Consider the following 121,936-nt stretch of genomic DNA (forward strand, 5'->3'; position numbering starts at 1 on the left):
TGCGAATTAATATATGATAAGGGGGACTTTTAGCAATGTTGCCGTCTGCCGATGTATCAAATGGCTCAAACAAATAGTACGAATTAAAGAAAATGTTGTTACATGTGTTTATGGTAGCTTTAGTAACTAAGCATGATGTCTTTAATTATAGTTTTTCAATTTTTGGCCATCAATAGCACCAGAGAGAGACATAAAATTCTTTTATGATCAATAGAACGTTAATTTCTCTAGGTCAGTTAAAGACAAGTCTTTATTTCTAGCTTTTACGTGATGCTTAATTAAGAAATATGTACGTACTTTTCACTTAATAAATCATTTAAAAGTATCCCCATTAGCTTTTGAACACAAAACAAATGTGAAATTATTCATTAAGTACCAATAAGGTTTGATTGCATATATACATAAATCGGTGCGTCAGGAGTCATGCCAGAAGTGAGCTAACTGATGCGGTGCGTGCACGGTGTCGATTATGACAGCAATGTTGAATTAGATGAGCCGGGCCTTCTTTTTGCACCAGACGAGCAAAGCACACAAAGCACTCACAACTTTGAATGCTGAAAGAAGGGAACTCATCGAAAAGGGTGGTGCTTTAATATAAAAATAATGGTGTATTTAGGTACATAATGACAATGAACTTCATTTTTTGTTCAATAAATTGAAAGAGATTAATTGTTTATAATGTGTGAGATAGTAAGATTACTTTAATAGTTCTTTATGCTCTACCATAGCTGCGGGGTCCCTGCAGAATCTCACATAGGATATCCCCTAATCTCACGGAAATCACACACAAAAAGTATATTATCTCATATTGAAGGTCACGCGATTGGATGATATAATTGACAAAGATGGTTGATTAGCCCCTTAGAACCCCGGTGCAATTTTACACACAATAAAGCAAGGCAGCTTCGATCTCTTCACCACGTACAGTCTATTGTTTATTAGAGTTCCTCGTTTTTCAGGGTTTGTGTAGAAGGCTGCTCTTATTTACATATTAATGTTTTATACTCATTTACATATTCGTGCCCCTGAAAGCTGGTTTAAAATTTAAAGTATTAGTGCCTCTGATCAGACAAAAATTTATGTTTCCGCTACTTTTGAAGTTAATTATAGCTGTTAATTCCCTGAAGAATTAAAATCAGCCGGTCGTCGAGCTGCAAGATGACTGAAAGATTAAAAATCATCAACAAGTCTTTAGCCACAGCATTAGCAACGGTTTATCATGTAGCAATGATTTATGGTATTTTTAGCAATATCAAAACTTTACGATGCTTTTAGTGATGAGTTATAGGTTTTTAGCGACCTGGTAACATCAAGTAGCTGGCTGATTTAAATTCTCCATAATTCTCATAGTTTGTTGTCAAGGGAGGATTTCCTATGAAAGAAACAAAAAGATATAATTCTGATCACAGAAAAAGAAAAATGCGATGTAGAATATTTGGTTCCTCGGAGAATTCATATGGTATATATTTGCAGGCAATTGTGATGTTAATTTCATATGAGTATCTTTTAACAGAATTTAGGGTAGTTGTTTTTTCGGGAATGGACAGCTTGTGAATCAATTTTTGATGAACAAATTATCTTTTAAGATACAGAATTTCAGCTGTTGACTGTGAAATTTATCTTTCCACTACCTAGGTATGTATTGGAGCTTAGCGCATTTGCATGTGTGGAAAAAGTATAAAAGAACAATAAAAGAACAAATGACTCAGATTTCATGCGTTAAGAAAGGGAATTAACTGAACTTCAGAAAATATTAGATGGTTCTACTCTCATATTTGCATGTGTGTACTTCTATGGAGCGGCAAAGTAGACATTTTTCATGAAGGAGGCCAAATTAAAGTTTCTAAATTTTGACTATAACTAGAATATCATTTTTCAAAATTTTTATATCAAATAAATAAAAATTTTCTAAAATTTATATGTAAATTTAAAAAAAAATTAAAATGTTGATAAAAACCCTACCTTTGCTCCGGCCCCTGCTTATGTGCGATGTGTGTATGTCCATGCATGCTTAAAACCCACTTAAATGAAAGTGCACGAGTGGGTTAAAGACAAACGTTAGCTTTTGGGTCTAAAGCATCAGCGGGTTTATCAGGCCAAATATTTCAGGGACGTATTCCTATGCGTAGTTAGTCGTCGCATGGAACTTTCCTGACTCCCTTCCCTGTCAGTAAAAGCCGCTTTTTGTTCTACAATTTTTTGTCTAAAAAGACGACTTGCAAACTTTCTCGCGAAATGAATAAGATTCTTCGGTCATTTTAATTTGTAACCCTTGACTATCAAATTTGCGTAAATTGGTAAAGACAATATTCTTCATAAAAACAACTTAATTCAAAGCACCTTTTATATCAAAATAGTTTTTACAAATATTTATATTTTATTTAAATAATTTTTTAACAAACAATTAAAGGATTTAGTTTTTATCGCTGACCTCAGTATCTTGTCTTTACCAATTTATATATGTGTGTTCTCCTTTGCACAATATAAAGGACGTTTATCTAGTTTGCGTAAGCAGTAAAGGGCTCGTAGAAGTACGATAAAGTTTCCTAATGGAAGAAACAAAAGGGACTTGAAGTTGTCGAGGCTATGAAACCACGAGAGAATTGACCGCGATGTGGCAGAGGGATTCGGAGCACTTCATTCGAATCTACCAACGCATATTCCTTGGTTGTCCAAATAAAACAACGCAGGGTATGTGTTCTTTAATATTAAAAATTGTTCTACGACATGGAAGAGTGTTTAATTAATGGATTTGAATCGTCTGCTTAGCTCATGCTTGAACAATATATATACTCTATAAAGACAACTAAATTTTTTGGAATATTTTAGCATTCTTTTCATGAACCTAATGTTGTGATCCATTAACCTGTCTGACAATTAAAGTTGGAGAGGAGAGCTTCGTGGTATTTGAATAGAAACGCTAATAGTATTACGGTAACCACATAAAATAATCTCAAAACCGTTGTTTCTACATAAAAATAGATAAGGATGCCATAAATTCAAGTTGTAGTTAAGCCTGGGCAACGGGCTGGGCCACCGCCGGGTACCCAGTACCCGGCCCGTTACGGGCTTGGGCCCGGGCCTTGAAATAATGATTTCCGGGTTAAGCCCGGCCCGGTAATTAACGGGTCAGGCTCGGCCTGCCGTTGTGATCGTCGGCGGCCCAAGAAGCCCGACATCATTATTTTTTTTTTCAAAAAACTGAATGTTGAGGTAGCCGAGCGACGCGCATTGCCCGAGGTCTGCCAGAACATGATCATTCCTCTATATCTCTCCACCCCTGTCATCTAAAAACCGCTACAACTTAAGCCTCTGTTTCTATGGGTCGCCGATGCCAAGCTCACTTGTCTCCCTCCCTATGTTCTTTAACTCCTTTAACCCGAAAAAGCCCGGCCCGTTAATAATCGGGTCGGGCCGGGCCTCGGGCATAAGTTGAAGCCCGAGGCCCATATTAGGTGGGCCCGGCCCGATGCCCAGCCTTAGTTGTAGTAGCTCTCTCTCTCTCTCTCTCTCTCTATATATATATATATATATATATATATATATATATATATATATATATATATATATATATATATATATATATATATATATATATATATATATAGAAACTCTAATATGATGGATGTTGTTGGATAACTAAAAAAATTATTTTACCACTAAAAGGTATTGCTAAAACCACCATAAATCATTCTTATATCATAAACCGTTGCTAGCGCCCTTATATGGCTATTATTTGGTGATCAATTTTTATTTGTAGCCATTTAACAACAAAAGGCATGGTTTCCTTTTTTTTTTCATTTACAATAAAAATAACTTTAGGCAGGGGAGGCCGTTGTCTCCCCCGACCTCCCGCAGCCTTGCCTCAAAGTTGTATTGAATGTTAAAATAAAATAAAAAACGGCACCAGCAACTGCCCCACCTCCGCCAGAAACCGCCGCAACGCCTTCCTATCGCTGGTGACTTGCCCTTTGCTGAGCGCAGAGTCAAGGTAGGGCCCGCATGAACCCTAACTCCACTTAAAAAAAACAAAAAATTAAATTACATGTTGTTTTTTATAAAAAATTTGAATCATTTCACGATTTTATTTTAAAGCAATATTATTTAAATGTATCAAAATCTAATTTAGAAAATGATACTATTTAGATTTGAAAATCATATTGAATTAGGAAATTGGATTTAAGGAATTAGATTTGAATTTGGCTAATGGACTTGTGCATGATCTATCTAAGCTTGGATTTTGGAGATTGATTTTGATGAAAACGGGGTGCAAACTTAAATCAAGATTTATTTGGATTTGATTAGTTTTGGATTCAAGTTTGAAATACGTTGATATAGGTAAAAAATTGTGGCTTGATGGAAATAATTCTGAATTTTTGGAAATTGGCTTTAGTGGAGCTTGGGTACGGTTGTTTGGACTGGATTACCTAGATTTGGACTTTAAATATCAATTTTATGGATTTCAAAAAGACAAATTTGAAAAATTGAATTTGGTTTAGTATGATGAGATAAAATTAAAATATTGATTTTGAGAATTAGATGAAATTCAAAATTGGATTTTAGATTCTGAAAACAATGTTGATGTAGCCTTGGGGTTGGTGCAAATGATCATTTAAGTTTCACAAATTGTGATGGGCAGCCGGACAGGACTCAGCACAAAATCCCAAATATAAAATTCCAAGTTTACCCCCCTAAATGTCACTCAAGCATGTATATACCTATCCCGTATCAAGAGCGTAAATGCCAACAGAATCAACCAAATCATTTGTTGATATTTTCGTTGCCAAAATAATGTTCTCCTTTTCACTTGGCCTATTGGGAGGGCCATTGGGACTACACACAAACCATTCGCTGTGAATACGGATGAACTAACATAATATATACAACTAACATGCATGTGCCTGCAACACCTACTGAGTCCCAAATGGAATACCCATGGGCTGTAAAATAACTTCATACCAGGGTTGTAGTCTTGTAGAATGCTCGAAATCAATACACCAAATGTGCCTGTTGATGACACATGATTCCTAACACATGGAACACCATGTATCATCCTTGAGGAAATTTTCACCACCTACAATGACAAATATTATATTTACAAAAAAAAAAAAAAAAAACTCAAGGAATGTGGAATAAGAACTTAACCCGGGAGGGGTCGACTTAATTTTTGAAACCTTTTAGGGCTCAAGTGAACAGGTCACAGAGTGGAGCCTCCCAGTGCTACTCTTGTGACAGCTGCAGTTCATTGGCCTCTACTCCTCTTGCAACACGAAGTCGATTATATACATTGTCCCTGTGTACATAATTTTATGCATAATTTTAATAATAATAAAAAATTATTAATACAAAAAGAAAGTTTTTGTATAGACAAAAAAGAAAACCTCAAAAAAAAAAAGACTTGGAGATTCAATAAAGGTAAAGTTTGTGAGTCCGTGTATATATATTGTTGTAACCAATATACCCCTTTAAATAGTAAAAAAAAGCATTTTTCTCTTATAGCAGTATCTTATTATCACATAAATTATTTTATAACATCAGAAACATGATCTCATAGCTATGTTTACCATTATCTCATACATCTATCCTTTATTTCATTATCTTATAAATAGTTTATTATCCCATAAACATTATCACTTATGTTTAGTGTTATCTCATTATCTCATAAATCTTTTGTTATCTCATAAACATTATCTCATGCATCCATTCGTTTGATATCTCATTATCTCATAAATCTTTTCGTACTTTATAAATATTATCTCATACTTGTATGTTATTTCATACTTATTTGTTATCATACATACATATACAATGTTTAGACATGAAAGTAAATGTATATATTAGTAATAGGGTTCACATTTGGCGTACTCTCATTACATACACAGAGCGACGTACAAAACTCTCTTTCCTTGCAGCAATTGCAGCTACCTTCCATTGACTGGTATATCTCTTTCCTTCTCCTCTTCTATAGAATTAGAGATTCTAGGGGGGAATAGTGATCACCTCAAAAATTCAATGACTCACCAAAAAAAAAAAATCAAAGCGCAAAGTAACCCTAAAGATCAAACAGAAAAAGCTAAAAGACCCCTATTTATGCATGCATGTAGGGAGGGAGAGAGAGAGAGAGAGAAAAGAATAACATCGCGAGACAGAAAGATGCCAAATTCAGAACCGTACACACTGGAGAAGGCTTGTCATTGAAGCAGCAAATGGCTGCTAGAAAAGAGCATTGACCGTATAGCATCTTGCTGAATTCAAAACCGTAGGCTGGAGAAGCCCATCACCGAAGAACTGCAGACTCCATTCATCTGTTATGAAAAGGCAGCTGTGTCTGGTGAACAACAGCTGCATGTGTCGGTGAAGAAGATTGACCAACATTGGATGAACCCATTGTTGAGTCGGGTCCAGCTTCAAGTGAAGACCCGACCCGCCCACTCACTTGAGTGAGCGGGCGATGAAAAGAGGAAGGGCACCCAATGGTGTCCAACCCTCTCTCGTTCAACTCTCTTTTCCCAAATAGAAAGATGGCTCTTTCCTCTCACTCTCACATAGCAAAACGAGAAGGGGAGGAGGAAGGCAAGAAGAGAATGAGGAGAAAAACGCAGCAAGGCTGCGTGGGTTGGTCAGCAGGTCAAGAAGAGAGAGAAGAGACAAAGAAGAAAGAAGGAATGAAGGAAGTCTTCAATGGGTGATCTTTTTTTTTTTTATTCTTTCTTCCATTCGTATAAGATAGTGTTATTCTTCTTTTGTGTTCTCTGTTTTTCTTAAAACAGTAGAGATGTTATTAGTGTATTTGGCCTCCTTTGATATATACAAAGTCTCCTTGCACGCGGATGTTTACTCCATTATTGGGAGTTTTTCCATGTATACTTGATCTTCAGCAAGCTGTCACACCCTCTCGTGTTCTCTTCCGTCTTCAGTCTTCCTCTGCCTTACCTTTCCCTTCTTCCCCCGAGTAGTGTCACCCCTTCCCGATTTTTCCCTCTCTCTGTTTTGAGTCTCCTCGCACACTCACATAGCTCTCTACTCACACTCTCTCTCCCACCAGTCTTTCCTCAATTCCAGTGTGTCTCACTCTCACTATCTCTCACCCTCGACCGAGCATTCTCATGCTGCACTCTCCCTCTCGCCTGTCTTTTCCCATGCCCGATTGCAGTGTCTATCCGTGCGTGTGTCTCCCTCTGCCGAACCAGCTCTTCACTACCGGATGCCCTCTACTCGCGGTAGACCCCTATTTTGATCTCTTTTTTGCTCATTCTCACTCTATTTAGTGTTGTTTGATCAGATTGCAGCTTGGGGACGCTTTTTTCCCCTCATACCAGTGAATTGAAAGCATTGGAGGCGACAATAGCAAACAATCTTTGGTGTTGGTGCCCAGTCGAGCGGTTGGTGTGGCTGTCGGGAGCACTACAGCAATTAGGACTCTAAGAGTGGGGTGAACGAGGCCTAATTGAATCTAATTTGTCTAATTTTTTTTATTAGTGCATGTATAATTATTATTTGAGCATGCTAAATTAAAGATTTGATGATTTAGAATGCATGTTCAAGACTTTGCTATATTATGGAAGGTCTAGGACTATTTTGCAGGGACGGTGATCTATGTATATAATTATCTTTTCAGCATGATGGGTTAACTTTTGAAGCGGTTAGGTAGCATGGTAGAGATTTTGATATTATGGAGAAGGTGTAGAACCATTTTTGCGAACCCATGGTGCATGATATTGTCGATGTCTGTAAAGAGTATGTAAGCTGGGAAACATAATTACTAGAAGACGCCTCAACCAAGAAAACAAGTGAAACATATTGGTGATAGGTTGAATCGAAATTTTGAGTTTAATCGTTTGGTCACAACCTCAAAAAGTTGGGAAGAAACTTGTTGGAAGGCTTTGTAGGCCGATACTACCTCTCGACACCCACTTGAAGCGATGACCTATGCCTCAATGATCTTATTTTGTACTGATATAGATTGTGAAGTGAAACAAGAAAACTAATCTCTTGAATATTTTTGCAGGTACATTGAGCACGTCGAGGAGACCTTGAGCAACAAGATTCGAAGCTCGAGGTGATTTTGGGTTATTTCTGCGACGCACAACAGGTATGGCGACATTCCAAGCAAATCTCTGCCTAGGGCTAACTTTAGAATGTGTGCCTTTGAGGATGGTTGGATCCTATGATTGTGTTATAATTGAATGAATGTATGCATGTGATTGAACAGTTATAAGATTGGTTTTGTTTTTAAAATTGCTACGCAATTACATGTGTATGGTAGTATAACTATTTAGGATAGATGAGGTGGAATATCGAGTCGAGTATCTTCTTGACCCCAATTGTACATTAGAAAACACCTTAAAATAATAACTGCATAAGACAGCTATGAGCCAATTACAGATCGAGACTACTCTCCATAGTTCGGCTAAGTTTTGTAAGATGTGTTTGATATGTTTGATTGATGTTGATGTTGAAATATGTTTCGTATGCATTGTCTTGGGCACGATGCAATTGAATGAATTTGAATGGTAAATATACCCGTAAAATTATAACGGCTAGCTAAGAGTATTGACTATGTGTGTGACCCTTGTAGGGAGGTATCTTGAGGTATGGGTGTACTCGTGAAGTGAACTAACCTATTGTGCTAGCCGGTCATTTTGTGAATGTTTTTCCCTAATGATAAGTTAATAAAGAATAATAGATATAAGGCTAGTGGGTTATGACAATGTGTTTGGGAGATGTCCCGCCCTCACCACTGGTCTCACCTGCTCAGAGTGCAGGCGGTGCAAGGCCCTAGAATATTTTTGTGTGATGTGCTTGGAGCGTTGGGCTCTCGCCTTCCCAACCTAGTGTCCCAGGAAAGGCTGAGCAACTCCCCTTGGAATTCACACATCCATGAATGACTGCTCTATCGCTGCAGCGTAAACGGATCCGTAACGTTTTGAGCAACCACATGGGTTTCTCCTGACTATAGGTATGTGTTTGCACCTACATGAATTGTCAATTCACTAAAGTTAATGTTAATGATATGATTGTAAATAAAAAAAATGTGAATGAAGTGAATGTGCATGAAGTGCATGTGACAATCGAGTGTATTAATTGTGGTGATTGAGTGGTCCCTACATGTGGAATATGTGAAGGGCTATCATGACAAGTTATGTGACTTTAGACAACTACCATGATGTAGTAGTGTTTGCATTTTTTGTATATGTTACATCTCAGATTTGAGCTCTTACCATAGAGGGTTAGGTATCTGGTGTGTTGCCATACTGGAAGGTTAAGCCTTCTGTTATTTATTTTTTCAGGTTTTGATGGACTTGGGGCAACATATTCATCAGATGGCTCAACTCACATCCTACTAAGGAGATTTTGGGTCTACTGTAGTGTCGACGTGTCATGTTTTCGGTCGCATTAATGTCTTGTTTTGTTAGATATCAATGTTGTTTTTCTGGAGCATTTTTATCATGTGTATCACTGAGGAATATGAAGTGATTTTATATGAACTGAATTTTACTACATAATGAAATGTTTCTTCATTGTCTTTTAATTTGCATTGCTCATCTTGAATTGTTGTGTCGTCGCACCTCGACGTTTTACGTTTTAACAAAACAAAAATTATTTAGGGTAAAAAGTTTGGAGTGTGACAGCTTTGCTATTAGAGCTATAGAAAACCCCCATTATAGATGTGAATTGAAACCTATATATGAAACCATGTTGCCCAGGTATGTGCTATTTCATTGAGCATTTATTGTAGTTTTGATTTTACAGTGATATATACGTATAGAATGTGATTAATGATTTGATTTGAGATATTATGGTGATGCACCATTGTGATTTGTCTTGAAAGAGTTGTCCGAGTAGCAGGTAGGGATACTAAGGCAAGTGGGCTGGGTACAGAGGCACAGAGAGAGCCAAATTCGACCCATTCAGATGCGCATAACCCACTAGATAATAGTACTTCAAGACAACTGTTCGCCCACAATAGTGTGGGTGTCCAAACTCCACCAATGCAGACCCCACCCGTGGATCAGCAGATTATACTGCTGACGACTTTGTAGACGCTGACCTCTTTAGTACAATCGATGGTCAGTAATGAAAGAAACCATGTATCTCCTATAAAAGACACCATCGCACCACCTAAGGAGAAGGCAACTTTGGTATCGTTTAAGCAGTTTATGTCAAAGCAACTATCTGTCTTTACGGGAGATGACACCTGGATGTGGTGGAGGAGTGGATTGAAAAAGTTGAACACATCTTTGAGCTTCTCAATATGCTAGAAGGAGATAAAGTAAACTATGACTCGTATTTGTTGAAAGGTGATGTCAAATAGTGGTCGCAATCGACCCATGAGATTTGATTTGCAGGCCAACAGTCGATCTCATGGAAGCAGTTCAGAGATTTGTTCTTCAACACTTAATTCCCAATGTATGCCAGAAACAAAAAGATGCAAGAATTCTTTAGGTTGCAACAAAACCATATGAGCTTGGAAGAGTACGTTACTAAGTACCGACACTTAAAAGTGTATTGTCCATACCTCTACACTACTGATGAGGCCAGAGCAGACAAGTTTGTGTTTGGTTTATATGATGGACTGCGACGTAAGGTAATGTCCAACAGGCTTCGCGATTTGGACTAGGTGGTCACCACGGCTAAACGCATGGAAAAAGATTGGGTAAGGACACAGAGGGACCATCACAATAAGACAAACCAGAGCACACACAGTGGGCTGATGCAGCCACTCACAACGACTTTGCAGGTAGAAGAAAGCATTATGGGAATTGTGATGATAAAGCATTCAGGCATAACAAGCCTACTCATAATGACACCACATAGAGGGTAGTGACTACTTTGACTCTACCAAGGTGTCCTACTTACTCACATGTGCGCTCCAGGAAACCGTGCTATCGGGAGACTGGAGCCGGTTTACATTGTGGAAGGATGAGACACTTCAACAAAGATTGCCCACGATGCAAGGAAAGAAGTTGAAGAAGTCTGTCGGTCCTTCTAGTGCACAAAAGACTACCAAACGTGTCTATGCAGTTACTGTGGAGGAGCTTCAGGCACACGATCTCATTGAATGTACATTACTTGTTGGTTCTCACATTGCTAGAGTGTTGTTTGATGCAGGGGTGACTCATTTTTTCATATTTAGTCGATTTGTTATTTCACTAGAAGTGTTGGCTCGGAGGATGTCGTATGTCTTAAAAGTGGTCAGCCCTATGCATGCTCAAGTTTTATGTAGCCAGTATCTACCTGATGTCGACGTAGAGATCCGTCGGTTAGTGATCATAAGTTTCAGTGGATTTGATGTTATTCTGGGCATAAGATTGACTATATACTCATTATGCTTATATAGATTGCGGAAAAAAGCAAATACATTGTTGACTCATGAGATGCAGCCAGTGGAATTCTAAGTTCAAAAAGCCAATCGAACTGATAAGATAATGATATTTGCACTATAGACTAAATGAATGTTAGAAAAGGAGAGTGTTGCATTCTTGGTCAACATGTTGACAAGTGAAACTAAACGGGTGAAGTTAAAGGATGTTGCCATTGTGAGTGAATACATCGATGTGTTTCTTGAAGAGCTTCGAGTTTGCCTCCAACACAAAAAACTGAATTCAAGATAGAGTTGTTACCAGGGACAACTCCTATTTCTAACGCACCATATCATATGGCACCGACAGAGTTAGAATAATTGAAGAAGCAATTGCAGGAGCTCTTAGATAAGGACTTCATTCGACCCAACGTGTTACCTTGGGAAGCACTCATGTTGTTTGTTTACAAGAATGACAAAACGATGTGTTTGCGTATAAATTACCGTATGTTGAATCAAGTCACCATCAAGAATAAGTATCTACTTCCTAGAATTAAATACTTGTTTGACCAGCTCAAGAATGCGAAGTTATTCTCCAAAATTGATCTCAGGACAGGTTATCATCAACTCTTGATACGGGAGGAAGATGTTGCTAAACCTGCCTTTTGAACTAGATATGGACACTATGCATTCAGGATCATGCCTTTTGAGTTGACCAATGCTCTTGCAGCGTTTATAGACTTCATGAATCGGCTTTTCCATGACTATTTGGATCAATTCGTTATTGTATTTGTGGATGATATGTTGATGTACATAGATAGTGAAGCAGAGCACAAAGATCACTTAAGGAGTGTATTAAGGATTTTGTGCAAGCATAAGTTATATGCCAAACACTTGAAATGTGAATTTTAGCTAGAGAAGTTTAACTTCCTTGGTCATGTGATTTCGAAAGATAGAGTTTTTGTTGATCTGGCTAAGGTGTTGGCAATACAGGACTGGAGGATGCCACGCAGCGTAACTGAGCTTAGAAGTTTTTTGGTAACTGAGCTTAGAAACTTTTTGAAATTGGCAAGATATTATCGTAGGTTTATATAAGACTTTTTGAAAATAGCTACGCCCATGACTAAGCTATTAAGAAAAAGAGTGAAGTTCATTTGAAATAAGAAGTGCGAAAAGAGTTTCCAAACTCTGAAGGACAAGCTTACCATCGCACCTTTTTTACGCTTCTATCAGGTAATTCTGGATTTGTGGTGTATACTGACGCATCGGAAATCAGTTATGGTTGTGTATTGATGCAACATGGTTGTGTAGTGGCTTATGCATCTAGACAGTTGAAGACACATGATAAACATTATCCTACTCACGATTTAGAATTGGGAGTGGGAATATTAGCACTGAAGGTATTGAGACATTATCTCTATGAGACAGTGTTTGAGGTATTTACAGACCATAAGTCATTAAAGTATATATTTTCTCAAAAGGATCTCAATCTGAGACAAAGAAAATGGATTGAATACTTAAAGGATTATGTTTCAAAATATCATACAATCCAGAAAAAGTGAATATGGTGGCTGATGCTTTGAGCATATATGCTAACGCAATGATATGCAATATGATGAATCACTCTTGGACATTTTTGCAAAATGTGATAGCATAACAGCCTCACCTATGTGACGAGAACAAAGCAACAATCACTGCTTGGATACGATATCCTTTGTTGGATAAGCTTATATTAAAGCAAAAGGAGGATCTTGATTTTGCTAAGATTATAAAAGAAAGTAAGAAGGTCAGATTCTCCTTAGTATCAAGATGAAGATGGTTCATTGTGGTTTCGGTAAAGATTGTGGGTCCTCAGCGATGAAGGGGTGATGCGATGTTGCTTGATGAAGCTCACAAATCTAAAGTTTTGATACACCCTCGTAGTACAAAAATGTTTCAGGATATTGAAACAAAATTATTGGTGGCCTGGAATGAAGCGTGAAATTGCAGAATATGTGGCAAAATGCTTACTTTGCTAGCAGGTCAAAGCACAATATCAACAGCCAGGAGGCTTGTTGCAGATGATAGATATTTCAATGTGAAAATGGGAGGACATTACGATAGATTTTGTGGTTGGTTTGCCGCACACCAGAGATAGTATGATGCCATATGGATTATTGTTAATCGACTTATGAAGTCTGCTCATTTTGTGCTAATCATAATTTATCGGTCATTGGAAAGTCTCGAATAGTTATATATGGGCAAGATAGTGAGATTGCATAGAGTGCCAAAGTCTATTATTGCGAATCTTGATTCATGTATTACCTTTAGGTTTTGGAAGCAATTGCAAAAGGCATTGGGTACCAAGCTGAGCACAGCGTTTCATCCCCAAGCTGATGGGCAATCTGAGAAGACCATTCATACCTTACATGACATGTTATGTGTTTGTGTTTTGAACTAGAAAGGAGAATGAGATAAACATGTGAAATTGACAAAGTTTACATATAATAACAATTACCAAAATAATATCAGAATAGCACCTTTTGAGGCCTTGTATGGAAGGTTATGCAGATCACTAATTTGTTGGATCGAATTGGATGATAGCAAGATCGAAAACCCTTTGATATTGCAGCATTACTCCGACCAAGTACAATTGATAAGGAAAAAGTTATTGACGACCCAGAGTAGAAAGAATAGTTATGCTGACATTCGATGTAGAGAATTGGCCTTTGAGGTTGGTGATCATGTTCATGAAAATTTCACCTACCAAAGGCGTTTTTCAGTTCGGCATAAAGAGAAAGCTAAGCCAGAGTTTATTGGGCCTTTTCAGATATTAGAGAAGTTCAGAGATGTGGCATACAGATGGGCACTACCTCTTAATTTGAGTTATTACGTATGTGATTGTCTTTCAAGTTGTTCAGGTACAAGATGATTTGACGATTGAAGAAAAGCCTAGTAGAATTATGGATCAAAAAGAGCAAGTGTTTTGCACTAAGCAAATTCCTCTAGTAAAAGTGGAATGGCAACACCATGGGTTGAAGGAGAACACATGGGAACTCGAGGATAATATGCGAAAGAAATATCCACACATATTCTTACATTGAGGTATGATCTAAATTTCGACAATGAAATTTTATTTAAAGAGGTAGAATGTAATGTTGAGTGTTTTTTGCAAGTCAAGTTAGACCTGGTCCAGACCCCAACCCGAGCTCCATCACATGAAGAGGAGCCCGACTCCCGGTCTCCATCGTCGTTTCTGTTGCTGGTTCGTGCGACGCAGATCTCGCTCACTGTTGCGCACAACATAGAGAAGTAGGAGGCGGAAGAAGGGTAGCACGGCAAAGGTGAAGGGGTGCGACAGAGGTGAAGGGTGGCAACAGCGGCACACAGATGAGCATCGTCGCTCTCTCCCTATCTCTTCTTTCCATCCTCCTTCCCCCACCATTCTCTGTCCCGAGCGTTCACTGCTCATTTCCCCTCTCTCTCCCGCTCTGTCTCTCTCCTTCGCAACTCTCTCGTCCCTCTACTTGCACTCGCTCCCTGTCAACTCTTTCTTCTCCTTCTTTCTCACCCTCCACCGCAACTCTTTCATTCCTCCCTCCCCCCCCCCCCCCTCCTTGTTGTTCTCTGTCAGTTTTTCAAGCAAATCCCTGCCTAGGAACAACATTAGAATGCATGCCTTTTAAGATGGTTGGATCTTATGATTGTGTTGCGATTGAATGAATGTATGCATGTGATTGAATGGTTATGAGATGAGTTTTGTTTTTAAAATTACTATGCAACTGCATGTGCATGCTAGCAATTACAATTGTTTAGAACATATGAGGCGGGGTATCGAGCTAAGTGTCTCCTCGACCCCGATTGTGCATTAGAAAGCATCCTAAAATGATATTTGCATAAAACAGCTATGAGCCAATCATCGATCGAGACTACTCTCCTTGATTCGGCTATGTTTTGAAAGATATGATTGATATGTTTGATTGATGTGTATGTTGCAATATGTTTTTCGTATGACCATGATGCAATTGAATGAATTTGAAGGGTAAATGTACATGGGAAGTTATGACGGCTAGTTAAGAGTATTGACTGTGTGTATGACCCTCGTAGGGAGGTGTCATGAGGTATGGGTGCACTTATGAAGTGAATCAACCTCATGTGCTAGCCATTTTGTGAATGTGTTTTCCAAATAATAAGTTAATAGAGAATAATAGATGTGAGGCTAATGAGTTATGGCAATGTGTTTGGGAGATGTCCCGCCCTCGCCACTGGTCTCACCTGCTCAGAGCGCAAGCAGTGCAAGGCCCCATGATATCATTGCGTCATGTGTTTGGAACGTTGGATTCCCGCCTTCCCAACCTGGGTGTCCTAGAGAAGACTGAACAATTCTCTTGGAATTCACACATTCATGGATGATTTTTCTATTGTTGCAGTGTGAATTGATTTGTACTTTTTCGGGCCACCACGGGGGTTATCTCCTAACTGCTGGTTACCTGCGGTGCGCACGTATTTGTGTTTGCACCCACAATAACTGTCAATTCACTAAAGTTAATGTAAATGATATGATTGTGAATGAAAAGAATGGAATGAAGTGAATGTGAACGATGTGAATATGCATGAAGTGCAAGTGACAATCCAGTGTGTTAATTGTCGCTATTGAGTGGTCTTCACATGTGGAATATAAGAAGGGTTGTCATGCCAAGTAATGTAACTTCTTACTCCTATCATTATGTAGTAGTATTTACATTTTTTGTATATGTTACATCTCATATTTGAACCCTTACTTTAACACTACCTTAAAGTGTTAGGGATTTATCTGGTTTTGTTGTCATACTGTGAAGGCTAAGTCTTTTGCTGTTTACTTTTTTTTCAGGTTTTAGGAGACCCAGGGCAACATGTTGATCATATGGCTCAACTCACATCCTACTGAGGAGATTTTGGGTCTACTGTAGAGCCCACGCGTCATGTTTGCACTCTCATTGATGTCTTGTTTTGTTAGACATCAATGTTGTTGTTTTGGAACATTTTTGTCATGTATATCGCTAAGGAATATGAAACGATTTTGTATGAACTGAAATTTACTACATAATCAAAAGTTTATCCCATTATCTTTTGATTTGCATAACTCCTCACAAATCGTTGTGTCGTCGCACCTCGACAAAAAATAAATAAATTTGGGGGTAAAAAGGTTTGGGTGTGACATGTTAGACTCAAAAGTAGCACAGTTCACAATTGTCCAAGCATACTTGAAAGATTTAGTCGATTTACACAAAAAAATACTAAATTGACAAAATCCAAAAATCTAACTGGAGCTAAGACATTTTAAGTAACAGCTAAGACATTTTAAGTAACAAGTAAACCACTAATTAACGTTTTAAGTAACAGCAAAACCACTAATTAACATGGATGAGTTTGCTATGAAAACAGCTTGTGACTAGCAAATCTAGTCCTCAACATTGCAGTAGCAATATCGAAAACAAAATATCTATGAAGGGACAAGTGCAGGGAAATCGACAATTTTCAAGAAAAAAGATATAAGTAGCGATCTGAGGACCAACAACATCATCTCATTCATAAGTATGACAAAAGAACTTTTCTCCAAAATATTTTTGGGGAAGACCGATCTTCAAATTCAAACAGCCAAACATTCCATTAAATCCTTTTGGAGGGACGTTAAAAGAGGTAACAATAGATTTTTGGAGATTGATCTTCGTTTTAGTTTCCACATAAATTCCTCCACAATGAGCTTCCACTATTGAACACCGACATTCCCTTTTGGTTTTATATACTAAAATAATGTCATCTTAATTCGAATAACAAAGCAGAGGGAGGTTTTGGGTTCCTAGAAATTGGGGAATTGCAATACACTATTTGATATGATTAGCTTCCAATTAGTAGAAAGCATGTCCCTCAAAACCCAAAAATGTGGCTATGATGATGAGGAGGAGTTGCCTGTATCGGACCTTGTATGCTATAGAAGTAGTCCTCTTCACAAATATTGTTTACAATTACAAGGGACACCATGGAAACACAAGTATGCAAAATAAAAAACTTGATAACAAACATGGGAAGAACCAGTCACTAAGTACAAGCCTTAGAAAGAGAAGAAAATCTAAAGAATTCATCTTGCAGCAAGAACTGCAAATTTCCCTGTTCAACCAATCATTAGTAAAAGAAAAGAATAATGTTTGTTTTGAGGTTTGAACTAAACAAATTCAGATCAAGCAGCCACCCTTCAAGATCATCCCACGTCCAGGTTGTACTTTGAGTTTGAGGTTTGATCTAAACAAGTTCAGATTAAAATGTCCTATCAGATAAATAAAGCTTCAATCTATTGAATTGACTCCATTACCTCTCATAAATCCACTCCACTCCATACCATCCTACAACACAACACAAGAGAAAACTTAGTTAATATGGAACAATTCAACCAAGAGTGAATCACTGAAAGGCAGGGGAGAAAGGCTCTACCACAGCAAAGAAAAACCAAAGCTTTTGGAGGAACAAGTGACAGCTATGTAAATGAAATTGCATCACACAAAGACAAACTAGAAGCATGAGTTCTCTAGATCAATATCAGTGCCAAGTGAGGAAAAAAGCTTATTTTCATGTCATATATTTCTCCATGTAGAGCTTCCAATTCTTCCACCAGCCATTGGATGAATTGCCTTCCACTTGGTTCAACTTTTTGATATCACAGCATCATGTAATATTTTGTGGAATCAAAAGATTTAACTTTTTCAAAATTTAAATGAAAAGAGTTCCAATCAGGCTTGCTATTAAATGAAAAGATTTAACATTGTGTTTAGACAAAGCTTATTTACACGAAAAATATTCTCAACTCCGTTCTAGAAGACATATGTTGCTCTCTTAAAAGGCCTAAAAAAACAGCAAAAGAAGATTTATCTCAACCCTAACAAAGCACATACTTTTCTACTAATCATAAAATTAACAATCACCCGTGTTTCGTTTCTTGTCATCATTGTCATCAACAAAGTAACTTGAGCTTGTAATTCAATCATTGTCTCTTTGTTTTCTTCTATTTCACATTCCTTTTTAGCTTGTTTGGCTTTTAATTCACGTATTTTTTCAGCTTGTCTTGCTTGCAAGTCACATTTTGTCGGCATGGCTGACATCTATTTCATTCACCTTATTGTGTAGATCTTCTACTTCTCCACGCAAAATGACATTTTGCACCATCAGTTTTGTTCGGCTAGGAACTGCACCAAAAATCTCAAGGTGGTTTGACTCCCATCCCATATGTATGCGCTCGTCCGTATTTTTCTGGCCCCATAGCTTGTGAGGAACATCATTTTGAGATGGTTCACCTCTAGTTCCTTCAGGCAATTTAGACATCACTTCATTGATCCGAGCCTGCAAGTTGATAACACATGCACTTAATATTTCAACACAACCCCTTCTAACAATAAGGAGTTATATTACTTAAAATTGTTCACTGGACAATGGGTTATGATAGTCTCTTCTTCTACTTGTTTGTATCATAATAAAAACTTCAGCACGTGAAGGCTCTGATGCACCCTCTAGAATTTGTACAAATTAAAAAGATAAACAATAATAGATATACAAGTGAATAATAACAAATAAGATGTTTTTTATTAGTGAAAGTACGTTGTCTACTCAAATCGAGCAAAACTTTTTAAGCCAGTAGTGTGAGGAAACATCGACATTTTATGGTTTGCTATATTTTTTGCACTTTGTGATAAGATGTTGGATCTAATTTGATCCAGATCCAACATGTCTACTAAATCAGATCCAACATGTCTACTGAATCAGATCCAACAAGTCTAACAATGTCTGAGCGCATTTATCTAGGCAGGGTTATGATTGTAATTTCTGTAATTGTTTTATTCTAGGCTCTAGATTAATGTGTTGCTTCACTCTAAGCTCTAGATTATTGTGATTGTTTCATTCTAGATTCTTGTAAATTATATAGAGGGATCACTATATAAATAGGTTGTGTGAGAATGTAAATACTCACCTCCCTTTCTCATTTTTCTTTTCTTATTCTCTCTCTTATCTTTCCTTTGCTCAATCTGGACGTGGGTTATACTTCGACACCCAAAATCTAACATGGTATCAGAGCCAGGATTGGCTGGTTCTACCAAGGAGAATGTTTGAACAGACTTGAAATTTCCTGGTTGGTTTTCTCTCATACTCCTTCTAATATTATGCTCCTAATCATTCATCTATCTTGACAACATTCTTATATTTTTGTTCGTATATATCTACATTGATAGATATATAATGGATATTCTCTCACAACCCAATATGTCCTCCAACTTCTTGCCACACCTTATTTCTGAAAAACTGAACCACTAAAACTATCTTACCTGGAAAAGGCAGATCACTCCTTTCATAAGATGTTTTTGATTAGTGAAAGTACGTTGTCTACTCAAATCGAGCAAAACTTTTTAAGCCAGTAGTGTGAGGAAACATGGACATTTTATGGTTTGCTATATTTTTTGCACTTTGTGATAAGATGTTGGATCTAATTTGATCCAGATCCAACATGTCTACTAAATCAGATCCAACATGTCTACTGAATCAGATCCAACAAGTCTAACAATGTCTGAGCGCATTTATCTAGGCAGGGTTATGATTGTAATTTCTGTAATTGTTTTATTCTAGGCTCTAGATTAATGTGTTGCTTCACTCTAAGCTCTAGATTATTGTGATTGTTTCATTCTAGATTCTTGTAAATTATATAGAGGGATCACTATATAAATAGGTTGTGTGAGAATGTAAATACTCACCTCCCTTCCTCATTTTTCTTTTCTTATTCTCTCTCTTATCTTTCCTTTGCTCAATCTGGACGTAGGTTATACTTTGACACCCAAAAACTAACATGGTATCAGAGCCAAGATTGGCTGGTTCTACCAAGGAGAATGTTTGAACAGACTTGAAATTTCCTGATTAGTTTTCTCTTATACTCCTTCTAATATTATGCTCCTAATCCTTCATCTATCTTGACAACATTCTTATATTTCTGTTCGTATATATCTACGTTGATAGATATATAATGGATATTCTCTCACAACCCAATATGTCCTCCAACTTCTTGCCACACCTTATTTCTGAAATACTGAACCACTAAAACTATCTTACCTGAAAAAGGCAGATCACTCCTTTCATAAGGAGTCAAAATCTGTACGGACATCTTGATGGCTCCATTCTAATCCCACCACAGTTTATTCAACAAGAGGTTAAGAATGAGAGAGGAGAGACAATTGCCACTCAGGAAATTCGTAACCCCCAATTTATAACATGGATGAAACGAAATCAAAGTCTTGTTGCGTATATCACATCAACGCTCTCTCAAGAAGTGTTGATTTCTCTTTCTGATGACTATTATGCATCAGTCTTACTGAAACTTATTCTCAAATTTCAGAGGCACGTATTCTATATTTGAAGAAAGAATTTCAGAATCTTAGCAAAGGGTCAATGTCGATTATTGAATACTTGGGACGTGGTCTTAAAGGGATAGCTGATCGGTTAGGAGTTGCTGGATATGTTGTTTCCGACAAAGAAAAAGTCCAACAGGCTCTGAGCAGCCTTGGACCAGATTTTATGCCTTCACTACTGCTCTTGAAGTTGTGCCTATCTTGCCCACCTTCAATGAACTTCAGGGCAAGCTGCTTCAACATGAAATGAATATGAAACAACTGATGGGAGGAACAAACCAAGGTAATGCTCACAATGTTTTCGTTATGGAAGCTGTTGCAGGTCATATAAAAGGAAATGGGGCTCATCAAGGAGGCATGAATCGTGGGCATGATTAACAAACTGGCAAAGGTATTCTGCCAACACCAAGTTTTACAATAAGATTTCAAACTAATACCACAAAAAAGGTGCCGACGTGTTTCCAATGTAACAAGAAAGGTCATATCAAAGCAAATTGCTAGTTCAATCCACAAAACAGAAGCAATAAACCTGAAGCCGATGCACAACAAATACTTATGACTACCCTCTCCAAGATGACAGTGAAACAAAATGATTAAGGTGAATGGTATTTGGATTCAGGCGCTACTACTCATGTAACTGAAAATACTAGTAAGTTACATGACCTTCTTCCTTATTCTGGTAAAAGTAATATAGTTACAGCCACAGGTGAGGAAGGTTTTCATCCTATCACACATATTGGAAATGCACAAATTTCTCTTCCAACATCACCATTTCCACTATCTTTGTCAAATGTTGTCCTTGCTCCAAATATCAAAAAGAATATTATTTTCATTTCTAAACTTGTAGATGATACCAACTCATCTGTTGAATTTACTTTTTCTTCTGTGTATGTCAAGGATCTTCTAACAAAGAAAACATTCGCTGAAGGGGAACGCCAAGGAAATATGTATGTTTTCAAGGAAAATCCTTATCTCTTTCAGTCCTCTTCAAGTCCAGCTCAATTGACCTGCTTTCCTTTCAAGCCTTCACAAATTCCAAATTCTAGCTGTCTCCAATCAGATGTCAGTAATGTCAGTAACTCAAATTTATGGCATGGTCGTATGGGACATTGTAGTAGTGGGTTTTTGGAAAAACTTGCATCAGATAATCTCATTCCAAAATCGAGTCTATCTTTTGATTCCTATGACAAAAAATGTTCTAGTTTCTAACTATGTAAGAGTCATATACTTCCTTTTCATAATATCAATAAAAGAGCTTCTAAACCTTTAGAGATTGTCTATTATGATGTATGGGGGCCAGCTCCCATTGATTCTTTGTCTGGCTCTCGCTATTATGTTTTGTCCATAGATTCTTATTCTCGATATACTTGGATTCACTTCATGAAACAAAAATCAGAAGTGTTTAGCATCTTTCGAGAATTTCATGCCATGATCCAAACACAGTTCTCGTCTAAAGTTGTGCATTTCCATTGTGATGGTGGGGGAGAATATTCTTCACATGCCTTTATTAACTTTTTATGAGAAAATGGGATAACTCGATAGATTTCATGCCCATACACTCCACAACAAAATGGTGTAGCTGAACGAAAACATTGTCACATTGTGGAAAGTGGTATGAGTATGATGCATGATAGTAATACTCCTATTACCCTATGGACGGAGGCTTTTCACACTACTGTGCATATAATAAATCGTCTGCCCATGACAGTTTTGGATTCAAAATCTCCTTACTTCACTCTTTTTGGTCGAAATCCAAACTACAATGATTTAATGGTTTTTGGATGTGTGTGCTATGTTCACATTGACTCGTCATTGAGAAATAAATTTTAAAGGAAAGCACTTGGCTATGCAGATGAATACAAAGGTTTCAGATGTTATGACCCTACAACCAGACGCATCAAAATATCGAGAAATGTTGTGTTTGATGAACACAATTTTAACATTTCTACTGAGAATTCTCAAACCGTGGAATCATATGATCCTTGGGTAAGTGTTCAGTTATTTGCAGGAGGCAGTCTAGAATCACATCCACATAATGAAATAGGATCTTCACATATCACACAAACAGAAGGAAACAAAGAACTTGTTCAAGCTATGAAAGGAGGAGAAAACAATGCTTCATGTCGATTTTCAGGACAGGTTTACACTCGTCAGAAAAGAAGGAGATGGCAATCCGACCTCTTCCCACGTTCAAGTCTATGATCAGCCTGTTAGAAGATCGGTGTCAGTGCGACACCCCATTCATAGATGGGTAAGCTATGATAATCTCTCCTTAGATTTTCAGCTCTTTATGTCTCTCAAGTTATAAATCGAGATGAACCTACTTCTTTTGAGGAAGCATCCAAGTCGTCGCATTGGATCAAGGCAATGAATGAAGAAACGGATGCATTGCATGAATGTGGGACATGCAAAGTTGTTCCTAGACCCAAAGAAAAAATGTAGTAGGTTCGAAATGGATTTATAAAATTAAATATAAACCTGATGGCAGTGTAGAAAGATACAAGGCAAGATTGGTGGCACAAGGTTTCACACAACAATATGGAGAAGATTATGATGAAACATTCAGCCCTGTGATCAAAATGAGAACAATCCGTGTGATTATATCATTGGCAGTTGAATATGGATGGAGACTACATCAAATGGACGTGAAGAATGTTTTTCTTCATGGTGATTTGAGGGAGGAAGTATATATAGAACAACCTCCAGGATATACGAACGGAGATCCTCATGCATGGGTTTGTAAACTAAGAAAATCTATTTATGGACTCAAATAAGCCTCACGCTCGTGGTTTGACAGTTTCTCCTGCAAGATTCAAGAATGTGGTTTTCGAAGATGTCCTTTAGATCACTCTCTTTTCATCTATCGAAAGGAAAATATATTACTTTACTTCTTATATATGTTGATGATATTGTTATCATAGGCAATTCAAAAAAACACATAGAAGAAGTTAAAGTTTTGATGATGCAAAACTTCAAAATGAAAGAGCTTGGTGATTTACGATTCTTTCTTGGAGTGGAGATTGATAGGCACATTGATCGCCTCACATTGACACAACAGAAATACAAGTTGGATCTACTGAAAAAGACAGGCATGTCTGATTGTAAGCTTGTTGGAACTCCTAGTGTTCTAAATCAAAGACTAAGTGCTCAGGATGGAGAGTTATATGAAGATCCTATACAATATCGAAGTATTGTTGGGGCACTTCAATATCTTACATTCACTAAACCAGATATTATATATGTTGTGAATCAAGTATCTCAATTTATGCATGCACGTAGAGATACTCACATGGATGTTGTCAAAAGAATATTCAGATATCTAAAAGGGACAACAGGAGATGGCTTAGTTTATGATAAAAGTGAAAATATAACTGCTGGACATCAACTTATAACATTCACAAATGCAGATTGGGCTGGAGATCCCGATCAAAGAAAGTCCATTTCTGGTTTTTGTATTTTCATTGGACGTAATCTTGTGTCTTAGAGTTGTCGAAAGCAAAAGGCAGTGGCAAGATCCAGCACTGAAGCAGAATACAGATGCATGGCTGCAGGTGTTGCTGAAGTCACATAGGTTAGACATTTGCTAGAAGACAATGGAGAAAAGATTAAAACGTCAATGTTAATGTGCGATAATCAAAGCGCTATTAACATTGCTTTTAATCTCATATAACATGGTCAAACAAAACACATTGAGATTGGAGATTGATCAACACTTTATTAGACAAAAGGTGCAAAAGGTGGAAGACAAAGAGATTCAGCCTATTTATGTTCATACAGATGAACAAGTTGCAGACATATTTACAAAAGGACTAACGAAGCAACGATTCTGGTTTCTAAAAGACAAGTTGTACATGGTGCAAAACCATATACAACTTGAGGGATGATGATAAGATGTTGGATCTAATCTAATCCAGATCCAACATGTCCACTGAATCAGATCCAACACGTCTAACCATGTTTGAGCGCATTTATCTAGGCAGGGTTATGATTGTAATTTCTGTAATTGTTTTATTCTAGACTCTAGATTAATGTGTTGCTTCACTCTAGGCTTTAGATTAATGTGTTGCTTCACTCTAGGCTCCAGATTATTGTGATTGTTTCATTCTACATTCTTGTAAATTGTGTAGAGGGATCACTATATAAATGGGTTGTGTGAGAATGTAAATACTCACCTCCCTTCCGCATTTTTCTTTTCTTATTCTCTCTCTTATCTTTCCTTTGCTCAATCTGAACGTGGGTTATACTTTGACACCCAAAATCTAACACTTTGCTCCTCCAATAATATCAAATATTAAAACTTGATGAAATTAAAACGAAGCACAAATAGAATTGCATCTTATCAATTTACAAACCTTTCATTGCCTACTTTCAAACTGTCAGATCAAGCACCTCCATTGATCATCTGGGATCATCACCTTGCAATGTCTCATACAATTGTCCAATGTTTTATATTGCTTGCATACTTTTCTTAATTTACATCTCCAACTTCTCCACAATGTTTGGTATTGAAGCATTACCCATGTAAATGTAATTCCCAGACCTTCATATTTCTCCTACAAAACAACAACATAAAAATATCATTCTGACAATCATGACTCTTTAACCCTGAGATCTTATAACCCTTTGAATGTACACACCTTGAAATATTTGATGCATAACGATCTAAAACTTTCAAATTCTCAAAGACATTTGCAAAATATTGCCTTTTCTATTCTGTTCATAGTAAAACATGCAGGAACCAATAAAACCTTGCCGGTTTCCTTGCAGTCTTGTGGATGAAGTTTTTGCCATATATTCATTGCTTGTAGGTCCAAACGAGAATTGTAATGATCTTTTGTCTTTCCTTCCATATTTCACAATGTACCAATAATATTGTTGCATACATTTTTTCTATATGCACTACATCAAAGTTGTGAAGTAATAAATTGTGTTTTCATACAGCAAAGCAAAAAAAAGATAATTTTTTATCAATTATATAGCAATTGTTCATGTTCCACTTCTTCGGGTACATCAATTCCAGAAAGGGGTGGAGGAGCACATCTCAATTCCACAGTCCCATCAAATAAATACTTGTCATGTCTACATGTATGATGTGCAGGCAAAAATCTTCGATGACCCATGTAATATTCTTTGTTACTATTTTTCAAACAGTAAGATAGTGTGTCTTTTTGACATGTAAAAGATGCTAACTTTCCTTTTGTACTCCATCCTGATAAATCTCCATAAGCTGAAAAATCATTTATTGTCCACAACAAAGCTGCACGCATTTGAAAATATTGTTTTTTGCTTGCATCAAAACTTTCAATGCCAACATTCAATTAGAGGTTGCAAATAAACATATTTCTTTTCTTCAGGAGAAGTTGACCCAGAAATTAACAAATAAAATCATGTATGGCTGCTTCATACGCATCCATGATGGTAAATTATATACGACAATAAAGATCGATCAGTTATTATATGATGTGCTCAAAGTATGGTAAGAGTTGAAACCATCCAATGCAAAAGAAGAATGTAATATATCGAAAGATTTTCAAGCTAATGAATCAGCAAGATATCTTAGTAAACCATCTTTAACATGCCTTCCATCATGCCATCTCATATTTGAAGCAGTTTTTGAAGATAGATACAACCTCAGAAGCCTTGGAATTAATTTAAAGTGATGCAATATTTTAGTAGCAATTTTTTTAGGTTTACTTGATATTTCATTAGTAGTATTATTTCTTTGTTCTGCATCTTCTCTCCATCTTGAAGCTCCAAACATCACGCCTTTTTGTGCCAGCATATTGTTTCCAAAGCAACATACACTTATGAGGACATGCATCTATCTTTTCACAAGTCATACCCAATGTTTGAACATCTTTTTCATTTCATAAAATGACTTTGGTATTTGCAACCCTCAGGAAATGCTTCTTCTAGTAACCCCAATAGCATATTAAGTGATTTATTGTTCCATCCACACAAACACTTTATGTGATATAATCGAATAATGAAAGACAACTTCGAGAATTTCTTGCATCCAGGATATAGTTCTTCTTTAGCATCAATTAACATCTTTTTATCTTCATTACTCTGTAAACCTGTATATTCTATGTTGTCAAGATGTCATCTACATGTACATCTTCCATGTACTCATCTACCTGTTCATCAATTATATCTTCTCAATGGACTCTAAATGCATCTCTAATCAACTCATGCTACCTTCATCACTTTCTGCAGTCTCATTATGCTCCCTTTGATATCAAAACACAGACTCACCATGATAATGCCAACATGTATAGTTTTGCACAAAACCGAAGCATATCATGTGATGAAAAGCATCTCTAGTCTAGCTTATTGGTATAAATAATTGTTGCAATCTATAAAAGGACACTTTGTTTGTCCATCAACTACCACATTGTTTGTCACGGCAAAATTGATGAAACATTCATCTACTTTCACATATTCAAGACTTGTTCTGAAAAAGAAAAATAATGTTTCCAACAAATCTTAAACTTAATTAAAAAGTCATCTATTGTCATAAAATAAAAGACTTAACGTTTACCTATCTTTTGTATATAACTTTGATCTTCCATCTTCAAACTTGTTTGTACCCCTAGAAATGGCAAGACTAATTGTTACAAGTATGTGTTGTCCATACCTCCCCAAACATTACATTTACAAATCAATAAACTCAAAGACCAAATCAATAAGAATATAAACAGTTTAATTTCTAGGGCCTCCATAAGACCAATGTCAAACACATGCCAACACGCACTAAGGTGCAAAAAAGATGGTGATGTCGTTCAAATTCAACATGTCTCTCCCTCATTTCGTAATGAATGTGAGTTTAGTAGACATCCATTTTTCTAGTTAGTATGTTAAGAAACACGATCACAAGAAACAACAATTTGCATATATCTGGGTCTCAGGGATCATGTACCACCAACAAACAAGGATAAGTGGACTAAATATCACGATTGAGAAAAATGTGTGGTTTATAGAACAATTGAAATGACCATAGCATTTTGCTTGTCAATTCTACTTGTCCTTGAGAATATAATGATGCACAACAAATAAAGTAACAAAAGGCACAGGTCAAATAGAATCAGTGAGAGTTTTGCGATCGTTGTATATGCCTAGCAGAAAGGAAGTTCAGCAGCAAGCACACTCCTACCGTGAGGCATACAAATAAAGCAATATAATGTCTATTGAGCTTATACAAAGTGTCCTTAGATAATTGGTACTTTGCTCTAAAATTCTAGACTCCATTTCCTTGCAAGTACTATGAAGGAACACCTCTTAAAGTTGAGTGCAGAATGCCAGCATAGAAAACAAAAACTTCGGGTTATTCAATAAGATTGTGCCTAACCAGTTTTTACCTCTCAAGCAATATAATATGTGATACTAGCTGAGCTTTTATGGCCATTTTGCACTCCAAGCATGCCATGGAAAAATAGCATGGTGCCATATGCAAATTTAAGTACTTGAACCTCAAAACTTCAGGAATTAAGGAAGATGAACACCAAGAAGCTTGCAATCACTACTAAGGTTCTTATCCGTCAGAATAAAATTTTTATGGGTGGAGGTGCATACCAGTACCCTGCCATTACTAATACACACACACACACAAAGATTTGACAGGGAGCAATAATAGATAATGTTGCTTTCTTATAAAAGACTTAATTTGGAAACCAATAGCCAAAACAAAGAAAAGTCAGTTAAATTTGCTAGCAAAACTTCTCTAATAGACCTAACATGAACACTGTGCTATTAACATTTTCAACAGGCCAATCCATGTGGTGTATGGTGCTAGTCAGTATATAGCAAGAACAGCAATGAAATACCATAAATCAATGCAGTTGGCAGAACTAGAAACATAGCACCAAGCTTCAAAAACTACAAAAAGGTAAATTCATATATTGTTGCAAGGAACACAAAAAAGCTGAGAAGGTAGATGTATAAATTATTATTCAGAAAAAAAGGCCTGTCCAAAAATCCAAACAAGAAATCACCAGCTATACAAGTGCATTTGTCTTACTAGTTAGTAGTATAAGTCTATAAGGAATATGAAAGGGTATGAAAAACTACATTAAGGTGTAAGCTACTCTAGATTATCACAATGGACCTAATGAATCTGAATGAGCCCAATTAGCATCTTAGAACTAATATATGTACAAAATCTTGACACATGCTAATATATGATAAACATCCAAAAGCAGCAAATGATATGAGACATACAAAGCCTATATCAATTTAAGTAATGTTGTTGAAAGGTTTCAAGTCAGAAGAGCTAGTCAATAGGCCTGCTGACAAACCAAAATGGGGCTGTTAGGGTTTGGGCTTCTCAAGCTTGAACAAACCTGAGCATGCTCATTTAAATAAAAGATATCTTTTCAAGGTGACAAACAGAAAGTTAAGCTCCTGTTTAGAACTGTATTTTTACGTTCCTACACCTCTAGACAAGCATAGCACCATTCTCACAAAAAACGTGTACGGGTATTATACGACAAGAAAAAATATGGGTATAATACGGCAAAGTTGTATATCTCGAGAATAAAATGAAAAAATCTCAGCAAATTTTTAAAAAATTTAAACCATTTAATGAATCCTAAAAATTATAAAAATATGAAAAAAACACAAAAAACGGGTATAATACGCTAGCAAGCAATAGGCACACGAACACACCCATCCACTAGCACATAAAAAATAGCCCTTGATCGTCAGGTAATGTAATAATGGAGAAATCCCTATGATGGTGCAGAGTGGTTCAAGAAACGGAAAGATTAAGGTCCTAATATGCTTCAGTAGAAAGAAGCTTGGAGACTTATACTGCACATAAAAGACAAGCTAACTTTCTTTACATTCATGTGTTTTTTGTGAAGCTCTCGCAAATTTCTCTTTAAGCAGAATATGAAACTTGTCAAATCTACAAGTACATTTAACCTTTAAAGTTTAAAAATTTATTTTGGAAATCAAACTTTTTAGTTGTTTAATGTTTTAAACATTAGCATGAATAATATTCAAATTTAACATGATCCCAAAAAAAAAGAAGTCGACAAATTCAGATAGTTGGTTTAGAATAATGTAGTTATCCATATGAAATGAAACAATAATATCATTAGTATTTTGCATTATAATCCACATATCAGTTGAAAAGTATTAAAAGCCCGAAATTCAAAAAGATCTTGCAACAAATTTTTGTCAAACAGATGAACTAAAACTGTAAAAGGAAAGTTATAAACAGAATATGTTCTGTTACCTTGTTGTTCTGATCTGTGCCAGTCCTAAAGCACAAAGAAATTTTTAGCAGTGAAGCAAACATTTTCCTTTGCTCTCTCTCTTTCTCTCTCCAACAAGAAGAATCGATGTTGTAAGCAGGAAGAAGAAGAATAAGATGTACTTGTGACACTCGGTGAAGAAGACGAACTTGTAGGTGGCACCTAGTCTCACTGATGGTGGGGAGGAGGGAGAGCGATGGTGGCTGCTTTTGCTACAATGATGGTAGCAGCCTCAATGATGGAGGGTAAGGGCACGAGGGGAATATGGTCTACAAGAGAGAGAGAGGAAAAGGTGCAGAAGAAGATTGATCAAACGCGCCCTTTTTTCTGTTTCACATATAGATCAAACGCAGGCTGTCCGATCGAGCGAGATTGGGCGGCCCACTCGAGCCGTCCCCTTGATATTATGAAAAAATAAGGCAATACAAAGGTTGATACTTAAGGATATGTATTGTATCATCGTATTGTATTAGTAAGCAGACTATCTATATTTATATTGAACGACGACTCCAACTTAGAGATGTCTAGGGGACAGCTCGAGTGGGCCATCCGATCTTGCTCAATCGGACGGTCTGCATTCAATGTATATGTGAAACAAGAAAAAGGGCGCGATCTTTCATGGCCATCCCTCTCTCTCCCTCCCCCCCCCCCCCCCCCCCAAGACCATCTTCGCCTCATGCCCTAACTCTCCATCGTCAGGGTTGCCACCGGAATCGTAGCAGAAGCAGCCACCATTGCTCTCCCTTCTTCCCACCAACGATGACACTAGGTGCTGCCAACAAGTTTGTCATTTTCACCCGAGTGTCACAAGTACATCTTATTCTACTTCTTCCTACTCACAACATCGATTATTCTTGTTAAAAATTACTCATGTGAGTAAATTTTTGGAAAGAGAAAATTGCAAACCGGAGTGTTCTCTCTCTCTCTCTCTCTCTATGTGCACAAGGAAGCCAAAAGGATTAAAGTACTGCAATAACCTTTCTATAACTTGCCTTTTTTCCTTTCTCTAATCTGCCAAAGCATAGAAATGGTGGAGGAAAAAGCAAAAGAACCCCCCAAGAAAGTGCCGAGATGAAGGACATGGTATGTATAAATAGGGTCAAATCCTTGCCGATAATAGAAATATGAATCATTATTCCTTCGGGATTGAACTCGAATTGATCGTCATCCTTTGAAATTTGAATGACTTAGCTACTAAAAGTTTCTCCAATTACTATTTACTATAGCAACAATTTTTCAGTTTGAAGGTCGGTCGATATCTTAGTGCGCAAATATCCTCTAACTGCTACAATAATTTCAGAAAAGCACAATAGTTGAAAAAAAAAATAGTTTACAACATTGAATGCTTCAGAAGAAACAAAATAGTGCCAAAATAATAGAGATTGCCACATTTTTATGTATGAACTATGAAACATGATTACAATTCTGCATTTTATAACATGCATCATGCATTCAATATTATAAGACTTGGTGAAATAATTGAACATATTGAGAATATAATGTCAGAGAAAATCTCGTGGATGATCATGAAGAGTCTACAACCATAAGTAGATAAGGGAAAAGAGAGAAGTACTACAAGAAGCACCGAGCAGTCCCCAACGGTCCAACCCTCATCGCAAAAGACCAAATGCATTAAGCCCCTTCTTATTCCTCCCCATTATTCCTCATCCAAAAGCACTAGAAGCCCACCGACAAAGATAGCAGAGGAAAAAATGAAAGAACAAAAAATATAAGAAAGATAAAAAAGGAAACAATATACCACAGAGAGCATAAGGGGAAATTTTAATCTCCCTTTAACCAATGCTTTCAAAACCACCAACTTTTTGTTTACTTTCATTCTGGCCTTTGAATCAATCAAACAAGCTAAGGGGCTGAGGCAGCACTACTTGTGCCCTCGATGGAGTGGGTAGTCCACTGTGAAGAGTGTGTTGTTTATACATCGTTATGAGTACTGGAATGACGTGAGGGGAAGAGAACGAAAGGGAGAGGGTTTATGTAAATGGGGAAGGAAGAAGAAGGGAATGGGTGGTACCTTTTTGTCGCTCGGTGAATGGGACAGCGAGCTGGGTGTTTCCTTCGGCACGGCATGTTTAATAGGTGATTGCAATGGCGGGAACTCCAGCGATCGAACCAGTTTCCCTACGATTGAGGGTTAGGGCATGAGGGGAAGATTGGGTTGGGGGCCGCGGGGAAGGGAAGAGAGGGAGAGGGAGAAGGGTGCGGTCGAAAATAGAGTCCACGCTTCTTTTTCTTTCGTTTAATGGTTTGAATCGAGCCGTTCGATCGATCGAGATCGGGCAGCTTACTCGAGCTGTTTCCTAGACGTCTCTAAGTTGGAGGAGTCATTCAGTTTCTTTTGTACACACTTCAGACAGGATGGAAAGGGGTCGAAACATATCATCGGCCGTTTTTCAGTACAAGAATAGATGCATCTAATGGGGAAAAAAAAGCAAAGAAAAAAGAGGTAAGAGAAACATCAAAGCAAATCTTAGGGCTTGTTTCGATTCAGAGCAAAGAAAAGAGAGCTAAGAGAAACATCAAAGCAAATCTTAGGGCTTGTTTCGATTCAGAGAAATGAAAGAAAAGGGAGGGATGAAAAAGGAAAGGAAAGGGAGTGGTAAGGGAATAAGAAGGAAAATATGAGGGAATGCAAGGAAAAGAAATAGATTATTATAAGTTTGTTTGCATAAAAAGAAAGAAAAATAGCAACCCTTTTCTTTTCTGTTTTAATCCCTCTATTTTTTGGAATAATTGGATATACGTTGAGTTATTTTTTCCTTTTTACTCAGTTTCTTTTCTTTTCTTCGCAACTAAACATGTTTTTTTCTTTTTTTTCCTCCTTATTAATTAACCATCCAAAGCACAGGATTGACTATCTTTTCCCTTTATTTGTTTTTCTTAGAAAATCTTGAAAATTTTTTTAAAACAATCCTAAAATTTAATATGAAAAAGGAGATATTATAAATCACTGATCCATTTTTTGTAGTAGGAACATATTATAAATCATGCTGCTGGTTGTAGTGATAATGGAAATCAAGATGGAGAATAGTGATACTATTGTGGCAAAAGTAAAAAATAAACTAAACAACAGTCATGATTTAGGAGAAACTCATGGAGGGTATGATTAAAAGATGACGCACTCATAGGTTATGTTATTGACGACAAAAGAGTGAAGGTGGAAGATAACATTCCACTGTTGAAATGCCAGAAGGTGAATAGTAAGCCATGATTCTTCATCTCTAAAGAGTCCTATAAAAAGACTAAATATCAGGTCTAATTTTTAGCTATTGCCACTTTAGCTTAGGGGTATGGAAAAAGGGAGACTCGACTATGGTTTTACTTTTACATCATTGAAACAGTTATGGCTACGCATTCCAAAGTTTACATCCATGGGGAAAGGCCTGTTTAACATTCATGCCTCATATGAGGATGATATTAGGCTTACAGTCTCACCTAGTAAGTGGTTTCTGGTGGTCACTTGTTGATTGCAAATCTTGGGCTCTTAGCATGCCCTTGAAAATTGTATGGTCCAACCAAATTCAAATATGGATAAGGCTATCGAAACTTCTGGTAGAACTTTGGTCTCTAAGTGTAGTCAAAGTTATTGCAAATGCCATTTGGGGCATCCTTAATTGAAAGTTCATGTTTTTACTAAGAAATTTCATAATATGGTTTTGTACATAAAGACTGTCGTTGGAGTTTCAACTTGTAATGGATGTTATACTAGAAGTTAAGGAAAGAAAAGTCTTCTCTCTCAATCTTAAGTGCTATAATCAACTATTTTGATAATTCATATAAGGAAAAACTAGGGGACATCGGAGTATAGAGACCACCTCAAATGCATGGAGCTAAAACACATAAGAGGAAGCCAAAATACATCGGTAAACTAGTTGGTACAGAAATAACTTCTAAAAAGTTTGATATTTTACAGAAATATTTAAATAAAAGGATTGAAGAAGAAAAAAACTCTCTAAAAATCATGAATGATGTCTCCAAAGGTTAGCAAGAAAAGATGAATTTTGGTCTCTCTGACGTTGTGAGCTCATATTATTAGTGGGTCAAAAAAAATGACAAGTAAACTAGATGTGAACAACTTGCAACTGCTCTCTAAAATTGAGCAATGGTTGTTCCAGTTTCTCTACAATTGGCTTCACTCTTAAAAAGAACAAAAAAGTGAAATTTCTTCGTATGGACAAGGGAAAAGCTAAGTTGATGTGATCAGGTTTTCCTGTCAAGGTAAAGCCTAAAAAACACGTTTTGAGATAAAAAGAAATCAATGCTTTTAAGGTACAACTCAACTCCCTTAAAGCTACCAAAGGTCACCTAAAGACGAGTGTTGTGAATATCTACAGGTTTAGGAACCAATGAATAAATAAACTAATGTAGAAAACACTATGATCATAGGAAATGCTACAGAAGAAGAACAACTTGAAGATTCCTTTTAGTCCACGGAAATTTTGTTTCCCCCAGATGTGGCTCAGCAAATCCATTGTCATGGTGATGAGATGAGACCAAAAGGCTTTTCAAACATCTTAATATAAGCGGGGCTGGTTGGGAATCTACCACCTAATGCAGATCCCATGATGGAACATCCATGAGCTGGCAGCTAAACTAGCCTAGCATGATTTCATCAAAATTCATACATGAGAAGAAGTCGGAGATTGCAATTCTATCAATATGAAACTCAATGCAATTCAATTTGACAAATTTTGTTTGAAGTTCCCTCATCTTCGCTTGATTCAACATTTAGGTTTGCTATCTCCTTAATGTATGTTAGTTTCTACCGAATTTTACTTCACTTTAAAATAAATTAGGAATTTCATGAATTTACTAATACAACTGTTTATCTTGACCTAGATTTTAGAATTTAGAAACCTTGTTTTGTCAATTGTTTTTATAGATCTTTCATCATAGACAACCAGTTGTATACACGGGGGATTTCAACTCCATTCAAGGGGCTTTTGAAAAATTAGGCAAGAGACCGGCTATTGCTACATGCTTGACATTTTTGAACTTCATTAAGAACTATATTTCTCAAAAATTTGCCATTCAGATTTCATATTCACTTGATCGAATAGTATAATATGGGAAATGATGTCATGAGCAAACTTGAGCAATGCTATATCTCTAATGCATGAGCAGAGGAAACTCTCTAGCCCTTAGTTTGAAGATTTTGCCACAATCCATTCAATGAGGAGGAACGCATATGCTAGTGACAAGATGTCATTTTGCTACTTCCAATAATAGAAGAAGCTAGAGGGGTTTCAAATCCGAATGCTTATTGGAATGCCCACAACAAGGAATGTGCCATGATTAGATTACTAGAAAAACGTCAAGCAATTAAAAAATCATTAAAAGACTTGAGTAAAGCCCGGGCCAATGATTTGAACAAGGCAATTGCCAACCTCAAATAGAGAATCAACTGTGCACCACAACGAGAGGCAGAAAATGGCAATGTGGGGGCCGTTGATGAAGAACATGAGGTCAAGGTGCAATTCATTGACTTGCTCATTCCTGATGGAAAGCTAAGGAGACAAAAATCAAATGATAAGTGACCTCAAAATGGTAACCAAAGTACCAATTTTTTTTAAATATTTGGTCAAAGGCGAAAGATGGATGAATAAAAGGATAGTGATCTTGATGGTTTTTTATATCTCTAATATCTTTGAGATGAACACTTGATACATTGTAGAGTTGGTTGGCTGTTCGAACTCTACTAGTATGCTTCCCAAACTTTAAAGTTGGAACTCATGGTTGCAAATGGTGAAAACATTGTGCTTATTTCTCATGTTACCTTGGCAAGAATTGAGTGGGTTGTTTCACAATCTGTCAAAGACTACTTGGGGGCTTAACGGATCCCTGAATGGTTTCTATCAAAGACAGTGAAGAGTAGTTGGAAATGATGACAATGCTGCCATTAAAGGGTTTTTTTTTTATGAATGGTGAGTGTTGAGAAGTGTCAATAAGATCCACATTGTTTTAATTCTTAAAGAGCCCGACATCAACACAATGGACAGGTTCCAGCTGATCTTTTTATGCAATGGCGTTGTCAAATTCAAACAGTTACATGATGATGAAAATAATGATGTCTATACTAAGCAAGATCCTCCCCAAGAATCAAAACACTTTCTTACAAGAGAGAAGCATTCAAGACACAAGAGATCACTCATGTTGTTAGTCATAAATCAGCTTGTATTAAGATTGGCCTAAGTAATGTGCATAATGGAGTGGGTTGGAGATTCCTAAAAAACACTCTAGTTCACCTAAGATTTTGTCAACTTTGGACCGCCAGAATGATGATAACATTCAAAATAATTTCTTTTTTTGCTTTTAATCAATGATAAAGAATGTGTTTGATTTGAGCCCGAATGAAGCTTGAGACAAGGGGATACGCTCTCATCTTACCTCTTTATTACTGTCATGAAGGTTTTGACAAGGCATGTTCAGGTTGTAGTAACCTTTGACAACACTCGTGTACCATGTTTGGGTAAGGTAACTTCTTCCTGCTCATCTACAATTTATGCTGATGACATAATCTTCTTTATACATGGCAATAAGAAGTTCTTTCGAGTGCTAAGAGATTACTATGGAGAACTGAGTTGATTTGCTAAGAAATGCTTTTAAAAGTTCCATCTATGGATTTAATATTGACAACTACATTATAGAGGAGATGGAAAAAGAGTGGCATTGGAAGAGGGGAAATCTCCCAATGACATACTTAAATGCATTCTCGTCAACAATAGGTAAAAAATGTTACGTGGAAGAAAAAAAAGTTGTTTGCAAACTGATTATACCTCATCAAAGATCGAGATCCATCGAAGCGCTACGGGTAGGGCTGAGCCAGAATTTCGTTAGGGATAGTCAAATTATCTTTTTTGAATTTTTTATAGAGGCCGAGTGTTATCTTTCAAAATTTTAATTTTTATCGATTTGAACCAAATTATAACATGAGTGGTGAGTTCACTTTAACCTTGCCCTTGGCAATTAATGGGCTACTTAACCGGACAGTGGCAAAGCCAAAAATTTGTAGCTGAGGGATACTAATATAAAAAAATATTAAATTTGTGAGGCAGCAGCATGTAATAAGTCAAATTATATGGACGAAATAATATGCAAATAAAATAAATTATGTGGGTGTGCTTTAGCAAATGTGCATTTGCTGTACCAATGGCCATTAGCCAACCTAAGCCTCTGCATCCACCCGGCCTGGCCCGATAATGAGTTAGGCTCAGGTCAGCCCGACATCCAAAATTTGGGCCTAGGTTTGGCTCGACTCGAAAAACCCGAGCTCGAGCCCATTAAATTTAAAAATATATTTTTAAATAAAAATATATATAAATATAATTAATTATAATAAAATATTATAAATATATATTAATAAAAAATAAAAAAACTCATTATTGCGCCCACCCGAGCTTATCGAGCCGAGCCATGGCCGGATAAATTATCGGGCTGGCCCGGGTTCCTTTTTTCCTAACCCGAGTCGGGCAAGGTATCGGATACCCGGCGGCGGCCCGGCCTGGTGCCATGCTTAAGCCAACCCACTCTGTCATTGGGCAAATAGAACCAGGGAATTACTTTGTTTTGGCATTTCTATTTAATTTTGCTACGGTTTTTTCTAGTGAACTTACAAGTATACTGCCACATTCACATTTTTCTATTGAGGAACACTATTATTTAGTTGATCTTGGGGGCCCACCTTTTATCTTGATTACTGTTTGAATTTCAGAACCATCAATTTCTTGATCGTGATAAGAAAGCAACTGGTTAATTAAAATGATGATGTATCGAGGGGCACTGTTCAGTTGAAGAATGAGCATCAAGTCTAATTGCCTGAACCTTTTCTTGGCTGAAGAATTAAAATCAGCCGCTCGTCGAGCTGCAAGATGACTAAATGATTAAAAATCATCGCCAAAAGTCTTTAGCAACAGCATTAGCAACGGCTTATCATATAGCAATGATTTCTGGTATTTTTAGCAATGCTTTATGATGTTTTTATTGATGAGTTGTAGGTTTTTGAACAATCTGGCAACATCTAGAAGCTGACTGATTTAAATTCTCTATCATAGTTTGTTGTCAATGGAGGATGGAAGAAACATAATGATATAATTCCTGATCACAGAAATAGAAAAATGGGATGTACAATATTTGGTTCCTCGGATAATTCATATGGTATATATCTGCAGGCAATTGTGATGTTAATTTCATATGAGTATCTTCTAACAGAATTTAGGGTAGTTGTTTTTTTCGGAATGGACAGCTTGTGAATAAATTTTTGATGAACGAATTATCTTTTAAGATGCAGAATTTCAGCTGTTGACATTGAAATTTATCTCTCCTCTACCTTTGTATGTATTGGAGCTTAGTGCATTTCACCTGCAACGATTGAATTGAATGTTTAACACACAAGTCACCCTCATGTATGTGTGATAAGGTGTAAAAGAACAATAAACGAACAAATGACTCATATTCCATGCATTAAGATAGGGAATTAAGTGAAATTTAGAAAATATTATTAGATGGTTCTACTCTCTCATTTGTATGTGTGTCCTTATGTGCGATGTGTGTGTGCATGCATGCGACTATTTAATGGCGAGTACGCCTCACTTAAGCATCAGAGGGTGCATCAGGCCAAATCTTTCAGGAACGTATTCCTACGCGTAGCCGTCGCATAGAACTTTACTGCCATTTTGATCTCTTCACTCACGGTCTTTTTCCCTTCCCTGTCAGGAAAAGCCACTTTCTTGTTCTGCAATTTTTGTCTAAAATGATGACTTCAAGCTTGATCAATATATATACTCTATCATGACAACTAAATTTTTGGAATATTTTAGCATTCTTTTCACGAACCTAAGGTTGTGATCCATTAACTTGTCTTACAATTAAAGTTGGAGAACTTCGTGGTACTTGAATAGAAATGGTAAAAATATTACAGTAACTAAATAAAATAATCTCAAAACTGTTATTTCTACATAAAAATAGAAGGATGCCATAAATTCAAGTTGTATTAGCTCTCTCTCTCTCTCTCTCTCTCTCTATATATGTATATATATATATATATATATATATTATATATATATGGCTGTATGTGTGTATAAAGAAACTCTAATCTGATGGCTGTTGGATAACTAAAAAAATTATTTTACCACTAAAATCACTATTAAGCTATTGCTAAAACCACGGATGCTGTTGGATAACTAAAAAATTTATTTTACCACTAAAATCACTATTAAGCTATTGCTAAAACCACCATAAACCATTTTTATATCATAATCCGTTGCTAACGCCCTTATAGTAGCTGTTATTTGGCGATCAATTTTTATTTTTAGTCATTTAACAACAAAAGGCATGACTCCCTTTTGTTTTTTTTTTTTCCATTTACAAGAAAAGAAACTTTAGGCAGGGGAAGCCGTTGCCTCCCCCGACCTCCCGCCCCGCTGCCTTCACTGGTGGCTTGCGATGGCAGGACGGTGGGAGGTTGCCGGCCAGGGAGGCGACGGCCTCCCCTGCCTCAAATTTGTATTGAACGTTAAATTTTTTTTTTTAAAAAAAGGGGCACCAGACACTGCCACGACGCCTTCCTGTTGTTGGTGATGGCGCCCTCTGGTGGATGGCCCGCAGGCAAGGGGAGACGTCAGTGTTAATGGATGGAGACTACGACCTTGACACCTCCCTTCCCTGATGCCTTCCTCCGCGCTAACGCTTTGTTTGGTTGGAGTGAAAGGAAAGGATGGAAAGGGAAGGGAAGGGAAGGGAAAGGGAAGGGAAGGAAAATGAATGGAATGAAAATGAATGGAATGAATTGATTAAAAAGTTTGTTTGGATAAAAAGAAAAGAGAAATGAATGGAATGGAAAAAAAATGCTAAATAACACATGAATTTAGAATGAAGGAAAAAAAAAGAGGGGTAGAGTGGGAATAAAAAACTCTTTCACTTACATTTCTTTCCTTTCTTTCTCAATCCGTCCAATTTGAGAGGGAATGGATTTACACTAAACAATCCATCCATTTCCTTTTCTTTTCTTTCCCTCCCCTTGCAGCCAAACACCTTTTGCCCATTTCCCTCCCTTTCCCTCTTTTCTAATTAGCCAACCAAACAAAGGAGAGATTGCTCAATCCCTCCATTTCCCTCTCTTTCCCTCCTACCAAACAGGCCCTAAATCTCCGTTCGAACGGTTTTTTTTCTAACTCTTCATTTGATGAGAACATGGGCCGATGAAAGGCCCACAGCAGCCGACGCTCAGCTGGGTCATGAGCAAAGACGTTATATATATATATAATCTAACCACATGGATATGATATTAAATGTGACTTGATGAGGAACTTGACTTTAAACATGTTTTCTAATAATCAAATAAAGAAAAGAACAACGCTTTTAGCATCAATTTTTTTATAGTAAATAACTTGAACTAAAAGGATTGCCGGATGTGGAGGGGCTTTCTAACACAATGAGGAAAGAAAGGTTAATGTTTGCTCTAGAAATCCACCTCGATGATGTTGCAAGCTCGAGCTTTGCCATCCTTAATGGAATTTTTCTTGCGTAGAGTGTTTTGCACAATGCATGCACTTACAAAGTGAACAAAAAAGTACTTTGAAGCGTCCTTGTTAAAATTAAACATTGTATTTTGGAACGTTGAAGTGTTAGGAATCTTGGTGCTGGCTGAAGAAGGTTTCAGATTTCAGATCCAGTCCTTCCTAAAGAATGACAACTTGGTTGTTTTAAGAAAGAAGTTTTGGCACCCTTGTTTTTATCTACTTATGGTTACCCCATAGCAAGTGACAAATACTTGTTGGCCATTTACTCAATCCTTGTTGAAACTACGATAGAGATCATACTCATAGTAATGAATTTCCTTGTTTTTAATGTTTTCAGGTTTGCATTAGGTAGATAGCATTGCTCTATGGCCATCACGGTTGATCCAAGATCATGGGGTGATTCTAGGAGGCTGACACCATTTTTAGGCCACGAGTTTTTGGCTTGGGAGCATTGGTTATGTCAATGCCCCGATTTTGGCTTGGGCATAGTTGGTCATAAGTAACAAATAACTCATCATTTTGGCTTGGGGTGTAGTTGGTCATATGTATATAAGCTTCTGAATTTAAACATTTAAATGTTAATAATGGTTTGTTTGCTATGTCCATTTTTGTTTGATTGGGTTTGCTTGTTGTTTACATGCAAAAATTTTTAAACTTTGCATATAATCCGCTTGTTTGGGAAAATGAAAAATGTACTCACCTTCATTTTCTTTGTGCAGGACTCTAAGAGATGAGACTCATCCTGTCGATATAAGGTTTGACCATTTCTAACATCTTTACTAGGGGTAATGAAACCAATAACTAATTTTATGGCTATACCTATGTTTAGAAAATCTTATGATTTTGAAATCTATGTAGATAATCAGACTTTAGATTTACATGAACTGTTAATATGATTGAGGGACTTGGTTGATATTTTGGATCATCATTGAACCATGCAAATGAAACCTAAGTCTAATATCATGCATGCAAAACTAAGTTCAACTATATATGGGAGTTAAAATCCCAATGCTTGAAGTGTAATATCAAGATCCAATATCATGATTCATAATCTAAAATTGAATTTAGTAGATCTATATCTAATTAAATAAAAAATCCAGTATAAATAGTTCTTGATTCAAATTTAAACTGGATTGAGATAGGCCCAATTTGGAATTCAAGTAGGCTTTGAGTTCCGAGTTTAAGATCCAAAGTTCTCTTGATACAACTGCGAGATCCATGATCCAATTTCTACATTGTAGATCCAAAGTTTGAGATTTGAACCAATATCTATATTCAATATGAGATTAAATCCAAATTCAAATTCAAATATTCAAATTCATTTGTCCAGGAATCATGGTTTGATAGAAATTTGTGTTGTTCAGTCTTGGACATTTGGAATAGACCTAGCGAGGGCTTGTCCAAGGTCAGTCTAGGTTCAAGCCTTGAGTGGGTTGAGTAGGTTCTATTAGGTTAGTTCCGGTTCTAGGACTTGGAATAGATCTAGCTCAACATGTAGTGGGTTCTAGGACTGGTCTGTGCTAGGTCCTAGATGATTCAAATTGGGTTTAGTCCTAGACTAGGTTTCAACCATGCTTGAGCTTAGTGTCTAGAAAACTATTTTCAAATGAGTTTGGATTTGAGAAAACGTGCATTTAAGAAATCATGATTGGAAAGTGAACCAATGATACTATTTAGATTTGAAAATCATATTGAAATAGGAAATTGGATCCAAGGAATTAGATTTGAAAATCATATTGAATTAGGAAATTGGATCTAAGGAATTAGATTTGAATTTGGCTAATGGAGTTGCGCATGATCTATCTAAACTTGTTTGGAGATTGATTTTGATGAAAACGGGGTGCAAACTTAAAACAAGATTTATTTGGATTTGATTAGTCTTGGAGTCAAGTTTGAAATATGATTTTGTTGAAAATGGTTCTCGATATAGGTACAAAATTGTGGCTTGATGGAAATAATTCTCGATTTTTGGAAATTGGCTTTAATGAAGGTTGGGTACGGTTGTTTGGACTGGATTACCTAGATTTGGACTTTGAATATCAATTTTATGGATTTCAAATAGACAAATTTGCAAAAATTGGATTTGGTTTAGTATGATGAAATAAAATTAAAATATTGATTTTAAGAATTAGATGAAATTCAAAATTGGATTTTAGATTTTGAAAACATTATTGATGTAGCTTGGGGGTTGTGCAAATGATCATTTAAGTTTCACAAATTATGATGGCCAGCCAGAAAAGAGAATTGACCAAATAGCATCTTGTCAGATTCAAAACCATAGGCTGGAGAAGCCCATCACCACAGAACTGCACGCTGCGTGTGGGGTGAACAACAGCTGCATGTTGAAAACCATGCCCAAACTTAATGATATAAACACTTCAAGAGTTACACTCTTGAAGATACCAGTTGCTTCAAGCAATCACACAAAGACAAACCTCAAACTAGAGGTGAAAAGACCATATATTTAATCTCAAAAATATACATAAGGTCAGGCCTCTCAAAGTCTTACAAAAACAAGTGAACAACCACCTTATAAATAGAGGAAGACTACCTTAGAGAGAGGAGGATCTAGTCATTGGACTAGTTCCAACAGCTAGAAATCTAGTCATTGGGACTAGTCCACTCCTAGTCAATAGTTAAAAAAGAAAAAGATAAAAGTGAAAATAAAAAAGTAAGTAAGAAAAATACATAAAGAAAAAGGAAAAATTACATAAACAACCTAAGTACCTGAATATATATATATATATATATATATATATATATATATATATATATATATATATATATATATATATATATATATATTAGCTGACTAATATATGAAATATAAATATATATAGATATAATATATAAATTTGGATACATACATTCTAACCCCCCTCCACCCCCTCTCAAACTTACGATGTGATCACCTTAAGTATGCCAAGAAGAAATTGAAACCTGGCAGCAGCAAGAGCCTTGGTAAATAAATCTCCTAGTTGATATTCAGATGGAACATATAAGAGGTCAATGTTCTTCTGAAGAAACTCTTCACGAACATAATGACAATCTATCTCTATCTCTGTATGTTTTGTTCTTTCATGCAATGTGTGATTGCTAGCAATATAAATTGCACAATTGTTGTCACAACAAAGCTTAACAGGATTAGCGAGATGAATTCCTATATATTTCAATAAACTTTTGAGCCACACAATTTTCATTGTTGCAGATGTCATGGCTCCATATTCAGCTTCAGTTGATGATAGAGATACCTTGTTTTGTTTCTTGCATCGCTAGGAAATTAATGAATTACCTAAAAACAAACAAAAACCAGTGGTGGAGGGCCTATTATTATTGGGATCTTTCCCCAATCAGCATCTGTATAAGCAATTAATTCTAATTTAGAAAATGAATATAAGAAAAGCCTTTTGTTGATTGTATTCTTGATGTAACGCACAAGGTGTACTGAAGTGGGTCTTTGTTGAAATTGACTTATAACATGAACCGCATGGGCAATATCTGGTCTGGTGATAGAAAGATAAGAAAGAACACCAATAATTTGTCGAAATGGAATGGGGTTCTCTAATATCTCTTCATCATCAATCTTCATTTTTACTCGTAGAGCTTTGGAGTGTCTACAATTTTGTCATATGAAATACCTGCTCTGTTAATTATTTCACTAGCAAACTTCGTTTGTGAAAGCAAGTAGCCTCTTTTGCTATAAGCAACTTCAATTCCAAGAAAATATGTTAGTCTTCCCAAATTAGTGATTTGAAAGCAATTCTTAAAAAAATTATTTTATTTTTATGATTCCTCTATCATCACTGCCTGTAATTAACATATTATCAACATACAACAATAATACAATTATACTCATAGAAGTGTTTTTCATAAACATCGCGGTATCTGAATAGCATGATTGAAACCTTGATCAAACACAACACTACTAAACTTGTCAAACCAAGCATTGAGAGCTTATTTTAAGCCATAAAGAACTTTCTTAAGTCGTAAAACTTTATTTTGAGGCAAGTCAAGTCCAGGAGAGGCACTCATGAAAACTTTTTTATTTATATTGTCATTTAGAAAACATTTTTAACATTCATTTGAAAAATAGACCCTTGTTTAGTAGAAACAATGACAATAAGGGTTCTATCGGAGGTCATACGACTAACTGAAGCAAAGGTTTCTTCATAGTGAGTCTCATATTCTTAAGCACAACCCTTAGCAACAAGTCTAGCCTTTTACCTTTTTAGTGTCTCATCATTTCTAGTTTTGACTTTACAGATCCACCTACGTCTTATGGTCTTTTTCCCTATAGGTAAAGAAACAATTTTCCAAGTCTCATTACTTTCAAGGGCTTTAAGCTTATGATTCATGGCTTCAATCCAATTTGGATCTTCCTTAATCTCAATGTAAGATCAAGGCCATAAAAAGAATGATGTGTCTAAGACAAACTCGTTATGTAGGAGAAAAAGACATGAAATAAATCTTTGGGGATGCCTAATATACCTTTGGGACCTTCTAGGATTGAATTGATTAGTTTCTTGAGTTGCATGACTTCTTCTCTTATAAACAATAATATAACCATCTTCTTCAATTTCTTCAACTTTATCCTCATCATTAGAATCATCATCATTACTGAAATCAGTCTATAGAAAAGCATAATCCTCTAGTTGTTTGGGTTCACTCTTAAAGCCATCTTTATCTTTCAAAAAAATCACATTTCTAGTAACATAGACTTCATCTCTTTCAATATCATAACATCTATAATGATTTTGTGTTTTTGAGTATCCAATGAACACATAATTAATAGCTTTTAAGGAAAGTTTATATTTTTTGTTACTTAAAACATAACATTTACAGCAAAAAATTTTAAGTCTATTATAACTTGGCTTAATATTGTATAATTTTGAAATGAAAAAATATGTTTCAAGATTTTGGTAGGCATTATATTAATAAGTAGGTTGATGTTAAAATAGCTTCATACCAAAAATTTTTAAGAACATTTTAGCATAAAAGAAGTGTTTTTGTGGTTTTAATAATGTATTTGTTTTTGTTCAACCACTCCATTTTGTTGTGGAGTTATTAGGCAAAATTTTTGATGTGTGATGTCTTTCTCTTTTAGGAATTGTTGAAATAAATTCTCCTCCCGAATCACTTCTAAAACCTTTAATGTTAGTATCGAATTGGGTTTTAATCATGGTATAGAAATTCTTAAAGTTTACAAATACCTACGGTTTGTGTTTGAGACAGCAAACCCAAGCATGTCTAGAGAAATATCAATAAAGATCACATAATGTAGTAATCCTCCTTTAGACATAATAGGTGTGGGTCCCCACACATTCAAATGCACCAATTCAAAAGGCATGCGGGCAACAAAATTTCTATTATCAAAATGTAAGACCTTCATTTTTGCCTTGACACAATTATTACAACAAAAAGTCTTTTAACAATGTTTTCCTAAGAAGGAAAGATGAGACATTTTCTTTAAATTTGAATGTTCAAGTATTTGGTGCCAAAAGTTTGAATATCACATTCTTTGATGATATTGCATGAGGGTCTTAAAAGGTCCAAAAAAACAATGTAGTAGAGATCATTTGTTCTAAAACTTTCTCCAATCGTTTTCTTGGATAAACGGTCATGTATCAGACATTTATATTATGAGAAAACTATATCAAAACCAAGGTCAGCTATTTGTGAAACGGATAATAAATTCAAGTTCAATTTAGGAATACATATAACTTGGGTCCCTTTCAAAATTTTGGATTCAAATGTTTGATCAAGATTTTCAATAAAGTCAATCTCTAGGAGTTCCATCAACCGTTTTCATAAAAGAATATGAATTATTTTTTGTGCATTTGGTGAGAAGGATCCACAGAGTCATATGAAAGGATGCACCTGAATCAATAATCTAATAAGACTTACTTGATAAAGAAGACGCAATAATAGCTCCTAATGTTGAAGGTGCACCTCTTCCCTTAAGCAATGTTTGAATGGCTTCATTGATTCTTGGTTGGGGAGCACTTATGAGTTGAGCAAGATTAAATAAACTTGATTTTTTTTTCTTCTTGAATGAGAGCAGCCACATTACTTCTTTTATCAACATTTCTTAGATTTGAAAATTTGGGTTTTATATGTCCTTCTTCTTGATAATGATAACAAATAATTCTCCTTCTTCCTCCTTCATTTGATCGGTTGAAATGTGGAGGTCGATATGACTTTAAGTAGGCCCCGGCCTAGATGTAGCAAGAACATTGCTTGTTTTTCCTCTATCATTACAAAGCCGATTGTCCTCCATTTGAAGTTCAACAATAGCATCATTCATTGATGGTGTTTTAGGACAGTGGTGCAAGAAAGTTTTAACACCATCAAATTCAGGTTTTAGACCAATGACAAACTTGTAAAATTTATCACGTTAAGTTTGCTTTTTCTTAAGAATAAGATCTTGTGCATCAACCCAATGTGGTTCAAAAATACTCAAGTCATCATTCAATTGATCCATTTTAGCTACATAGTTATTAATAGATCTATCTCCTTGTTAGAGGTTGTGAATCTTGAGTTGAATATTGTGCTTATAAGCAACATCCTTCATAGTATAAGTTTTCTTTAGGTATTCCCATGTTTCTTAAGCAGAATTTAATTTTGAAATCTATCAACTAGTATCATTGTCTACACAAGTCAACATCCATGTGATAAACTTGTGATGACCTATTTTTCATTCTTCCTACTTTTTATTGTACTCAACCACAACCTTTTCTGTTTCCGTTCCACCTAATTCATCAGCCCTTCCATCAACAACTTTGGTCAAAACTAATTGAGGTTCAATTTTTGTCTTCAACTAGTCCCCAAAGGTTTGTACTGCCGATGAAATGTTTTATAGTTTTAACTCATTAGATATAATTTGTTGATGAAAGTTTAGGAAATGGAAGAGAAGAAACTTTTTCATCCATTAAGCACAATCAACAAAGATAAACTACTTATAGTTTTATTGAAGCTTGCTGCCACGTGAAGAATAAATAGTGAAATCAGCCACAAGGACAACAATTAAGAAGCTTGGGATGACAATGTCAAAATAGTGACAAAAATAACTGAAAAGTCCACAAGAAACAACCACCAAAGGCCAGTAAGAAGACAACACCTCTTGTGCAAAATAGCAAGAACTAATCTTTCAACACCTTAAATTCAGCAAACGAAAAGCCAAACAACGGCTCTGATACCATAAAACCAGGCCCAAACATGATGATAGAAACACTTCAAGAGTTACATTCTTGAAGTGTTTCTATCATCATGTTTGGGCCTGGTTTCAGCTGCTTCAAGAAGTCATACAAGGACAAACCTCAAAGTAGAGGTGAAAAGAACATGTATTAATCTAAAAAAATATGCAAGATCTGGCCTCAAAGCCTTACAAAAACAAGTGAACAGCCACCCTATAAACCCATCCCATCAACATGACTTTATGCTTCTATTGTTGGCTTTGTTGGTACCACTTCTTCTTCTTCTTCTACTTTTCTCTCTCTCCCCCTCACTCTCTTTCCTACCTATTTATGTCATGTGATTATGGGATTACAGAAGTTCTGAATTGTTTAATACTATTGTCACTAATTTGAAACATTTTTTTACGATACAAAAAACTATATGCTTCCACAAAGGGAATCTTTCATAGATTTGGTGTCTTCTTAGAGAACTTTGAGCTAATCCACTCAACCGATAGCAAGAGGCTTCCTTACACTCTCCAAGTCAACTATAATTGATTTATCCTTGCTTTCCCTTCTCCCATCTCTGCTTCTTATGCAAACAATTTCAAGTCCGATTATGTGCAGAATTCATTGGCTTGACTTGGGTAGAATTCAAGAGTCATCGTTTGGGAGCATAGAAAAACTATTTTGCTACTCAAGCCACTCATAAACTCATGGGTACTGTAGAAACACGATCACAGAGAAAGAGAATACGAGGAATGTAACGTGGAAAAACCCTCAACAAGAGGAAAAAAACCACGGATGAGGAGGAGCTGGTTGCCCACTAGCCGCCAGACTCTCTCTCTCTTAAGATTTCATTAACCATAAGGATTAGGGTTACACGACTTAAGTAATGCCCAACAAGGGCTACAAGATGGATCGGGTATGGATTCGGACCCGGTCCCGAGACCCGTCTAACATACTTCAACACTCCCCTCAAGTTGGGCACACATATCAAACATGCCCAACTTGGATACATTTCTCTCCAATGAAGTTGAAGATAGAGCTTTCATCAGAACATCAGCTGTTTGGTCTTAAGATCTCATGTAAGGAAGTACAAGTTCTTTAGCATCAATTCTCTCTCGAATGAAATGTCGGTCAATCTCAACATGCTTTGTTCTGTCATGAAGCACAGGGTTGTTAGCCAAGTTGATTGCAGACTTGTTATATCGCAATACATCTTCATTGGTTCTTCAACCTTTATACCAATATTTGTCAATAATACTTTTAGCCACAAAAGCTCTGAAACTCCCATAGCCGCGGCTCTGTATTCTGCTTCAGCACTGGAACGAGAACACACATCTTCCCTTTTACTTCTCCACACTATGAGATTCCCTCTCAAATAGATACAATAGCCAGAGGACCTCCTAGTGTCAATACAGGCTGCCCAGTCTGCATCTGAATAACCTTCAATCCCAAGAGTGTCTTGCTTGACATACAAAAGACCTTTGCCAGGATTTCTCTTCAAGTAGCACAAGATCCTGTCAACAGCCTTCATGTGGGCATCCGTGGGAGCATGCGTGGACTTTCTCATCACAATCACAGCAAAGGTAATATCAGGTCTAGTGAGAGTAAGATAAATCAACTTCCCTACAAGACATTGATATCTTCTTTTGGCCTCTTCACAAAGAGGCTCCCCATCTCTAAGTCTTAGCTTATGGCCAGCATCTAGAGGAGTAGAAGCTGGTCTACACCCTAATTTTTCGGTCTCTTTTAACAAATCTAGGGTGTACTTCCGTTGATTTAGCACGAAGCTAGTCCCAGGGCTAGCAATTTCAATGCCAAGGAAATATTTCAACTTATCAAGGTCCTTGAGATCAAACTCGATCGCCAACAGTTTCTTTAACTTAATTATTTTATCTTTATCATCACCTGTGACAATCATATCATCAACATATACCAACAAAATAGTAACCTTTTGTTCATTTCTCTTCACAAAGAGTGTATGATCTCCATTCCCTTGCTGGTATCCACATTGTCTCATGACAAGTCTAAGTCGTTCAAACCATGCTCGAGGAGATTGCTTGAGCCCATATAAAGCTTTCCTTAACTTGCAACATTTTCCAGGTTCCTCATATCGTGGAGGCATACACATATATACTTCCTCTTCAAGGTCTTCATTGAGAAATGCGTTCTTGACATCAAGTTGGTACATCTTCCACTCATTCATCACAGCTAAGGAGATAATGACTCTGACAGTCTTCATCTTCGCAACAGGAGCAAAGGTCTCCAAATAATCAATCACATATTTCTGACTAAACCTCTTGGCCACAAGATGAGCTTTGTATCTTTCAACACTTCCATCTGGTTTGTACTTGATTGTGTAGACCTACTTAGATCCAACCAAGTGAGCCGCCTCAGGAATCTTTATAACTTCTCATGTCATGTTTCTTCTCAGGGCTTCCATCTCTTCTTGCATTGCATAAGTCCACTTGGGATCACTTTGAGCCTCAGCAACATTCCTGGGAATCATAGCCAAAGAAAGAGAAGATACAAAACATTTTAGTCATTGCTCAGTCTCGAATATGAAACAAAATTACCAATAGGATGTTGAGTACATGACCTGACACCCTTTTGCAGGGCGATGGAAAGCTCTTCACTTGCAATAACAGTCTGAATCTCTTCTTCAACAGGTTGCTTCTGAGCACGACTTCGGTCATCCACAGAAGGACTAACTGGATTGGGAGCAGAGTTCTCACCACCTGTCATCTCCTCAGTACAGACTCTTCGCCTAGAGTAAACTTGCCCAAACATACGATTGCATTCCTCTTCTGCCCCAGTAGAACACTCTCCATTTTTCTCTTGTTCAAGCACCTCAATAGAGGGACCAATGGATTCACGCCTGTAGTCTAAAAAATCTGTAAACAGAATTTCCTGACTCGAAGAATACTCTTCCTTTGGCATAGAATTCTCCCCCTAAAGAGGATTCTCACCAAAATAGGAAGCATGTTCAAGGAAATTGACATCTTTGGTAACATAGGCACGACCAGTGGAAGGGTCCCGACACTTATACCCTTTTTGAGTGGGAGAATAACCTAGAAATACACCCTTAATAGACCTTGGATCAAGCTTTTTAATGTGAGGACTATGATTGTGAATAAAGCAAACACAGCCAAAGACTCTTGGTGGAAGAGAGAAAGGTTCACGATTCCCCAGTAACATAGAGTGAGGCGTCTGCCCATTCAACACACGACTAGGCAAACGGTTTATAAGATATGCATTGGTCAACACAGCATCCCCCCAATACCTTTTTGGAACATGACGTTGAAAAAGAAGAGCTCGAGTCATATTCAATAACTGACGATTCTTTCGTTCAGCAACTCCATTTTGAGGAGGAGTATAACTACAGGAAGTCTCATGAACAATTCCTTTTTTCGAAAGAACTTATCAACAGACTGACACATATACTCACGAGCATTGTCAGATCGAAAGGTCTTAACAGATGCTCCATATTGAGTTTCCACATAAGCAATGAAAGTCTCTATGGCAGTAGGAACTTCACTACGATCTTTAAACAAGTAGACAATAGTGTTACGAGAACAATCATCTATAAAGGTGATAAAATACTGAAAACCATGATAAGAAGGAATCTCTGAAGGCCCCCACACATCAGAATAAATCATGATAAATACCTCATTAGACCGATGGCTAGACAAAGGATATGAAGCCCTAACATGTTTGGTCAGGTGACAGACATCACAGGACACCATAGTCATATCTAACCTGGAACATAAATCAGGAAACAACTGTCTAAGAATTCCAAAAGGCAAGTGTCCAAGGTGCTCATGCCACCATAGAAGCAATTGAAGGGACTCCTCTCTGTTCTTCGTTGCTTGACTGACTGTCGTCATGAGAGCCTGAGCAGTACGCATAGGTACGCTCTGATACCACTTGTCACGGGCCGAGTTTCTCGAGCCCGCGCGGCGTCGAAGGCGTTCGCCAAAGCCTTCGGTCAGCCGACTCATCTCTTAAGCTAGCAAAAGCATTCATCTTTTCTTCGGGACTGTGGACTAAACGAGGAGTGCAAAGCACTCAGCACACCATCACCCAGGTTTATCCCATTGTCGGCCATCGGCAAGCCATGGCCATGAGGTCCTGTCAGAACGTCTTCATTCCTCCAAGTGTCTATCTATATCCCTGCGAAATCTAGGTGGGGGTAGACTTCCCTTGAGAGAAAGTCCCCAGCCGAAGCCAGTTGACGACTATATGTCATTAAGTAAGGCGGCCGACCATCGCCCTACTCGACGATGAGCATTCACTTGCTCACCCCCGCGTGACTCTATGCGGTTGTGGAACGCAGCGTATGCGCCCATTGGGGGAATTGCCCCTAATCCACGCGTACCCCACTCCGGTCCCGAGACCCATCTAACATACTTCAACGGGTACCATACTCTCTGAAACAGTATACATAATATCCCTTTCTATTTTTCAAACTTGTTATCCATATGTCAGAAGTAAAACATAAAACTTATGAAGAAAGAGAAAAAATGCCAATAATGATTTGTCTCTTCTCCTACTCTATACACAACTTTATCAACTTCATGCTGAAGGACTAGAATGCTGACTTTGAAGAATATTTTTCTTTTTGTTATGCATAAAGAACCAGTGGATACTGAATATTATGTTAGCTTGTTATGAATAAGTTCTAGAACCATCCTACATTCCTCTTCTCTACTAACTATTTTCGCCTTTTTTTTGTGAAGGATTGGAGTAAGAGTGGTATAGACAGCCCAATGAAAAATCAAGGCCACTATGGTACCTGTTGGTTGTTTAGCTAATTATTTAATTGTTATACTCAAATATATCCTTGTTTTGAAAGACATAAACTAAGTAGTGACTAATTCAATTGATAAATGGATTGCAGCACTACAAAAGCTCAAGAAGCAGTTTATGAACAGGCCAGATGGGAAAATATTTCCCTGTTTGTACTGCAGCTTGCCAACTGTGAAAGAGCTAATAGGTCCACTCTAAATTAATTCACTTGACATGGCATATTACCAATCCGAGCTGTCATTGGGCGATTAATGCTGCAATGGACTCTTCGTGTCAGCATATTTATTCATAAACAAGTTCTTTTATTTATGAGCACTTGACATACCATGAATGCACTTTACTCCTTTGGCTGGTGAATATCCCATACTTTATTTATGGCGTCTCTTAATAGTCTTTCTCGTCAACCTTCTCTATGGATACAGATTGACTATTAAAGTAAGAAGCCTGAAAGGCATAAGCACTACTGGAAAAGTGGAATTTTTTTTTTCCGACATAGGGAAGTGATTTTCTTATTCAACTCTAGGATTCAGCTTAGCAATGACAAAGATAAAATGTCACTGAGGCATGTGAATGATTAAGCTACTCAATTAAGCTTCCTATCATTCTCTACTATCAAATTAGTTAAGTCATGGTTAATGCTTGATTATTAGAGAAAGTCACATTCTTCCAACATATGTTGTAATAATTTGTCCTTTATTCTCATGCCCTTTAATTTCTTTGTTGAGCATGCATTGCAGTATGATAAGACTTCATATATGGTGGATGCCGTGCAAAACTAAGGACCTACCATATTCCAGTTATTAATACACAGGACTACGAGTTTGCACCTTTAGTCTATTTTGTGCAAACATGATGGACTTGGATGTGTTAACAATCATGACAGTTTGGCAATGTCGTTGTTAGTATATCTGCTACTGGTTTCTTTGGGGTATATTTTATCCATTATCTGGTCATTTAAATTAAGGTTTGTAGTAAAATTTTGCAGGTTGTTGAATGAAACCAAGAGGAGACTACCCTCCTGCAATGACAGTCTCAAGTCTAGTTGAAGTGAAGATATTTAATATTTATGTATAATTTTTTTTATTGTGTAATAAATTCTTTGTAACTGAAAATGTGAATTGCATACATTTTTTGCGATCAAATTTCAAATTTGAAAAGCATTATATATTTATGTATTGTAACAGGATGCATATATATATATATATATATATATATATATATATATATATATATATATATATATATATATATATATATATATATATATATATATATAAACTGACCGATAATGTGACTTTTGCTGGCATCAATGAAATGCAGGCCACAAGCCCCTGCCGCTCCCGGTAGTTGGCAGATTCCACGTGTAAGCCCAAGGTTGGTTGGATGTTGGGGAGATCTTTTGGCAGAAAGGCATAGTGGTTAGGGGTGAACACCCCAGTTGAGCCCGAGTTCAGTCAGGTCGAACTCGGCTTGATATAATGAAACCATGAGCCCGACTCGGCTCGAGCTCGACTCGGCAGTTATGTGTTGAGTTCAAGCTCGACTCGATTAAGGCTCGACAAATTCAAACAAATGCTAAAAACCCCAAATTTTGTCTGTTTTATCTTATGATAAAAAAATGATTTGTTTTACAGGATTGATGTACCTAATAGGAATAGTTTGTAGTTGAGAATGGACTAGTGAATGAGGAACTAGAATCATTGTCTACCTGTGTCACCTATTGGCAGCTACTGGCTGCAAAATTTCCAGCAACGAATGTTTCTTGGCTGCCAATCATAACTTGTTTGCAGGATGGGCCAATAAATTCAAATGCAAATTGCAATAATTTGATTATTTTAAGTTTATCAAACATGTGCGCATGAGAGACTGATGGTGAGGATATTTTTGAGTGAAAGTAAGCTTGATGACAGCTTCATAGACGGTGTTGTACTTGCATTATCAACCGACTGTTAACCTTATCAAAGATTTTTGCAGAGAGGAACAGGAATTGGAACCTTGTCTCAACTTATTGAAGCTGAATTTTCAAAGATTTTGGTCCAATACAAAAAAAAAGTATATACACCTTCTTCAAAAGAAAAAGATGATAGTAAAGAAGAAACACATAACAGTTTCACCATAAACAAAAACAGGAAGCCCAATCTCCCTTAGTTAAAATACTAGTCTTCGGGCTTCTTGACAATTAAAATAGGACAACTTGCATTTCATGCCCAGTAGTTGCTCACACTCCCTAGGAAAGCCCTGCAATCACAAGAAGCAATTGCACTACATCAAAAGGAAAGCATGAATACCATAATCCTCTGATAGCAAGGAACCATTCACATAATGCAGATGAAAAACACTTATCTATGAAACATGAAGCAGGTTTCAGATGTATGATTGTATCAATCATGATGCGTAGGGAGAAATAAGTTGTTAGAGGTGCTTCAATGCAGGAAGTGTTTGGAAGCACAAGTGAAAGCAAACAAGAAATAAAACCAAAGCAAGCAAAGAATGGAAGAAAAGGCAAGCCTTAATTAACTCTGTCAGCTACAATTTTTCAAGAATGTAAACAATAGACATCCAGAACTTTACAGAATCTGAAGCAATAATCACATAAGTAATAAGGATACATCCAGAAGAGCACAGAAGAATTAAAAGAAAGAAAGCTACAGATTACTTTTTCATGGAATCACTTAAGCACATAAGGTCATAGACATACCCTACTTCAATATGCCTAAGCAAGGAAAGATTTAAAACAAATCATAGAGCAATCTGGCTGCAATTATGACAAACTTACAAGAAACAGAGCGAGCATACAAGTCAACAACAAGACATATCCACATATAAAAATGATTAGAAATAGTATGCTTGTTCGTGGAAATAACAAGTCTATACATAACAAGTATCCTTAACCCAGACGTAGATCTGACATCAAGATATTACAATCTAAGAGAATATGAAATCTTATTCCTGAAATGCTAAAGTTCTTGACTATCATTTTCAGTAACAGTACTCACCTCTTGGTTCGGCAGTTTGTAGATGAAATGTTCAAAGAATAAACGGGCAACTGAATAACCAGATACTCTAACTTTTACAATGAACCTATCACCAGATTGGCTCCCACAAATGTCCACTAAAACAAATGCACTCTTCAAAACTATTAAGACAATAAATAGACAATACAGGGGAAAAAGAAAAACTTTTTCCTTAGTTAAAATAAGCTAAAATAACTACACCATGTAATAGACCTTTAGAGGAGAGAAGAATTTGAGAGACAAGTTTGTTAGGGCCAAAGATTCTCCAGTTTGAGCAATTGCATTTGCACTCAAGCCAATACTTTCGAAGAATTCATGTCGACCTGCTATACAATTAAAGTGACTAAATGTAAGAATTCAGAAAATTGGTGAGCACTAATAAAACCAGGAAGAAACACATTTTGTCAATTTTAGTGGCTAAAATTTAACAAACATATGTCCCTTTCTCAAGGACTTGAAGAATAATTTAAAGTACCATTGTATCAAAACATGGTAATAACAAAATAAAACAGTTTACCAAGCCTCACTGTATCAGGATTTGGGTCCAGAATTTTTTTTATCAGTGCAGTTGCTTCAAAGGAAAACCATGAAGGACAAGAAAATTCTGCGGCATTGGTCAGTATAAGATCCAAAAAAGAAAACTATTACTTCTAACTTAAAACCCTTAATGGTATGATAGAACAAATTCTATCTAACTTAAAAACACGAGATCCATATTGCCATGAAACTTCTGATGGGGCAGGGCCATTTATCAAAATGTTGCAAATAAAAGGATTCTGAAATATATGATATTAGTACTGGCATCAAGTAACTTAAGATTCATAGATTTATAAAATCATAGCCTTACACCAGTGGGCCCAACAAAAAATGGAAAAAAATCGAGAAAAGCAGAAAAAAAGGAAAGAAAAAATTCGCATCAAGTGTGCAGAAAAAAAACACGTTCAATTATGGGAAACTACATAGTCCATTCCGTGAAACATGGTAATAGCAAACAATAAGGACCAAGAACAGTGCAATGAATTCATCCACATGTAAAACATTGCCAAAACATAGGAATTAAAGCTGAAGGCAGCAAGCCTTCCAACACATTCAATTCTATTTGAAGAAAAGAACAGCAAAGCACTTGAAGCCAGTGATACATGACCAAAAATACAGGGAGACATATTCAGGCATAAAAAAACTAGAATCCATTATAGAAGAATGAGCTTCATAACAAACAAGGACATTTTTATCTACCTTCACTGAAAGTTAATCCTAATGACATCAAATGCCAAATTGGTTACCCAGTCAAGAAGAGAAAAACAAAAGACTCTCCTAGAAAATGCTTAAAACCAATTGTAAACTTACAAAAACAGAATGGATGATCATGCTAAGAAGATCAATATCAATGAAGGAAAAAAAGGATCAGTAACACTATAAACGTGAACAGCTTGTGTCTTTATCTGAGCATCATTCTCTGCAGGCATGGTAACTTACCCGCAGTTGATGGTGTCAAGACTCAGGCATTTGGCAGGCTGGGATTTCCAACGACCACCCATCTTGTACCTCCACCTTGGATGCCCTCCCACAACGAATACACGAATTTCTCCTCCCCTCCATCATCCCACCACATACTGATAGAGAAGAAATAAACAAAAATAAAGCAAAAGAGAGAGAGAGAGAGGACTACATACATGCATGCAGGAAGCTCTGCGACAGGAACCTTGAAGGCTGAAGGCTGAAGCGGAGGAACTTAGGAGTTGCATTTTGAGGCAAAAAGTTTCAAAACGAGAGAGAGAGAACAAAAGGACAAGTGAAAAGCAAAGTTTCCCACTAAGACAAATGAGTCGGGAAAAATCGACTTGGGAAACCGGTTTTTCAATTAAAAAAAAAGAGTCTGTGACATTAACGAGCCGAGTCGAACTTTAACAATTCGAGTTCACTACCGAGCCGAGCTTTAACAGTTTGAGTTCACTGAACTCGAACTTGACTCGATTATTTGAACGAGTTGACTCATGAACTTGAGCTCTGATTCATTCAACAAATGACATGGTTCGAACTCGTTTACGAGCAGAGCTTTAATGAGTCGAGCTCGACTCGTCATTCACTCCTAGTTGATATTCAGATAGAACATAAGAGAGGTCAATGTTTTTCTGAAAAAACTCTTCATGAACATAATGACAATCTATCTATATATGCTTTGTTCTTTCGTAGAATGTGATTACTAACAATATAAATTGCACTCATATTGTCACAAAAAAGCTTAATAGGATCAGGGATATGAATTCTCATATCTTTCAATAAACTTTGGAGCCACACAATTTTCATTGTTATAGATGCCATGGCTCGATATTCAGTTTCATTTGATGATAGAGACACCTTGTTATGTTTCTTGCATCGCTAAAGCAAACTAAAGAAAATAAAATAGACTTAGGAGGTAAATCAGAGAATAAACTAACCTAAATAGGCAAAAAGAAAAAGAAAGAAAAGAAAAGAAAAACCTAAGCATGCTCCTCAGAAAAAAAGGAACTAAACTACAAGTAAGAACATAAAAGAGAAAGAAAAAGAAAATTACCCGAACCACCAAACCGACCCTGCTCCCATGACCCATGTTTGAGCCTAGTTTGGTTCTTGGTTGAATGTCACTACCGCTTGACTCCAAGACCTTACTTAAACGCTAAGGTTTTTGCTCAAACTTTTAGCTTGGGTAGTCATTTGGGTTTGTTCCCTCAATTTTACTTTACTCAACATGCAAAGTGAGCAAGTTGTGTGGTGCCCCTTTTATAATGCTTTGGGAGGGGAAAATATCTCCCAAAACTGGTGTAGGACTAAAATTTTGAAGAGGGCTTGAGCCAAAAAACATAAAACATTATATTAAAAAGATCTTCACACAGATTTGTTCACATCTCACCCAATTCTAATCAAAATTCAGTTCCACAAAAAGCAATGTATTCTCGAAGAAGTGTTGGTCAGTTCTTGAAAAATAGTTTTGATTGACATGTGGCACAAAGAACGAACAATGCATGAACATGATGGAGAGGAAATACACATCAAACCATGAATTACAACTAGCCAGCTCAGCTCAAAATTCTGCACAGTTCATGACCCTTTGTATGGATTGAAATCTGGCACAAGATAAAAAAGTTGAAGGTATATTAAGTGAATATAATGCACATAAATGTTCACATGTGGATCACAGATCTAGATTTGATACTAGGGTTAAGATCAAGATCAGAATTTGAGGAAGATTCTAGAATACATATCCAAATATGATGTTAGGATCTAGATCATGATCCAATATTGAGATCTAAATATGAAAAGTGAGATCTGAATATGAAATCTAGATGAAAGACCTAGACTGGGTTCAAACTCAATCGACTTGTGTTGGGCCTGTAACACCCCAAAAGTTTAGTCCCGTATTGAAGATTGTGAGGAATCTTCAATGGCTTATAAAGGGAGGCTTTAATGAGATGATTGTCCTGGTTTCTAGCCTTTTCAGGATTGGAACTGAAACTGCTAGGGGGCGGGTTGGGATCCGTCGAACCAGGGGCCCGAGCCCGGGAGTGGGTCGGGTTGTTATAGTGGTATTCAGATCCGGTTCAACACTCGGACCTGGGGTCCCACACGCGCGGACGCGTGTGCCTTAAGAGGGGTGGATTGTAACACCCCAGAAGTTTAATCTCGTATTGAATATTGTGAGGAATCTTCAAGGGCTTATAAAGGGAGGCTTTAATGAGATGATTGTCCTGGTTCCTAGCCTTTTTAGGATTGGAACCGAAACTGCTAGGGGGCGGGTTGGGATCAGTAGAACCAGGGGCCCGAGCCTGGGAGTGGGTCGGGTTGTTATAGGGCCTGGGCTAAGTTTTATTTCGGCTAGGTTCAAGCGTAGGTTGGGTGTAAGCTTAATTGGGTTCAAGCTGGGTTCAGTTTTAGAAACATGTTCAGTTGAATTCTAAAGTGGGCTCAAGGTAGGCATGAGCCTACTGGCTTGAGGTTGACCTGTATAAAATGCTAACTTATGTTAATGTGGCTCCTGTACTAGGTTCATAAAGAAATATGTCATTGTTTGCCCCTTCAAAATTAATTTTTTCTAAAATATTAGGTACTAATGACTCATTTTAGAGTGATGTCTAAGGGCAAAACGAGAACTTTTAATTCACTGAACGTCAGCCCAATTGAGCTGAAAATATTTGTTGGGGAATAGCTGATCACAACGGCGTTCAGCTAGAAAGATAACCCTTAGTAGATCTGTTGATTTGAAAATGATCTGAATCATGAATTATTTAGCTAAAATTAAAATTACGAATACATAGATTGAGCAATGAAGAGTAAGGATTGAAAGAATTTTAACTCAGACCTATCAAAATAGGTGTAAATCCCAAAACTGGAAGTAACTCATGAAATATTTTGTGGACATTGAAGAGAGCCTATGCTGAGCATGGTTAGGTCTGATAGGGTCATGGTGATTCAGAAATGGCAGGTAACGGATCTCAATGAACTGATGAGGTTAGAGAAAGCTAGTTTTGAGCTAGGTTATGCCTGGCATGCTGACTCTATCGATTCCTAAGGGGTTTTAAATGTGAGAATTATCCTAATTATTTAAGCGTTAGATAATTTTTCAATGTTTTGCTGAAATTTTCTATTTCAAGGCTAAAATGGCAGTGGTAGGGGGAAAATGGTCATTTCAAGAAGGTGGCAACCTAGCCGATCCTGGTCTAGTATTTGGCACTAGAATGGGGTGCTAGGGCTTGATTCAGAGAATGGCCCCTAAGCTCAAAATCTTGATTCTGGAAACCAACTTGAAGTCTTTTTGTAAAAGGTGAAATGGTTATTTAGACTTGTAAAAAAAATAGAGTATATATATATATATATATATATATATATGTGTGTGTGTGTGTGTGTGTGTGTGTGTGTGTGTGTGTGTGTGCAACAATGTTTCTTTGGGATGTAAAATCTTTTAACTACTTAGAACAGATCATGCTATACACTAGTTTTATAGGCATGCTTTAAGCTATTCACAATAGGACAAGTCGAGCCAACCCCAATCATGTAGGCATAAAAAACTTCATTTCCCATGTCATCATGTTTCACATCATTTATTGTGTATGTATATGTGTAAATGGCTTCATCACAAGTCTAGTCAATGACATATAGGTAGATAAACCTTTCAACAAGTTTTTGGTATTGCCCTAGTTCCATCAACTCATTAAGTTGCACTGCTTGTGAACTTTAATGGGAGTGACTAAGAGTTTAGAGCTTGTTTTCCCCATTTCCTTATAATCAAGTCGAAGGAATACTTCCATTGAGATAAGTGATCCCTTTGTTGGAGTGGGTGACCCTGATGAGAAGAAAGTACCTAATTTACCTTGGTATTTAATATCAAAATTTGATGTTGGATATTTGTTTGTCAACATTCTCAGTCATGATCTTGCTCTTTTCCTCATTGCAAAAAGTGAGTTGTTTGAGATGCACTTCTTAGAGTTTTAAGTACCATGCCCAAGGTGATTGTTTCATACTGTAGGTTGAATTCTTTAGCCTACAAGGTTTCCTTAGAGGGCATGATCTGGCAGAAGTTGCAAACACCTCCAGATCACCTTGCAGGAAAATGTTCTTTACATCAAGCTAAACAAAATCCAAAATTGCAGTTACAAGCAATGGAATGGGCATCCTTACTTATTGTGTTCATCCTTAGTTGTGAGAGAATGATGTTGGTCAGAGCTCACCTCTGATGTTAACCTAGAAAGAACAAGAGATGCAGTGCCTTCTGTGACACATTCCTTGGGGCATCAAAGAAGTGTGACATTAGTAGCAATGTGCTGGAAATGCATAAGAAATTTCCCCTCTTATGATGTGCTTAGCTTGCACGAGAGATTGTCCTTCCTAGCATGCCATCTCAAATGCGTAGTAGATGCACAATACAAGATCTCAAGACATAATTCCTTATGCCCCTTTGGCGCATCAGTAAAGAAACAGCCCTAGGCAATCTTTATTTCCAACACATACATGTCCATCAGTGAATATTGCCACCCATCTCTAGAGTGGCTTCCTATGTCAGAGAATATGCATACCATCTTTGATGTGCTGCGTAAAGCTCTGTCCAAGCCAATCCCTCGACAGTCATCATTTCCAATGCTGCCTTGGTATGTCAGTAAAATGTCATTTCTGATGGGCTATGCCCATGTCAGTAAAAGCTCAGAGTGTGGTTATCGTTTGTGATGCACTGAGGGCACATCATTAAAAGCTCGCTATCATTTCTAATCCTTTGTGGTGCATCAATGAAAGCTCATTCTAGGGGCCTTCAATGCTCAACAATCACTACAACAGGGTAGACTTTTAGTAACGCAAAGAAATCGTTGCTAAAATTTTTCATAAACGAAAACAACCATCATAAGCTACGCTATGAAAAGTCGCGACATTGAGTCCTCTAGTAACGAAAATACATTTTGTCACTAATGATTCACTATTAGCAATGAAACTGTTTCGTTGTTAATTGACTACCACAACGAAAATCTACGTTCCAAATCCAAGTTTCCATTCGTGGGAGGGTAGCGATGTATAGTTTCAGTAACGACAATGTGCATTGCAAGTTCAATCTTCCGCGACAAAAATTTGTGTTGCCAATTGTTTAACTATTTTATAATGAAATGCTATGTTATTAATACCTTTTTTACAATAAATATCATAATTTCAATTAATGGCTGAAACTCATACAAATGATAAACTAGACTGGTTGGATTCAAACAAAAAGCCTTATAGCACCATGTTACAAACCCATTATGTTGTTTGGAAAAACATGTACAAAGCACAAAAAAAGGGAAAAAACTTCAAAAGGAGCTTCTAACAATGTATGGTCTCAAAGCAGAGAAGGGGCCACAGCTTCCATCCGTCAGGCACCAGGAAAGCTTTTCCACCACTTTGTCTCTCTTATTCTCTCCCACTCTCCTTCTCTTTCCCGCTACAGATCCTCACAGTCATGGTGGATATTATCGCCCCTGCGATTGGGTGACAGATGCGTCAGTCAGATTTTTGAGTGGTAGACATTTATATCCAATCTACGTGAGGACCATTTGAAGTAAAGCCTTCGAACACAATCAAGGTAAGTTCAGTCTACAATAGTATAAATATATGCTAACATCCACAATGTCTGAATTCGTGTCTTAAGTGCTGCACTAATTTGGTTCAGGTAATCTTTTCCAGCCCACTAACCTTTTGTCCGAAAACCCATATTAAAGAAGGTGCAAATTAGTCATACTCATTCTATGTTTGTCCAATTGAATACAGTTCTTAATTGGCTTGGACTCATGCTTCATCTAAGATTTTCCAAACCAAACCCGGTTCAGTTGTTAATAAAGTCCTATAAAACCAACTCCTAAAGCTCACTCTTTTTTATAGGAAACCCCTTCTGAACTCCATATTAGTTCAAAGGAGGATCAGTATCTACACCCATGCACTTACTCAGGATTTAAAGGTAGTTACTAATCTTATAAAAAGTGCACTTCTACAATGGATTTATTTCAAGTGATCGTTAAAACCCATAAGATTGGCTGTCAAAAAGAGTTTAACTCATATTAGAAATATCAGAAAGATTTGATTCTTGGTATGGGTGTTCAGTCAAAAGGTCAGTGAGCCTGAAAAGATTACCTGAACCAAATTAGTGCAGCACTTCATGTCATCTTTATATTGCGTGGAAATCCAGATTGCAACCTCAAATAATTGTCAGAATCATTTAGCTCTAGTTGATCATACAAACGCTCACTTTGATGCTGAAAGCATGTGAAGATAAACATGCAGAGAAGACTTGGACCACCCATCATCAGAGCAGTTACCCCGCATCTTTTACTATTCTAGGAGGCTGCAAAAGGGGAACTGAAAAACCATCAAGGGGAAGAAATGCACGTAAAGGCAGAGAAAGAGAGGGAAGGAACCTTCTTATTGCACATTATCTGCAAGTTGTGAACTCTGGATGCCCCAAAATGACCTTGGCTGCAACCTCTTGTTTGTTGCAGTGAACAACCGACCCATGTTATATTCACAAGTAGCACAGTTCACAATTGTCCAAGCATACTTGAAACATTCAGTTAATTTACACAAAAAAAAGAAAAACACTAAATTGACAAAATCCAACAAGCTAACTGGAGCTAAGACATTTTAAGTAACAGCAAAACCACTAATTAACATGGATGAGTTTGCTATGAAAACAGCCTGTGACTCGCAAATCTAGTCCTCAACATTGCAGTAGCAGTATCGAGAATAGAATATCTATGGAGGGACATGTGCAAGGAAATCGACTATTTCCAAGAAAAAATATATAAGTAGCGATTTGCAGACCAACAATATCATCTCATTCAGGTTCAAGTAGAAATTTATGGACAGCACAGATCAGTAGGACAAAAGAACTTTCCGCAAGATGTTTTTGGGGAAGACCAATCTTTCATTTCAAACAGCCAAAGGTTCCATTAAATCCTTTTGGAGGAACCTTAAAAGAGGTAACAATAGATTTTTGGAGATTGATCTTCGTTTTACTTTCCATATAAAATCCTCCAGAATGAGCTTCCACTGTTGAACATAGACATTCCTTTTCGCTTTATATACTAATAATGTCATCTTAATTTGAATAACAAAGCAGAGGGAGGTTTTCCGTTCCTAGAAATTGGGGAATTGCAATACACTATTTGAGACGATTAGCTTCCAATTAGTGGGAAAGCATGTCTCTCAAAACCCAAAAATGTGGCTATGAGGATGAGGGGGTGCCTGTCTCGGACCTTGTACGCTATAGAAGTAGTCCTCCTTACACACATTTTTACAATTACCATGGAAACACAAGTATGCAAATAAAAAACTTGACAACAAACATGGGAACAACCAGTCACAAAGTACAAGCCTTACAAAGAGAAGAAAATCTAAAGAATTAATCCTGCAGCAAGAACTGCAGATTTCCCTGTTCAACCTATCATTAGAAAAAGAAAAGAAAAGAATGAGATATTCAATAGATAAAGTAAGGCCAGCCATTAAGTTAAGGATATTCCACGCCTTTATTCATGCATATGACCACAAAACATGTTGAAGAGTATGTTTGCTTACATTTATAATTGCAGATCTCTAAAATAGGTTGAAACTGTGGTCACAAATATGAGACATTCTGAAAATATCAACAAAAAAAATTCCAAGAGAAGTGTGCCAAATTTCACACATTCCTGCACATTATATGAGTTAACTCCAGCAGCCACTTTGGCTAGCCCATGAGACTTCAATTTCGTTTATTGGATAACAGAAAGAGGTTCATCTAGAGATATTATATTTGTTTTGCAAAATAAAGTGTTAGATACCAGATCTGGGATCCCAGGTCGGGTCCCTTGGACTGACCCATTAACCTGCATAAAAAGGGTCGGTGGACCAGAACTGGGTTTATCGCAGAAATTACTGATGTTCCTTTGGGAGGAGAAACCCTAATCTGGAGGTTAGGGCTGAGTGTGTGCCTGGAGTTTTGGGTTTCCTCTTGTAAGGGCTCATCAACATTACAGGAAGAGAACAAATGGTGTCAGAGCCGGTCGTCTTCTTCATCAAACCAAACCACCTCTTCACGTTGTCTGCTTGTGAGGATGAAGATCCCACAGCTCTTGAATCCTTCTGCAAGCAATTGGAGGAAGAGCACCAAATGATGGACAAAGTCATGGAGGGGATGAAAAAGAATGTTGGAAAGATTGAGCAGTCGCGGGAATCCATAGATAAGAGATTGGGAACGATAATGGCCCAGCAAAAGGTTTTCAAAGACCTGCTGGAACAATTGCTCAACAGGAGAATATCTCAAGAGTTAACCAAGCAGCAACTATAGCACCGGCCCCTCGAGACAAAGAGAATGCTAAGACGGATTTCCACCTGGTGGAGGGTATCAGAGATTGGATAGTGGGCAGGTGACGCAACCCAGAAGTGGTTAAGAGTCATGGAATCGCAAGCGATGTGGCCCCTAACATCGAGAACAACAAAAAGTTTCATGGGGGAAGAATCCAAAGAAGGGGAGAAAGGCCTTTTGGAATTTGCACTAGGAATGCAGATGACCTCCCTCCCTTGCAAAGGTTATGGCCTTATGGGCCTTGCCAAATGGACTCCAAGAAGAAGATCTAAAATTTGATGAGGCCAATCAAGAAGGGGCAGAAGCTCGTCCTCTACCTGTTAGTCGGAGAGAGTGGCGATCGACTCACTCGTGCAACTAAGGTGCTGGAGCAACTGTGTGGGCAGATGCAGGGGCAGTCAAGGGTTAATAGAAGAAGTGTCGATGAAGTTGTAGTATTTGATGCTGCTCTTTCTTTGCCATCTTCCTCCTTTGTACGACAGATGCTTGTAGAGAAAGGAGAGCAGCCTACCAGATTTGGATCTGCTACTACAAGACCAGAAGAATTGGGGACTAGCGAGGAGAAAGGGACACAAAAAGGGCTAGTAGCGTCTAATAGCAGAGGAAAACAAGGCAGCAACACCAAAGAGTGGGGCAGGAGGTCACTAAGGCAGCCTATGAAACCTCCATGGAATGGAGCCCTGGACGCAACCGAAAAGAATGGGGGAAATGCCTTGGGCGACGAGGGAGCCATGCCACCAACTGAAAATATGAGGTATGCTTCTGCCCTTCCGGAAAGACCTGATAGAGTTCTTTACACGCTATTGCAGCCGCCCTCAACCAAATTGGAACTTATTGAATGGGAGATGAAGGAGGCAACCGGTGACAATTCAGAAAGAGAGATGAGGCGGAGCCTAGTGGGGACGATGGGTGTCTGGCTTGCCATAGAACGTGCAAGTTCATCAGGTCGCCGTCTCCAAGGCTTCCTCGATGTGCATCAAGTGCGCGAGGAAGTTGTAGATAGCTAGGGAATTAACAATCCAAGCCATCAGCCTTCCATCTGGACCCCTGAAGTTATAATTCTGCCCAACGTTATTTATGTTGGTGAAGGTTGCGCTGGACACATGGGTAATAGTGGTATGGGGCAGGGAAATGAAGAAAAAAATGGTGATAATCAGCCCTATCTTAGCAAATGGCTAGTGAGGCCCAGTGCTCTTACGACAGCTAGGGGCACTTGTTATACCCTGTTTGTAAAACTAGGTGACTCATGGCACTTTTCACTTGGTGCCCATCCAAAAATTGCCACAGTACCCTGTGGACTCTACTTGGAAAGAGGCCTCAACAAGAGAAGAGAGCACTGACTAAAGGAAGGGCAGACTCCATGGCATCTCCATCTAGTCAAAAATATATAAACCTTCATGAAGTGCGCCACGCGTGCTCTGTCTTAGATTGTCGACAAACACATATAGTAACTCAAGTTTGTTACATGAAAATCATGAGGAGAAGAATAATTTTTTTCACAGATTTGGAAGAGGTCAAGCGAAGAATTCTTCAATCATTGGATCTTTTTACCGAGAACTTACCTATGCCCTTCAAGAAGGAAAGACCCCTGCCCTTGCTTGAGTACAAGGTGAAGATGAAATCAGTTGTCAACTTGCAGGAGATGGAGTCTACTCTTTTTGGGCAAACACTGAGGGAACTGCCACCTCAGAAGTTATACACAAAGAGAAGAAGCAGGCAAGGAATTTGGTGGCTCATTTTTCACTTCCAGTGCATCAGGCCACTGCTGAAAATAAGAATGACGAGTGCAAGGTGGAGGCGCCCATTTGTCATTTGGGTGCACGAATGCAAATTTTAAGGCGAATGATAGAGTCTTGTATTCTTGTAGCAAAGAGTGGTATGAAGTATAGAGGTATTTGGTATATTGTCTACTACATAGCATGGAGGCATGTCATCGAACATACTCGCATGGCAAATTATTGGAAAGTCACCATCATAAAGACACTGGAGGATGCACAAAAGTATCATTGAAATGTGCCCTGGGTACTGCTCATATTACTGTATTACACCAGAGCCAGTCCACACTTCTAAGATGATACATTCTGCTACTCCAGCTGATCGTGGTCCACAGAAGGTTCAAATTACTTCTTTGTCAATGCCCAATATCTGCTATGTAAGGGACATGGTTGTAGGTGTTCACCATCGTAGAAAAGCAATTGCCGATTCACTATTACCTTGTTTGGATTGGCAACCCAAAAAAGGTGACAGCATGGTAGTGCGGAGAGAGACCATCCTCCGTCTGACGGAGGAGTTGACTAGGCCAATAACCACCCTCCAGGCTCACACCTTGAGGACAACTTGCCAAACATTCCAGGCTCACACCTTGAGGACAAAGTGTTTTCTTTAAGGGGGAGTATTGTTAAATACCAGACATGGGATCTTGGGTCGGATCCCTCGGACTAGCCCATTAACCTGCATAAAAAGGGTCGGTGGACCATAATAGGGTTTATTGCAGAAATTATTGATGTTCCTCTAGGAGGAGAAACCCTAATATGGAGAATAGGGCTGAGTGTGTGCGTGGAGTTTTGGGTTTCCTCTTGTAAAGGCTCATCAACGTTAGCGAAGGCTAACACAAAGACTTCGAGAACACAACAGCCCCTTGTTCTTTACAAAAAACAATAGCCTTAGATAACACAATTAGCACATGAAAAAAAATTCATATTACCTGTATACCAAAAAAGGGAAATGTTACAAAACTAGGCCTGGGCATCGGGTCGAGCCGCTGCCAGGTACAGGAAGTGTATTTTCGGGCTTTAGCCCGTTGCGCCCGGCCCGGGTTACCTGACTTGGCCCGTTAGGTTGAAATTTTACAAAATGAAATGTTAAAAGTTAAAACGCGACTCGAGTAAGGGCGGGCGGCTGTAAGGGAATTAGGGTTTTCCTTTTTCATTGGAAGGAGAAAGAGAGTTGTGCAAGTGGAGCCTCCGCCACCATTGCCGCATGTCCGGTCCGCTACCGCTGCCGTAGTCGCACCACAATCTTTGAGTCCTTGTCTCTTTCCGACATTGGCTGCCTCGCCGTGTTAGTAGGTCCGTCCTTTCTCTCCATCTTTTTGTGTATTGTTCAGAAATAACTTGCCTGAGTCTTTTCCACGCAACCCCTGCATGGCTTCTAAATTTCACACATGCAAATCGGGCAGTTGTTAGCAAATTAAACTTAATAGCCTATCTACCATCAAACCCATTCTTTATGGATTTCCAGCTTTTGTTATTTTGTGTTAATTGAGATGGATATATGCTCCTTTTTCAAATTTCATGGTGAAGCAGGAAATGATTTCTACCAAGTTTATCTGTATTGATGATTTTTTTTTTGTTGTAGATACCTTTCTCCATTCTGCCAGATATGCAAAGCAATGCAACCCAGCTACTGATTACTAGATTGTACCTTTGTTCTTTCAGTTTTTCAGAAGACAATTATTTCTGTTATAATTTATGTATGCAGACCAGATATAGCATTAGTAGTAGAGATTAAATTGGATGTCTACAACAACTTTTGACATGTTAGTTGCATCTTCATATGCAAATTTTATCAGTGTAATGGATGCTTATCTAGGTTATGACTACATATAGTGGATTTTTCCACATGTATTAGTGTTACAATTTTGCTTGAGAAGCAACAAAGACAAATGCTGCCTTCGAAAGGCATGAAAAAGTTGTTCAATTAAAGCATGGATTCTTCATTTATATTTTAGCAATAAGGTTCATTTTTATTACTTATTCACTGTTGTCTAGTCTATTTTTTTTATTATTTTACACACTACAACCTTAGTTACGAATATTCTATAACTAGGTGCTTAAAAAATAAAAATGTGCTGCTCCTTGCCCTGCCTATTGGTAGGGACTTGCTTTGGCTTATGCAAGGGTTGGTGCCTAGGGAGATTGATCCATCGACCACCTGCCTAGCTACCATGCCATGCCCCATACATTTGGGTAGTATATTCACTTAGAGAGTATTGCATGAGAACCATCTGACAGTAAAACAGTATTTACATCAGTGCTTTTAGCTAGAAAGAACTTTTAGTTAGAAGATTCTTGTTTCAGCTTAGATGTTTGTTTTCTGCTGCAGCACTCTGATGGAGATTAGACGTGTTTAGATAAAATTGCCCTTTCTTTCACTTGATGTTGTTGTTGCTTTTATTCGTTATGTTGACTTAGTGTGTGAAAAGGTTCTTCTCCAACCTTATGTAGAATTCTTGTTTGTTATGATATTTTGGTAGTACCACTTGGGAAGAGGTCATGTAAGGGAATATGTGGACCGAAAACTATATTATTTACTGGAACAGCGGGCTATCACTTGGTCAATGTCAAACTTACTGTTATATCTTATCATGAGATGTTTTTTTTTGGGCTTTTTTATATAGCTTCTGCCACTTGTCTTCTGTGTTTGCAATCAGCACTTTGTAATTCCTTTACCAAGGGAGAGTGATTATACAATAATGTTTATCCAAGGTAAGAATTTAAATATGCTTAGTCCTTTTAGTGGCTTGCATGACTATAGTGTGTTGTTTATGGCCATTACTTTATACCATGACAGTAATTGCTACCATTGGTTAAACGCTAGTTCATCTAAAAGTTAAAATTTTCACATGTTTCTACATTCTATGATACAAAGACTAATATCCACCTATAAAAGAGATGAATGCCAATTTGTTTTGACATCTTAATTTCAGTCACCAACTTAAGGGAAATCTAAACGACCAAGTTGCTTAACCAAATTTAACAACATGATTTATGATAACATGTAAGAAAAAATTAGGACTTTACATAATCCGGTCCAGTGGCAGAATTCTTGCCTCGTTCTTGTTAATTAGCTTCCTAGCTCTAGGTCTCTAAGTGTTCATAAGAAATCACAATATATACTACAAAAATATCTCTTCAGACTGCAGATCTGGCACTTAATATATATCTGCATATCTAGGACCACCAGATGCATATGCATGCTTATTTTGTAATAGATAAAATTATAATTGACATGTTTTTTTTGCAAAATTCATGCATATTTTTAATTTTTTAGACATTTATGCATATTTCATAGTTACTGAATGTTCATATACATGATGTCATATGAATCTTGTTAGCCTTTTCTTCAGCTCAAGAGTTGAATCATTTCACGTGTTTAGGTTGTTTGGATTCCATTCAAATAGTAAGTTATGTCTTCCAGCGTTGGGAATGAAGAACATCGTTTGATGGCAAATATGAAGAAAAATGAATCTTTTTCATCTACTGAAAAGGAAGTTGAACCCCTAAAGGAAAAGAACTTCAATAGTATAGAATGACTTCACATTAGTACAAGTTAAGGGAAAGAGTATGCACAATGCAATCATTATGGTGAATGATTAGGTGGACATGGTTTCAATGGTACGAGCAACTTAAAACGACAAAGAGATACTTGTGCCAAAAAAGAAATTAATGATGGAAAACAACAAACTTTGTCATTTGGAGTTAGTGAATATGGTGCTACTTTTTTATGTCTGCATAAATTTGATATGGAGACTATATGAAAACATATGGCTAAGTGTACAATAATACATGCACTTCCTTTCAATTTTCCAAAATATGAATATCATAACGATATTCTAAAGGCTTGTAATTCAATGTTTGTTCCATTTTCTAGGAAAACACTTACAAAAGGGGTTCAGTCAATATTCAAGACTGAAAAAATGAGATACCAAGGAGTTTCAAATAACCACGTGCAGCGGGTTTTATTGACATTTGATATGTGGTTCTCACAATAGATATTAGGATACTTATGCTTGACAGCGCAATATATTGATACAGACTGACAATTGCACTCTCATATACTTAATTTTATACATGTGCCTCCACCACATAATACAAGTTGTATATGTAACATTTTATGAGAGTGCATTAATACTAAGTGGGAAATTCAATAGAAGTTGTTTTCTATTACTGCTGATGACTGTTCAGCAAATTATAGTGGAATAAGTTTACTGAGAAGTACCATAGAAAGAAAAAACAATATTTCATTTCCATTGAGAGAAGAATATTTTCATATTCGTTGTGGTACACATATTATAAATCTCATGGTTAAAGATGGTATGAATGATATGGATGATATAATTTCAAAAATTCGTGTCAGTGTCAAATATGTAAGGGGATCACCAAAACAACTAGATGCTTTCAAGCAATGTGTAAAGGCAATGTGTTTGGATGAGGAAAAAAGTTTAAACTATGATGTTCTTACTCAATGGAATTCTACATTTATAATGTTGAGAGATGCACTGTTATTAAAAGATGTCTTTCAACATCTGGCATCATGTGATCCTAATTATGCATGTTTGCCTTCTAAGGATGGGTGGTCTCATGCATCTGATTTATGTCAATTCTTAAAGGTATTCTACAATGCAACAAACTTATACTCTACGACTAAGCAGGTAACATCTAATCTTGTTTTTGAAGAAGTTTTATCAATTTACCATCATTTGCATACGCATCGTGGAACATATAAAAGCATTGACATACAAAATGCAAGAAAAATTTGACAAGTACTTTAAGAGCTACAATATTCTCTTTGCAATTGCAGTTGTTTTTTATCCTTCGGTCAAGTTGTTACTTGAAGTATTTGCTTGACGATTTGGACAATCCTTATGCAATGGTAAAATATGAAGTTATAGAGAACATCCTTCATGAATTGTATGCCGAAAAATATATATGATAATAGTGACACAATTAATATGCGAAGGGGCAATGCATCCACTAGTACCATGATTGCAATGGAAGAGTTTAGAAGTGTTGCTAGATATGAGTTCAAAATATACTTAAGCTCTGTATTTCCTATAGTGGCTCACACAGATCTAGACAAATATTTGATTGATCCAACAGAAGAAATTGCACCTAGACAAATATTTGATTGATCCAACAGAAGAAATTGCACCTACTGCACAGTTTAACATATTATCTTGGTGGAAGACAAATGAAAGCAAAGAAAAAATTGTAGCAAAGATGGCTCGAGTTGTATTAGTCATTCTTGTATCTACAGTTGCTTCAGAATCTACATCAGTATATCAGGAAGAATTCTTAATGATTATCGATGCTCAACTACTCCTGAAAATATTTAATCATTAATCTACACACAGAGTTTGATTTGTGATGCACACAACTTGTGTGAAATATAAGATGTTCGTAGTTCAATCTAATTTACTTTGCATATTAACACATCAGTTTGCTTAAATTAATCAAACTACCTTGTTTGTATCGTAATAAAAACTTCAGCACGTGAAGGCTCTGGTGCATCCTCTAGAATTTGTATAAATTAAAAATATAATCAATAATAGATATATAAGTGAATAATAACAAGATGTTTTTGATTAGTGAAATTACGTTGTCTACTCAAAATCGAGCAAAACTTTTTGAGCCAATAGTGTGAGGGAACATCGACATTTCACGGTTTGCTTTATTTTTTGCACTGTGCTCCTACAAGATTATCAAATATTAAAACTTGATGAAATTAAAACCAAGCACAAATAAAATTGTATCTTATCTATTTGCAAACCTTTGATTGCCTACTTTCAAAATGTCAGATCAAGCACCTCCATTGATCATATGGGATCATCACCTTGCAATGTGTAACGCTCGGCTTTTGCAGGACGGATCGGGTCAGGGTCCAGACCCGAACCCGAACTCCTCGTGCGACAGGAGCCCGACACCGCCCTCTTCTCCCTCGTTTTTCCTTCTCCCTCACCTTTCCCTTGTCTATCTCCTGGAGGTCTCTCGTGCCAGCGCAGAGAAGAAGAAGAAGAAGGAGGTGGTGCAGCGGTGACGATGACGACGGCGGCGGCGGCGGCAGCTCTTGGGTAAGCTCTTTCTCTCGCCCTCTCTGTTTGCCTCTCCCCTCCGTGTCCCTCCTGCGCAGCTTACTCTCCTCTCCGCCAATGCCCTCCCTCTGTTCGCACGATTCCCCTTTCCTCTCCTTCCCTGCTCGAGTTCCTTCCCCGTCCCTTCTGTCTCCTCCTCGCCATCTCCCTCATTTTCCCCCTCTCGCTTTCCCTCTTGGCACCCTCTCGCTTTCCCTCTTGGCACCCTCTCGCCTCTCTTGCGCTCTCTCTTCTCTGCCCGCTTCCCTCTTTCAGCACCTGCCCTCTCTCTCTTCTCTCACGCACTCTCACCCTCACTGCCTTCTTTCCCCCTTTTGACCGAACCCTTTCTCCCTCTCGTTTTCAACCTACCCAGCATCTACTGTAGGCTTTTTTTTTGTATAGCAGACCCCTCTCTTGAGGCCCCTTTTCGCCGATTTTGACTTTATCATGGGTTTTTGGTCGATTTGCAGCTTGGAGACGCATCTTTCCCCTCATAGCAATGAGGTGAATGCATTGGTGGTGGCGGCATTGAGGGATTCTAGCCGTTTGGGGGCCTTTCGAACTCGTGGGGTGGTTGTCGAGAGGATTGCAGCAGTTTAGATTCTTGATTTGGGGTGAGCAAGGCGTATTTGAGCCTATTTTCTTGTATCTTATCCTTTAGAGCATGTATAATTATTGTTGAAGCATGCTAGAATTTAGAATTGGTGTTTTGGGGACGCATGTTAGCGATTGTGCTTTTTGGGGAAAGTGTACCTAAGTTGGATGTGACAATGAGGTTGATGCCTAGACTACAAAAAGCATTTAAAAATGTGTTAAGGATGGACTGAGCGAAGCATTGAGTTCTGGGGTCTCGTGGCAACGTCTAGAAGTTAAGAGGAGGCCTATTGGAGGGCCTGTGGGTCGACACTACCCGTCGACACCCTTTTGAGGCGATAATATGTGTCTCAATGATTTTGTTTTAGCTTGGTTTGGATTGATAAGCTAATTAGTAGAGATCTTACATTTTTTTTTGTCTGCAGGTACACCGGGCACGTCCCATAGACCTTGAGCGACCAGATTCGAAGCTCGAGGCATTTTGGAGAGTTTTGTGGACGCGTGACAGGTATGACAGCATTCCAGGCAAATCCTTGCCTGGGGCACTGTGTGAATGTGTGTTCCTAGGATCGTGGGATCCTAGGATTGTGATGTGATTGATTGATTGATTGTTCGGTGAATGAATGTGTGTATGCATGCAAATTATTTGATATCTGATATGATGTGTTTTGAAAAGCTATTAGAAGTCTGTTTTGAAATATCACGCATTTGCATGTGCATGCTAGAATTGATAACTGTTTAGGACAGATGAGGTGGGGTATCGAGTCGAGTGTCTCCTCCACCCCAATTGTGCATTAGAAAGCATCCTAGAATGATAACTGCATAGGACAGCTACGAGCCCATCACAGATCGAGACTACTCTCTGTGGTTTGGCTAAGTTTTTCAAAGATGTGATTATTGTGATAATGAATGTGAATGTTGTGTTTGTTGCATACACATTACCGCAGGCAATGATACAAATGATTGAACTGAGGTTAGTTGTACCCATAATGTTGAGACAGCTAGCCAAAATTGTTGTTATTATGTATAGCCCTCATGTGGAGGCAATTGGAGGTGTGAGTTCACTCGTGAAATGAACCAACCTCATGAGCTAGCCAGTTAATTGTGTTTGTGCAATGATAATTGTAAGAATGAAAGAATAAGAGATGAGAGGCCAGTGGGATGTGGCTATGTGTTTGGGAGTTGTCCCGCCTTCGCCACTAGTCTCGCCTGTTCGGAGCGCAGGCGGTGCAAGGCCCCAGGGTACTGTTGTGTGACGTGCTTGGAGCGTGGGCTCCCGCCCTCCCAACCTGGGTGTCCTAGGGAGGGCTGGGTATCTCTCCGTGGAATTCACACATCCATAGATGAGTGCTCTATCACTGCAGCGGATGGATGGATCCATACTGTTCTGGGCCACCACGGGGGTTGTCTCTCGGCTGTAGGCCGCCCACGGTGTGCACGTGCCTGTGTTTGCACCCACAGGAACTGTCAATTCACTGATATTGATGAAAATGAAATGTATGTGAATGAAACGTACGAGATTGATGTGCATGTGATTGTTGTGCTTATGAATGCAAGTAACATGTTTAAGCATGCCATGCATGTGATCTGAAATTGTGTGACTATGGCCTTTGCATGTCGTGCCCTGACACAACATGATGATAGACTGTTCTGATGTTTGCTCGTATAATTGAGCCCTACCTAAGAGGGTTTGGACTTTTCCTGGCTTGTTGCCATACTGCGAAGCATTGTCACAAAAAACGGCGTTATATTAAAAAAAACGCGTATTTAACGTCAAAAAAGTTCCAGACGAAAAAAACGGCAAAAAGACGCGTTTTTTTGAAAAAAACGGCAAAATTTAAAAAACGCGTATAAAACGCGTATAAAACGTGCATAAAACGATTTTTTGCATTTTTTTAACGTGCGAGTGCAAAATGGCAAAGCTTGTAATATTTTTTAAGACATTGGCTTTTCTTTAAACTTGGTCGACCTTTTAGTGGCAAAAAAGTATTTTAACATAAGAAAAGAGGGCTTAGGGTTAACTTGAAATCGAAAATTTGTTGAGGGCCTTGAGCTTCGAACGTTCGAGTCTGTCTTGTCTTCAAGACAGAGAGGCGTAACAGGGCAGGCTTCTTCGAGTGAGGTGAGAACTTCCTTCGTTCGTTCCTCGACCTCACCTCTCAATCGGCTGAAGAGAAGGGCATTCAAGATTCGGCTGGTTTCGAAATTTCGTCTGATCGTCTTCTTCTCATTTTCATCATCTTCTCGTTTTCATCCGGCTGAAGAGGAGGGCATTCGAGATTCAACTTCCTTCGTCTCCAATCTCCATCTCTTTTTCATTCGAGCGGTGATAAGTTCTCTTTAGTCTTTCCAAGTTTCCATTTCGTTTTTTTACAACGTCACTATAGTATACATGTGCTATTCGATTTTTCTTTTTTCTTGTTGTCGTATGCATCAATGATTCAATTCAATGCATGCCTTCGTCTCCATCTCGTCTTCTGTTTGTTTCTAAAACTTGTTAGATGAAGCGTTCTTCACTGTCTGTTAATTTGTTGAATGGTTGAGGTGGTGGTGATAAATTTTTAAAGCCATGAAGGCAAAAAACCTTTGTTAGTTATGTATTTGTCATTTCATTATCTAATTTTAATGTGTTGCTTATCTAGTCATTTTTCAATGTTTCTTTTAATTTCTCATTTACTTTCTTTTTATATAATTATCAGGATTATTTTATTTATTTTTTAAAAATTCACCGTCTTTTTCCCGTTTTATTCCCGAGATTTTCAGCTTCGCCGTATTATACCCGTTTTTTTCATCGCCGTATTATACCCGTCCACGTCTTTTGTGACAATGCTGCGAAGGTTAAGCCTTCAGTTGCTTCCTTTTTCAGGTTTTGGCGGACCTGGGGCAACAGGTTGAGCAGATGGCTTCACTCACGTCCTACTGGGGAGGTTTTGGGTCAATTGTAGCGCCGGCGCGTCTTGTTTTGGTTTTATTGATGCCTTATTTTTGTTAGGCATCTGTAGAAATAATAGACGCGCAAGAACGGAAGATCGAACATAGGTGTAACGTGGAAAACCCTCAACTAGAGGGAAAAAACCACGGGTGAGGAGGTCTGGTGCCCACTATCCGCCATACTCTCTCTCTCTTTGAAACTTCATTAACACTAAAGATGAGGGTTTACAATGGTATAAGTATGCCCAAACCAGGACATACTTGATCGGGTCCAGACCCGGACCCATACATCAAGATCCGTCAACACTCCCCCTCAAGTTGGGCATACATATCAAACATGCTCAACTTGGATACATTTCTCTTGAATGAAGTTGAAGATAGAGCTTTCGTCAGAACATCAGCTGTTTGGTCTTCATATCTCATGTAAGGAAGTACAAGTTCTTTAGCATCAATTCTCTCTCGAATGAAATGCCTGTCAATCTCAACATGCTTTGTTCTGTCATGAAGCACAGGGTTGTTGGCCAAGTTAATTGCCGACTTGTTATCGCAATACATATTCATTGGTTCTTCAACCTTTATACCAATATCAGTCAACAATACTTTTAGCCACAAAAGCCCTAGACCATCTTCGCCTCATGCCCTAACTCTCCATCGTCAGGGCAGCCACCAGAATCGTACTAGAAGCAGCCACCATTGCTCTCACTTCTTCCCACCATCGGTGACCCTAGGTGCCCCTAGGTGCTGCCTACAAGTTCGTCTTCTTCACCCGAGTGTCACATCTTATTCTACTTCTTCTTGCTCACAACATCGATTCTTCTTGTTAAAGAGAGAGCAAAGGAAAATGTTGGCTTTGTTGCTAAAAATTACTCATGTGAGTAAATTTTTTGGAAAGAGAAAACTGCAAACCAGAGTGTTCTCTCTCTCTCTCTCTCTCTATGTGCACAAGGAAGCCAAAAGGATCAAAGTACTGCAATAACCTTTCTATACCTTGCCTTTTTTCCTTTCTCTAATATGCCAGAGCATAGAAATGGTGGAGGAAAAAGCAAAGGAAGCCCCCCCCAGAAAGTGTCAAGATGAAGGAAATGGTCTGTATAAATAGGGTCAAATCCTTGCCGACAATAGAAATATGAATCATTATTTATTCGGGATTGAATTCGAAGTGATCGTCATCCTTTGAAATTTGAATGACTTAGCTACTAAAAGTTTGTCCAATTACTATTTCCTATAGCAACAATTTTTCAAGTTGAAGGTCTGTCGATATCTTAGTGGGCAAATATTCCCTGACTGCTACAATAATTTCAGAACAGCACAATAGTTGAAAAAAAAATAGTTTTCAACATTGAACGCTTCAGAAGAAACAAAATAGTGCCATAATAATAGAGATTGCCACATTTTTATGTATGAAACATGATTACAATTGTGCATGTTTATAACCTGCATCATGCATTCAATATTATAAGACTTGGTGAACTTTACTGATAGGTTATATTTGTTCACTTGAATTTCCAGATATATCAGTGAGATCTTCCTATGGCAAGGTAGCTCTGGGTAGAAGGTCTGTGCTGACTGAAGTTTCATTGCTTGGTTGTGTTGCTTGAAACAAGAGGGATCTTTGAACAAGAGCACAAGTTTCATTGTTTGGTTATGATGATTAAATTAGCCTATTCTGAACCAGCTAGTTGATGCTTCTTTTGGCACATTGTGAAGAAAATTGTAAAGAACTGTTTTCGTATTGTTTTATCTAATAAAAATGCATCTAACAAAAATGTATTTGCAATAAAACATGGATCAAAGGTAAGAAGAGGAGCCAATGCTAAAGTTAACTTTCAATTTTTATTGTAGCAAGCCAATGACAAACGATAATAATTTTTAGAAGCCAATATGGATGCATTATAGGCAACTCATGCAATTAATCCAAGCAAAAGAAAAAACCATATTTCAGAAAGGCAAGGCAGTTGTATGTATCTTTTTTTTTCTTCTTTTTTAAGAATGTATTCCTTTACTTCGGTTAATAATTGAACATATTGAGAATATAATGTCAGAGAAAATCTCGTGGATGATCATGAAGAGTCTACAAGCATAAGTAGATAAGGGAAAAGAGAGAAGTACTACAAGAAGCACCGAGCAGTCCCCAACGGCCCAACCCACATCGCAAAAGACCAAATGCATTAAGCCCCTTCTTCTTCCTCCCCATTATTCCTCATCCAAAAGCACAAGAAGCCCACCGACAAAGATAGCAGAGGAAAAAAATGAAAGAACAAAAAATATAAGAAAGATAAAAAAGGAAACAATATACCACAGAGAGCATAAGGGGAAATTTTAATCTCCCTTTAACCAATGCTTTCAAAACCACCAACTTTTTGTTTACTTTCATTCTGGCCTTTGAATCAATCAAACAAGCTAAGGGGCTGAGGCAGCACTACTTGTTCGATGGGTGAAAAGTGTGTTGTTTATACATCGTTATGAGTACTGGAATGACGTGAGGGGAAGAGAATGAAAGGGAGAGGGTTTATATAAATGGGGAAGGAAGAAGAAGGGAATAGGTGGAAACTTTTTGTCGCTCGGTGGATGGGACAGCGAGCTGGATGTTTCCTCCGGCACGGCCTGTTGAATAGGTGATTGCAATGGCGAGAGCTCCAGCGATCGAACCAGTTTGGGGTTCCTCCCGACGATTGAGAGTTAGGGCATGTGGGGAAGATGGGGTTGGGGTGCGCAGGGAAGGGAACAGAGAGGGAGAGAGAAAGAAGGGTGACGGTCCAAAATGGAGTCCGCGCTTCTTTTTCTTTCGTTTGATGGTTTGAATCGGGCCGTTCGATCGAGCGAGATCGGGCAGCCTACTGGAGCTGTTTCACATCTCTATAAGTTGGAGGAGCCGTTCTGTTTCATTTATACACACTTCAGACAGTATGAAAAAAGGGCGTCGAAACATGTCATTGGCCGTTTTTCAGTAAGAATAGATGCATCTAGTGGAAAAAAAAAACAAAGAAAGAGGGAGCTAGAGGAACATCAAAGCAAATCTTAGTGCTTGTTTGGATTGAGATAAATAAAAGAAAAGGGAGGGATGAAAAGGCAAGGAAAGGGAGAGGATGGGGATAAAAAGAAAAATATGAGAAAATGCAAGGGAAATAAATAAATGATTACAAGTTTGTTTGAATAGAAAGAAAAAAAATAACAACCTTTTCTTTTCTGTTTCAATCCATTTACTCTATTGAGTTATTTTTTCCTTTCTACTCATTTTCCTTTTTTTTCTTTGCAACTAAACATGTTTTTTTCTTTTTTCCCTTCATATTAATTAACCATCCAAAACCTAGGATTGACTATCTTTTCCCTTTATTTTTTTTTCTTTTCTTTCATTCAAACAAGCCTTCATCTAATGAATAATACAAAAAAAAATTTTTAATATAATTCACGTGGTACAACTCAGAAAATAACGAGCTTATAAATAACAGCTTAAACTCACATAATGGTTGCAAACACGTGCTTGATAATGAAACATTAAAGTACATTTAAAAGATCATTTTTATTTTTTTAATAAAAAATAATTATAAATAAAAAATTATTTTAATTACAATATGCATTTTCTTTGGTCAATATTTTCATGATTTGTCTTTGCTTAAGTGTGATCTTAACGACAAAAGACAAAAAAGAATGTGGGAAAGGATGGCGGTTTATTGTAAACATTGGCTTAAAAAATGTTAATCTGTGAAACTTTTTTTATAAAAGTTGTTTTACAAGTGAAATAGTTTTTAAGTGCATTTTGATAACTTTTATTCTAAAAGGCGTGTATGTGCCCATTATTTTATACGTTTATGCAGTCTCGAATGGTTTCTCAAACGTCTGACAAGTTGTGATTAGGTCAACGTTGAACTGTCAGTTGGAAACTTTTTTTAATATAATAATAATAATAATATATAGGTAAACTGAATTAGGGAATTGGGCATGCCTGCTGCCCCCACTAGTGACGAAGCTGGAGAACCGGTCAACTAGAGAGACTGCTTCCTCAATCATCGGTACGACGGTACCGGGAGAGGGGGAGGAACAGCCTTCGTTTTCAACTTCAAAGCAAGCACCGTGTTATAGAGATGCAAGCTCTGTCTCTCTTGTGTTCCAGAAGAAGATACGAAATGGAGGATGTGACCAATAGGGAGGAAACCAAGACAGAGGCAGAGGCAGGGGCAGGGGCAGAGAGAGTTTATCCGCACCTCATTAGGCATGCCAACGTGGTCTATGTGTGCGTGAGCGAACGCGTGGAGGAGAACAAGGCTAACTTGAAGTGGTGTCTGCAGAATTTCAGAGGCTCAGATATCGTGATTCTGCATGTCCACCGGCCTCCCCATTTGGTGCCCGGACCAAGTAACTTTACATTCACTTTTTCAACTAGTGTCTGCTAATTCTCTATTTCGTTGAGGGCATGACGCCATGAAAACCAGAACCTCAGCTCTGTGACTTTCCGCCCTTCGGATTTTTCTTTATAGAAAGTTTCTTTTTGTTTTTTGTTTTGTTTTGTTTTTTTGTTTTTTTTGTTTTATGTTCGCGAAGATGTAACTTTTGAATGCTCTTGAGAATCTATTCCCATATTTTAAAATCCCGATATACAATTATAGACGTTTACTTTCCCTGTCTGTCTACCAATTAGCTTCTTACCAACCAGAACCCCTGTAACTACATTCGAAAATAAAGAACGACACAAGTTGGATAGACTTTTTTATGCAAATCTGATGAAAGGTCCAATCGAAGGACACTAAATCTGGCGATGTTTAATATCATCTAAGAAAGTAGGAAATAGAGGGGAGAGAGTAATAGAAAGCAAACTCAAGGGGAAAGAAAGAATTTATCATAAGTTTCCTACTCAACTCTGGAAAAGAAAAGCGTGTCTCATCATTTACTGAGAAAATCGTAAGTTAACTTACCTAATTGTTAGATATCGAAGTAGGTAGTGATCCATCTCAATGACACTCCACTAATAGCCAAAAGCAAAATTCCTGTTGAGATATCGATCTAATGATTGAACTCCAATGTCTAATGTCCAGATGCAAGCTAGAAGCATAAAAGATCCTAAGAATGTTCAATTTCCAAAATTGATGTAGGTCTCATATGTCTTTCACGTTGTTCCAGTCTTCCCTTGTTGGAGAAGATTCATCACCCTTAACTCAAATTTAGTCTCTTTCATTTCTCTCCAATTGGGTTGAAGTTCCACAAGATTATGAATGTGAAGAGTGTACATCTTCAAGTAAACTTGGATCCTCACTCTTGAGATATGGTGAATCTGGAGGTGTTTTGATCAACATGCCTTGTCTCTCTGTCCAAGGCAGCAGTGCACCATACCAAAAATTTTTCCCTTGTTACCGTGAAGGGCCTGGTGCCATCCTACTTCAGGGAGGCCCTGTGCCACCGGCTGGTCATTTTCCCTGTTTAGTTTACCTGGTAATAACCATCCATCTAAAGTTTGGCTTGTGAAAGCTGTTATTGAACCTTGCTAGGCAGAAGAGCTGAAAGCATCGAGTCCTACTTTCCCCTTTGGCGTCAGCACTTCACCCACTGGCCTACTACATGCATATTGACACAAGTGTTGTGTTTTTGTGAGTGTCAGATACAACATAAAGGTTGAAAAGGCAATCACTTGGACATATCTATGCATGTGTATGTATATAGGATTCATTGATAAAATCAGACAATTTGCATTCAGTCATGAGATCCCTCTGTTGAGTGTTGTCGCTTGAAGTATCTAAGACTTACACGTCACACATGGAACTTTACCCCACTTTTACAATAGAAAGTGGGAGAAGAGGATGGAGAGGATGATTAACTGGGGGTGGCAAGGGAGGTGCTAATGACTGATAGGTTTCAAACTTTCAACTTGCTACCTGCTACAGTCTCATGACTCTCCTTTCTTCCTTTTGCTGTGGATGGCCACCAATAGGCAGCTTGAGATCATACTTTGCCAACCTGGCTAGTTGACTCATCAGTCATTTGAGTAGTCCTGGATCAGAACCCAAAACAGGTTACTGTTTCTTCCTTTGATTTAAACAATTATTTATAGTTTTAAATGAATTTTCTGATGTGTTTAATAAGGTAAAAAACTAAAAGCTCAATTATGTCTTTATGGCTTGTCTATCACACGTTTTGTGATTTTTGTAAGAATAACATAAAAAGATATTTATCTAGAAGAATAAAATATTGTTGATAATAAATATTAATGGTCACATCTAGTTGTGTAATGGTATACCTTAATCAATGGGATATTTTTAGAAGAATAAAATGTTGTTACTAATAAATATTAATGGTCACATCTAGTTGTATATTATTCTACCTTAATCAATGAGTTTTTTTTTTTAAAGAAATTTGTAGGTATTTTATGGCACAGAATTTAATTATTTCTAAACTTCATGTGCTACTATTGATAAGCTTGTGATCCAAGGTGATCTGAGTTATTGAATCAACCTGTTGAGCAATGAATCAACTGCTGGGCAGTCTGAGTCAGAGTCACGATTTTGCCGACTATTCTTGAGATACTCTGATGCCATCAGCATGGTAGTGCCTCAAAAGGTCCATCAATGGCACTTTTCTTTCCCGTGGTCCTTTGCGCACAAACAAACAAAAGGGGGGAGGAGTGGTGGGACACCCACCATCAATAACTACTCGCATTGTGGTTGGGAACTAGTTTCCAGCTGTCCATCTGTATCAGTGTCTTATCTGCTTTTGGAGTACAATATTCAACAAGGTTCTGCTCTTTAACGAAGGATTTGGATTTAGATGTTTGCTCACAAAATCTTAAGAGCCAGCTTTAAAACTTTCCCTTGGTTCTGCACCAAAAATCCAGCTTTTCATTGAGGTTCCTTCATGCTTATGGTCTTATCTTCATGCATTTCCATAGACATGAATACACCATTAAGCTTTTTGTTGGTACTACTGCATTTGACAGAATTTTTTTGGCATGATCAGCATCTTGAACAACTCGAGGATTCACTCCTTGCTTTTGTACTGCCTTGATTATATGAAAGATTTGCAACAATCTACCAGATATGAAAGACTAGTACTTGGGAAAGGGAGAAATTCAATGTTAAAAAAGATATTACCAGAATATTTCAACTCAACTATTATATCATTTATCTATACTCAAGAAAACCATAAGGCTACATTCCTGACTGATAAAACATCAAAACTGATAATGATCAATCTAGATAAGCACCTAGCTAGATAATCAGGAAATTGCAAAGTCCACAGAGGGCGAGTCAGAGTCTAAAATCAGGCCAGTAATTTTGCATTTAGTTAACGACCTAATGCTTGAAACTCACTTCTAATTAAAAGCCAGAACCATAAGTAAATCTAGAAGGAAATTTTCAAGATCCAGAAAAAGAGGCATGGTTTCATGTGGCTCTCACTCTGTGTGCTTTGTCACATGGGTACTGCTGTAAAGGCTGCCTTTTCCGTTTCGGTCAGGTATGACACCGGTACTGGTACTGTCCTGGGTACCTCTTGGGTACTGGTCAAATAGTACTGGATACGGTCAATGTACCCAAGACCGTATCTGTCCAATTTAGGATTTGATCAAAGTTGACCGAGTCCTTTCCTATCCAAAATTTAGGATTTCAGTTTTTTTACACCATTTACACTCAAGAAACACATACAGAGCTGTGTTTTCATATTTTGTCAATAGTTTCTTCTTTAGAAACTATAAATTTTGAAACATGAATGTGTTATTTTGTTTGAATTCTTTTTTATGTCATATATATATATATAACCGTACCCCCGTAGCCAAGTTTTTTGGAAATAGTCTGAACCAGTACCGTACCAGCATCCATACCGGCACCCGTATCTGTACCTATATGACATGGTCTGTGTGACTTTAAATGCTCAGGCAGAGCAAAGAGAATTTGCTATCTGCTACAAAGGAAAACATTCTCGTTCATATAAAAACCACCAAAAAGAGAAAGAAGGAGAAGAGAAGGAATGTCCAAGTCAAGAAGACAGTGAAGAAGGGGAAGATGCATCTGAGAGATAGAAACAAAGAGTTATGTATAGAAAAGTTGACTGAATGAAGAAATGGCAATCACAAGCTAGGGATGCACAATAAGTCACAGAACTCAAACTCAAGTGCAGCTTCCAGAAAATGAGTATATGAGGAACTAGTGATCATGACTGGAGTCCACATTTAATTGCAAAGTAAAGCTTGGCTAGTGTATGCTCAACTCAAGTTCAATTAACCGACTCAACCTCAAGCTACTTGGTCAAGCAGGTCTTATTTTTTTCTTAGCATTAACTACTAGCACACATAATTTCCTCATGGGGGTGATTTTTTGGGAGGGGCTTCTATTGGAACTTCTCCCCGTTTTTATTCTACCGCCACCATGGCTAGTGGCTAAGTTACACAGATACTGGTACACATACAGGTATGGGTATGGGGATACTCGTACGCACACAACAATTTTAAAAATTATAGACACAGGGATACAACAAGGTATATATAAGCATATATATATATGTGTGTGTGTGCAAAATTCCACAACAGATATGCAAATTTGCACAAGAAATATGAAAGCATCAAAAATCAAAACTGCTGTGTCCAGCTATGTCACCATACCTGTGTTGTTGTGTTGGCATGTTGACACTGGTACTGCAGCTTTCCAGCCATGTGGATGGAGAGTTTCATTATTTCTTTCCATTTGTGGCTGGTGGCTATTGAATAATGGCTGCATTCTACATTGACTTTGTCAAAGATTTGCAACAGTCTACAAGATATGAAAGAACAGCTACCTAGTACTTGGGAAAGGGAGAAACTCAATGTTAAAATAGATATTACCAGAATATTTCAACTCAACTATTATCTCATCTATCTATACTCAAGAAAACCATAAGGGTACATTCCTGACTGATAAAACATCAAAACTGATAATGATCAGTCTAGATAAGCACGTAGCTAGATAATCAGCAAATTGCAAAGTCCACAGAGGGCGAGTCAGAGTCTAAGATCAGGCCTGTAATTTTGCATTTAGTTAATGACCTAACGATTGAAACTCACTTCTAATTAAAAGCCAGAACCATAAGTAAGTCTAGAAGGAAATTTTCAAGATCCAGAAAAAGAGGCAAGGTTTCATGTGGCTCTCACTCTGTGTGACTTTAAATGCTCAGGCAGAGAAAAGAGAATTTTCTATCTGCTACAAAGGAAAACATTCTCGTTCATATAAAACCACCAAAAAGAGAAAGAAGGGGAAGAGAAGGAATGTCCAAGTCAAGAAGACTGTGAAGAAGGGGAAGATGCAGCTTAGAGACAGAAACAAAGAGTTAGGTATAGAAAAAGTTGACTGAATGAGGAAATGACAATCACAAGCTAGGGATGCACAACGAGTCACAGAACTCAAACTCACGTGCAGCTTCCAGAAAATGAGTATATGAGGAACTAGTGACCATGATTGGAGTCCACATTTAATTGCAACGTCAAGCTTGGCTAGTGTAAGCTTAACTCAAGTTCAATTAACCGACTCAACCTCAAGCTACTTGATCAAGCGGGTCTTTTTTTTTTTTCTTAGCATTAACTACTAGCATACATAATTTCCTCATGGTTGTGATTTTTTGGGAGGGGCTTCTGTTGGAACTTCTCCCCATTTTTATTCTACCACCACCATGGCTAGTGGCTAAGTCACATGGATACTGGTGCGAATACAGGTATGGGTATGGGGATACTAGTACGGACACAACAAGTTTAAAAATTATAGACACAGGGATACAACAAGGTCTATATAATCATATATGTATATATGTGTGCAAAATTCCACAACAGATATGCAAATTTGCACAAGAAATATGAAAACATCACAAAAAATATGCAAAATTCCAAAATCTCACAAAAAATGCAAAATTCCACAAAAAACCTGCGAAACTCAAAACTGTTGTGTCCAGCTATGTCACTGTACCTGTGTTGGTGTGTCGGCATGTTGACACTGGTACTGCAGCCTTCCAGCCATGTGGATGGAGAGTTTCATTATTTCTTTCCATTTGTGGCTGGTGGCTGTTGAATAATGGCTGCATTCCACATTGACTTTGACAAATGGTATTCTGGGTCACTAGTTGAAATGGCCCTTTTTTTGGTTGTTCTTCATTCACTATGTTCTGTTGAACTTAGATCTACTACCACCCACCTGCCTATAGTTTATTTTGTTTTTGTTTTCTCACTATCTATGACGGCCAGTGATTTCCTAACTAGTGGGTGTTTGGGAGTGATTAATCTGTCTCTCCTTTTCTTTTCCCTTCCTTGTGACTGTCAGGGGTCCTCCCACTTGAGAAATCGCCATGTTTTCTTTTCCTTTCTAATGTCATGTTTTCTGCAAACTTGATTTAAAGCATAGCCACATATATCATTCTCGTGTTTTTACCGGCAAGGTTTTTCATGGATATTTTTAACCGAAGTTGTTTTTCTTAGGAAAATCTTGACAATTCTTTGAAAAAAATCCTAAAATTTAATGTGAAAAAAAAGAGAAACTAACAAGAAGACATTGAAAATACTAGATAAAATGACAAAGTCGATGTCTTAATGATTATGAGAATAATAGAAAATAATTTAGTTTAAGTTTAAAGGTGTCTCCATGAGGTCACTAACCTTAAAAAAGAGAAAAAGGAAAAAGATGGACAAAAAACGAGAAAAAAGCATGATAAATATATTTTTTAAGTTTTTTTCAAAAGGCTTGTTGTTCTTGCCATTTTCTCATAAATGTCGCAATATTGTCAAAAATATCATGATATTTGCGGCTACAATTTAAAGACTAACCAAGTTTTGTCGCCAGCATTTTTAACCGACTGTCAACTAACTATACCAGGGTTTCATTGGTTTCTTGCTGGCTGACCTTTTTCTGATTTCCTGTTGATATGCATTGGGTTGAAAATGCTGATCAATAAGGCCATTGCCCAATAACCAATGTAATTCATTTAAATTATTTGATGATTGTTTTTTTTAGTAAGGTGTTACTGTCTTGATTCCTTGGTTTCATTGATCCTTTCCGAATATGAAGATAAGACGTTGGTTGTCTCTTTACATAAGAAATGATCCCCCACTGTTCTCTAAAAGCAAAAGGAATTACAAATGTTCCTCTATTCCTTAAGCTCTTTTAATCCTTTCATAGCATAAAGTAAAGATGCAAGTTTCAGTTGTTTAGATATTCACATAATAATTGATTTCCTGCTGTTTAAGAAAAGCAAAAAGGAGTAGAAATGTCTGTTTGTGAATGGGTACTTTCTCTCTCTGTGAGATAAGGGATGGATTTTGGTTGATTTTCATGTTCAGGCAAGTCTTTCTTAGATTGTTTCGGTGTTTTTACTTTTTGAACCCAATATGGATCCAAACATATGTAAACTGTTCAAATTTCTAAAAATGCAAACATTAGTCTAAGATTTATTAGGTGCTTAGTTGTTTCACGTATCATGACTGAATGCAGTATGAGTATCTCTGTTATCGAGATCAGCATGCTCAAGCACTGTATGAATGTCTCTATGTGTGTATGTGTGTGTGTGTGTGTGAGAAAAAGAGAGAGAGAGAGAGAGAGGGAGAGACTTAATTTGCTGATTATTCTTTCTGGATGCAGTGGGAGGAAAAGCACATTTTTCTTCAGCAGATCCTCTAGAGGTGCATCCATATAGAAGTAGGAAAAAAAAGGAGAAACAACGATGCATGAGCCTATATGTTCAGGCATGTAAAGTGGAGCAGGTAAGGTTTATTTATGTTATCTAACAGACCATTCCTTCCTGCATTTAGTCTTCGCTCGGAGACGTAGGATCTAGTCTGCAGTACAATTCCCTCCTATGGAACATCATGTGCCAGATGCCCAGGTATAGTTGGATTTTTTCCATCTATGGGTACATGGCTTTTGTTGATAGGAAGGACAAGGACTTTGGTTCCTGCTTCAGGTACTGCACCTGACTTCTGTTATGGCTGTCAAAAATAAGCTTGTGCTTCTGTTTCTATAGCCACTTTAATAAATAATCATTGCTACAAGATTTAAGGATAGCCCTTTCTCATTTTTTGGGCAGCATAACTATGATTAATATTGTAGAAATGGTAAAAGCGAGTAAAACGATGAACACACACGGATGTAACGTGGAAAACCCCTCAACTAGAGGGAAAAAACCACGGGTGAGGAGGACTAGTGCCCACTAGCGACCAGACACACTCTCTCAAAAACCTTCATTCACACAGTGAAATTAGGGTTTACACAGGTTAAGTAGGGCCATAACCAATGTTGTGAGAAGCGTCCGCTTCACACAAAAAAACTGCGACTCAAAGCGTTTTTTAGAAAAAACGCTTTGAGGCAGAGGTGTGAGGCGCATGCGTTCCTGAAGCGTGCGCCTCTACCAAATGAGGCGTATGCCTCCATCAAGGGTGCGCTCCATGTATGAGGCGCTCTCCTCAAGTCTATTTAGTGTTTTAATTTAAAAAATTAAAAATAAAAGAAAATTAGTAAGGGGGCTTTCCTAATTAAACTATGTTTATACCCTAAATTCTCTTTTCTCAATCCCAAATCACTGCACTTATGTGAAATTGAAGATTTCTCTCCACACGCTTTTGTCCTTCTTTCGACTGTATGAGTTAAGCTATCGTTTGGAGACCGCGTCCAAATGGAACTGGCGAGGACTCTTACCAGTGAAGTTGTTTTCCTTCTCCAAAACCGACGATAGATTCTTAGCTACGGCAGCATCACCGATCTTAAGAGCATGGAAGTTCTTCATTTGGTTGGACATCGACGAGATCAGGGTCGACTTGCCGCCCTCCCCTCTGATTGCATCTACTTTCAGGTGGGGATCATCACGGCTTGACGTCGCCCCATCTTTTTGCCTTACAAAATGAATGACCGTGAACTCAAACTTGTTTTCTTCATGCGTGTCATCCATGCGTTTATTTTATTTCACGTGTTCATCTATTGTTAGGACATGTATCATGTATGTCCTCCCACGTTGCCATGTGTTGCAGTATTGTTAGTTTATTATGTGTTCATCTATTTCCTTCATTACGTTTCTATGGTTAATACCAAATGTTATCATAAATTCATAATCATTTTCTAAATCAAATCCAAAAGGCTTATGATTCAGGAAATAAGTTGAATCAGAATTGTTTAAAATTTTGCAGAAAATATAAGATTCCTACAAAAGATAAAAAATAGTTAAAAATGTAAACACTTTATTGAATTGGTCACAATACTAATTCAGCAACAATAATTTAATTAAAACAGAGGAAAATGTTGTGAAAGATGAAGGCTTACTTTATTCGAACCTTCTCACTCCTTCCCTCTCTTTCTAAATGTTTATAATTGCATCTTTAACTTATTATATTTTCTTTCAAATTTTTTAAGTGCATTAGTTCATGCTTTTTTTTTGTGTTTTATGGTAGCTATGTTCAATCATTCACCAAATCAGTTGAATAATATTTATTACATTATTTTGTTTTATATAAATAAATATAAAAACATCAAAAATTTACATTAACACAAATTATCTTTTTTATTATATATTTTTTTGTGGATGTTTTTTTGTCTTTATTTCTGGATTAAACTTGTTCTCCTTTTGAAAGAGCTTCTTAGTATTGTAGTCATTTTGATCAGTTTTGCTGTTATTTTTATTAATATTATATAATTCACAAATTTTTCCGTGAAGCTTACGCTTCAATTAACGCCTCGCTTTGCCTCGCCTCATGAGAGGTTCAACGCCTCGCCTCGCTTTATCGTCTTTTACAACATTGGTCATAACTACACACTGGATCGGGTCCAGATCTAGACCCAGATAAGAGACCTAAATACCACATATGTCAACACTCCCCCTCAAGTTGGGCATACACATCAAACATGCCCAACTTGGATACATTTCTCTCAAACGGAGTCACAGATAAGGCTTTAGTCAGAACATCAGCAGTTTAGTCTTAAGACTTCATATATGGTAGAATCAACTCTTTGACATTAATTCTCTCCCGGATTAAGTGACGGTCAATCTCGACATGCTTTGTTTGGTCATGTAACACAGGGTTGTTGGCCAGATTGATTGCAGACTTGTTATCACAGTACATCTTCATAGGTCCTTCAGTCTCTATCCCAATATCAGTCAGCAATACTTTCAGCCACAATAATTTTGACACTCCAGTAGCAACAGCCCTATATTCAGCCTCTGCACTTGAGCGGGAACAAACATCTTGTCTCTTGGTTCTCCAAACAACCAGATTTCCCCCCAAGTAAACGCAGTACCCTGAAGTAGATCTTCTACTATCAACACAGATATGTTTACTAAGGCTCTTTCTATTGGTGATTTTTCTAGATGTTGTGACAAGCTGAGCATAGTTGATATCTATGCTCCAACTTGAGGGGAGTGTTGAAATTAGAAAGTTTATGTTTAAGTTTGGTAGTTTTCTAGTTATTTGAAAGTTAGAGTCTTCTTTAGTCATTTACATCTTTATGTGTCTCTCTTGTGTAAAGACTCCAACCGACCCCTATTCTCTCTTTAAAAAAGTGATTAGGGTTAGCAATAAGATTACGACAGTTTATTTTCACTCTCTCTCTCGTTCTCTTTCGTTCCCTCTCTTTTTTCCATCGTCTGCAACAATAAGATTATTTACCAATTTATCAACTTACTTATTAGCTATTAGTCCAGATGTTTCATTAGTTAGATTAATCTGTACTTCAACAAATAGGCTGACCAACTCAGTCAGGTCCTTTCCTTGGATATAAATGATCGGCCAGATTGATTTGCTGGTATGAATAAACCATGGCCTGTTAATTGATTTGGCGTGGCCTAAAGACCTAAACTTGCCTTAGTTCTGGCCTGGGCTTGAGATCAGAGACTTCTCATCAAACTAATGAGCCTCAATTATAAAGGTAGGCATGGCTATTGTGACAGAGTTTTAAGGGGATATAAAATTGTTTGATTTCCCAAATTAACTGAAAATAGGTGACCTTGCTTTCTTTTACAAATTCTGAATAATAATCAGTATAACCACCATCCGCCCGAAACACTTTTCCTGATGCTTCTGTGTTCCTTGCTTTTCTTCCCTAGTCTGCATTGGTGGTTAAAAGCTTTCTTGCTCCGATTGTGTCACTAAATGATTATTGAGATTATACAGCTTTTTTCACCATGCTTCTAATACTTTATTCATGTTCAGGCCGTTGTAGTCTATGAAATAATTGAGTGGGATGATGTAGCAACAGGGATTGTTGAGTCAATCCTTAGGTTTAACATTCAGAGACTTGTCATGGGAGCTGCTGCAAATAGCAAGGACAAGAGGTAATGTATCAGTTGACTATTGTTCCTCATATTCATTCTTGTTAGTAAGCAATGGAATGATGGGAGGCTAGTAGTTCTATTGAGTACAACCAAAAGTTTTCATGACGCTATCTGCATGTAGGTACCTTTGTTTATGCCATCTTTGAAACAGCCAACAAAGTGCATATGAAACAGCTGGATCCATTATCACATCCAAATGTCTTCACATGAAGTCATGCTTTCACAATACCCTTGTCCATATATCTTAATTCTAATTTGTTTGAGTCTTTTGTCAATCATTGTCATTTCTTTTAGAATAGAGATTCATTCTTAAGCATGACAGAAAGCTGTTAGAAATAGTATATCTCTGGTTGCAAGGCATCATCAGGGTTTAAAGAATAATACTACGTACCTATGTCACATCGAGATGACTAAAGGGCAGCTGCACCATTATCAACATCGTAGCACATGGACTTGGCCTTGGAGACAGCTCAGACATGGCCAATAGTATTGGTAAGATAAAGCTTCGAAAGATGGTATATCTCTGGTGGCAAGGCATCATCAATATTTAAACAAATATTAATGCAGGCCTATGTTACATGGAAACAACTGAAAGGCAGCAACACCCTTGTCAATACCTTAGAAGGCACTTAGCCATGGCCATAGTCTCATTGATGTATAGCACACTGCTAATGGCCTCTGCTTTTCTTCATTTACTTTTAGATGCAATAAACTTTGAATAAGTCCAGTTTTTTTTTTTTTTTTGTGTGTGTGTCTATCCACATATACATATATACACACACACACACACACACACACATATATATATATATATAGATCTAGAGGGAGAGAGAGAGATCTGCTAGTTAATTTAATAATGAAAATACATTAAAGGTGACTATTATTGTGTTTACATGTGTTTTCTAAGCAAGTGAAAAATGACTAGTGCATATTACACAAAAATTCTGGCCAAGAATCAAACTTGTTTTCTTAAATTTTTTCAAACAAAGCATTGTTCATAGCAAGTAAGAGATAATGAAGATATCTATGTGTTTAAAAACCAAAATCATGGAAACTATGTGTTTTAGGCTTCTGATTGTGTCTTGGATATAAACTGTCTGGGCCACACCATTTTTGTGTGTTGTGTAGCCATGTACAAAAGACAGATGGTGTTCCCTAAGTTTTTCTGTGCGCTCGTGTGCCCAGGCCAAAAGACAATGATTTCACTTGATCTAATGGTAGTATAACTAGTCTAAAACTTGTATTTTTGCTACAAACTTTTAGTGATGCTCTAGATCATGTATTTTAGAAATAAATCCATTATCATTTTATGCACCAAATTTTGATGCATTATGAGTCATTAGTTTGCATGCCCTAGATCTTACTTTTAGGTCTTAAGTGATGTGGTTTAAATATTCTTTTTGTTAATTAGACTATTTACATCCAATGACTTTCTCACTTAATTAACTGTTAATGTGTCAGAAAAAATGAGAAATATTCAAGTACCTAAAAAATGCAGTTATATTAAGATAATTATGCTAGAGTTGAGTATGTAAAGCTTTGCATTTGTTATGGCTTGGACCTTTTATGCCTCACATAAATACATAGACTCCTTCAATTAACTAGGATGTTTTCATGATAATGTAATAATCCATGGATTAACTTCATAAGTTTCATCCTCAATACAAAAAATTCTAATATAAATGTGTGGGGGAGATCAAGTAGGTGTGGGGAAAAAACTTGTTCACATGCAACGAATTACAATTGAAGATCTATGATTATATCAATGATTCAACAAAAAGAAAAACAAACTATCAGTTGCCACACCTAGCTACACATGCACCCATGCTTTAGTCATGTCAACCTGGTGCAGCTTCTGTTCTGAACAGTCTGTGTGGCTTATTACACTGCAAATTATTAGTCAAGTTGATTGAATGACTCATAGTCAACATACATGGTCATCATATTTACTTAGTCCACAAATTATATGAGTGCCAAACAGTTTTTTTATTTTTTATTTGTTGCAAATCTACTTATCTTGTGATGTTTGTGTTATTAGTTTCTCACTTATTTTATTTCCCCCCATTTTGAGTTTTTTAAAATTTTTAAAAATTTACCTATTTTTCCCTTTTTTTTCAAGGCCGTCGTATTATACCCGAGAAAAACCTCGCCGTTTAAAACTCCGAGACATTATTTGTCACTATGATATATATATATATATATATGTATATATATACATATATACACACACACACACACACACACCTGATTCTACTTAAGTCTACTATTCATTTTTATGCTTTCGAAAAATCTTTTGTTACACAACACTAGTTGATTATATTCTGATTGCAATTTATTAGGGTTGCCGAGTATCTAATGTATCCTTTTTGAACCATTCAGAGATATAACATCACCAACTTCAAGCAAAGCAATCCATGTTAGATCTCATGCACCTCCTTGGTGCAACATATGGTTCCTGTGCAATGGAAACTTTATTTGCAAACATGAAGCACCTTCTGTTATTGAAAACAAGACATCTTCTTTGTCACCATCACCAATGTCGGTCGGTTCGAGGACTTCTGAATTAACTCCAGAAAGATCACAATTTTCAAAGCCCCATTCAAAAACTCTATCAAGCTGGTTTAGAAGGAAGGGGTCAAAGAGCATGCCGAGCCCATCAGGAATCAACAGCTACAGTCAATCTCCCTCCAGTTTGGATAGCAGCATTTCATATGGCTCATCTGTTTTTTCTGTCGATCTTGGTCCTGGACCTTCCTCAGACACATTATCAGCTTCAAGAGGAGATCAAGAAGCTGGTGAAGAAGCAGAAGAAAAGGGACCGCCATTGCTTGTAGAGCATGGAGCAGATGTTGGAGCGGATGCACCAAAGGTAACTCAATAATCCCTAAGAATGCATAGAAATGAATGAATGTTGGAAGAGAAAGGATTCATGTGTGTATTTGTGCCAGGCTGGAGAAGGAGCTGAGGTGTGGCTCAGGTCGAACTTACCATAGTCTCATGATAATATCACCTAAAAAACTAAACAAAGAAAGGGGAACTTCTTGTGTTATTTTTGAAAATTTCGCCCGATTTCAATTTCTCTTGATAATATTGTGGTATTTTACTATGTTTTTATTAGAAAAACATGTCTAAATACTTCTATTTTTTTAAAAAAAATTCAGTAATTATTTTTTACCTTTATTAATGTTTTTGTAAGAGAACTTTTAGAAAATTCATCTCTATTTTTGATTTTTTTTTTTAATTCCTGAGATTTTCCTGAGATTTTCATGAGAAAAATATATCTTGCGGACTATACCCAAGGAAAGCCTCACTGATTAACCCTGAGAACCATATTTGTCATTTGTGATTATGGGTTCAGCTGCAAATTTGCGAACTGTAGGTGCTTAGTTTTCCTTGGCTTGTAATCAGTACACTTTTTATCATCTTTCATATAACAATGTCAACAGGAAAAAATTTTTTGTAAGTGTTGGGTCTGCAACTAATTGATTTAGAGTTCAACTTACGTTTTAGAGTCTCACTTGGTGTTCTTAATTGTTTGTCCAGCTCAATTACCTTGGAACACACTTTTCTATTGAAATGAATTCGTTCGAGCATAGCCTGTTTCGCAAGCATGCTTCATTTAGTGTATACCCATGCATGGTTGCATTTGAAGTCACTACCAAATGGTTGTGTATGTTTAAATGATGTAGGAGGAAGAGGTTGAAGAATTGTGGGAATGCTTACAAAGGTATAAATTAGAAGCTAAATCATTGAAAAGAGAGGCCTTAGAGGAGCTGGAGAAACGTCAAAATGCAGAAGAATGTGCCATCGATGCAGTACGCAAGGTAACCCCAGCCTAGAGGACCCAGAAGCTCTGATCTGTTCAAATTTACTTAATGCAAAGTAAAAGATGTCTCAAAATGTTGAAAATATCCTAATATTGCATACATTTAAGAGCCAGTCTACAACATCAAACTCTGGGGTCTTTTTTACAGCCAATTTCCTTATCAACTTATCTGATTTTAGATGAATTCTAGGTAAGTATGTGAACAGTTACGATGGTTTTGAGGTTTTAGTTCTTTTGGCCGTACCAAATTCGATAAAAACCAATTAACAGTGTATTTAATCCTCAGCACCCTTGCATTTTTTTAGTCAATGCATTTATTTCTGACTAGAAGGAGGAAAAAATGTTTTTTGTAGAATTTCTTGTATTTGAATAATGTCTCCTGAGGTGGGCTCTTAAATACCAAACCATATATGGAGAGTTCAAACTGAGTGTGAATGGGAATAAGCACGGGTTTGTGGATGGTAATCAAATTTTTGTGCTTGATAGAACGTGCAACTAGTTATATGAGAGCAATGAAGTCCTGAAAATGTTTATGGTGACCCTATCACTTTTTAAAATGCAATGCTCAACTCAAGATTTCACATGCACAAATATGCTAAAACTCAAAGCAGTATCTTCCATATAATTTATGTTGTCTTTCATATAATTTATGTTAATGTCCCAAAGTAACTGAACTTTTACGTTTGGCCACCTCTAACTGCTGATTTGAATTGTTACTGCCTACTAAGTGAGAAGAGTGCCTGGGTGTTCAAACTCTGCGGTCATTCAAGAGACATGCATGGTCGCAATTACGTTATGATGTAGATAAAAAAAAAAAAATCATAGGCCGCTATGATGGCCATATAAGCACATGAACACACATACACATACCCAAAATGTGGCATTACATGCTATTTTTCTTCATAAACTTTTACTACTAGAAATGATTGTAAACCCCACGCAGTAATCAATTTCTCACTCATGAAATCTGGAATGATTCCTTTCATTGATAAAAATACGTAGCTCATTAAGAGCATACAACAGTGAGATACAATAAATAGAGAGGAGAAGGAGCCATTGGAGTCTCCAACGGCTGGAAAAACTAGCCGATGGAGAGTCCAATGGCTGGACTCTTTCAGCCAAATTCTGGCTGAAACCAAGAAAAATACAGAAAATAAGGAAAAGAAAAATAAAAATAAAAAGGTGAAAATTAAAATAAATGATAGAAGATAGAGCCTAGCTTAATGCATAAAATCATGCTACCTAAAACTTAAATAACATTGTCTTCTAACATCCTCCTCAAACTTACAGTGATATTACCGAAGTTTTGCCAAGAAGAAGCAAGAATCTTGCAGCTCCAAGTCCTTTAGTGAAGAAGTCATCAAGATGGAATTCCAACGGAACATATGGAAGTTCAATATGCTTCTTAAGAAACTTTTCTCTTACAAAATGACAATTTATCTCGATCTGTTTGGTTCTCTCATGGAATGTATGATTGTTTGCTATGTAAATCACACATTTATTGTCACAACATAACTTCACCAGCTCTTCGGTGTATATTCTCATGTCCTTGATAAGATTCTTCAACCAAAGGATCTCTATAGTAGTAGCAGCCATGGCTCAAAATTCTGCCTCAATAGATGATAGTGATATCTTTTGTTGTTTCTTGCATCCCTATAAGATCAAGGAGTCACCTAAAAACACACAAAATCTAGTAGTTGAATTTCTATCATTGGGATCTCTTCTCAGTCAGCATCTACATATGCAATCAAGTTAAGAATGGACGAAGAGGAGAGAAAGATTCGCTTGTTGATTGTGTTCTTAATGTCTCTGATGATCCTCATGAAAGCTTCCATGTGAATTGTGGTGGGTGCATTTTGAAACTGACTAACAATATGCACGACATGCGTTATATCAGGGCATGCGATGCTTAAATATGAAAGAGCTCCTACAAGTTGTCAACATGGTGTGGGAGTGTCCAACACTTCTCCATCATCTCTTCTTATTTTCACACCAAGTGCATCAGGAGTCTCAACCATCTTCTCATCCGTCAAACACTTGATCCATTAAGTTCTTCTAGTTTTGACTTTATAGATCCACCTACATCCTATGGTCCTTTTTCCTGTAGGTAAAGAAACAATTTCCCAAGTCTCATTACTTTCAAGAGCTTTAAGCTCATGGTTCATTACTTCAATCCAATTTCGAACTTCCTTAGCATTATGAAGGCTCATAAAAAGAATGATGTGCCATAAGACAAGCTCGGTATTTAGGAGAAAATGATTCATATGAAATAAATCTTTGGGGAGGCCAAATATGCCTTTGAGACCTTCTAGGACTGGATTGATTAGTTTCTTGAGTTGCATGACTCCTTCTCCTATAAACAATAATTTCTCTTGGAGGATCATCATTTCTAGGACTTCTCCAATTTCTTCAACTTGATCCTCATCATTAGAATCATCATCACCATCGAAATCAATCCATAAAAATGCATAATCTTCTAGCTGCTTGGATTTACTCTTAAAGCCATCTTCATCTTCCAAAAATATCACATTTCTAGTAACATAGACTTTATCTCTTCAATATCATAACATCTATAACCCTTTTGTGTTTCTGAGTAACCAATGAACACACAATTAATAGCTTTAGAGGAAAGTTTATCATTTTTGTCACTTACAAACATAATATTTACAGGCTTACAGCCAAAAACCTTAAGTCTATTATAATTTGGCTTAATATTGTATAATCTTTCAAATGGATAAATATGTTTCAAGATTTTGGTAGGCATTCTATTAATCAAGTAGGTTGATGTTAAAACAGCTTCAGCCCAAAAATTTTAGGAACATTTTTGGATAAGAGAAGTGCTCTTGCAGTTTCAATAATGTGCCTATGTTTTCGTTCAATTACTCCATTTTGTTGTGGAGTCTTTAGGCAAGATTTTTTTATGTATGATGCCTTTAGCTGTTTAAACTTTTCACTTGCCTTTGTTACTCAATTGGTTTCCTGTCAAGTGTTGTTACATGTCCCTTGAAAGTTTTAAAAGTTTTTATGGTCGTCCTTTGACTAGAAAAGAAAATATATTTTATATTATTTCTATAGATACTTAATACTGAAAACAACTTTCCGTTATGTGAACTTAGTTTTTGTTATATAAGTCTTCTTTCGTACCAACATTTTTACTTTATATACATACAATATATATTAAACACTTTCCTCTGAAAAAAAAAAAGATAATCCTGTACTTTTTTTTTAAACACCAAGTTGCATATTTTGAATATAAACTGATAATCTCATCTGTGTTGTCTTCTCATGAGTAATTGGTTGTTTTATCTTACTTGGAATTGCATGACATCACATACTGAGGCATTTGCTGGTGCTAAAAACTGTTGATGTTTCTTTGAAAAATCTGTTTTCATTTATTACACTTGTGATGGCTAGGGATTTCCAATATTTTCTGATCTTTATTGATTCATTTGAAAAACCTTGTGTCGATCATAAAGAACAAAGTACTTGAGTCAAGGGACCCTGAAGGGAGTATGTGTAAGATTTTGAGATATAACGCCAAACCATTGGATGGAATCTTTTGTAGATGCAAGGAGAGAAGAGGAGGAGGTGACTGCACGTGCAATAGAGAGAGAGAAAGGAAAAGAGGGCAGCAACCGTGGCCCTTCCTCATTGTTATTAATGTATCTTAATTTATGTTACAAGTAAATACAGAAAACAACAAATATTTACAAGTATGCCACCACCCATTATGTTTGGGTGTGTGGGCAAGATGGATCGGGTCTAGGCAGACCCGATCCAATTCGTACAATCTTAACAGCCCCCCTCAAGTTGTGCATGAGGTTTGATCATGCACAACTTGTTCTTCAATTCCTAGAAATGGTGCCCTGTGAGTCCCTTGGTAAAAAATCAGTTACTTGTTGAGACGTGGCTATATAAGTAGGAACAATCTCGGCTTCCTCGACCTTTTGACGAATGAAGTGTTGATAAATCTCTATATGCTTAGTGCGATTATGTAGAACAGGATTGAAAGCAATCTTGATCGCACTTTGGTTGTCACAAAATAAAGATGACTGAGCAATGAGAAGGGAGAGTTCCCCAAGCAGATGACGTAACCATGGGGCTTCAGCTATGCCTGCAACCATTGCCCTATATTCTGCCTCATTGCTAGATCTAGCAACTGCACGTTGTTTCCTGCTACTCCAACAAATAAGATTGGAATCAAGGAAGAGACAATAACTTGAAAGTGATCGTCTATCGTCTGGATCACCTGCCTAATCTGCATCAATGTAAGTGGAAATGTTATGTCCATTCAAAATATTTGACTGTCTTGTGTAAACGAGTCCATCCCCAAGAGTAGCCTTAAGGTGACGCAAAATGCGTTTGGCCTTTTGTGAGGGCATGCATAAATTGAGATACTTGATTCACTGCATACACTATGTCTGGACGTGTAAAGGTGAGATATTGCAACATGCCAACTATACTCCGATAGAAACTAGGATTTGAGTATGCATCACTCCCATAAGAGACATTCAGTTTTGTATTGAGAACACTAGGAGTATTTATGAGCTTGCAATTTGTCATACCTGTTCTATCTAGAATATCAAGAGTATATTTATGTTGTGTAAGAGTTAATGTGTCACCTTTTCTGTCAAGCTCAACACCCAAGAAATACAGTAGTTCGCCAAGATCCTTCATCTTGAATTCTTGTTTCAATACCTCCTTAACATGAGATATATGACATGAAGAATTTTTAGTAAGAACTATGTCATCTAAATATATGTGTAGCGAAGTGGTAACTTCACCCGCATGATATATGAATAAGGAATGATCAAGTAAACTTCGGAGAAAACCAGCCTATTGTATATGGAGAGAAAATCTATCGAACCATGAGCGAGATGCTTGCTTAAGACCATACAACGATTTTTGTAATTTGCACACCCACTGAGTTGGATCATTAGTAGCATAACTTGGGGGTTGTTTCATGTATACCTCTTCCTTTAGAAAGCCATGAAGGATGTAGAAACACACACCAAGATGGAGAGAAAGAGAAGGAACACACAATATACGTGGAAAACCTCAAAGAGAGGTGAAAAACCACGGAGAAGCTCTAACCTAGGTGCACAACTGCAACCCTAGGAGAGAGAAAATGTTATTCCACTTAATTCAACACTTACACATAAGGACAATATATAGAGGGAGAGAGGAGAAGCCGCCTAGGGTACCGAGCCCACCTCGGTACCCGCGCCCCATAGAACCGGGTCCAGATATGGACCCGGTTCCCACAACAACATATTCTAACACTCCCCCTCAAGCTTGGCATACATGTCAAACATGCCGAACTTGCTAACATTTTTTTCGAATGAAGAAGTACAAAGCCCTTTAGTTAGGACGTCTGCAACTTGATCTTCAGACTTCATATATGGCAGAATCAGCTCCTTTGAGTCAATGCGTTCCCGGATAAAGTGACGGTCAATCTCCACATGTTTGGTCCTGTCATGTAGAACTGGATTATTGGCAAGATTAATCGCAGACTTGTTGTCACAGTACATCTTCATTTTATCTTCCAGTTCCACACCAATATCAGTCAAAAGGATCTTCAGCCACAGCATCTCTGTAACTCCCATTGCAACAGCCCTGTACTCAGCCTCAGCACTAGACCTCGAACACACTTCTTGCCTCTTGCTTCTCCAAACAACTAGGTTACCTCCAAGAAAGATACAATACCCTGTAGTGGACCTCCTTGTGTCAGTGCAACCTGCCCAATCTGCATCTGAGTAGCCCTCAATAGTAAGTTTGTCTTGTCGAGTATACAGCAGTCCTTTTCCTGGGTCATTCTTTAGATATCCCAACACTCTTTCTGCACTCTTCCAGTGACAATCCGTGGGAGCATGCATAAATTGACTTAGCACATTTACCGCATACGTGATATCAGGGCGAGTAAGAGTAAGATAGATAAGCTTACCTACTAGCCTCTGATATCACCCTTTTCCTTCCTCATCCAGAATAGTGCCTGTCTTGATACTTATCTTAGTCCCCGATTCCATAGGAGTAAGATAGGGCCGACAACCAAGTTTACCTGTCTCCTTTAGTAAGTCAAGAGTGTACTTCCTTTGATTCATAACCAGCCCTGTCTCTGATCGAGCAATCTCTATCCCCAGAAAGTATCTCAGTTTACCCAGATCCTTGAGGTCGAATTCTTTAGCTAATCTCTCCTTCATCTTCCTGTTTTCTTCCTCATCACTGCCAGTGACAATCATATCATCAACGTAGACAAGGAGAAGACTCACCAGACCATCTCTCTGCTTTATGAATAGGGTATGATCTCCATTTCCTTGCTTGTACCCAGTAGACTTCATAACGATCCTTAGTCTCTCAAACCAAGCTCTCGGCGACTGCTTCAAGCCATACAAAGCTTTCTTGAGGTGACAACATTTTCCCTCTTGAACATACCTGGGAGGCATGCTCATATAGACTTCTTCCTCCAGATGGCCGTTCAAGAATGCATTTTTAACATCAAGCTGGTCCATGCGCCACTTCCTGTGCACAGCAAGAGCAAGAATAACCCTCACGGTCTTCAACTTTGCAACAGGGGCAAAGGTCTCAAGATAGTCAATCCCATACTTCTGGCTGAACCCCTTTGCAACCAGACGAGCTTTATATCGATCTATAGTGCCATCAGGTTTATACTTCACGTTGTACACCCACTTAGAGCCAACTAAGTGTGTCCCTTTAGGGATATCAACCACTTCCCATGTTTTGTTCTTAGCTAACGCACCCATCTCCTCCGTCATAGCATGTAACCACTTGGGATCATCCTTAGCATCATCCACCGACCTGGGAATAACAACTTTGGATAAGGTTGTGATAAAACATTTGTAATTTGTACTGAGCTTAGCATAAGAAACAAATCTCTGAATAGGGTGAGAAGTACATGACCTGGTGCCTTTGCGCAAAGCAATGGGGAGCTCTCCATTCGATGGACTTGGGTCATCCAGGGAGATCACGGGATTGGGATTGGTTCTATCCTCATCACCAACATCTTCCACTGTAGCTTTCTCCTTTCTGACATAAACCTGGCCAAACAAGTGATCCCTGGCAACAGTGGGCTGAGCATCCACCGTGACCCCTTCCATATAACTGCCCTTCTCATTACTGACCGTGACCGTGTCAATCACACTGGGACTAACCTTGTAGTCCAAAAACTCCATAAACTGAATCAGCTGATTAGAGGAATACTCTTCCCCTTTGTGCCCAATACACTCCCCCTGAAGAGGATTCACCGGAAAATACGACTCATGTTCATGAAATGTGACATCCCTCGAAACATACACTTTGGAAGTAGTGGGATCCACACATTTGTACCCCTTCTGAGTGGAAGAGTACCCCAAGAACACTCCTTTAATAGACCAGGGATCAAGCTTTTTGAGAGTAGGGCTATGATTATGCACAAAACAACTGCACCCAAAGACACGAGGAGTAGGAGGCCACGGATTCTGAGTGGGCCACAGGGTAGAATAAGGAGACTGACCATCCAACACCCTAGTAGGCATACGGTTAATGAGGTGTGCACTAGTGAGAAGTGCATCACCCCAATACCGCTTCGGAACATGGCGTTGGAACATAATGGCCCGGGTAACATTCAAAAGGTGACGATTTTTACGTTCAGCTATACCATTTTGAGGAGGGGTATAACTACAAGAGGTTTCATGAACAATACCCTTGCCTTTCAAGAAATCATCAAGGGATTGAGAGACATATTCCCTAGCATTATCCGTACGGAAAGCTTGAACAGTCGTATGGAATTGAGTCTCAACAAAGGCAACAAAGTTTTTCACAACTGCTGGAACCTGACTACGGTCTCGCAATAAGTACACGAACGTACATCTAGAGTAATCATCAATAAGCGTCAAAAATAGTGACAACCACCACACGTGGGTACTCCAGAAGGACCCCAAACATCGGAATGAACTAAGGCAAACGGATGAGTGGTTTTATTCAATGAGATAGGGTACGAAGCCCTGACATGTTTAGCCAATTGACACACTTCACAAGCGAAGGAGTCAATGGAAACAGAAGCAAACAAATGAGGAAACAACTTCTTTATTAACTGAAATGGGAGATGTCCAAGACGCTCGTGCCATCGCAGAACAGTAGATCTATCATTCACACCAGACAAGTGACCACTCGTGGCAGAAATCAATGCTGAAGCAACTTGTACCGGCAATCTGTAGAGCCCGTCAGTAACCGAACCAATCCCAATCTTCTTCCCCGTCACCAAGTCCTGCAGGGAACAATGATCAGCAGAGAAAATTAGATTACAGTTTAATTCTTTAGTAATACTGCTGACAGAGAGTAGGTTCACAGGAATATTTGGAACATGCAAGGCATTGTGGAGACGGTATTTGTTCAACAGGGACAAGCTCCCTTTCCCAGCCACAGAGATAGAAGACCCATCTGCCATAGACACGCGTTGCTTGCCAGAGGAAAGTTGATATTCTTGAAAGAGTTTAGAGTCCCCTGTCATGTGGTGAGTGGCTCCACTATCAACAATCCAATCACCAAGAGAAGGGTTACCTTGATCAGTCGAGGCAACGAGGGCTTGGGCTAGCTGAGCCCCTTCAGACGTGGAGGACTCCTCAGGGGTAGTAGATAGGCGGCTGATGTACGCCTGTAGCTCCTTGAGTTGAGCAGGGGACAGCTTGGACTTTGCACCACTAGAAGAATTGCTCTGACTGGAATCAGACACAGAAGGGCTACGCTTGCCAGAGGGAGGACGACCTCTGACCAGTCTCTTCTCGGGATGAAGATCCCAACAGAAATCCACCGAATGCCCCAACTTGTTGCAATGAGTGCAATGCCGGGCAGGACGCTGCCCAGTCCCAGAGGCACGGCTGACAAAGGCAGAAGGGCCATGACCGGTGTCAAGATGCATCACCTGGTGACGTTGTTCTTCAGACTCAACTCGGGCATATACTTCCTCTATCCCCGGAATTTCATCACCATTAAGAATTTGGCTACGAATAGACTCAAATTCATCCCGCAAGCCTCCCAGAAACAAAAACGTACGGTCCATCCATTCCTTTTCCCAGTAGAGGGAATGATCTGAACCGCACTTCCACTCATCAGTCACATGATAATCTAGCTCCTCCCATTTGGTCTTCAGGGCAGCATAGAAGGCAGCAACAGACAAATCACCCTGTGTCAGGGAGTAAATACTGCGTTTAATCTGATAGGTACGCAGATGTCTCTTCTTGCGACCATACATCTTCGCAAGCACAGTCCACATATCAAAAGAGGTCGGCTTCCGCAGAATGAGGGGCTGGATATCGGAGGACACGGAGCTGATAATCCAGACCTTCACTTGGCTGTCCTCCAACGCCCACGTTGCCCAATGAGGATCAGATTTGATGGGCGCAGGTTTGTCGCCAGTGATGTAAGAGAGACGCCCACGGCTAGTAATCCCAATCTCGAGAGCGGCAGACCAAGATAGGTAATTGTCCTTGGTCAGACGGATGGAGGTGACCTGGATCGGCACGTTCTCAGTCTTGGAAGCGCTGCCCGCGTCAAGAACAGCATCTTTTTGAGTCCCCATCGCGTCTGCCATCACAAACACGCACACAGCAACAAGAGGCACAGCGGCGAGAACTAGGCAGAGGCGACGGGAATGAGGCAGCGGCTACGAAAGGCAGGCGGCGACGTTCCTGGGCGACGCTGGGAACGATGGACGGCGACGGTGAAGGGCAGCGGTGGCGCGGGACGACGGCGGCGCTGAAGTGGGCAACGGCAGTGATGGACAACGGCAACGCAGCAGAGAACAACCGCGCCGGACGATGGCGGCGCCGCTGGCAGCGCTGGACGGTGGCGGCGCAGCTGGCAGCGCTGGACGGCGGCGGCGCAGCAGAGAGCGACGACGCAGCAGCGGCAGAGAAAAAAACGGAGAAAACAGCAGCGGCAAAAAACCGGCGGAAACACGACGATCACACCAACGATCTCTCACGCGTTGGCTCTGATACCATGTAGAAACACACACCAAGATGGAGAGAAAGAGAAGGAACACACAATATACGTGGAAAACCTCAAAGAGAGGTGAAAAACCACGGAGAAGCTCTAACCTAGGTGCACAACCGCAACCCTAGGAGAGAGAAAATGTTATTCCACTTAATTCAACACTTACACATAAGGACAATATATAGAGGGAGAGAGGAGAAGCCGCCTAGGGTACCGAGCCCACCTCGGTACCCGCGCCCCATAGAACCGGGTCCAGATATGGACCCGGTTCCCACAACAACATATTCTAACAAAGGAAAACATTTTTAACATTCAACCGATATAAAGTTCATCCATGTGAGACTGCAAGAGAGATGATAACACAGATTCGTTCCCATCTTGATGACTGGTCTGAAAGTCTCATCGTAATCTTTCTCATACTGCTGAGTGAAGCCTCTAGCCACAAGACGAGCCTTATATCTATCAATGCTGATCGTTCCCATCTTGATGACTGGACTGAAAGTCTCATCGTAATCTTCCCCATACTGCTGAGTGAAGCCTCTAGCCACAAGACGAGCCTTATATCTATCAATGCTGCCATCGAGTTTGTGCTTGAGTTTGTAAAGGGGAAAGGGTTGACGATTCCCTGGAAGCATAGAATGGGGAGTCCACCGATTTAGCACACGACTAGGCATACGATTAATCAAATATGCACTAGTAAGAACAACATCTCCCCAATAATGTTTTGGAAGATTCTTTTGAAACAAGAGGGCCCTGATGACATTAAGCAGCTGACGATCTTTCCTCTCAGCTACCCCATTTTGAGGAGGGGTGTAGCTGCAAGATGTCTCATGAACAATCCCCCTTTTTCGAAGGAAATCCTCTACAGCTTGACACACATACTCACGAGCATTATTAGACCGAAAGGTCTCAACATATCCTCTATATTGGGTCTCCACAAGAAGAATGAAGGTCTCTATGACATGAGGCACTTTGCTACGATCTTTCAGCAAATATATAAAGATACTCCTTGAGTAATCATCTATAAAGGTTATAAAGTACTGAAAACCACGACGGGTATGAATTCCCGAAGGCCCCCACACATCAGAATGGATCAATGAAAAAACTTCATTAGCACGACTGGTGGAAACAAGGTATGAAGCCCTAACATGTTTAGCAAATTGACATACATCACAAGATATCATAGATATGTCCAAACTAGAACATAAATAAGGAAATAACTGTTTCGAAACTCCAAAAGGGAAATGCCCAAGGTGTTCATGCTAATACAAAAACAACTGAAGACAATTCTCTCTTTTCTTTTCTGTTCTACTAACTGTTGTCATAAGAGCTGTGGCCACACAGATGGGTAGTCGATATAATCCTTTAGACACCAAACCAATCTCAATCCTCTTCCTTGTCACCAAGTTCTGCAAAACACAATGATTTGCAGAGAATATGAGTTCACAATTCAGCTCCTTTGTAATCTTGTTGACAGACAAAAGATTCAAGGGAAGATGAGGAACATGTAAGGCCCCATGCACTAAAAATTTGTTTAGCAAAGAAAAACTCTCTTTTCCTGCCACAGAGGTAAAGGAACCATTGGCAAGAGAAACACGTTCCTTTCCAGACAAGAGCTTATACTCATGGAAGAGGTTAGGATTGCTAGTCATGTGGTGAGTGGCACCACTGTCAACAATCTATTCTCCCATACAAGAATTACCTTTTTTCTCCATAAATGGCAAGAGCATGGTTAACCTTCACATCATCTAACACTTTGGCCTGACCGACATCAATCCGACTTAGATAAGCACGGAGCTCGCGGATCTGTTCAGCAGAGATAGAGGCTTTCCCTCCACTAGAATTGGTAGCATCAGAAATAGACTTCTTCCCACTATAAGACCTCCCTCGACTATTCTTCTCTTTAGGATGGAGGTCCCAACAAAATTCCATGGTATGACCAGTCTTCTTGCAGTGAGTGCACTTGCGAGGAGGTGAGGCAGCTCTCATAGGGGCACGACTAACAAGAGCACACCTCTCATTATACGAGATGTGATCCCCCTTTCTCCCAGTAATAACAAGACGGCCTTGCTTCTTCTGGCCATACATCTGCTCAAGAATAACCCACATATCTCTCAAAGTCCTCTTGCGAAGAATGATGGGTTGAATCTTGGATGACACAGAGTTGAAAATCTAAGTTTTAACTTGGTTGTCCTCAAGAAACCATGTGTCCCAAGCAATGCTAGTTTCAGCCGGTTCAATCTTCCTCCCGTTAACATAAGCAATTTGTCTCCGACCAGCAATCCCCATAGTGATTGTTGCAGACCATTGAAGGTAATTTTCCTTGGTGAGGTGAATGGTAGTAACTTGAACTGGAATATTCCCAGTTCTAGACGCCCCAACATCAGCCTGGTCTGTGTTGACAGTAGACGAAGAAGCTTCTGCCATGACCAAGAATCAGCGCTGCAGTAGAAGACAAAAAATCACACTGCAAAAACAAGGGCAGCGGAGTAGGAGCGGCAGCAAGCAAGGCGGTGGCCAGCAGACACCGAGCCGCGGCACTGGGCAGTGCTGGACAGAAAAGCAGAAGGACGACGGAGGCACGGGCGATGTAGGGCACAAAAAACCATCGTCATGAACAAAGGCAGACGAGTGGCAAAAAACATAGTCGACCCCCCCCCCCCCAAAAACGCTGGAACTTCACGGCGGCAGAGCAACGGTGACTGGCAGACAGAAGATGACCACAACCGGAACTTCACAGCGGCAACAGGGAACAACACAGAGAGACGACGATGGGAGCAATAACAGAGACACGGTGGACGAAGACGGGAGACGAGAGGCGACGACACAGGAAGCAACGTCGTGGCCGACAGAAGCCGACGATGCAGGAGGCGACGCTGTGGCTGCAAGAGAGAGAGCGAAACGTCGGGTCAAAAAATCCTTTTTCAGAGATTCAGCTCTGATACCATGTAGAAACAAAACGAAGAGAAGAACACGATGTTACGTGGACAAACCCTCAACAAGACGGAAAAAACCATGGGTGAGGGAGGACTAGTGCCCACTAGCAGCCAGACACACTCTCTCTTAAAATGCCACTCACACCAAAATTAGGGTTTACAATGACATAAGTACACTGGACCGGGTCCAGGTCCAGACCGTACATTAAAACACGTCAACAGTTTGTATCATCTACAAGTTTAGAAATGGAAATAATATTCTTTTTGATTTTTGGAGCAAAAACAACATTTGACAAAGATAGTGGAAATGGTGATGTTTGAAGAGAAATTTGTGCATTCCCAACATGTGTGATATGATGAAAACTTCTGTCACCTATAACTATATTACTTTTATTAGAATAAGGAAAAAGATCATGTAACCTACCAGCATTTGCAGTTATATGAGTAGTTATATGAGTAGCAACACTTGAATCCAAATATCATTCACGTTGATCATTTTGTTTCATCGTCATCTTGGAGAGAGCAATCATTAATATTTGTTGCACATCAGTTGGTGGGAGTTTGACATTCTGTTCAACTTCAAGTTTATTGCCTCTGTTTTGTGGGTTGAACCAGCAATTTGCTTTGATGTGACCCTTCTTGTTACATTGGAAACATGTTGGCACTTGCTTTGTTGTATTGGTCTGAAATCTTCCTGTAACACTCGGTGTTGGCAAAATACCTTGGCCATTTTGTCCAATGTGCCCACGATTCATGCCTCCTTGATGAACCCCCTTTCCTCTTCTATGACCTGCAGCAGCTTCAATAACTAAAACATTGTGGGAGGTATGTGTGATTAGGTCCCTAACATTGATGTAGTGGAGCATAAGCAACTACGTGGAAGTTGCGCGTGGGAGTTGCTGTGGAATATATATATATTTTTGGCACGTGGAAGAGTACCTGCAAGGGGTTCATATTTTTTTTTTCAGATCTGGCACGTGGAAGACTACAAGGGACTGTATCAGAAATTTCTTGGTTATCGCTATTGAAGAAGAAGTTCAGGCCATATCACTTTGGTATCAGATTTGATACAGGTTTTCTCTTTCTTTTAAATCATATTGCTGTCCTTGAACCAAATCTCTAGATTTGTTTTTGCTGGCTGCTGATGTTCTATACATGAGGCCGTTCCTGTGTGGGAGATGAGTCAGATGACCAGATCAGTTCTGGATTTCTGGAACATATCAGATCTGATAAAAACGACCAATATCTGGATTTTGATACATTGAAACCGTGACATAAATAGAAATATATATATGCGCAGCTGTGTGGGAGTCTACGTTGGTTAATGCCTTAGGGACTGCTCTCAATGAATGCTGCGGCAGTCAATGCTGCAAATTTTTTTTTGATGTTAGTTTGATGATGCAGAATTTTTCTCTGTTGTTGTGGAAGTGCTGAGTAGTCAGTTAGCAAAGGGACAACAAAGTATTTGTTCTTGTTTAGAAGAAGTGTTGCGTATCTAATTTTTACTTTTGTTGTGTGGTGTTGGACAACTGTTTAGTGCTAATCAGTCTCATTTTTCTCTATATATATTCTTCTCAATTTTTGGGCTGAACTCTTGTGGACAAATTTACAATGGCTGAAAATTTCAAACCTTATTTCTCTCATGAGTTTAAAATTGGAGGTTATGGGAGATTTCAGTGCACCTATTGTGCGAAAAAAGGGCATTTGGAAGACAGATGTTGGGATAAACATGGTCATCCTTTCGCTGCATCCTTAGGAAGAAGTGTTGCATCTAAGCATGGCAAGAATTCTTTACAGTCTTATTGGACCTGTCGAGGCAGCTTCATCAATAGTAGAGGAGTCTTTATCTTCTTCCCATCCTGAGACTGTGACTATGAATATCAACAAGTCAGAGTATGAGGAGTTCTTATCATACAGATCTATTCAGTTGTCAGCCTCTACAGTTATTATAGGCACTGCTATGTCTGTGGATACTGCTCCACATGATACAAGTATTACTTGGATTATTGATTCAGGAGCATCGATGCACTTTTGTAGTAGACCTTCTATGTTTACCGTGCTACACTCATTAACTTAGACACATCATGTGAGACTTGCAGATGGTAGATGGTCTCCTATCATGGGTTATGAAGATATTAAGATTTCTAAGTCTATGACAATTCCTAATGTGTTATATGCTCCTAAGTTTCCCACTAATCTTTTATCAGTTGGACAATTGATTAATGATTTACATTGTCGTATTACATTTGATTATGGTGTATGCTCATTTCAAGACTTGCAAACTGGGAAGACGATTGGTGGAGGCTATGAGAAAGGGGGCATCTATTTCCTGTCTGATTCTGTAGGTATTGCAACTTTCTCGACTTCTTCATTGTCCTCCTCATTCTAGTGGCATCTCAGGCTTGGTCATCAATCTGTCTCCAAGCTCCGTTACTTGCTTCCTCATCTATCAGTACCATAGTCATTCCAGTGTGAAGCCTGTCAACTTGGCAAGCACACCCGAAACAGTTACCCATCGAGTCTTAGTCCGTCCAGTTGTAGACTATTTGATCTTCTTCATCTTGATGTGTGGGGTCTTAGCAGAGTTGCTAGTAGGTCTAGATTTCGTTATTTCCTTGTCATAGTTGATGATTATTCTTGAGTCACTTGGATTTTCCTTTTGAAAGAAATATTTGAAGTCATATGTACTATCAAGAACCTTATTATTGAAATAAAGACTCAGTTTGGTATTCTTGTTAAAAGCATTCGCACTGATAACGCTCTTGAGTTCAAGGCATCTACCTTAATGAAGTTTTACTCTGATAATGACATTTCTCATCAGTTTACTTGTCCTCATACCTCCCAGCAAAATGGAGTAGCTGAGCGAAAACATCGCCAACTTTTAAATGTGGCTCGTTCCCTTATGCTTCATACTAATCTGCCTACATATTTTTGGGGAGATGCCATTCTCACTGCCTGTTACTTGACCAACCGTTTACCTTCATCTTTTATTGACAACCAGGTTCTCATTAAACTTGTGCACTCACAAAGACCCTTATTTCCAATAGCTCCCAAAGTATTTGGTTGCACATGCTTTGTTCACATACTTGGACCCACACGTGATAAATTAGGAGTCCAAGCCATTAAATGTATCTTTATTAGCTACTGCAGAAACCATAAAGGCTACAAATGCTTTGATCTCTTGATTCAAAAAGAGTATATAAGTGCGGATGTCACATTCTTTGGGTCTCAGCCTTATTATAGTCCCTCTCCCACCTCTACTGAGATGCCACCGTCACCTAACCCACTACCTATTCCTCCTATTCCTTTGGAGTCATTCTCATTTGAGTCTCTTTCTAGAGATTTTCCTGCTGTAGTGTCCAAGTTTCGTGATCCTCCGCTGGTCTACACCCTTCGACAGGACCCTTTTCATGTTCTTTCTCCAACCACTTCTGAGGAGGTAAGTATATCTGAAGTGAGTAGACCTAGTCCATCTGATTCCTGTCAGGACTTACCTATTGCTCTTCGCAAAGGTAAGCGACAATGTACTCTGCATCCTATATTTCATTTTGTTTCTACCGACGGTGTTGGTAAAAGTATGCAACAGTTTATTCAAGCTCTAACTGCCCATGCAGTTCCTACTTGTCACCAACAGACTTTCTTAGATACTCAGTGGAAACGGGCTATGCAAGATGAGATGGATGCATTAGTTCAGCAAGGCACCTGAGAACTTGTTGATCCTCCTTATAATTGTGACATTGTTGGCTCCAAGTGGGTATTCACAGTGAAATATAATTCTGATGGTTCTATAGAAAGATACAAAGCTCGGTTGGTTGCTAAGGGCTACACGCAGACTTGCGGGGTTGATTTCTTTGAGACTTTCTCTCCTGTTTCTCGGTTGGGAACCATTCGGTTTATCATCTCTGTGGTTGTATACCATGACTGGCACATGTATCAGTTTGATGTCAAAAATGCCTTTTTGTATGGTGATCTTGATGAGACTATCTATATGCAACAACCACCAGGGTTTGAACGACAGGGGGAGTGTGTGAAGAAAGCCATTTATGGACTCAAGTAAAGTCCTCGTGCGTGGTTTCACAAGTTCTCTGAAGTAGTCTCAAATTGTGGCTTTGCGAGATCTCCTCTTGATCATTCTCTGTTTATCAAGAAGACTTCCAGGGGTATGACCATTTTAATGGTTTATGTTGATGATATTATCCAGACAGGTGACTCCGATCAAGAAATTTCTGATACAAAGCTATTTCTTCAAAAACACTTTGTGACGAAAGATCTTGGTCCATTACGATATTTCTTGGGAATAGAGGTTGCTCGCAACAGGGAAGGTGTAGTTCTCTCTCAACGGAAGTATGTTTTTGATTTATTGCAGGACACCGGGATGCTAGGAGCTAAACCAGCTAATCTACCTATGAATCCACACATACATCTTCATGATGACCAATCAGAATTAGTGGATTCTCAATCATATAGATCTCTTATTGGAAACCTCCTCTATGTTACTGTGACAAGACCAGACATTAGCTTTGCAGTGGGGAAGCTAAGTCAATTTATGGAAAAACCTAAGAAAGTTCATTGGGATGCAGCTTTAATGGTTGTCAAATGTCTGAAATCGTCTCATGGCAAAGGGCTTTTGTTCACAAAAGGCAAGACCCTGGAAGTGGAAGCCTATAGTGATGCTGATTATGATGGCTCAGTCGAAGACAGGAAATCTACCATAGGATTATGTGTATTTGTGGGAGACAACCTTATATCTTGGAGGAGCAAAAAGTAAGGTGTGGTATCAAGATCTAGTGCAGAATCCGAGTACAAAGCTATGACTCAAACTGCCGCTGAAATGACTTGGGCTAAATCCATGCTATCTAGCCTAAGTGTGTCGATTCCGCTTCCCATGAAAATGTATTGTGACAATCGAGCAGCCACGTACATTGCAAACAATCCAGTTTTCCATGAGAGAACTAAACATATTGAAGTGGACTGCCATTACATTCGAGATCTCGTTTAAGGAGGAACCATTGTCACTATTCATGTACCATCAAAAGATCAAGCTGCAGATGTCTTCACTAAAGCTCTTCCTATTGGTGATTTCTCTAGATGTTGTGACAGGCTGAGCATGTTTAATATGTATGCTCCAGCTTGAGGGGAAGTGTTGAATTAGAAGAGTTTATGTTTTTAGGTGGTTCTTTGTAATATTTAATAGTTACGAGGTCTCTTTAAACATTTCTCTATTTTTGGTTGATGTAATTTGTAAATCCCTTTTCTACCCTAATCTCTTTATTATGGAGGTTAGGGTTAGTGAATGATTAAAAGTTTTCTCTCTCAAAAGACTGTCGGCTGCAACAGAAACAATTACAAAAATTACAATCATGACCCTGTCTAGACAAATGTGATCAGACATAGTTAGACGTGTTGGATCTGGATCAGATTAGATCCAACATCTTATCATGTTGTTGCCTCAACAGTGATATGAGGTTTGTGATTACCTCGGTTGCATGTTTTTTTAATTTCCTTGATTTGGTGCATTATGGAGAATGTTGTCCGGTTGTTGCCAATTAAGGGGTTTGTTGTTTTCTCTAGTCTGTTGATGTTTTACCAGGTTGTGAACGGCTGGATGCTGAAGCTTGTCTAAATGAATACCATAATGTTGAGTAGACCATTTCAAAAATCTCTTTATAAAGTGTCTTCTTGTGAAACTATCTTTGTTTTTCTCTTTCAGCTTGAAAGTTTTTATGTGTGCTCTTCATAAGCAAGTTGGCATCATCAAGTGATTTTGGAAGTTTCAATCACTGTTTCAGCTCCAGTTAACGTGGACTGTGAAGTCAGCATTGGAGAAATCAAAGTCTAATAAAATTCAAGAATGAAAGTTATCAGCTGTTTTATGTCATGGAGATTGCCTCAGCAGATTGTCTTGGTGCTTCATGTTTTTGCTTTTCTAGAATTCTAATTAGATTGATGGGAGTTCAGTATTTAACTCATGACTCTTTGAAGCAGTTCTGCAATGAGAACGTCATCTTTCCAAACTTTCGGTGATGACACCATAAGTTTAAAAGGGGGGGTGGGGGTGTGTTGGATATATATGTAACTACACATATATCTTTCAGGTTTATATACGTACCTATATTCAATATGTTGATTTTGTATATAGGACTTTTTGTAGTTTTTATTTTTGTATCTCTTTTATTTTTCTATTCCTTTGTATGAGTTATTGGAGTCCCCAACGGCTACAATTCTAGCCGTTGAGTCCTCCAACAGCTCTTCTGATGCAAGAAGAATTAAGATTAAAGAATCTTAATCCAACTGCATTCACAGCTAAACTAAAACTAAACTTAAACTAACTAAACTAAACTAAAACTAACTAAAACTCAAGCAAATGAACAAGGAACAAGAAGAACAGACGAAGGAGAATAAGAAAATACTTCATATCATTCAAACTGATTGATCCCTTACAAAATGATCCAAAGTCCCCTTTTATAGAGAAAGGGATGGATTTCGGATCTGGATCCATTTAATAAGTACCAAACATATAATTAGATCCATTACATGATTTGATTATGCTTCCATCTTGCATCAGACTCCCCTAGTTGAAGAAGAGTCGTCCTCGACGAGTTTAAATCCTTAATTCTGCCAAAATGTTTCTTCACCTTAGAAGGTTTGGATCTGCTGAACAAAAAGGACCAACCGCTCCCCTAGTTGGTGGTCCGCTCACTTTTCCTGAAGATGATCAAGGTGGCGGATCAGGTGGTGGCTTTGGAGAAGAAGCACAGGCTTGGATATGATCTATGGGCATTCCTGATTCAAATCCAGTCTCAAGTGATGGAAAGAACTGGTTTGGATCCAAATTTGAACTCTTATACCCGTGAATCGGGCGATATGGACCCGAACCGGGTCCAAAACTTGGTTTGACTTGAACCGGTCCCAAAAGGAACCGGTCCAAACCCACGAGCGCCTTGAGCGGAAGCTCGAGGCGCCGTTCGAGTTTCCCCCTTTCTGCCTCAAACAGAGGCGGAAGGGGCAAACCAGAGGGCGGAGGGTGGGCGCCCACTGCCACCCAACCATCCCATCTAAGTGCGGAAGGCGGAGGGGCTGGTTTGGGTGGCGACACCTTCAAACTTTGCCCACAAGGTATTCTGCGAGTGCAGGCGGCATTCTCTGCACTACAACCGGCCGGCGACGGGAACGGTGACATCCGCCGCCCCTCTCCTTGCCCCCCCAAAGTGACTGGCAACCCTGATGCGGCAGACGCTTCCTTAGCCGGACAAGGCATCCTCGTCCGTTCACCGGCGTGCAGACTAGCGACGGTCGAATCCACGGCTGAACCCATCGCCTGTTGATGGGAGGAAGACACAGACGAATGCAAGGGAACGCCGGCCGGCAATGGTGCTTCGACAGGAAACCCTTCAACTGATGCAAAGTCACGATCCCAGATTTCCCCCAAAACCCCAACGCCTCTCGCAAGGTAATCCTGCGACCGTTTGCCTCCTTCAGCTCCCAATGCACAGATGTTGGGAGTACAGTTTGCAGCAGGAAACGCCTGCAGATTCTCATTTTTGTTTTGCGTGTTATGCAAAACCAAGCAAAGCATTCCTTTGATTTCATCAATATTTCTGGTTACGACAGCAAGATCCTGCCTCATACGAGTGATTTCAGAGTCATGCTTCGCCAGAGTCTGTTGTACAACTTCTAGCTTATCTTCTTCCGTTTGCACGATTTCGGTTTGATTTTTCTCATTTACATTTGATGCAGGCTCTGTAACTCTTGTTCCTGTAGCAGCAACACGTTTAACTTTTCTTTTTCCTTTGGTTCTTTTGCAGCCATTTCTCTTGTAGCCACAGCAAGACAGGGCAGGGACGAAGCCTTGCTCCGATACCAATTGATGCAAGAAGAATTAAGATTAAAGAATCTTAATCTGACTGCATTCACAGCTAAACTAAAACTAAACTTAAACTAACTAAACTAAACTAAAACTAACTAAAACTCAAGCAAATGAACAAGGAACAAGAAGAACAGACGAAGGAGAATAAGAAAATACTTCATATCATTCAAACTGATTGATCCCTTACAAAATGATCCAAAGTCCCCTTTTATAGAGAAAGGGATGGATTTCGGATCTGGATCCATTTAATAAGTGCCAAACATATAATTAGATCCATTACATGATTTGATTATGCTTCCATCTTGCATCATCTTCACTGTCTTATCTAAACCCCTTGTGACATATTCTTAAATGAGGCTGCCTTACAGCCCTTGTTCTTTAATAAAATTTCTCTTCAGCCATATGATTCCTTGTTGAGCTTTGATGCCTGTTTGAGCTGGTCTTTGTTTGGTATAGTGCTGTGACGCACTGTGTGGCCTTAGTGCCATTATTGTAAATTGGTTGCTGCTGTTTTGACTTGTTCATTGTACCTTAGAGCACTGGTAGCTGTTTGGATCCTCTTGATAAGTATAGATTTGTATCTATACTTGAAGATTAAATGTGGTCCTTGAAGGATTCTTCAAGATCTTGGATATTTCTAACTCCCCTTGCTGTAAGTTTGAGATTTTGATCTGTAGGTTCCATTTATGAGTCACATATGATATTACCTTATGCCATTCAATAACCAGTCCAACTTTTTATATCTGGTCCCACACTGGCAAGTTGTAAATTCTGTTGCTTTCCTTCTGATTTTGTATTTGTCCACAGGCAAGACAAGCAGATAGGCTAAGAAAGGAAGCAGAGGAATGTGCAGAGAAGATGGCAAAAAAGATGATGGAGATGGAGAGCATGATCACAGAGCTAAGGAATGAGAATGCTTCTCTCAGGACACACACTGCAGGTCTGGAACAAGAAGTAGAAATCAAAAGCCAAGAACTAAAAGAAGCGATGGATGAGAGGCAGAAGACTGAAATTCAAATTGCAGTTCTAGACCATGATCTGAGAATTAAAAGTGAAAAGCTACAAGAGGCTGTGGAGGAACTAGCAAAATTCAGAAGGGAGGAGTTACAAACTGAGAGTTTCATCGAGTTCACACTTGATGAGCTAAGAAATGCAACACATGGTTTTGATGAGAACTTGGTAATTGGTGCAGGAGGTTTTGGAACAGTTTATAGGGGGCAGGTCCACTATACGGCTGTTGCCATCAAGAAGCTCAACCCTGGGAGCACGGAGGGGGCAAAACAGTTCAAACAAGAGGTAAATATGCTAATTGACGAAGGCTGAATAATCTTGGCAAATGAATCATATAATTTATCTTTCTGCAGCACACTATGGTAGTTTTTGGCCTGTTAGTTTGTGGGGCTTGTGTCAGCAATTATAACTAAGATCCCCTTGTATAGGATAAGGCTCGTTGATCATCGGCTTGCCATTGATGTCACTCTGTTCTGTTTCAGATACTTGCTTTAACAAAACTGAGACATCCACACCTTGTCACATTAATTGGTGCTTGTTCTGAAGAACATTGCCTTGTCTATGAGCTCTTAATAAATGGAAGCCTAGAGGATCGTCTCTTCGGCAATCATAAAGAGCAGATATTTTGGTGGAAAGATCGACTTCGAGTAGCAGCGGAGGTTTGCTTGGGGCTTCTTTTTCTTCATTCCAATTCTATGGTACATGGTGATGTGAAGCCTGCGAACATCTTGCTAGATGCTAACAACAAGGCCAAGATTGCAGATTTTGGGATTTGTCGGTTTCTCCCCAAGCCTCAAAGGGAGTCCACTAGCACAGTTTGTAAATACACTGACCCAAGGGGAACCAAGGTGTACATGGACCCCGAGTTCATGAGCTCTGGAAAATTGACATACAAGTCTGATGTTTATGCATTTGGTATCATTCTTATGCAATTACTCACCAGAAAACCTGGTTTTGGATTGCCAAGTGAAGTTGGAAAAGCTTTGAATAACAGTGCATTACACAAAATCTTAGATCATGATGCAGGAAACTGGCCTATGGGTGAAACTTCACAGCTGGCGAATTTGGCACTGCAGTGCTGTGAGCTGAGGCAGAAGTGCAGACCTGACTTGGAAACCGATGTCTGGAAGTTCCTACAACGCTATTTGTAGTGTATTTTATGTTATTCACTAGTTTATACATTCATGGTACTTTTTATGTCAATATCTATTGTATATCATGTATCATAATATCTCAAAAAAATAGTCTTGTACTATAGGGTAAATTTGTTCATTCTTATATCGATGATTGCTATTCCAAGAAATATATTTGGAATGATTCAAATCAGAGCCATTTCTTTTTCTCAACAATCTATAACGTACTAACCATTCTTCTTGTATTGCCCACCATTTTTTTTTCTCCAATCAAGATACCTGGGTATTTGGGCACCTCCCCTTGTTAAGAAGTGTACATATATTCAACAAGTTTAAGGATATCTAAGTCTGGAGGATCATCCTTACAGCATTTGCTCTCTCCCTGCTTGAGAAGGCAATTGAGCAGACGAGAAAAATGCAAAAGACCTCCCTGTACTTGTTGGAGTCCACAGCTGGAGCCAGCTCTGTAGTACCGGTAATCGGGTCAGGTTGTTCAACGCCTGTAGCGTTGGAAGAAGAGTAATTTTCGTTGGGCAGTACCGGCTGGGTAGAATTGAAAATTCAGGCTTGATAAATTTAATTTTTGTTGTGATGCACCTGCTAGGGTAAAATTTAAATTTGAAAGAACTGCAAAAGTGCCAACATTTGGGTGTTTTACAAATCACTCAGCTTCGACCTCACAATTGGTGAGGATGATTCGCAAACGACGTCCTTTTACTTTATTTAAGCAAGACCTGGGTGCAGAAAAATGATGAGTCTACGTTAGCTATCCGGTCAGAATTCAACCGTCCATTAATTAGTCTATTATCCCATCTCGCACTGCTTGACTACCAATCTTGCCCTTCTCTCTCTCTAGAGAGAGAGACCCCAAAGAAAGACCTCGTTCCAACTTCCAAGCATACCACACCGCCCATTACTTTGTGCAAAGACAGATACCCCAAGTGACACAAAACTGCAGCAAGCAGGCCCCGTGATGATGTCTCCTAGGAACGAGTGCCGCCTCACATTGACTGCCGGAGATTGCCATAGGACTGATAAACCGTTGCATGATGAGTGCACAATGGATGCCACCACTTTACCGCTAGCACCACATTCTTCATCTTAGTGGAGGGGATGCTAACGCCACTGTGTGCCAATGGCTTTGGTACCTTCGACCAGCCCATAAGATGCTGCTTCAATTGGCCTGACCTGTCTTACCATAAGAAGTTTCTTTTCAAAGTCTCCATATGTTGAACGGCACGACACCAAATGAAATGTACGCGCATCAAGTGCTAAGGAATGGAACTAAGGACATGCTTGATTAAAGTCAGCAACCAGCCTGGGATAGGTATCGTCCTCGTCAAACGGAAAGTTTGGTTTGTAACATTAATTGTCGCCCCAAATAAGTGAATGTAGACTCCAGAGGGGCAGAATTGAAAACCTTCGTGGCAACCACTTGGCTGTGCATCCTCATTAACCACCATGAGCACGCCTTTGGCTTCATTAACCTCAATGTTTGTCAATCCAAAAAACACTATTCCAATAGTTAACATGATAATCATTTCCTGCAGAGATGCTTCACCAAACAAAAGTACATCGTCTGCATATTGAAGTAGGTTCCCTGAGGAACCGCCGAATGCTTTCGGGAACAAAATATGCTTGTCACTAGCCAGTTTGACGAAGACAGAGAAAGCTTCGACAACATAGTGAATAAGAAGGGAGATAGTGCATAGCCTTATCCTAGCCCTGACCATAACTTGAATGCATGCCCCAACTGTCCACTAATACAAACTTGGGCCTTTGCTTTGGTGACCAACTCCCTAATCTAAGTAGTCCATCGGTCGCCAAACCCATAAGAGACAAGTCGTGAAATAAAAACTCTCACTGAACCGAGACATAGGCCTTTTTGAGGTTCATCTTAAGATCAAAATAAGGTTGGCCACTTGCTTTTATGGAGTGCAATCTCTCAATTGCAAGAGCATAACTATGTTGTATATATTGATCCTTGATGAAAGCAAACTGGGAAGGGGAGACAAGCTTGGGTGCAACTTGTTTGAAGTGATTTGCAAGGGCTTTAGCAATGATACAATATATGTAATGCCCCAATGTCATGCACAACTAAACACAAAAGGGAAATAGATACAAAGTTTTTTTTTGTGTCGCAGAAGCAGAACAATCACACACATACGTAGTTGATGTTGACGTTGGAGAGAAAACACACTTGAAATCTATTGATTACTTACCCTAACCCTTACTTAAGAGAGAGTTAGGGTACAAAGCATAATTACATTGTAAACCAGAAAGATATTAAAAAATAATTAAAGAACTATTAGGTTCTTTAATATTCAAAAAATTACATCATCGTCAACACTCCCCCTTAAGCTGGAGCATAAATATCTACCCTGCTCAGCTTGTTACAATACTTTGAAAATTCACTAATTGCAAGAGTTTTAGTAAAGATATCAGTAGTTTGTTCTTCAGAGGCTACATGAGTTGTAAAGACCACTCCTCCTTGAACTAAATCACGAATGTAATGATAGTCCACTTTAATGTGTTTAGTTCTTTCGTGAAAGATCAGGTTATTTGCAATATAGGTGGTTTTCCTGTTATCACAAAACATTGTCATAGGTAGTTGAACTAGAATGTCAAGGCTTTCACCTACATCATTTCTGCTGCCGTTTGAACCATGGCCCTCTATTCTGACTCAGTGCTGGACCTTGAGGCTTTCCAATTAAAGATCTATACATCTTAGATTCTACAGGTTTTGACTGCTCATCATGTAGGTGCAATCATGGATTCATGGAAATGGTGGCAGGTTTTGCCCCCAACATTCATGTTGCTTGCAACAACTCTAAAATATATTTCCTTTGAGAGAGAAGTATTCCTTCCTTACTACGAGTCACTTCTATCCCAAGAAAATATCTCAAGTATCCAAGATCTTTTATGACAAAGTGCTTCTGAAAAAAATCTTTGGCCTCAAATGTTAACGTTGAAGAGAGAATAAAACTTGAAATCTATTGATTACTTACCCTAACTCTTACTTAAGGGAGAATTAGGGCACAAATCATAATTACATTGTAAACCAAAAAGATATTAAAAATAATTAAAGAACTATGAGGTTCTTTAATATTCAAAAAACTGTCACATCGTCAACACTCCTCCTCAAGCTGGAGCATAAATATCTACCATGTTCAACTTGTTATAACACTTTGAAAATTCACTAATTGCAAGAGCTTTAGTAAA

At 38.2% G+C, this 121,936-nt stretch overlaps 2 protein-coding genes and 1 long non-coding RNA gene across 22 annotated transcripts; 2 read left to right on the forward strand and 1 right to left on the reverse strand.

Annotated features, from left to right (window-relative positions):
• Positions 1–17,315: 17,315 nt before the first annotated feature.
• Positions 17,316–79,452, reverse strand: LOC116265875 (uncharacterized). 20 transcript variants are annotated; one of them, XR_007574948.1, is made up of 7 exons: positions 31,990–32,455; positions 31,717–31,871; positions 27,242–27,292; positions 25,053–25,253; positions 18,428–18,652; positions 17,631–17,661; positions 17,316–17,560 (listed from the first exon to the last, which is right to left on the reverse strand). XR_007574948.1 is itself a non-coding variant. In XM_031646843.2 (5 exons), the coding sequence occupies exons 2-5, from the start codon at positions 31,588–31,590 to the stop codon at positions 17,520–17,522; spliced, it is 354 nt and encodes a 117-aa protein (XP_031502703.1). In that variant the 5' UTR covers positions 31,591–31,634; positions 31,990–32,453; the 3' UTR covers positions 17,316–17,519. The 20 variants fall into 20 exon arrangements, 4 of the variants coding, with proteins under 4 accessions (XP_031502703.1, XP_049936747.1, XP_031502704.1 ...); XR_007574943.1 differs by lacking the exon at positions 31,717–31,871 and adding an exon at positions 31,531–31,634 and having other exon boundaries at positions 31,990–32,454; XR_007574941.1 differs by lacking the exon at positions 31,717–31,871 and adding an exon at positions 31,534–31,634 and having other exon boundaries at positions 31,990–32,453.
• LOC116265697 (uncharacterized) lies at positions 71,762–78,484 on the forward strand. The gene is made up of 4 exons (XR_004175162.2): positions 71,762–73,174; positions 73,648–73,791; positions 74,197–74,279; positions 78,212–78,484. It is a non-coding gene; the product is annotated as an uncharacterized LOC116265697 (long non-coding RNA).
• Positions 79,453–80,658: 1,206 nt separating the features above from the next.
• LOC116266320 (U-box domain-containing protein 33-like) lies at positions 80,659–118,907 on the forward strand. Its single transcript, XM_031647484.2, has 7 exons — positions 80,659–81,055; positions 88,276–88,397; positions 91,830–91,951; positions 94,331–94,820; positions 95,641–95,775; positions 117,378–117,866; positions 118,064–118,907. Exons 1-7 carry the CDS (start codon positions 80,785–80,787, stop codon positions 118,730–118,732), a joined length of 2,298 nt encoding a protein of 765 aa, XP_031503344.1. The 5' UTR covers positions 80,659–80,784; the 3' UTR covers positions 118,733–118,907.
• The last annotated feature ends 3,029 nt before the right edge of the window (positions 118,908–121,936 follow it).

Source organism: Nymphaea colorata, chromosome 12 (assembly GCF_008831285.2).
Source record: "Nymphaea colorata isolate Beijing-Zhang1983 chromosome 12, ASM883128v2, whole genome shotgun sequence".
Lineage (NCBI taxonomy): Eukaryota > Viridiplantae > Streptophyta > Magnoliopsida > Nymphaeales > Nymphaeaceae > Nymphaea > Nymphaea colorata.

Coding starts and splice junctions, on each gene's coding strand:
- LOC116265875 (XM_031646843.2), bottom strand. CDS start 31,590: ATGCATTTGGTCTTTTGCGATGAGGGTTGGACCGTTGGGGACTGCTCG. Junction 18,653..31,533: donor GGGACTGCTCGGTGCTTCTT/GTAGTACTTCTC, acceptor ATCAACTTGCAG/GCTCGGATCAATGAAGTGAT. Junction 17,662..18,427: donor TAGAAGATCTACACAATAAG/GTGAATGAAATA, acceptor GTTGTGTTGTAG/GATGGTATGGAGTGGAGTGG.
- LOC116266320 (XM_031647484.2), top strand. CDS start 80,785: ATGCAAGCTCTGTCTCTCTTGTGTTCCAGAAGAAGATACGAAATGGAG. Junction 81,056..88,275: donor CCATTTGGTGCCCGGACCAA/GTAACTTTACAT, acceptor TTCTGGATGCAG/TGGGAGGAAAAGCACATTTT. Junction 117,867..118,063: donor CAAAACAGTTCAAACAAGAG/GTAAATATGCTA, acceptor GTTCTGTTTCAG/ATACTTGCTTTAACAAAACT.